Below are 125,028 nucleotides of genomic sequence, written 5' to 3' on the forward strand. Positions count from 1 at the left end.
AGCTCAGTGGTTCTGCTGCCTGCCTTGCAAGCACAAGGACCCAAGTTCGATACCCGGTACCAAAAAAAAAAAAAAAAAAAAATGTCAAGAAACAGAGGCTATAAATTCTCATCAAGCAGTATTTTCCTAAAAAAGGTGAAAAAATAGAATTTATAAAAATAAAAAATATCATATTGAAATTATAAACTCAATGGATGTGTTAAACACCAGAATAAACACAGCTGAGGCAAAAATCAGTAAACTGAATTATGTTTCAAAAGAAACTGGAACAAAGAACTGAGAGAAAGAAGGAAAATATGAAAGGAAAATAACATCTACAGAGATGTATATAAGAGTTCTAACCTATGTCTATTCATTTCTGGAACAAGAGAACAGAGATAAAGGAATATAAAACAAGAGGGAAATTTTAAAGAAAAAAAGTAAGTTCACAGAAATAAGCCCAAATATTTCAGTAATTATTTTAACTTTAAAACAATGAAATGCAATGTACCCGTTACCAAAATACAGATTGTGGATAAATTGTAAAATAAGATCTACTTTGCTTACAAGAAACACAACTAAATATAGGGCTATAGAACAATTGACTATTAAAAAATAGAAAAAGAGTAAACACTAACCAAAATAAAGCTAGTAGTGCAGCTATACTAATAGAAAAATCAGTTTTAAGAGATCACGATAGATAATGAGTGATATTTTGTAATGAAAAAAGATTAATTCATTAGGAAAGTATAAAAATTCTCAATGTATATTAATTTAAAAACAAATCTTTCAGCCAAGTGTAGTGTCACATGCTTGTATTTCTAGCTCTCAGGAGGCTGTGGCAGGAGGATGTCAAGTTTGAGGCCAGCTTAGATTACATAGCAAGACCCTGTGTCAAAAAAACAACCAACCAAACAATGATAACAACAATATCATGGCTTCCAAATATATAAGACTAAAATGAGACATGAACAAATCCACGGACACAGGAGATTTGAACAGCACAATTCACAAAGTTAACCTAATGACATGTATAAAACATTACTTGCAAGACTGAAACAGTTAAAATTCTTTGTCAGTGTCCATAGAACATTTGACAAATATTAACTATATGCTAGGTCATTAAGTAAATTCCAAATGATTAAAATCCTTCAACTATGTTCATTGATTATTGTTAGAGTAAACTGAGGCATGACCAAGACCACCAGAACAGGCAAAAATGAAGCAACAAGCAAGGTTTTATTTTCAGCCTGGTACAGGCTAGTCAAGGGCAACAAAGCTGGTGATCCTGGGGTCTTGGGCAAGGGGAAACTTTATAGGGGAATTTGGGTAGGGGAGGGGTAGTGCCAGGAGGAATGGAAAATTTTGTCCTGGAGTGGAGGAAGTCTTTTGTTCTGGGGCAGAGAAAGTCTGGTGGTCTCCAGGGGTACCTGGAACTGCAGATGTTGCTGCGTGGGGCAGGCTGCTTATCTGGAACCTGGACCTTGGCTTCCTGTTATCCTTTGCACCTTGCAGGATATGATACTGCATTACCTGGGAGGTTTTTCTCTTCTGCGTGGTCTGGGGTCTGACAATTATCATATAATGAAGCTAGAAATAACTAAAAACAAAAAATGAGAAAATTTTAAAATGGGGAATTAAGCAATGTATTCCTAGTTACCTCATTATCAAGGAAGGAAATAAAGAAAAATATAATAAAAATATGGCACATTTTTAATAGAATCATTTAAAGAATGACATTGAGACTAAGGAGGTAGCTCATTGGTGGGCTTACCATGTACAAGGTCCTGAGTTTGATACTCAACACACATACACAAACACACACACACCCACAAATGTCATCAAAATTTGTGAAAAAATTTAGTAAAGCAAAGCTTAGAAAGAAATTTATTTCTTTAAATTAATATAAAAGAAATGAGAGGCTAAAAAGACCAACAACCCAAGTATCCAGTTTAAAAAGTTATAGTCAACAAATTAAACCTAAAAATGTTAAAGGAAAAAGGAAAGAGATAAGAGCAGAAACTACTAAAAAAAAAAATATATATATATATATAAAATGTCTTTATTTAATAAATAAACACAAAGAAAAAATAAATATAAATAGGAAGAAAAAAGAAATTGACAAAAAAATAAGAAAGAAAAATTAAAGTCAGAGGTACATACACCTTATACTCATTTTAGAAATTTCATATATTTTACAATTTAAAAATTTAAAGACTAAAAACAAAACAGAAATCATTCAGAAATAAAATATATACATTTACAGGTTCAAATAATCTGTCAAATATCCAGCTCATATTAGAAAAGAGGTAATAATAATTTAAGTATATATAGAGCCTGCTGCAGACAGGCAGGTCTGTGCATGCCCTATTGAGGTCCTGAATCCTGTGGAAGATACTGAATCACCCCGCTGCAGACAGGCAGCCACCTGGTTCTACACTGCAAAGATGCAGAGGACACCAGACCACCAGACCAAGGTACTGAGTCCCATTGTTCCCGGCCCAGAGGTAGGGGCTTCTGAGCCATTGTCCCACTGCTCCTGGTTCAGAGGAAGGGGCTTCCCAGTCACCATCACTCCTGCTGCTCCCAGCCCAGAGGAAAGGGCTTTTGGGCCACCTTCTGTCCCGCTGCTCCTGGCCCAGAGGAAGGGGCTTCTGAGCTGCCATCCCACTGCTCCTGGTCCAGAGGAAGGGGCTTCCTAGCCACCATCACTCCTGCTGCTCCCAGCCCACAAGAAAGGGCTTTTGGGTCACCATCCCTACCGCTGCTCCTGGCCCCTGTCCCACCTCACCCAGATCAGAGGAGGTAATCCGTGCAGGTGCTAAAAGACCCCTGCCCCAGTCTAAATGAGAAAATACGTAAATAAGTCTCAAAACCAGACTTCCAGATCACCTACAGCAACCCCAAAGGGAAATGACATGGAACACTCTGATACTCAACCACCTGGACCCACTGAACTGGCAACAAAGGGGGATCTGGAAAAAATGAAATCAGAAATAATTTCTCAGATAACAGGAGAAATTGTGCCCCTAGTGCAAGACATGATTAATAAATCTAGAGAGGAGCTCAGGAACATGATGGAATCCCAACATAGGAAACAAATGGAATCCATAAAACAGATGCAAATAGATTTCCAGGACATGAAAAACTCCATTGAAAGTCTGCACAGCAGAATGAGCCAATGTGAGGACAGAATTTCAGATATAGAAGATAAGATTGCAATTAGTGACCAGGAAAAGAAAAATTGCTTCCAAATTATAAGGGACCCTGAGAAATTAATCCAGCAGCTGCTAGATGATGCAAAGAAGAATAACATACGACTCATTGGGCTCAATGAAGAAACAGGAGAGAGTGGAGATGACATAAAAAATCTCTTCACAGAAATAATGGCAGAAAACTTCCCAAGCAGGGGAAAAGAGCTTGACATACAGATAAGTGAGGCATATCGGACTCCAAATAGCCTTGATCAAAAAAAATCTACACATAGACATATAATTGTTAAGATTCAAGAAACACAACAGAAGAACAAAGTTCTCCAAGCAGTCAGAGAAAAGAAACAAATCACATAGAAAGGAAAGCCCATCAGAATCACAGCAGACTTCTCAACACAAACCATTAAGGCAAGAAGAGCTTGGAGTGACGTATTCCACATCCTAAAAGAAAACAGCCTCCAACCCAGATTGATGTACCCTGCAAAACTGTCTTTCAAAATGGATGGAGAAATAAGAAATTTTCATGACAAAGAGCACCTTAGGAACTTTGTGAATACCAAACCAGCACTCCACAAAACTTTACACAATATCCTAGGAACAGACATTGAGGATCACAACCCCAGGAAGCAAAGCAGAATGAACCCATCTGACATGACAAGAAATTAAATGGAAAGGGGGAGAACCCAACAAAAAGAAAAAGTCATGGCAATGACAAGTCAATACGTTTCAGTTATAACCATCAATGTTAATGGTCTCAATTCACCAATCAAAAGAAATAGACTGGCAGAATGAGTCAAGAAGCAAAATCCAACAATATGCTTCATACAAGAAACACACTTAATTCAAAAGGAAACTCATAGACTGAAAGTTAAAGGGTGGAAAACAATACTGCATGTGACAGGAACCTGAAAAAAAGCAGGAGTAGCTATCCTCTTTGCATATCAAGTAGATTTCAAACCAACACTGATTAAGAGAGATGAAGAAGAACACTACATCCTTGTAAAGGGAACAATCCAACAGGAAGAGATGACAATCATAAATATCTATGCACCAAACACTAGTGCACCCAACTATATAAAACAAATACTAAGGGACATGAAAAGTCATATATGCACTAATACAATTGCAGTGGGGGACCTCAACACCCCACTGTCACAAATAGACAGATCAACTAGACTAAAAATAAGTAATGAAACACTAGAACTCAACTGAACTCTTGAACAAATGAACTTAACAGATGTTTACAGAGTGTTCCACCCCACAAAATCAGAATACACATTCTTCTCAGCTGCACATGGGTCATTCTCAAAAATAGACCACATACTCACACATAGAACATGTTTAAGTAAGTGCAAAGGAACTGAAGTTATCCCCTGTATATTATCAGACCATAGTGCGATGAAATTGGAGATCCATAGCAAAAGAAACTCAAAAAATTTCATAAACACGTGGAAATTGAACAACACACTTCTGAATAACCAATGGGTCACAGAGGAAATTAAAAAAGAAATCAGACAGTTCCTTCAAATAAATGACAATGACAATACAACATATCGGAATCTGTGGAACACAATGAAAGCAGTTTTATGAGGGAAATTCATAGCAGTGAATATGCATATTAGGAAAACAGAATGAGCCCAATTAAACAACCTGATGCTGAACCTCAAGCTTCTAGAAAAAGAAGAGCAGGATAACCCCAAAGCTCATACAAGGGAGGAAATTATAAAGATCAGAGAAGAAATCAATGCAATGGAGACTAAGAGAATGACACAAAAAAATCAATGAAGCCAAGAGTTGGTTCTTTGAAAGAATAAACAAAATTGACAAACCTTTAGCCAACCTTGTCAGAAAAAGGAAAGAAAAGGCCCAAATCCATGCAATGAGGAATGAAAAGGGTGAAATCACAACAGACCCAGCAGAAATCCAGAGGATCATCAATACCTACTTCCAGGACCTATACGCCAATAAAATGGACAACACAGAAGAAATGGACAGATTCCTAGATACATATGAATTACCAAAGTTGAACAAAGAAGACCTAAAAATTCTGAACAACCCAATATCAACCAATGAAATTGCAAATGTAATTAAAAGCTTATCAACTAAGAAAAGCCCAGGCCCTGATGGCTTCACTGCTGAATTCTACAAGACATATAGAGAGGAACTGCTGCCACTACTGTTTAAACTCTTCAATGAAATTGAAAGGGAAGCAATACTCCCAAATTCATTCTTGGAAGTAAGCATCACCTTGATCCCCAAAGCAGAGAAAGATCCAACTGAAAAGGAGCACTATAGGCCAATCTCACTAATGAACATAGGTGCAAAAATCCTTAATAAGATACTGGCAAACAGAATGCAGAAGATCATCAAGAAGATCATACACCCTGATCAAGTGGGATTCATCCCAGGGATGTAGGAATCATTCAATATACGAAAATCAATCAATGTAATACACTATATCAATAGAGCCAAGAACAAAAACCATATGATTATCTCCATAGATGCAGAAAAAGCATTTCACAAAATCCAACATGCATTTATGATAAAAACCCTACAAAAAATTGGAATAGATGGCCTCTACCTCAAACTGATAGAAGCCATCTATGAAAAATCAACAGCCAATATCATACTAAATGGTCAAAAACTGAAATCCTTCACACTAAAATCAGGAACAAGACAAGGATGTCCACTATCACCTCTCTTGTTCAATATAGTTCTGGAAACATTAGCCACAGCAATTAGACAAGAGAAAGAAATAAAAGGAATAAAGACAGGTAATGAAGAAGTCAAGTTGTCATTATTTGCAGATGATATGATACTCTATATAGAAGACCCCAAGAACTCCACCAAAAGTCTTCTAGACTTAATGACCAAATTCAGTCAAGTAGCTGGTTACAAGGTCAACACACAAAAATCAATAGCTTTCCTCTACACCAATGACAGACTCACTGAGAGAGAAATAGGGCAAATAATTCCTTTCACAATAGCATCCAAAAAACTGAAATACCTAGGAATCATCCTAACGAAAGAAATCAAAGACCTCTTCTCTGAAAACTATGGCACTCTGAAAAGAGAGATTGAAGATGATATCAGAAAATGGACAGACATCCCCTGCTCCTAGGTAGGAAGGATTAATATAGTGAAAATGGCTATACTTCCAAAACTGCTATATAGATTTAATGCAATTCCAATTGAGATCCCAGCAGCATACTTCATAGACCTCGAGAAAACAATCCAAAAATTCATTTGGAACAAGAAGAGACCCAGAATAGCAAAAGCAATTCTAGGTAACAGAGACACGGCAGGGGGCATCACAATCCCCAGCCTGCAACTATACTACAAAGGTACTGTGATAAAAACAGCATGGTACTGGCAAAGAAACAGACTTGAGGACCAGTGGAACAGATTAGAAGATGCAGAAACAACTCCAGACACACTCAGCCATCTCATCTTCAATAAAGGAGCCAAACACCCTCAGTGGAGGAAAGATAGCCTCTTTAATAAATGGTGCTGGAAAAATTGGGCTTCAACTTGCCAAAGATTAAAACTAGACCTGTATCTCTCACCATGCACTAAACTAAAATCAAAATGGATTAAAGGTCTAAATATTAAAATAGAAACTCTGAACCAGTTGGAACAGAGCTTAGGTAGAACCCTTGAAGACATCGGTGTAGGAATAGATTTTTATGAACAAAACCTCAGTTGCCTGTGAACTAGCATGAACAATCAACAAATGGGATCTCTTCTTTTTAAAAGGCTTCTGCACAGCAAGAGAAACCACCAGCAGTGTGAAGAGACAACCCACAATGTGGGAAAAAATCTTCACCTGCTCTTCCTCAGACAAAGGTCTACTATCTCGAATCTATAAAGAACTTAATAAAATCAGACTTCCCAAATTTAAAGACCAAATTCAAAAATGGGCATCTGAAATGAACAGACATTTCTCAGACAAAGAAGTAGAAATAGCAAAGAAATACATGAAAAACTGTTCATCATCACTGGGCTTTCGAGAGATGCAAATGAAAACAACACTGAGATTCCACTTCACTCAAGAAAGAATGGCTGCTATCATGAAATCAACCAATAACAAATGCTGGCAGGGCTGCGGGGAAAGAGGAACCCTGCTCCACTGCTGGTGGGAGTGTAGACTGGTGCAAGCACTGTGGAAATCAGTATGGAGATACCTCAAAGAACTAGGACTGGAAGTCCCATTTAACCCCACTATTCCACTGGTGGAGATCTTCCCCAAAGAATTCAAAGAATCATACCACAGTGATATATGTGCACCCATGTTCATAGCAGCACAGTTTGTAATAGCTAAAACTTGGAAACAGCCCAAATGCCCATCAACTGGAGACTGGGTAAAGAAAAGATGGTTTTTAATAAAATGGAGTACTACTCAGCCATAAAAAATGAGAAATGAGAGACATTTATAGCTAAGTGGATACACATTGAGGCAATACTCTTAAGTGAAATAAACAGGACACACATGTGTAAATACCGAATAGTTTCTCTGGTGTGAGAAACTGAAAGTGTAAATAAGGAGTAAATGTATAATAGGTAATGTGAAATAGGAAGAAAAGGGGCAAAGGGGAAGGAAGTGGGAGGGCTAGGGGAAAGGATAGAAGGGAAAGGGATTAATATGAGAAAATGAAAAATAGGAACAAAATCTTTGTAAATAGGGAGGAATGGAGGGGTTGAAGGGAGGGCTGGGCAAGGGTGAAAAATAAGAACCAAGAGAGACTATGTAAAGGTGCAAATTTCCAATGAGGAATGTCATTATATTGTATACCTAAAATGTACCAATGATTAGAATGAATAATTGATAATGCAAAATAAAAAGAAAAGGTCCAAAGGGGTAGGGGTAGTGGGAGGGGCAGGGGAAAGGAAAGAAGGGAAAGGAAAAATGATGAGAAATGGAAAAAATGGAAATAAAGTCTCTGTAAATAGGGAAGGGTGGAAGGCGTGAAGGGAGGGCTAGGAATGGGGAAAAAATAAGAACCAAGATGCATCATGTAAAGGTACAATTCCCAATGAGAAATGTAATTGTGTTGTATACCTACAATGTAACAATAAAAGAATTTAATACAAAAAATGATAAGTATATACATATATAATATGCAATAGTGGGAATTAAATGTTGACAAAGATAAAAGAAATGTGTTCACAGATATTGAATTATCATCTAAACTAATACCATAAAGTCACCCAGAATGTGAAAATAACTCCAACATCACAAGTCAATTTGATGTGTGGAAGTCAGTGTGTGCAATATGAAAGAGGTTTAGTGCTTTACTTCTATTCTGTCAATCTAAACAGTCATCAGAGAGGTTCTTTAAAGTGAGATGTTTATTGAGGAACAGCACTGTGATGGCAGTGTGTATGCCATCATGAACTGTGCGCGTGCAGGGAGGCTGAGGCCAAGGGAAACATGAAGAGGGTTACATGAGGTCTTCTGCAACAACGATCCCTTGGCCACAAGGATTAGTGACGAGAGTGGTGTGAGTTCAAAGGTGAACAATTATTGGGCAGATGTCTTGGGAAACCTTTTTGTATAAGGCTGTGATTCTCACATAGTTTTTTGTGATAGTTACTATCAAGCAGTCATGCATGAGAACCCTTCCTTCATAACTTCCCAGCTTCATGGCTTGCATTTTTCTTCCTTCCTTCCTTCTTTCCTTCTTTCATTTTATTTCAGTTTTTTGGGACAGAGTCTCACTACGTACTTCAGGCTGGCCTTGAACTCGATATTATGTTGGAGGCTGACCTTGAGCTTGCAGCAATCCTCCTGCCTCAGCCTCCCAGGTGCTAGGATTATGGGGTGCACCATCCTGCCTGGTTAATTAATTTATTTTTTAATTAAGATTAACACAAATTGCTCCGTTTTGAGTCTGACGATTTTCACAACTCTTTCAGTTACATTCATGCAGATAAACATCACCTTGAAAGTGAAAAAATAATCAGAATCGGTGATGTATGCTTTCACCACATCTATTCAAGGTAATATCAGAAGTTCTAGACAGAGGTATTAGACAAGCATGAAAAATAAAATGTATCCAAATCAAAAAGTAATAAGATTATTGCTAATAGATAACATGATCGTAAAAGTTGAAAACTCCATTCTACTCAGCCATAAAGAATAAGAAACTAGAGACATTTATAGCTAAATGGATGAACACTGAGGCCATGCTTTTAAATGAAATAAATAGGACACACATGGGCAAATACAGAACAGTTTCTCTGGTGTGAGAAACTGAAAGTGTGAATAAGGATCAAATGGCATAATAGATAATATGAAATAGGAAGATAAGGCCGAAAGGGGAAGGGGAAGTGAAAAGGGTAAGGAAAGGGAAAGAAATAAATATGAGAAAAAGAAAAAACAAAAACAAAGTTTTTGTAAATAGGAAGTGGTGGAGGGGTGGAAGGGAGGGCAGGGGAATGGAGAAAAAAATAAGAGCCAAGATATATCATGTAAAGGTACAAATTCCCAATGATGAATGTCATCATATTGTACACCTAAAATGTGCCTGTAGGGAGCAGGGGAAGGGGACGTTACCAGAACCTCTGCAGTAAGTCCTAGTCTCCTGCGAGCCACGGCAGCACACGGCAAATTACAGGAAAGGTAGACAAATGAGACTGAGAAGAAGCTGAGCTTTGGGTCTGATCAGTGCTGCTCTGGGCAGCAAAGACGAAAGCCCCCTAGCTTGCAGCACCTTTTATTCAGTACATCGGGAGAAACAAATGTAACAAGTGAAATATAGAGTTCAGTACTTCACATTGGGATAAACAAGGTGTAACAAAAGGCTGGGGGGCAGTGGAAATCTAAGAACAATGAGAAACTATGCAGATAAAGATTTGGTTCCTCCCTGGCGTCTCCCACAGGTGTGGTCTTGTCCTGGAGATTGCAGCATGGGGGCGGGGGGGGGGGGGGAATCACTGAGGTCTCAGTTGTCGCCAGAGCCCAAAATGCAATTATGTCTGGAATGTCCTAGCTGGGCTGTAGGCAGGAGAACTAGGCCTACTCAAGTGATTTTTCCCTAGAATTATGTAGCATTGCTCCCAACATGTGCCAATAATCTTAATGAATTTTTTAAAAAATTGAAAACTCCATATATAGATTCCATGCAGACACAATGAAAAACATGTTATAGCTAATATATAAATTTAGCAAAGATAATATAAAATCAACAAATTGAAATCAGTTGCATTTCTATAGAGTAACAATGAACTATAAATAAGAAAAATAATTCCACTTATAATAGCATGAAAAAGAATAAAATACTTAAGGATAAATGTAAAAAAGGAGTTGAAACAGTTATACACAAAACAATAAAATGTTCAATGAAATTAAAAATCTCTTTAGAAATGGAAAAGTACTAGAGACTTTAAATACACATAACTGTCTCCTCTACCTTGCCACGTGATGCCCTTCACCATGTTACAGTGCAGCAAGAAAGCCTTTGCCAGATGCTGAGCAGATGCTGAGCAGATGCTGAATAGATGCTGGCACCACACTATTGGACTTCTAAGCTTCCAGAACCAATGAGATATTGAACATTATAGATACCTTTTTTCACCCAAAATCACTGAACGTTTTTTCAACCTATCACATTACTTCTAATAAAAACTCAATATGAAATGGAAAAGTATCCCATTTTTATGGATTGGAGAACTTAATATTGTTAAAGTGGATGCCCTACGGAGGTCGCGAGTCATGCGGAACATGCCCAATCAGCCTGCTACAGACAGCCAGGCCTGCGCATACCCTACCAAGGTCGCTAGTCGTGTGGAACACGCCAAATGAGCCCGCGCCCCGGCCACAAGCCACTGGACACCCCCCACCCCGCTCCTCTGTGCAGCCACCTGGTTCCACGCTACAAAGACGCAGAGGACACCGGACCAACAAACCAATGTACTGAGTCCCGCTGCTCCTGGCCCAGAGGTAGGGGCTTCTGAGCCACCTTCCCACTGCTCCTGGTCCAGAGGAAGGGGCTTCCCAGCCACCATCCCGCTGCTCCCAGCACAGAGGAAAAGACTTTTGGGCCACCATCCCTACCGCTGCTCCCCGCCCGTCCCACCTCTCCCAGGTCAGAGGAGGTAATCCGTGCAGGCGCCAACAGGCCTCCCCCCCCCCCAGTCGAAATGAGAAAACACGTAAATAAGTCTCAAAACCAGACTTCCAGATCACCTACAGCAACCCCAAAGGGAAATGACATGGAACACTCTGATACTCAACCACCTGGACCCACTGAACTGGCAACAAAAGATCTGAAAAAAATGAAATCAGAAATAATTTCTCAGATAACAGGAGAAATTGTGCTCCTCGTGCAAGACATGATTAATAAATCTAGAGAGGAGCTCAGGAACATGATGGAATCCCAACATAGGAAACAAATGGAATCCATAAAACAGATGCAAATAGATTTCCAGGACATGAAAAACTCCATTGAAAGTCTGCACAGCAGAATGAGCCAATGTGAGGACAGAATTTCAGATACAGATTGCAATTAATGACCAGGAAAAGAAAAATTGCTTCAAAATTATAAGGGAATATGAGAAATCAATCCAGCAGCTGCTAGATGATGCAAAAGAAGAATAATATAAGACTGATTGGAGTCAATGAAGAAACAGGAGAGAGTGCAGATGACATAAAAAAAACTTCACAGAAATAATGGCAGAAAACTTCTCAAGCAGCGGAAAAGAGCTTGACATACAGATAAGTGAGGCATATAGGACTCCAAATAGTCTTGATCAAAAAAAATCTACACATAGACATATAATTGTTAAGATTCCAGAAACTCAACAGAACAAAGTTCTCCAAGCAGTCAGAGAAAAGAAACAAATCACATACAAAGGAAAGCCCATCAGAATCACAGCAGACTTCTCAACACAAACCACTTTATCACCAGAGGATTAGGAAGAGAAAAATGTGTAGCTATGTATGTGGACAGAGGGCAAAGAATATTTAGAGAGTAAAACAAATGAGACACATTCACAATTGGTGAATATAGGTGAAAAGTGCATGGGGCTATGTTGCAAGGTTGTAAGTTTGAAAGGGGTGCAAAATTAAAGTTTTTTTGAAAAGATATGAGAAATTTCCCCTAAAAGTGTACCATGTTCATGCTTCTGGTAAGTTCTTTTATGCTTTAATTAAATTCTGTCAGCACTGCCTAAAAAAGGGGCAAACCCCATATATCCTCTTTCCATTATTACTTATATTTCTCTATTTTGTTGTATTCCTTGATTCTTCTAAGTGGGATTTAAACAAAGATAAAGACCTTATCACTATAGATAGGAAGCCTACCTATTAGTGTTATCAGGGAACAAAAAAGGTTTTAAGTAATGCAGTAAATTTTACATACTTTAAAAATAGCTTTTGCTACATTAGCAACAAATGTGGTTCTTTCATTAGTGTTTAAAACCCAACTATTTCCCCAAAAGTTTTGTTTATTCTCTAACCATTCTAGAACTGCTGATCCATTTTGAACCAAACACTGTACATTCTGGAGGAAGAAAAAAATGTAAATTGACTTTTTTCATTGAAATGTATTTACTAATTATTCATTGTGGCTAAGACATGATTGTTGATTAGAAGTGTGCAGAATAAAATTTTAAAAATGAGTTTAAAATATTAAGAAAATATCACATATACAATTTCACAATGAACTATAACTCAGTTTTATTTTTACATTAATTTTATATACATTACACAGAAGTATACATTTGTAATACAAAAGTCTATATAAAACCCAAGTACCTTAACATCTAAAAAGGAGAGGAGATACTGCATTTGATTTTTGATACTTTTAAAATTAAATACTCTTAAAAATTAGTTTCAAGGAGACAACAATTCAAAAGGCATTAACTTTTAGAGGGCTTTGTGTTCACATAAATTCTTTGTTCAAGTGTGTGGTTTTTTGGAAACAATATGCCATTTGACTGGTTTCAAAGTCAAACAGAATGAGTTACAATATCTAGCAAAAACAAAACTTTCTTTAGTTTTGCTTTCCTCAACCTAGAATCAGCTTCTAACATGGAAGACAGAGCATGATAGTGATTTTTATTCTTGCGCTACTAACTGTTGTATTAAAGGGCTGACAACACATCCTATGGTTTGTTTACAGGCTCTTGTTAAAAATATAATAAATTATAAAAACAATTAGAAATTATAATTTACCTAATTTCTTTTTATTTGGTTTGAAAAACAGTACATCTTTTTCACTGTGCTTGGCATCTGGACATACCTATCCAAATAATTTGAACATCTGATGGATAAAATATCTACATATCTCCTAGAGGATTTTGGTATTAGTTAATTCAGTTATATTTCTGGTTTGACAATTATCAATTGCAGTAAATATAAACAAGTTCAAAAGTAACATTCTAGGCAGGTGTGGTGGTGCACACCTATAATCCCAGTACTCTGGGAAGCTGAGGCAGGACAATAGCAAGTTGGAGCTCAGGCCAGGCAACTTAGCCACTTAACAAGACCCAGTACCCCAAAAAGTAAACAAAAAAACTGTCACCATAATATTATCATGTTTTTTAAAAAAAATTATGGAGGCACAAAAACATTACACGATGCACCCAAAACCATGAAGGGATAGAGGGACAAATAAAAGCATTCTTTTCTAACTCATCAAACTATGCTAAACCCTAGTTTATACCCTCTCTCAAAATTAGTTCAGTCCAACAGATACAAAAATTAGATACAATATTCAGGAATGTTTGCTTAACCTAAATTGCTAGTATTAAAGAACTTAATTTCAAGAAATCTATATGTTTATAATACATTATTAAGAATATACAAGTGAAATATGATCATTTTGCTGAATTATGAGGCATGTAATAAGTTACTGATTAAATTTGACAATTAATTGCAAAACAAATTGACAATATAAATTTAAACAAATTCTAAGAAAGATGCTTATTAACATGATTTTTAAAAAATACTAATTATAAGACCTATAAAATTCAAAAGACAGTACCACAGCCACAAACATATTAATATAGATAAATTAAATCATCTTCTAATTGATCCTTTGTTGTTTATGAAAACGTTCTAACAAAGCACTCATAATGTTTCCTGGTATTCTTTGGTGCTTATCAATCAAAGCTTGAACAGCATTCTTGGTCTATTAAGAAAACAAAGGGAAACCATTATTATTTTAGTAATAATGTAAAGATTTTACGTACTACTACTTTCAAGTAGTCTTCCTTAATTTGGCCTCCATCTCCTCTCAGAATGAATGATTTCCTTCTCAGTGGATTCATTCATATTTCTTACACTTATTTTATTAACCTTTAAGTTATAGTTATTGTCTACTTGGCTATTCTCTATACCAACTATTAACTCAAGATATATCTTAGTATTTTTCCATTTGTGAGCACAGAAATGCCTTGCATGTGATAAGCATGTTAAAATGAACTAAAGAAAAAAAATTAGAAGAAAATAAGTAGTAGAAAATTTCTAGTAGACAAATGGATGATTCAGTCCTTTTCAGCCATTAATTAACTCCAATATAATAAACTTTTTCATTTATCACCTTACACACCGAACAATTATATCAGTTAATGTAATAGGAAAAAATGAGGAAAACAAAGAATGAACTAACATACTTTAGTTTGCTGCCTCAATTTATAGAGTTCAATAGGTATTTTCATTAAGTTATAGCAATGGAAAAGTTAATTAGAATATAGCAAGAAATTTCTAAAGCTATTTATTTTCCACCAAATTAATGGCAAATTTCAACAATTTTTACTTTTAAATCAGTTTACTTCAATTTAAATTTTTTTATTTATACATGTACATAGTATATGCATGAACACATATAATTTAGATCCTAACCCTTAAACTAATAAACTCTAACTCAAAGATGTATTTTTAAAATATGTCACTTCACATCTGTGAAATGAGTACTAATGCATATAGTTATTAAAGGATTAAATGAACTTCAAATGGTATCTTCACATACCACACTCACGAAGTGACTGACACACAGGTTATTTTCCATTAAGTGTATTTCTAAAATTTTATTTATTCATTCATTCACTCATTCAGGAAATATTAGATGTATTAAAAGCTAAAATGATAGTCAAACAAGTCTCTGATATTAAGCTTATAGGAAGACTCAAGTACAAAGTAAGTAAAATATGAGATCATTTGTGATATGTATCATCTGGAAGGTGAAAGGAAAATACTCAGAAGTTCAGACTGAAGAGCCCACTGAGGGGGCAGTGATCAGTCACACCAACAGGGTACAGTTTGGCCTGGGCCTTAAAGGTCAGTGAGATCTTAATACTGGTGAAGAAAACAGCATGAAGAACAAAGACAATAGGAAGACAACCATTTAAAGAATGATGAGTCAGTCTATTTCACTGGTGCTTCAGGTATTCAAAAACTGGGTGATATAAGGTTTTTAAATTATTTCAATTAAATCATAGTTAAATATCAAGAGATAAGAGTATAGACTTTTAGTATGATGAGGTATCAAAGGAGAATTTTTGGGTGAAGAAGTACGAGGGCCGTGGATTAAGAAAATACAATTCTTGCAAGGATCACTGATGATCCCCTTCTGTCACTAAGCCCAATGGATATGTTTTCAATTTCCATTTTACTTTTCCTCATAATCATCATTGGCCACTTCTTTCTTATAATGCCATCTGCTTCTGGAACTGACACTGTTTTGATTTTAACTTCTTTTTGCAGTTTCATTCTTCCAAAAGCAAGCATTGCCTTATTCTCCAAAGGCTCAGTGATGTCATTCACTTTCACAGCTTCACCTACCATTCATCTGCAGTCCTCCTAGCTTCAATATAACTTCCTTTGGATGTTTTAAAGGGACCTCAAATTCAACATGCCTAATTTAAGACTAAATTGACATTTTCCTTCTTATTTTGTCCTTTTCTGAGTTTCCTCTCAAATGACACTAACACAACTTCAGCCAATTAAGAGAATCACAATTGTCATTCGTAAAAAGAATCCATGAGAAAAACCCATTAGTGTTACCCCTGAATAAGACTCAAATCTATCCACTTCTTTCCATTTCTCTCCATCTTAGCAATACATGTATATACACATAAATCTGTACTTACATGTAGATGCTGGTGTACGTATGAGAAGAGAGAGGAAGAGAGAGAGAGAGAGAGAGAAAGAGACAGAGACAGATATTGAGAAAGACAAGGAGAAAGCTACAAATAGACACAGAAAACATAGAACCAGAACAGCAGGGAGACTAAGACTGTGAAAACATTTAGGAAATATCCCTAGTGCCCTCTTCAACACTATTACAGCATATTTTAATTTATGTTTAGATGGTGCTTAAAATGATTCTTCTCCACAAATGCCTGAACAGACTATCACCCATTTTTAAAAGTGAGTTTTTATTTCTATATATAAATATTAATTTGGATGTTAATAATTACAAATCTGTGATAATTCTAGGGTTATTATGCTATAGTTTGTGCTTATATTATTAATAATGAAGATTGGAAAAGCATCATAATATATTCACAAAAGAAGAATTTCAAATGTTCTTGATTTCAAGTATATTTTAGTTCAATGTCAATTTACATAAGAATGTGCCTTACCTGTCTAGTGGCACAGCAAGAATTAGAACTCAGATCCTTGCACTTTCAGTCCAGGATTTTTTCTCTCTCTTACAGTTTATTTTGACCATTAAAAAATAGCTTTTGAAAAAAAATTGTTCCTATCTAGCTCTGAACCACTTAAATCCTAATAGATAGGAAGGAAAAAATGTAGAAGAACAAAATATAATTCAATTACATCCTAAAGAAGAATGCATACTTTGGGGAGTGGCAAAGAATTATGATACATTAGCAACAAAGTATGTGGGCAAAAGTAACAACAAAGGGCCAGTTCAGAGCCCTAGTGTAGCTCTGAGCCCAAGCAGCTCTTAGGAAGGCACTAATGAGAGAAGAGTTATGCTGTCTGAAGAATACATCATAGGATTTTACTTTTGGGGCATAGGACAGAACAAAACTGGGGTAAACTTAATGAACCATTTGAATAACTAGACAACAAAACAGCATATACCATATCATTAACATTACTTTTATGAAACTTCCTCCATATCAACTGCTCCATACAAACAGTCTCATCTAGTGTAATATTAGAGCTTCTGCAGCTGCACATCCTTTTCTAAGTGACTGAACTTGCTAAATCCCATACAGCAGGGAGTATTATTCATTCCTTCTGCCTGCCAGGACCCTCTCTTCCTAACCATCCCTGTGGAAGGATTTCAGGTCTCACCTCACTGAAGTCTATTATGATTGTGTTGGTCAAGAAAATGCTAGTGGGATTGAGTGGACACTTGCAAAGAGCAGCTTCAAGGTCCATCTCATGGTGGTTCTACTGTTGACCTTTCCCTCTCTCACACAAATCCCACATGAGGCTCTCCTTTCAGTCTGAATCTCAAAGCAATGAAGACACAGACAAAGCTATAGCTGAGCCTCAGGGGAAAAATAACATGAACAAGAAGTAAATTTTACTACTATAAGCCTCTGAGATTCTGCAGTACATTGTCATCACAGAATAAATAACATGGCAATGCTGACTAAATACTCAGTTTTCTCATGTGTAAAATAGTAATTATAAGGTCTAAGGTTGATGTGGGGATTAAATCAAACTATGTATATATGGAAAAACGAGCTCTACAAATGATATGTTCTGTGTAGAAAACCCTAAAGCTTAAAAAAAATAAATTCTACAAAGTTGCAATATACAAAAACACATGAAATTAACTGTTTCTATATACTAACAGTGAAAAATAAAACAGGGAAAGAAAATAAAGAAACAATCTCAAAAGAATGGCAAAATTATAAAATGATAGTAATAAAAAAATAATAAAATATTTAGGAATAATCTTAACTAAGGAGGAGAAAGACTTGGAGGCTGGAAACTGTAAAACTAAAAGAGATTAAGGAAAACAAAAATAAACAGACTTCCTGTGTTCAAAAATTAAAAGACTTGCCAGGTGTGTTGGTGCACACCTGTAATCCCAGCACTCAGGAGGCAGGAGGACCGCTAGGAATTCAAAGCCAGCCTGGAATACACAATGAGTTTAAGGCCAGCCTGAACTACATAGTGAGACCCTGTCTCAAAAAAAAAAAAAAAAGAATTAGAACACTTAATATTATTAAAAACTACTCGAGGCAATATATAAATTCAATGTAATCCCTATCAAAATCCCAAAGGCATTTTTTGTAGAAACAGAAAAGAAATTCTAAAATTCATTTGTAATTTGTAAAATTCATTTGCAATCAGAATAGGCAAAACAATCTTGAAAAAGAACAAAGCAACAGTATTCATAATTCCTAAGTAAAAGGATATTAAAAACTATAATAATCAAAATAGTATTCTACTGGTATAAAGACAGACAAATAAGACCCATAGAAATAGGATAGAACCCAGAAGTAAACCATATTATACACCCAAATTATCTTCAACAAGTGTCAAGACCACACAATAGGAAAAGTACAGGCTCTTCTGAAATGGTTCTGGGAAAAATTCAATACTCATAAGTGAAAGAATGTATAAAGAAATGTGGACCTTACACAGTATCCAAAAATTAACTTAAAAAAGATCAAAGACCAAAACATAAGATCTTAAAGCTTCATAACATTGGGCTTGGTAATGATAGCACACTTTAAAAGCACAGAAAGTAAGAAGAAACAAATGGGTCTACAACAAATTTAAACTTCTGCATATCACAGAACACAATCAACAAAGTGGGAGAAAATGTTGGCAAATCACATATATCTGATACAGGGCTAACACATAGGGTGTATGAGGAAGTTCTACAATCAACAAAATAGGCAACTCAACTGAAAATTGGGCAAGTGATTGAATAGATATTCTTTGCAGAACTATCTACATAACAAGTGGTTAACATGTATATGAAAAGATATTTTCAATCTCTCTAATCATTAGCAAAATACAAATCAAAATCAAAATGAGATATCACATCACACTCATTAGGATGGCCACTACTAAAACTTAAAAACAAAACAAAGTAACAAGAACCAACAAAGATATAGTGATATTAAAACCCCGGTATACTATGCGAGAATGTAAAATGGTAACAGCCAATGTAGAAGACAGCATAGAGGTCCCAAGAAAAATTAAAAATAGAATTATCATATGATCTAGCATCTCACTTCTGGATACACATACAAAAAAAATTCAAAGAGGAAAGAGATATTTGCACAGTTGTATTCACTGTGGCATTATTCACAGTAGCCAAAAAGTAGACACAAGTAGAAATAATCTAAATGCCCATCAACAGATGAATTCATAAAGAAAATGTGGCCCACCAGCCACCCATGGAGCCGAGCAGGTAGAGCCATGTGGGGAGCAGAACGCCCAGGACTCACTGAGCCCAGCTCTGCCGAGCTGGCTATGCCCACTTGGGACCAAGGGCTTGTAAGGACCACCCGGGCACAACCACCAGCCGCCTGTGGAGCCGTGTGGGCACCTAGAACAACAGTTCCAGTCCCTGCCCGCCTGCCTTGGCGTCTTGGCTGTGCAGCTACCTGGTTCCACACTACAAAGGCACAGGGGGACATAAAGGCCATTGTCCTGAACTGCAGAAGTGAACAAGAGGGCCTCTCTCAGGCTACCTGATGATAACTGAAGCCCACTGGAAAAGTGAATAGAATCTCTGCAGTAAAGGCACACCAGACCACTGTAATTGGTAAGTCAGAAGGATCATCACCTCCCATCAGAACATGGACTATCTCCAGGGGAAAGGGAGCTGGAACCTGCAATAGAACCTTGTGCAGTTCAACCCTGCAGGAGGACAGGGAGCTCAACTTGGGACTTGCAGCCAGAAATCTTCCAGAATCTCACAGGTCTGTGACTGGCTTAATGAGACTCATTGACTTACAACTGCACACTTTTGCCCACGTTGTCTACTGGGACAGAAGAGACATACCCTGAAGGAGGCCCTGCATTTTCATCTTTTATTTGTTATTTTCAAAATTACACTATTTTTTTTGCTCTTATTTTTAATTTTTTTCCTTCTTTATCTACACTTTAAAAATGTTTTATTTTTCTCTTTTCTCCCCCACCCCCTTGCTGTCCCACATCGTTCTTCATCTCCTTTTGTGTTCCTGTTCAGGCCATAATCCGTATTTCTTCATTTTTCTTTTCTTCTCTTTCCTTCTCTCTCCTGTGTCCACTGGCCTCACTGCTAACGTTCCCCTATCCTTCTACCTACCTATCCCTCCCTCCCCAACTCCTTCTCACTCCTCATTCCGAAGGGTAAAGTTGCCATATTGAAGAGTTTATTCACTATAAACATTTGTTGAGTTGGTCCTTGATTTTGATTTAATTCACACAGTTAAAGGTGATAGATTAATAACTACCACAAATTCTCATTTTCTAAGAGGTACTCGATGCTATTGTGTTGCTAATTGTATCACTTGGGCTAAGGTGTTGTGATTGATCTAATCAGTTGTCCTTCCTGGTACAATGAAAATGAGACAGCCTCAGAGCCATTAGAGACTCAAAACCTAAAGGCCAGCTATATCTGGAAGACACTTCTGAGAAGCAATCATTCCATAAGGGTTCTAAATACATCAACAATGATACTTACAGTAAGCAACTTCAAAGTATGAACCCATGAACTAAACCAAGGATAGTACCAAAAACAAAAATGCGAAGACATTTAAGTAAGGCAACTTCCACTGCACAAAAGGCAAATTCTGGGGGAAACGAGGTGGAAAAATCTGATAATCACCCACCTGGACACCCTGAACTGATGGCACAGGAGGTAACAAAACAGATGAATGAGGCTTTAGAAAAATTCAAAACAGACATAATCTCCCAGATAACTACAGAGACGGTGAGCAGAGTGAAAGACATGATTAGAGGCTCTAGAACAGAAACAGATAAAAAATAGATGAGCTCAGAAATATGCTGGAAGCCATGAATGTCCAGCCTAAGAAAGAAATGGAAACCACGATCACCCAACATAACAAAGAAATGGAATCCACGATACAGAGTCAAACAGATATCCAGGAGATTAAAAACTCCATTGAAACCATACAGAACAAATTAAGGGAATCTGAAGATAGAATATTAGATATAGAAGACAGGATTGCAGTTAAGGACCATGAAATCAGAGATTTCTTACAAATAGTAAGGGACCACGAGAAATCAATCCAACAGCTGCTAGATGATCCAAAAAAGAACAACATAAGACTGATAGGAGTCTACGAAAAAACAGGAGACAGTACAATTGACATAAAAAAACTGCTCACAGAAGTAATAATAGAAAACTTCCCAGACAGAGGTAGAGAATTGGACATACAGATAAGTGAGGCATATAGAACTCCAACTAGCCATGATCAAAAAAAATCCACACCTAGACATGTAATAGTCAAGATCCCAGAAACCCAACAGAAGAACAAAATCCCACAGGCAGTTAGATTAAAGAAACAAATCACCTACAAAGGAAAGCCCACAGAATCACAGCAGACTTAACACAAACCCTCAAATCAAGGAGAACCTGGAGTCAAGTATTTCAAGCCCTAAAAGAAAATAAATTCCAACTTAGTTGTATCCTGCATAATTATCTTTCAAAATCAATGGGGAAATTAGATACTTCCACAACAAAGAACACCTGAGAAATTTCATGAACACCAAACCAGTACTCCAAACAATTCTAAGCAATATCCTAGAAAAAGACAATGAAGGTCACAACTCCATGAGGCCCAACAGAGGGAAGCCACCAGGCAAGGTAAGACACTAAAGGGAAAGGGGGGAAAAATAAGAAACAAAAGAGCCAACAACAGTAAAACATCATGACAAGGATGAGTCAATCTCTATCCAATTATAACTATCAATATTAATGGCCTCAATTCACCAATCAAAAGAAATAGACTGACAGAATGGATTAAGAAGCAAAATCCAGCAATGTGCTATATACAAGAAACAATCCTAACTCAAAAAGAAATTCATAGACTGAAAGTAAAAGGATGGAAAACAGTTCACACCACAGGAACCCAGAAAAAAGCAGGCGCAGCAATCTTATTTGCAGAAAATGTACATTTCATACCAATACTACTTAAGAGAGACAAAGATGGTCACTACATTCTTATGAAGGGAATAATCCAAGAGGAAGAGATGACAACCATAAATATTTATGCAACAAATACAAATGCCCCCAACTATACAAAAAAAAAATTAATGGACATGAAAAACCAAAGAAGCACTAATACAATTGTAGTGGGGGACCTGAATACCCTACTATCACAAATAGACAGATCATCTAGACAAAAAATTAACAATGAAATTCTAGAACTGAACCAAGCTATTGAACAAATGGACATAACAGATGTTTACAGAGTGTTCCACCCCACAAAATCAGAATACACATTCTTTTCGGCTGCTCAAGGGTCATTCTCCAAAATAGACCACATTCTAGCTCATAGAACAAGTCTAAGTAAATGTAAAAGAAGTGAAGTTATGCCCTGTATATTATCAGACCATAGTGTAATAAAATTGGAGGTCAATAACATAAGAAACCGCAAAACTCCCACAAACACATGGAAATTGAATAACACCCTCCTGAACAACTAATGGGTCACAGAGGAAATTAAAGAAGAAATCAGACAGTTTCTACAAGTAAATGATAATGCCAGTACAACATACAGGAATCTATGGGACACAATGAAAGCAGTTCTACACAAGAAATTCATAGCAGTCAATGCCCATACTAGGAAAGCAGAGAGAACTCAGTTAAATAACCTAATGCAGAACCTCAAGCTCCTCGAAAAAGAAGAGCATAACAAACTCAAAGCTCATACAAGAAAGGAAATTATAAAGATCTGAGCAGTTATCAATGCAATGGAGACTAAGAGAAAGATACAAAAAATTAATGAATTAAAGAGTTGTTTTTTTCTAAAGAATAAATAAAATTGATAAACCTTTAGTCAACCTTACGAAAAAAAAGGAAAGAAAAGGCTCAAATCCATGCAATTAAGAAGGAAAATGGTGAAGTCACAACAGACCCAGCAGAAATCCAGAGGATCATCAATATCTACTTTGAGAAACTGGACTATTAATAAAATGGAAAACACAGAAGAAATGGACACATTCCTAGATACATAGGAATTACCAAAGTTAAATGAGGAAGATATAGAAATTATAAACACCCCAATTACAATGAGTGAAATTGAAAATGTAATAAAAAATTTACCAACAAAGAAAAGCCCAGGTCCTGATGGCTTCACTGCTGAATTCTACAAGACATTTAAAGAACTATCACCATTACTCTTTAAACTCATCAAGGAAATTGAAAGGGAAGCAAGTGTTACTTTGATTCTAAAACCAGGGAAAGACCCAACCCAAAAAGAGAACTACAGGTCAATCTCCCTAATAGGCATAGATGCAAAAATCCTCAACAAGATACTGGCAAACAATACAGAGTGTCATCAAGAAGATCATACACCCTGACCAAGTCAGATTTATCCCAGGGATGCAAGGATGGTTCAACATTCATAAATCAATAAATGTAATATACTATATTAGCAGAGTTAAGGACAAAAAACATATGATCATCTCAATAGATGCAGAAAAGGCATTTGACAAAATCCAACACCCATTCATGATTAAAACGCTACAGAAAATTGGAATAGAAGGTCTTTATCTCAACCTGATTAAGGCTATCTATCTACAAAAAACCAACAGCCAACACCATACTAAATGGTCAAAAACTGAAAACTTTCACACTAAAATCAGGAACAAAACAAGGATGCCCACTATCACCACTCCTGTTCAATATAGTTCTAGAAACATTAGCCACAGCAATTAGAAATGAGAAAGAAATAAAAGAAATAAAGATAGGAAAGGAAGAAGTGAAACTGTCATTATTTGCTGATGATATGATACTTTACATAGAAGATCCAAAAAACTCGGTCAAAAGTCTTCTAGACCTAATTGACAGATTCAATAGAGTAGGTGGATATAAGGTCAACATTCAAAAAACAATAGCCTTCTTATACAAAAATAGCAGACTCATTGAGAGAGAAATTTGGGAAACAATTCCTTTTACAACAGCATCCAAAAAAATGAAATATCTAGGAATCAACCTGACAAAGGAAGGAAGAGACTGCTACACTGAAAACTACAGCACTCTTAAAAAGGAGATTGAGGAGGATATAAGAAAATGGAAAAACATCCCTTGTTCCTGGGTAAGAAGAACCAATATAGTGAAAATGGCCATACTTCCAAAATTACTATATAGGTTTAATGCAATGCCAATTGAAATTCCAACAATATACTTCACAGAACTAGAGAAAACAATATAAAAATTCATTTGGAACCAGAAGAGACCTAGAATAGCAAAAGCAATTCTAGGCAACAGAGACATGGCTGGGTGTTATCACAATCCCCAACTTGAAACTATACTACAAAGCTACTGTTATAAAAACAGCATGGTACTGGCAAAGAAACAGACCCATGGATCAATGGAATCAATTAGAAGATGCAGAAACAACTCCAGACATACTCAGCCACATCATCTTTGATAAAGGAGCCAACCACCCTCACTGGAGGAAAGATAGCCTATTTAATAAATGGTGTTGGAAAAATTGGATTTCAATCTGCCAAAGATTAAAAGTAGACCCATACCTATCATCATGCACTAAACTAAGATCAAAGTGGATTAAAGATCTAAATATCAAGACAGAAACACTAAAATTGCTGGAAGATAAGTTAGGTAGAACTCTTGAAGACATTGGCATAGGAAAAGACTTTATGAACTAAACCTCAGGAGCATGGGAGCTGGCACAAAGAATCAACAACTGGGATCTCATCTCATTAAAAAGCTTCTGTACAGCAAGAGAAACCACCAACAAAGCTATGAGACCACCTACAATGTGGGAAAAAAATTTTAGCACCTGTACCTCAGACAAAGAACTACTATCGAGAATATATAAAGAATTGAAAAAAAAAATCAACCCCCCCAAATTCAAAGACCCAATTAAAAAATGGGCAGCTGAAATGAACAGCGAGTTCTCAGACAAAGAAGTAAAAGCAGCAAATAAATATATGAAAAAATGTTCATCACTGGTCACTCGAGAGATGCAGATGAAAACAACACTGAGATTCCACCTCACCCCAGAAAGAACGGCTGCTATCAAGAAATCAACCAATAACAAATGCTAGCAAGGGCGTGGAGAGAAAGGAACCCTTTTCCATTGTTGGTGGGAGTGCAGACTGGTGCAAGCACTGAGGAAATCAGTATGGAGATACTCAAAGAACTAGGGCTAGAGGTCCCATGTGACCCAGCTATTCCCTGGTGGGTATCTTCCTGAAAGAATTAAAAGAATCATACCACAGGGATATATGTGCACCCATGTTTATAGCGGCACAGTTTGTGATAGCTAAAACTTGGAAACAGCCCAAGTGCCCATCAACTGGAAACTGGATAGAGAAGATGTGGTTTTTTTTAAAATGGAGTACTACCCAGCCATAAAGAACGAGAAACTAGAGACATTTATAGCTAAATGGATACATATTGAGGCGATACTCTTTAAGTGAAATAAATAGGACACATGTGTAAATACCGAATAGTTTCTCTAGTGTGAGAAACTGAAAATGTAAATAAGGATTAAAATGAATAATTCATAAATTGAAGTAGGAAAAGGTCCAAAGGTGTAGGGGTGGTTGGAGGGGAAGGGGAAAGGGAAGAAGGGAAAGCAAACATGAGAAAAGAAAAAAAAAGTGGAAATGAAATTTATGTAAACAGGGAAGGGTGGAAGGGGTGAAGGGCACACAGGCAATGGGGAAAAAAAAAAAAAGAACTAAGATACATAATGTACAGGTAATGAGAAACCTAAGTTAGCTTAGGAGACTCCATTTTGTCTGAACTGCCCCAGTCCTGATGGGAAAACTGTCCTCTGTGTGAACTCTGAAAGGGGGGGGGGCGGGGAATCTTATCTCACGTTTGTACTCCTGTGTGATGTCTCAACACACCAGATGTTCTTATCTTGTGCCCATACTCCTGCTTTTAATTGATGCTTAAGAGTTTAGACAAACAACCACAAGGGCGCATATGGGACCCACCTGTCCTAAAAAACAAATAACAGGATGTGTGTTTACATTTTATAAGGGCTGGTTTTACATCATGTATCTGGTAACCCAGAGGTGCTAACCACGCATTCTTTCTCGCTTCTGTAGATACGCTTACCGCAGGGCTAGGGAAGGGGGGGCGGGGAAGGAAAGGGTTTTCTTCATAAAAACTGACCAAAAGTTCAGTCCACGGCCAGTGTCCTTGCAGGGGATTTGGTCCCAGCCGGAAATAAAGTTCCCTGCAGACTTTACATTATGTCGTGACTCGGGTGATTATCGCTGTTGGGGATTTAGGCCCAACAGTACAAGCACCCAATGATAAACGTAAACGTATTGTATACCTAAAATGTACCAATAAAAGAATAAAAAAAAAGAAAGAAAATGTAAATACATACAATGGAAATATTACTAAGCTTTAAGAAAAGGAAAATCCTGTCACATGCTACAAGATTGATGAACCTTAGGACATTAAGTTAAAAAAGTCAATCACAAGAAAAAACTGTACAGTTCCACTCAAAAACAGTGTAGTCAAAAGTGGAATACTGCCTGTTAGGGGCTGAGGGGAGGGAAAAACGGGATGTTGGGGTGCCGTGGTGTCAGGAGCAATTCTACATGATTTTGGGGAAAAATCATTTCACAGTTAAATCATGATTAGGGCCTGCTTTTCACACCTACAGGCCAGCTATGGCATGTTGAAACATAACTCCATTTTCGCCTCTGGTCACAGCTGGACCTCAATGGTCTGGTGATGCTGTGATGCCCCAGGACAAGATTTACCCCAGCTAAAAACACTCTGGGAGGAACAAAATCTTCATCTGCATAGCTCCTCATTGTTCTAGGATTTTTGCCTCCACTGCCACCACTGGCCCCTGCTGCCCAAGTGACCTTTTACATTTGTTACTCTGATGTACTGAACTCCCTGCCCTGAGTCATCTCACATTTGTTTCTCCTGATATACTGAATAAAGGTGTGGCATGCACAGGGGCTTTTGTCTTTGCTGCCCAGAGCAGCACTGATCGGGCCCAAAGCTCAACTTCTTCTCAAAATCTCACTTTTTCAACCTTTCCTGAATAATAAGTTAATTAGCCTTGTGCTGTTGTGGTTCGCAGGAGACTAGTATTTACTGCAGAGGTTCTAGTAAAGTCCCTTTTTCCTGTTCCCTACACAGTGGGAGTAGGGCAAATTTTGCAAGGTGAAAGAATTTTAGAGATCTACTGTACAACGATGTGAATGTACCTAACAGTACTCAATTTTATGCTTAAAAATGGTTCAGATGGTAAATTTATGTTTTTCTATCACAATTTAAATTTTTTAAATAAATCAGACTAATATATATACTAAAAGCTGCTATAAAAATCATAACCAAACACATTCATCCCATTTTTAAAGAGATTTAGTAATATGACATTTATTGCTTTTTTGTAGTTTTAAACTGTGAAAGTACACTCCTAAGGTAGGGTTTAGGTTTAGATCTAGAATGTCTTCCAAAAGTCCAATGTATTCAGAAATGAGGCTTTTGAAAGGTGATTGAATCATGCGGTGCTCCACTTATCAGTGAATTAACCCACTGATGAGTTCACAGCTGAATGCATTGTTAGGAGGTGTGGGGGGCCTTGCCCCCCCACACTAGTACTCTTGAGTGCCTTTTACGGGCATGTCTAAGCCTGCTGCAAGTCTACCCGACAACAAGGAAGTAGCCCCAGTACCCTCCCCTTGCTCCCTCCCTCTAGCCCTACGGTATATATGCTGTAACAGCTTCCGCAATAAACGGGACTTGATCAGAAACCTGTCTTGTCTCCATCTCTCGTGTCCCCTGTCCTTTGTCATTCTCACTCCCCCTCTAGGGTCTCCGTTGACTTACCCGCGGGCCGGGACAAGGAGGTGCAGCCTGGCCAAAACAGACAGGTTATTGGAGGTATAATGTAGAAGGGCATATCACCTATTCAATTCCTCCCTTTCTCTGCTTCCTGGCTGCCATGAGTTGAACAGCGTTCCTCCTCCATGCCTTTCCCCCATGCTTTTTCTGCCTAGAAGTCAGCCAACTGTGGACTGAAATGGTAAACCAGGGAGGACCTCTCCTCCTTGGAATTGTGCATGTTGGGTATTTTCCTTTGTAAGAACTATTACTGATCATTCTCACTCTTTTAAAAACCTCATCCACTGACTTTTGTCATACATATTTACCTGTTCTCCTTCTCTGCTAGTTCCCCTCTAGTTGGGTTCAACTGTTGTTGGCCTACAGCTTAAAAATCACATCTCCTGCAGGTTTTCTCAGTCCTCTTTTTCTAATTTGCCTTGTAATCCTCCAAGGTTCAGAAATAGTCTCAGAGTTAATGACTTCTGCATCTTCAGTACCATTCTAACTTTGTTCCCTAACTCTATCCCAGTATTTCCAAAATCTCACATAGAGAAACAAATATATAACTAAATAAATATCATTTTACATATAATAATTGAAAATGAAAATCTGTCCTAAGACTAAGAAGGAAAAAAATAATTTACCTTTTCAGCTAATTCTTCTGCTGTTATCTTTGGATCATAGGGAATGGGGTCACCTAAATAGGTCCGTAACTTCACTGGAAAACCCCCATACATTGGAGCAAATGGATAGCGGAATTTTTCATAAAGCCATCTAAATAACCCTGTTTTAAAATAGACAAAATAATTTTTATTGGTTAAATATTTTGAGCATATAACTGTAAGCTTTTAAATTATGCAAGATTTATAGGAAAATAGAAAAATATCACTTCTTGAAAATAAAATATTTTAAAAAGACAATCTTTTCATCAATTGGAACAAATGTGCTGCATCAATGCAAATAATAACAATAGAGAAAACTAGAGAATGGTGAGGAAATATATAAGAATCCCCTATATTTCTTGTTCAATTTTATTAACTTAAAAAAGATAGGGTTTTACAATATGAGAATTTGAAAGGACAAACCAATTATTATTACCAAACAAAAAGTAAAGATTGCAACCAAATGGTAGTAACTAAATTTTCTACAGATTCAAACTAAATGACCTAAAAGTGGGGGTAGGAGGTAGGGGTGGGTAAAATAAGTTTAGGTAAACCTGAAAGACTACAATGAGCCAATAAAGTACTTACAGGCTAAACATACATGATTGTACACTGAAAAAACGAAACTAACACATCAAAGCCAAAACTTACTAATGTTAATGACCAAATATGAAATTTAGCAGAATTAAATATAAAGTAGTTAAAAATGTAAGGTAAACTGATGAAGTAAGTTTAAAAAATAGCATTAAAGAAATCCACAAAAGGTAAGCCAGATGGACTATACTATACAGCCATGTATTATTATTGAAAGTAGAAAACACTGTTAATGTATAGAAATACAAAACTCACCATCAGATCCAAACACTTTTTTAGAGTTAACTAAACCACTATATCCTAATTTTTGACATACTGAGGTTCAAGTTCAAGAAAAATAAAAAAACAGTTCAAATGAATTTTAGCACTAATTTAAGATTAAAGAAAACATTTCTGGAATAATTTCTGCTTTGCCATTTAAGTTATGAACAGATAGGCTAAGAGAAAATTTGAAAGAACTCTACAACAGAAGTTAAATATAACAATCTGCCTTTCTACTTTAAATTTGAAAAAAAGAAGAAAATTAAGACTTAAAAAATCACAAGAGTATGAACAAATAGCAACATTAGACATTAAAGAACAATTTAAAGCTCTTCAAAGGAGGACTCGCTCATGTGTATACAAATACTAACAATAGTGCTAGGGATATAAAACAAATGATTGAACACAATATAGGTTAAACTGAAAACTGCAAAATAAGAAAACAGACATTTGCAAAGAAAAGACATATCCAATTGTTATCACTGCTATAACTGGATTAAAAGCTTATATTTTAACCAGTAAATTAAAGGTAGATAAAAGAACTTTCAGTTAAATATATTATCATTTAAAACATATTTTGTTCTTAAAGTGGCATTATAAACCAGAACAAATGATACCTGCTTAGGTTGTTAATCTTATTTTAACACATAGTGTCATCCTTTTTAAAACCAGTAACTTCTTCATGGATGAGTTAAAAAGATAGTATATAAAATTTTTTCTAAACCTCATCAACATGGTTTAATACTCTTATAATAATACTACTGTATTAATTAGATAAATTGTTTTGAAATTTTAAAAAGCCCCTTACAAATAAGCTCCTATATATACATGCACCGTATATACATGTAACAAAAATATAACATCTAAGAATCATCATTGCTTAGAGCCAGTTATCATTTAGGTTTATATAATAAAATCTAAAAAATATATCCATTTTCTAAAGTTAATCCAAAAGGATTCCTTATAGGGTTCAAAAGTCCAAGTATTTTAAGTATATATTGCAAGTAAAAACCATATGAATCAGAACTTACTTGTTCCTCCAAGTGATCTAAATCCTTCTCGAATATTTTGTGTAAACATAGGGATAATGGGCTAAAGAAAAGAATTTAAATTAAAAAAGTAAATAAATAAATCTATTCAATGACTCTATTGAGTCATTAAGGCAAACTTTTGAAGGCCTGTTTGCAATTATAAAAATAAGATTTTAAAAATAGAGGCACACTTAACTAATGTGATTTACCAGACTAAATTCAACTTAACTATTTGTAAAAATATAAATTGTAAAAATATACCAGACTAAATTCAACTTAATCATTTGTAAAAATATAAACACTACCCCCTAGTGGTAATATGTAATATTTCATTTACAAATCAGCTAACATTCCATACAAACCCTTAAAACTCAAAATAGAGATTACAGCGTAATTCCATTAAATAAAATTAATGTAAATTGGTAAACTTGCTTAGTGGGCTACTGAATAGTATGGTCACTGAAGAAAAGTTACAAGATAAAGATTCTAAGGGGAATTTTACATAAATTTAAATAACAGATTTTGGCAAGATGCTGTCGTGCAATTCATAGAATTAGTAAAATACCATTTTAAAAAAGTCCGTTAAATGTAAAACATTCAACATTCACGAAAAGTAAGTATAAGACTCACTACCAAGAAAAAAATGGAAAATATATATTTAAGAATTCCTTTATATCATTAATTTCAGAGAATTTCTGCTCACTGGGTCATGATTTTTTACTTTTCCTTGAATATTAATGATTAAATGTGATTTTAATAATGAAAACATTAACTAAACATCATAAAATCATGAAATATCATGAAATAGTACACAGGGAGGTATGCTACTAAGAATACTGAAATAGATAAAACATTGAATAAAACACTTTAATATATACAGATATACTAAATGTTTTAGAATAGAAAAAACTGTGTGTGTATGCGTGTATGTAAAGTAGTATGTATATGCCTAATATAGAACTACCTGTAACAAGCAGGATTTGAGATATATTTAAATAAGCTAACATTTTAGAACTCATTCTTACTCATACACCAAATGAAAGAAAACACAAGTACAGATTTCTTCATAATGCTTAAGCCCTCCCACAGAACTAACCAATCACTGCCTGCATCTCTCCTCTGAGCAGAAGAGAAGACAGCTAATACATTTTAGGGACATTGTTTTCGTCACTGTTGTAACCCTAACACTAGAATCTTGTACCTGGAATTGATGAGGAGTTGAAAGAAAGTGAAGTGATGGATGAATTAAAGAAGGAATGAGAAAACAGAACAGAGGCAATGCTTCTAATGAATTAATTTGTATTCTCTGAAAACAAAGAGCAGAAATACCCAGTGTGATTCCAAAATCAAGAAGAAGAAAAGGAAAGAAAAAGAGGTGAAGAATTTAAAATTTCATAGAGTTAATTTAACAAAGAAGAAGGTAGAGTAAATTCTTTTGTAAAAAAACAAACTAGGAAGCACTAGTTTTGTAAAATTTTTTAAATGATGGTGAAAATCTAATAGCTATGTCTATAATACCGTCTATAAATATGTCTATAATAAATGTCTATAAATAGTTATAAAATGTCTTTAGAGTCAAGAACCTAAACTGCCCAAGAGAGAACAGAAAACAGTCAGCTTATACATTCACTGTTTTACCTCCCTTGACCAGTACTGCTAGACTTATGTCTACTGACTGGCATGATCCCAGAAGTACGTATTGAAGAATGCACTTCTACAGATCATTTGGGTTCAATATCATTCCTTAAATAGCTAACTCTCTGGAGTCTAGACATTTCTAGAACCTACTGATAGTACAGAAGAAAGTTTACCTTAGCAGGCTCAGTATTCCCTATGGTTTCTAAATTTTCATTCAAGTTTGGATTCTTAGCCACAACCATTAGCTTATTACAGCTTGACTGAGTAGTATAACCAGATTAAACCTTTCCTTGTATACACTATGTATACAAGATAGATGTATAATTATCATATAATGCAACTATTTACATATATACATGTGTCTCCATGTATGTGTGTGTACACATGGAAGACAGAATGTGTATTTTTAAAACTATTCTTGGGGAATCAGTTTAGCATATTCCTAGGGTCTTGCTTCTGCTACTAAAAACATAAGAACCACTAGACAAATTACTTACCACACATCTAAGTCTTTCTCCATGTATAAAATAGGGATAAATAATTATCTTTAGCTTAATGGGTTTTTATGGATTGAGATAATATGAATTAACAATTTATCAAAACAAATGTTATCTTCTTTTACATTTATTTTCCAATTAAAAAGGTAGTTTTCCCCCGTATGTAAATATTAAATTACCTAAAATCTTTTTCAAAGCTCTAATGCTCAGCAATTTATAAAATAAGAATGATTTATAGTACATATCAAAAAACTGTTACTTCAAATGAACCTCACATATTTTCTACCAGTATTTTGTGAACTGTATTAACAATCTGGATTTTTCTTTTTATGTTAGTACATCACATTTATTTATTTATTGCAGTGCTAGGGATTGAACACAGGCCCTCATACCTGCTAGGCAGGCACTCTACCACTGAGTTACACCCTCAAGCCTAGTAGGTCACAATTTAACGGTAGATAATCCTTTAACAATAAAGTCTTAAATTTTTTACTTATAATAATTTTGTGAGGCCAACTAAGGAATTTTCCAGATGGGATTTCTGTGTCATCTACACCTGCATCCGTACATTACTGAAAGGTTTCCCTCACATTATGTGGAAGGGCCCTTCAGTCTCAGATGTCAGCAGACTCACTGTGAAATGCAGTCAGGGGTGGCAACAGCCGTTGCCTCGAGTCCTGAACTGTGTGCTCTGCTCTGCTGCTGCCTTGCTTGTGACCAGATCCCTTCCATCCCTCCATCTCTCTGTGCCTGAGTCTCCTCATCTGTAACATTGGAATAATTACATACGTCACCTCCTTATTACACAGGAGTACCAAGGTCAGTCTTTAAAGATCTACAAAATGTGGGGCTGGCACAATACTTTTCAAACTTAAAATGTTACTTTGTGAATCTACAATGTTAAAGATTTTTGTTTTCAAATGTATAAAGGTTATTTCTTAAATTTTCTGAAGTTTTATATAAAAATCTTAACTAAAGTATTGAGATTATTTTAACTGATTATCTAGAAACTCAAGGATTAGAAAAACTTCTTCCTGTATAATCCTTCTCTCAAACCTCTTGTAAGCAACATCCTACTTAAAACTATAAACTTAAGGATAAAGAATTAAAATTCCATGACAAATTCATGTAATTGTAAATCTATTTTTGTTATCTTAAGAAATTATCTTTCAAAATATAAATGTAAAAAGTGAATCATCTATAGGTTTTAGTTTAATTAGGCTTTTAGTTTATATTATTGCTTTAATAATACATTATATTGATTAGCCTTAATTTTTACTAATACCATTAACAAAATTAAATTCAAAAGGCTTCTTTTCAGTACACTTAACAGTATATATTTTTTTAAAAAGTTGCTTCAATAAAATTAACACTTAAAAAGCCTACTCAAAGCTGGTCATTATAGTAAGAACTTGAATATGAAATCTTTGTCATGATAGTACTATTTAAATTGTTATGTTACCTAAACATTTGGGCAACAATATTCACTTGACCTAGGATGACATTATTAAGATACAGCAATAACTTCAAAGAGTTACATATACATATATACAGGAACGAGAAGGGATCATTGCATTTTATTTTATTGTAAACTTTGTAATTAAATTATAAAAATAGCTATTCTTCAAATATTATGTTTTGGTTAGAATGAGTTGTCGATAATCTTTCTTTTTTAATCAACGGTCTACAGATGGGTAGTCAAGCTAAAGATGAGGACTGGTCTCTTTATGTGGCAGCAGCTAGGATACAAAAAAACCTGAAATATAAAAGTTACTAGCAGCAGTCTCTACCTAATAGGCCTGGAAAAAGAACAAAAAAACTCTATGAAAGGTAATACAAGTTCTCTTTCAGACAATCTAAAATAAAAATAAACAGAAAACAAAGGAGAGACATTTCCTAAGTAATAGATAATTGTTTCAGAGAATAAAGCACAATATGAAAACCAAAATGCCGAAAAATACTTTCCAAAGGCAAAAGAAAAACAAAATGACATTCCATTGTTCAGTCTATTAGGTAGAATAATTACAGTAAATCACAGAGGAACACTTAATTTACTGATAAATTCATTTGGAAAGTCTTTAAGAAATATCTAAACTACAGCAGTGTCTATTTTTACTATTACATAGCTTATCATATTTGCTGATGAAAAATGATAGAAATCATATATTATCTGGGTCTTATTATAAAAGTTGGTCACAGACAAAAAATTATTATGAAACCAAAACCATCACTGAAGTATATCAACTCATTCATATTAAAAGTACCAAAGGACTAAAATACATATAATTGATTATACTTATGAAAAAAGTGTAACTGAAGAAGAAAGTGTAACTGAAGGAAGTGTAACTAATATTATTTGTATAATATTAATCTCATGAAAAGAAATTGGATTTTGAACTTTGAAAAAAGTAAACCTTGCTGAATATTTACCAAATTTCCAGATTAATTTTATTTAATATGATATCCCATGCACAAGGAATATTTCTCTATTGAAAGCATACAAATTGTTATCTCAGTTCTTAGGTATTTTAGGTCCATAAACATTTATTTTTCATTTAACTAAGTTTACTTGAAGAATTTTATATGACTTACCACTTTTGCATCAATTGCAACCTGAGCAAAGCCCTTACGATTACCCCATATGATGTTGTAGGTTTCATCACTAATTAGGGCTTCTCGAACTCCACCTGGTGAAATAGCTAACAAGTGACCACTCCTCAGAATTTCAACACATTTTTCTCTTGGTCCATGTAGAGCACAAAATACATCAAGTAATAAACTAAACCCTATAAGAAATACAATCAGAAAAATCTTAAATACTTCTTCTTCAACTCTTTTAAGAACAAAAATTTTCCCAACCTATATGATATACTATCTATACTTATATCAGCAAACTTGTATTTTATAAAACAATTCCTAAGGTTAACATAAAATTATATTGCTTGTGAAATAATAGTTATAGCTTACTGATCAGTTACTACTGATTACTACCACTCTGACTACATACTCAAAAACTCAGTTAAAAGTCACAACAATCTTGGAAAACAGGGATTTTTTTTTTTGCAGGGGTACTGGTGATCAAACTCAGGACCTTGCGCTTGTGAGGCAGGCAGCAGAACCACTAAACTAAATCCCCGGCCCAGAAAACAGGGATTCTTTCCCCCATTTTATAGAGAAATCTTGGGCTCAAATTAGGCAGCATGCTCAAAGTCACACAGCTAAGAAGTGGCAAGGCAGAAATTCTCATCCAGGTATATATAGGACAAAGTTCAAATATATTCTAAAGTATTTATTAGATCAATCAGAAATGATATCCCATCAGCAAACACAAATCTAATCTCACATTAATCCTATAAAAATCACTCAAGAGAATGTGAATCTAACTATGCTTAGCCCAACCAAAACATGCAAGATTATAATATACTGAAATGGTTAGATGCTAATCCTACAATTAAATTTTTAAAAATAATAGCAAACATCACTAAGATTTTTTAATAAAATAAAGGTGTTTGATTCAAGAATAACTAATTCCAAGTCTTAATGTTACACAGCTTTTCAAATTACAACTATTTGATGGATGAAAGACACAATCCTCTCAGTAATTAAATATTTTAATCAAATCCTACACTAGAGAGGACTGTTAGTACAGTATATGTGCATTTCTTCTTGAGACTGGGGAATACAGGGATGACTATTAAAAACTTTGCAGACTAATCAAATTCTCATTGGTTTAAAGATATGAAGCAAAAATTACAACTTCTATATCATTAAGACTGAAACAATTTTCATCCTACATTATTTTAAAATCTCATGGATTTAACTAAATGCATTCTTACGATGAATGACTGAAGGGGACTTCACAAATTACTAAGATAAAATCTGAAATTTCTCCTGCACCAAGAAGTGTAATGACTTCATACCTTCTGAAAACAGTAACAGAGTTAAGGTAAATCAATATCGAAATGTTACAACAATCGTAAAGGAAAATATTTTTTTTCAAAAAGTCACTGCTAAAATAATTTTATTATTTTTAAAAAGGCAAAAATGAAAAGCAACCTAATACTTTTTTGTTTTTTTATGGGATTTTTGTTTTTTTTTTTGTTTTCTGAGATTGGGTCTTGCTATATAGTTCAGATTGGCCTTGAATTTACTATGTAGTTCAGGCTGGTCTGGAACTTGTGGCAATTCTCCTGCCTCAGCCTCACAAGTGCTGGGATTATAGGCATGTGCCACCACAGGCCTGGCCCAGCAACCTAATCCTAAAAAAAAAAAAAAAAAGTGATACGGATTTAATGCAATCCAAATCAAAATCCCAACAGCATATCTCACAGAATTAGAAAAAACAATCCTAAAATTCATTTGGAACCAGGCCAGGGATTTAGCTCAGTGGTACGGCTGCCTGCCTTGCAAGCGCAAGTTCCCAGGATTGATCCCGGTACCAAAAAAAAAAAATCATTTGGAACATAAGACACCTAGAATAGCAAAGACAATTCTGGACAACAAAGGTAAGGCAGGGGGCATCACAATCCCTGACTTGAAATTATAGTACAAAGCTACTGTGATAAAAGCATCATGGTACTGGCAAAAAACAAACAAACAAACCAACCAGGTCTGAGGATCAATGGAAAAGATTAGAAGATGCAGGAATAACTCCAGACACACTCAGTCACTTTATCTTTGACAAAGGAGCCAAAACCCTTCACTGGAGGAAAGATAGCCTCTTTAATAAATGGTGCTGGAAAAACTGCATTTCAACTTGCCAAAGATTAAAACTAGACCCATATATTTCACCACGCACTAAACTAAAATGGAAATGGATCTAAGATCTAAATATTAAAACAGAAACACTAACCCTGCTGGGAGATAGATTAGGTTGAAGATACTGGCTTAGGCAAAGACTATGAAAAAAACCTCAGTCACAGGGGAACTATCACAAAGAATCAAAAACTGGGATCTCATACTATTAAAAAGATTTTGCACAGCAAGAGAAACCACCAACAGAGTGAAGAGAATAACCACAATGTGGGAAAATATTTTTACCAGCTGTTCCTCAAAGGACTACAATCTAAACTATATGAAGAACTCAAAAACATCAGATCCACCAAATTTAAAGACCAAATCCAAAAATGGGCATCCGAAATGAATACACACTTTTCAGATGAAAAAGTAGAAACAGCAAATAAATATATGAAAAAATTTTCAACATCACTAGTCATTCATGAGATGCGAATTAAAACAATGTTGAGCTCACCAGCGACCAGCGAGCAGACATAGGACCTCCGCTGTGTGGAGCGGGGCCTCACCCCACACTCGGCCCATGCCCCAGTGACCAGCAAGGGAAGGACCTCAGCCATGTGGAGCAGGGCTCAGTCCCACCTGCACCCCGCCCCCCAGAGACCAGTGAGGGAATGGTGAGGACCTCAGCGGCACAGACCAGGGCTCTATTCTACCCACGACCAGCCCTGGCCCCCATCGACCCGCTGAAACGAGGGGGCACCTGCAGTGCCCCTGCGCCCTCGCTTCTGGCCTCCTGGCTGGGGTGGTACCTGATTCCACACTACAGAGGTATAGAGCATCACAAAAGTCACTGTTGTGAGCTCCAGAAGATAGAACAGTAGTGAACAACAGAAAGAGGGCCTCTCTCAGGCTCCTTCCTGAAAACTGAAGCCCACTGGAAAAGTGAAGAGAATCTCTGCAGTAAGCGCACACCAGGCCACCGTACTTGGTAAGTTGGAGGGATCATCACCTCCCATCAGAACCTGGACTATCTCCAGGGGAAAGACAGCTGGAACCTGCAATACAACCTTGCACATTCAATCCTGCAGGACAGGGAGCTCAACTTGGGACTTGCAGTCAGAAATCTGCCTGAATCTCACAGGTCTGTGACAGGCTTAATGAGACTCACTGACTTGTATCTGCACACTGCGGTCCATGTTGTCTATTGTGACAGCAGAGACATACCCTGAAGGTGGCCCTTCATTTTTATCTTTTGTTATTTTCAAAATTACCACTTTTTGCTCTTATTTTTAATATTTTTTTCTTTTTCTACTCTTTTAAAATTTTTCTTTTTCTTTTTTTGTTTCTTTCCTTTTCTTTCTCTCTCTCTCTCCCTCGCTTCCTTACTGTCCCACATTGTTCTTCATCTCCTTTTGTGTTCCTGTTCAGGCCATAATCCGTATTTCTTCTTCATTTTTCTTTTGTTCTCTTTCCTTCTCTAGCCTGTGTCCTCTGGCCTCACTGCAAACCTTCCACTATCCTTCTACCTGCCTATCCCTCCCTCCCCAACTCCTTCTAACACCCCATCCCGAAGGGTAAAGTTGTTATATTGAAGAGTTTACTCACTATAAACATATGTTGGATTGGTCCTTGATTTTGATTTAATTCACACAGTTAAAGGTGATAGATTAATAACTACCACAAATTGTCATTTTCTAACAGGTACTTGATGTTATTGTGTTGCTGACTGTATCACTGGGGTAAGGTGTTGTGATTGATCTAATCAGTTGACCTTCCTGGTATAATAAAAATGAGACAGCCTCAGAGCCATTAGAGTCTCAAAACCTAAAGACCAGCTATATCTGGAGACACCTCTGAGAAGCAATCATTTCATAAGGGTTCTAAATACATAAAAAAAGATACTTAAAATAAGCAACTTCAAAGTATCAACCCAAGAACTAAACCAAAGAAATACCAAAAACAAAAATGAGAAGACATTTAAGTAGGGCACAAATTCAGACTTCCACCCCACAAAAGGCAAATTCTGGAGGAAACGAGGTAGAAAAGTCTGATAACCAACCACCTGGACACTCTGAACTGACAGCACAGGAGGTAACAAAACAGATGAATGAGGCTCTAGAAAAACACAAAACAGAATCACCCAGATACCTACAGAGATGGTGAGCAGAGTGAAACACATGATTAGAGGCTCTAGAACAGAAACTGATAAAAAAAAAATACATGACCTCAGAAATATGCTGGAAGCCATGAATGCTCAGTATAACAAAGAAATGGAAACCATGATCGCCCAACATAAGAAAGAAATGGAATACATGAAACAGATACAAACATATTCAGGAGATTAAAAACTCCATTGAAAGAAGGAAATCTGGAGATAGAATATCAGATATAGAAGACAGGATTCTGGTTAAGGACCATGAAAACAGAGATTTCTTAAAAATAGTAAGGGACCATGAGAAATCAATCCAGCAGCTATTAGATGATGCAAAGAAGAATAGCATAAGACTGATAGGAGTCCACAAAAAAGCAAGAGAAATTACAACTGACATAAAAAAACTGTTCACAGAAGTAATAGTAGAAAACTTCCCAGAGGTGGAGAACTGGACATACAGATAAGTGAGGCATATAGAACTCCAAATAACCATGATCAAAAAAAAATCTACACCTAGACATATAACAGTCAAGATCCCGGAAACCCAGTGGAAGAACAAAATCCTACAGGCAGTTAGAGAAAAGAAACAAATCACTCACAAAGGAAAGCCCATCAGAATCACGGCAGACTTCTCAACACAAACCCTCAAGTCAAGGAGAGCCCAGAGTAAAGTATTTCAAGCCCTAAAAGAAAATAACTTCCAATCTAGACTATTGTATCCTGCAAAATTAACTTTCAAAATTGAAAAATTAGATACTTCCATGACAAAGAAGACCTGAGAAATTTCATGAACACCAAACCAACACTCCAAACAATTCTAAGCAATATCCTAGAAAAAGACAATGAAGGTCACAACTCCATGAGGCCTAACAGAGGAAACCCACCAGGCAAGGTAAGACACTAAAGGGAAAGGGGGGAAAAATAAGACATAAAAGAGCCAACAACAGTAAAACATCATGACAAGGATGAGTCAATCTCTATCCAATTATAACTATCAATGTAAATGGCCTCAATTCACCAATCAAAAGAAACAGACTGACAGAATGGATTAAGAAGCAAAATCCAGCAATATGCTGTATACAAGAAAGACACCTAACTCAAAAAGAAATTCATAGACTGAAAGTAAAAGGATGAAAAACAGTTCTCCAAAGGACAGGAACCCAGAAAAAAAGCAGGGGTAGCAATCTGATTTGCAGACAACATAGATTTCAAACCAAAACTAATTAAGAGAGACAAAGATGGTGACTACATCCTTGTAAAGGGAACAATCCAACAGGAAGAGATGACAATCCTAAATATATATGCACCAAATATGAATGCCCCCAACTATACAAACCAAATATTAATGGACATGAAAAACTACATAAGCACTAAAACAATTATAGTGAGGAACCTCAATACCCCACTATCACAAATAGACAGATCATCTAGACAAAAAATTAGCAAAGAAATTCTAGAACTGAACCAAGCTATTGAACAAATGGACTTCATAGATCTTTACAAAGTGTTCCACCCCACAAAATCAGAATAAACAATTGTTTTAGGCTGCACATGGGTCATTCTCCAAAACAGACCACATGGTAGGTAATAAAACATGTCTAAATGAATTGAAAAGAATTGAAGTGACCCCCTGTATATTATTAGACCATAATGCAATAAAATTGGAGATCAATAAAATAAGAAAGGGCAAAATTCCCACACACACATGGAAATTGAATAACATCCTCCTGAACAACCAATGGATCAGGGAGGAAATTAAAGAAGAAACTAGACGGTTTCTACAAGTAAATGATAACACCAGTACAACATACAGGGATCTATGGGACACAATGAAAGCAGTTCTACATGGGAAATTCATAGCAGTGAATGCCCACATTAGGAAAGCAGAGAGAACTAAAATAACCTAATGCAGAAGCTCAAGCTCATAGAAAAAGAAGAGCATAAAAAACCCAAAGCTCGTGCAAGAGAGGAAATTATAAAGATCAGAGCAGAACTTACTGCGATGGAGAGTAAGAGAATGATACAAAAAATTAATGAATCAAAGAGTTGGTTTTCTGAAACAATAAATAAAATGGATAAAAATTTAGCCAACCTGAACAAAAAAAGGATAGAAAAGGCTCAAGTCCATGCAATTAAGAATGAAAAAGGGGAAGTCACAACAAACCCAGCAGAAATCCAGAGGATCATGAATACCTACTTTGAGAACCTGTACTCTAATAAAATGGAAAACACAGAAGAAATGGACAGATTCCTAGATACATACGAATTGCCAAAATTAAATGAAGATATAGAAATTCTAAACACCCCAATTACAATCAGTGAAATTGAAAATGTAATAAAAAATTTACCAACAAAGAAAAGCTCAGGTCCTGATGGCTTCACTGCTGAATTCTACAAGACATTTAAAGAACTATCGCCATTACTCTTTACACTCATCAAGGAAACTGAAAGGGAAGTAAGGCTACCAAATTCATTCCTGGAAGCAAGTGTTACTTTGATTCCAAAACCAGGGAAAGACTCAACCCAAAAAGAGAATTACAGGCCAATCTCCCTAATGAACATAGATGCAAGAATCCACAATAAGATACCGGAACACAGAATACAGAGGGTCATCAAGAAGATCATACACCCTGACCAAGTAATATTTATCCTAGGGATGCAAGGATGGTTCAACATTCATAAATCAATAAATGTAATACACTATATTAACAGAGTCAAGGACAAAAACTATATGATCAACTCAACAGATGCAGAAAAAGTATTTAAGAAAATCCAACACCCATTCATGACAAAAACCCTACAGAAAACTGGAAGGTCTTTATCTCAACCTGATTAAGGCTATCTATCTATGAAAAACAAACAGCCAACATCATACTAAATGGTCAAAAACTAAAAGTTTTCGTGCTAAAATCAGGAACAAGACAAGGATGCCCACTATCACCACTCCTGTTCAAAATAGTTCTGAAAACATTAGCCACAGCAATAAGAAACGAGAAAGAAATAAAAGGAATAAAGATAGGGAAGGAAGAAGTTAAACTGTCGTTATTTGCTGACGATATGATACTTCACATAGAAGACCCAAAAAACTCCACCAAAAGACTTCTAGACTTAATTGACATATTCAGTAGAGTAGCTGGATACAAGGTCAACACTCAAAAAACAACACCATTCTTGTACAAAAATAACAGACTCACTGAGAGAGGAATTCAGGAAACAATTCCTTTTACAATAGCATCCAAAAAAATGAAATATCTAGGAAACAATCTAACAGAGGAAGCAAAAGACCTCTACACTGAAAACTATAGCACTCTGAAGAAAGAGACTGAAAAGCATATAAAAAAATGGAAAGATAACCCTTGCTCCTGGATAGGAAGAACCACTAGTCAAAATGGTCATACTTCCAGAACTGCTATACAAAATTTAATGCAATGCCAGTTGAAATTCCTACAATATATTTCACAGAACAAGAGAAAACAATCCAAAAATTCATTTGGAACTAGAACAAATCTAGAATAGCAAAAGCAATTCTAGGCAACAGAGACATGACAGGGGGTATCACAATCCCCAACTTGAAACTATACTACAAAGCTACTGTTATAAAAACAGCATGGTACTGGCAAAGAAACAGACCCGTGGATCAATGGAATCAATTAGAAGATGCAGAAACAACTCCAGACATACTCAGCCACATCATCTTTGATAAAGGAGCCAACCACCCTCACTGGAGGAAAGATAGCCTATTTAATAAATGGTGTTGGAAAAATTGGATTTCAATCTGCCAAAGATTAAAAGTAGACCCATATCTATCACCATGCACTAAACTAAGATTGAAGTAGATTAAAGATCTAAATATTAAAACATTGAACGAATGTTCTGACATTGAAAAACCTTCACAGAATTAATGACAGAAAACTTCCCAAAAGGAGCGAAAGAATTCGACATACAGAATAGAGGCATATAGGACTCCAACTAGTGATGATCAAAAGAAATCTACACCGAGACATATAATAATCAAGATCCCTCAAACCCAATAAAAGAACAAAATAGTGCAATCAGTTAGAGAAAAGAAACAAATCACATACAAAGGGAAGCCCATCAGAATCACAGCAGACTTTTCTTTGCTTTTTCTGCATCTATTGAGATGATCATATATTTTTTATCATTGGCTCTGTTAATATACTGTACTACAATTATTGATTTACGTATGTTGAACTATCCTTGCATCCCTAGGATAATCTGACTTGGTCAGGGTGTACGATCTTCTTGAAGACCCTCTGTGTTCTGTTTTTGAGGATTTTGTTGAGGATTTTGCATCTATGAAAGTACGAGAGAAAATAATCCAAAAATTCATTTGGAAGCAGAAGAGACCTAGAATAGCAAGAGCAATTACAGGCAACAGGGGGTTGCCTATACTGTGACAATGAGTATCACAATCCCCAACTTGAAACTATGCTACAAAGCCACTGTGATAAAAGCAGCATGGTACTGGCAAAGAAACAGATCTGAGGATCAGTGGAACAGATTAGAAAATAAAGAAACAACTCCAGACATACTCGGCTACCTCATCTTTGACAAAGGAGCCAAGCATCATCACTGGAGGAAAGATAGCCTCTTTAATAAATGGTGTTGGGAAAACTGGATTTCAAGCTGCCAAAGATTAAAACTTGACCCTATCTTTCACCAAGCACTAAACTAAAATTGAAGTGGATTAAAGATCTAAATATTAAAACAGAAATACTAAACTTGCTGGAAGATAAGGTAGAACTCTTCAAGACATTCGCATAGAAAAAGATTATAAGAACAAATCCTCTGTAGCACGGGAACTATCAGAAAGAATCAACAACTGGGATCTCAGCTTATTAAAAAGCTTCAGCTCTGCAAGAGAAATCACCAACAGAGCTAAGAGACAGCCTACAATGTGGGGAAAAATTTTTACCAGCTGTTCCTCAGACAAAGTTCAACTATCTAGGATATATAAAGAATTCAAAAAACTCAGACTCCCCCAAATATAAAAACCCAATTCAAAAATGGGCATCTGAAATGAACAGACATCTCTCAGAAAAAGAAGTAAAAGCAGCAAATAAACATGAAAAAATGTTCCAACGTTACTGGTCATTTGAGAGATGCAGATGTAAACAACACTGAGATTCCACCCCACTCCAGAAAGAATGGCTGCTATCAGGAAATCAACCAATAACAAATCCTGGTGGGGCTGTGGGGAGAAAGGTAACCTTCTCCATTGTTGGTGGGAGTGCAGACTGGTGCAACCACTGTGGAAATCAATATGGAGATACCTCAAAAAAGTAGGATTAGAGGTCCCATTTGACCCTATCCCTCTGCTGGGTATCTTTCCAAAAGAATTAAAAGAATCATACCATAGTTATATATGTGCACCCATAGCAGCACAGTTTGTAATAGCTAGAACTTGGAAAAAGCCCAAATGCACATCAACTGGAGACTGCATAAAGACAATGTGGGTTTTTTATAAAATGGAGTACTACTCAGCCATAAAGAATGAGTAACTCGAGACATTTATAGCTAAATGGTTGCACATTGAGGTCATACTCTTAAGTGAAATAAATAGGACACACATGTGTAAATACTGAATAGTTTCTCTGCTGTGAAAAATTAAAAAGGTAAATAAGGTTCAAATGGTATAACTGATAATGTAAAATAGGAAGAAAAGGTGTAAAGGAGTTGGGGAAGTGGGAAGGGTAGGGGAAAGGAAAAGAACGATGGGAAAAGAAAAAATATGAGAAAAGGAAAAAATGGCAACAAAGTCTCTGTAAATAGCGAAGGGTATAGGGGGTGAAGGGAAGGCAGGGAAGTGGGCAAAACATAAGAACTAAGATACATCATGTAAAGATACAAGATCCCAACAATGAATGTAACTATTTTATATCTAGAATGTACCAATAAACTTAATTAAAATTTAAAAAATAAAACAATGCTGAGATTCCATGTCACTTCACAAAGAATGGTTGCTATGAAGAAATCAATCACCAAATGCTGGTGGGGCTACTGGGAAAAAGGAGCCCTTCTCCATTGTTGGTGGGAGTGTAGACTAGTGCAACCACTGTAGAAATCAGTGTGGAGATTCCTCAAAAAACTAGGATTAGAGGTCCCGTTTGACCCAGGTATTCCCCTCCTGGGTGTCTTCCCAAAAGAATAAAAGCATTGTACCACAGCAATATATGTGCACCCACGTTTATGGTGGCACAGTTTGTTACAGCTACATCCTGGAAACAGCCCAAGTGCCCATCAACTGATGAATGGATAAAAAATGTGTGGTTTTGTTGATACAATGGAGTACTATTCAGCCATAAAGAAGGATAAACTTGAGATATTCCTAGGTAAATGGATGCACCTTTGAGAGCATACTCTTAAGTGAAATGAATCAAACACAGATGTGTAAATATCACATTGTCTCTCTGCTGTGAGAAACTGAAAGTGTAAATGATCAAAATTTATAATAGATATTGTGAAATGGGAAAAAAAATTTTCAAATGGGAAGGGGAACTAGAGAGAGGGCAGAGGAAAGGAAGGAAAAGAAAAAAATGAGAAAAGAATGAAAAAATGGAAATAAAACTTTTGTAAATACAGAGCAGAGGAGGGGATGAAGGGAAGGGGAATGGGAAAAATGAGAACCAAGATATATCATGTACAGGCATAAATTCCCTATAATGAATGTGATCATTATATATACATAAAATGTACCAATAAACTTAATTGATTAAAAAAATTATTAGCTTGTCCCCCTAAAATGGCAGGAAACTTTTCCAAATGGTACTAGAGCTTAAAGATAAACTACCATATAATTTGCTCATGTTAATTAAACACTTTCATATCACTATCTTTGGTGAAAGTTTACCTGGAATTTTAAAAACAAAGTGATCAGCTACTACTCGGCAAGTTCTGCCTTTGAGGATAAAAATTTTAGCCATGAAGTAGTAAAAATCAATGGGAATAGCTCCATGATAAAAAATTATAAGTGCTGGTCCTTCTTCTGGTATTTTTTCTATCCCATGAACTTCATAACCTGTTTGAAAGACAAAATACAGGTACTTAAAATATATTTATTAATTTGCAATAAACAATGGTCAATAACTCAAAAGCTGTCCCTTTTTTTTTTTTTTTTTACAAAAGTACAGGAACTTTTGGTTTCCTTCTCATTCCCCAGTTTTATTTCCTCTTTCCCTTTTCCTTTATTCCCCGAACAAATTAGTCCTATGTCATAAAATGGGGCAGGATAAAATCTGCACTTGCATGGAGAGGTGGCCCTGAGGGAGTGTTAGAGTCCAGGCAGGGTAAGGCATCCAGAAGTGGGAAGCCAAAGCCAAGGCAGAGCTGTGACATCACCCATGTGGAAAAGAGCCTAGCACAGGCTGGTGGTGTGCAGTGGGAAAATGAAAGGACCCCAAGGTGAGAAAAGCATGGGGATCAGAGCCTAAGTAAAACAAGGAGAACAATGACACACAGCAGTGGCCTTGCATGAAGGGTCACAGCTAAGGGGATGAGGAAGTATGTACATGGAAGATGACCTGCAGCCACCTGCTTCTTGACAAAGGAGCCAAAAACATACACTGGAGAACAGACCTCTTTAACAAATGGTGCTGGGAAAATTGGATATCCATATGTTTCAAACTGGATCTCTATCTCTCATTTTGTAAGAAAGCAATTCAAAAAAAGGAAAGAAGGGAAAACAAAAAATGAGAAAAGGAAAAAATGGAAACAAAGTCTTTGTAAATAGGGAAGGGTGGGGGGGGTGAAGGGAGGGCAGGACAATGGAAAAAAAAAGAACCAAGATACATCATGTAAAAGTACAAGATCCCAATGATGAATGTAACTGTACTGTATACCTAAAATGTACCAATAAACTTAATAGAAAAACAAAACAAAACAAAAAAAATGGATCAAAGACATGGTAATAAAAGCTGAAACTTTGAAATTGCTAAAGAAAACAGAGGAAATACTTCATTTCATAGGCACAGGCAAAGACTTCTTGACTAGGACTCCAGAAGCACAGGAATAATAGCAAAAATTAGCAAATGGGACATCAAAGTAAAAAGTTTCTGCACAAAAAGGAAAACAACTAACAGTGAAGACAGCATATAGAATGGGAGAAAAATTTTGCCAGCCACTCTTCTGATGGAGACTATCTATAATATATATTTATATAAAAATTATATAATCTATATAATTGTTATTGGTTAATAATTATACAATTAATAATTAAATAAAATATATCTCTATATAAAGAATTCAAAAAATTCCCAAAAAATCATATAACCCAATTAATACATGGGGAAATGAATTGAACAGACATTTTTCAAAAGAAGTACAAATGGCCAATAAGTATTTGGTACCGGGGATCGAACTTCGGTCCTTGCGCTTGTGCAGCAGGCAACGAAACCACTGAGCTAAATCCCTGGCCACCAATAAGTATTTGAAAAAATACTTCAATATCTTTAGTCATTAGGGGATGCAAATCAAAATTACATTGAGATTCCACCTCATCCCAGTCAGAAAAGCTATCATCAAGAACACAAAAAATAGTAAAAGCTGGCAAGGACATAGAGAAAAGGAAACCTTCTGCACTGCTGGGAGGAATGCAAATTACTACATCCCCCATGAAAATCAGGATGGATGGATGTCCCTCAAACTAAAAATTGAGCTACCATTGATCCAGCTACTCCACTCCTTGGTATATACTTGAAGTAATTAAACCCAGTCTATTATAGTTAAACAGCAAAACCATGTTTATTGTGGCATGATTGACAACAGCCAAGACATGCAACTAGTCTAACTGCTCATCAATAGATAAATTTTTTAAATGTGAGAAAAAATATATGTATATGTCAATTTTCACTTTGCCATATTCTCATCCTTTAATGCTACCGATTTGTTTTGTCAATCTTTTGTATAAAGGTGGTATTTCAATGACATTTTAATTTGCATTTCCCTAATTACTAGGGGAACTTGCACATGTACAAGCCATTTATATTTCCTGATCAAACCCTTAGACCATCTTTTTTTGTACCGGGGATCGAACTCTGGACCTCACACTTGCCAGGAAGGCACTATGCCGCTGAGCTAAATCCCTGGCCCTAGGCCATCTTTAAGTTGGACTTTTTTCTTACTAATTTTCTAAGACAAATTGTAAACAGTTGTGCTGATCTGGCCCACCACTTATGTCTTCTAAAAAATAGCTTTCACTTTTAAGTCTTAAGTATTAGATTTTATAAAATTATTTTCCATAAAACTGAATACAAATCTTTTTGTGTGTGTTCTCCTCAGTTTGACAGCAAAGTTATACTAGCCTTGTGAAATAAACTGGGGAGCTCCACATTTTTCTTCACCTTGAAACAGATAAGTCTGGTAGAACTCATGGGCTTATGGTTTTTGTGAAGGGAAGAGATAAGCTTTGGACATGATTCCAATTTATTTTATGACTAATTGTCTCTGTCTCCCTTTTGAACAAACTTTGATCATTAACACTGGCCATTTCCATTAGTCTCTAAATATAGTGGTAGCAAATACTTATTTTTTCCCTATTCATTTTTAACATGTTTCCACTGGCTTGTACCACCAGTGATACAAGCATGACTGTCCCACTGAGCGGTTTGTATCACTGGTGGTTGAAGTGGTACAGTCACACATTGGACAGTATGCATGTACCACCAGTGCTTCAAGCCAACCAGCTGCAAGACATACGAATTACAGCCCTGTCACCAAAGTATTAAAAGCCTTGTTCAAAAGCTATCTCCTCTGTAAATAGTGCTTTTATTTTTGTCCAGTAAGAGTATTTAACATTTAGTGAGCATATATATGACAAAAACTATACTGGACTCAATAATCATAAAAAACACAAAAAATCCTCCATAGATGAGGAAACCTAAGTGTCAAAAGCCCCTGTCATATACCCAAGATCATACAGCAGGACCAGGATGCAAACCTGCAGTTGCTAAGTCTGTGTTCCTGTATCATGCCACAGGTAAGTACATGTTCACATAGATCCATGATTTTCAAACACTAGTTATAATTTATTAATGAGTTGTGAAATCAACTTAGTCAACCATGAAATCATTTAGAGAGTTACGAACAGCATTTTAAAAAATAAAGAGTAGAACATAAAATAAGAGCAGATTACAGTAGAAACATATATTTTCATAAAACAGAAGATAACATGTACATATATATGTATACTGGATTGAAAAAATGTCTTTCTTACTAAGAATAATAAAACTGTGACAGCTTGAAAAAGTGCATTTTAAATATCAGTGACCCAGTATGTTAAGTTGAACTTAATAATAATCAAGAGGCAGAAGGTGTACATATTTTAGTGCCTTCTAAGTCATCAGAGAATGATGCTACATAATTATGATACCTAACATTTACTGAAACTTTAGAAATTATGCTAAACACTATATGGTATATCACTGAATCCTTAAAATAATCCAGTTAGAAGATGAAAATAAAAGATTCATTAAAGTTAAATATCGTATTTAAGGCTCTTTACATAGCTTTAAAGTAGCTTTCCTAGTAAACTACTGGAAAATCAATTACAAAGTAATTTATCAATTAAAGTAAAAAAAAGTTGTAACTTTTCTTATCTGGTACGGTACTGAATAATGAATTTAGAGCCTCATACCTGTTAGGCAAGTGCTCTACTGAGCCACATCCCCAGCTCAAAAAACTAGTAACTTTGTAATAGACTTACCCGAAAGACATCTTAAAGAAGTGGTAAAAGTTAGTATCACAAATAATGACACATTAGAATCATGAACCTTCTGATAATAATGCACTGAGAAGTACACACCATGTTTATGGCATTCTTGTCAAAAATGCATAACCTTAATCTAATTACAGGAAATACTACCTCTAAATTGAGAAGCACTCGATATAATAATTGACCAATATTCTTCAGAAGTGTCAGGGTTAGGCTGGGGATTTAACTCAGTGGTGCCGCCACCTGCCTCACAAGAGCAAGGTCCTGAGTTCGATCCCCAGAACCAAAGAGAAAAAAGTATCAAGGTCATGAAAGACAACTAAGAAAACTGCCATAGGCTAGAAGAGACATGAGAACTAAATGCAGGAAGAGATTCTGGGAAAAAAAGCACTGGTAGAAAACTTTTTGTATTTGAATAATATATGTAATGCAATAGATTGTCCTGTTCCATTGTTAATTTGATAATTGTACAATGATTACATGTTAACATTAGGAGAAGCTGGGTGAAACATATATAAGAACTCTTGATACCATTTTTGCAACTTTTCTGTAATTCAGAAATCATAATTATTCTCAAAAGGGAGTGAGAAAGATGACATGAAAATAAAAGAGACTTTTATTACATAAGAGAAAGTGAGTAAGGTAGAGGGGGTGAAAGAAAGGGTAATGGAGGAATATATATGATCAAAACATATTACTTGCATATAGAAAAATATCACATTGAAACTCAGGATTTTATAAAATCAATAGTACTAATAAAGATATTTTACAAAAAAGGAGACATCAAAGATATATGGCTCTTGTTTACAAACCTGCTGAATATCATCACTTTTGGCCCTGAATCCCCAACCTCAGCAAGATTTACTGCATGACACAGAACATAAAGCTCAGAGGTAGATGTCAGATATTGAATCCCGGCTCTGCTTCCTAGCTCACCTTGGACAATAAACCTCCCAGAGCTGTTTCTATATGGGTAAGATGGAAATTGTATATAAAATGTATCTATCATATTATAAAGTTTAAAGGAGTCACTGTATCTCAAGTGTCAGAAATAGTAGTGTTCAAAAGAGATTTGTAAGTATGCATATTAAGGCAACAACACATTGGCATAATAAGCACATCACTGGTGACCTTTACTATCAGCAGCTTTATACTTCAGTGATACATATCTTCCAATGTCTATTTCAAAGTCTGTGTGTCTATGACCTTTTGTAAAACCACTTTGACACTCAACATGATACAGAAACCCACATCTCTGTCATATGTTGCTATGGTTTGTCCCCACAAAAACTCATGTTGAGACTTTCATCCTCAACGTAGCAGTGTTAGGAGGGACCTCAAGGTGTTTGGGTGAGGCGAAAGAGCTACCATTATCTGGAATAAATGTGTTTTCACTCTTGGGAGGCTATATAAATTACCTCCAGGGAAGGCTATATAAGGTAAAGTTACCCCTCACATTTTGCTTCTTGAACATACTGTTTGCCCTTTTGCGTTTCCACCATGCATGGAGCAGTATGGGGCCATAACCAGGGGCTAACATCATGTTCTTGGACTTCCAAAGTCATAGGTCAAAATATATGCTATTCCTTTATAAAATTACCTAATCTTAGATATTCTTGTGTAGCAATAAAAAGTGGACTAAAGCACTGCCCATTTAATCTCAGGTACTGTATAGTTCTCAAAAAAAAAAACAACAAACCAGAAAACAAGAAATAAGGTATTGGTGGAATAATGCAAAAAATTTGATAGAGAAAAATATTAAGTCCTTGAAAATAAGCCACCAGAGAACAATTTTCATGATAACCAAATGAAGATCCACTAATTAAGTGTACACTGTTTCAACTAATAAAGAAAATAATTAATTTCCTGGAGAGAAACCTACTGCCATCCCATTTATGCAGAGATAGTTGACTTCTAAGATGAATCAAACAAAAAGTAGGTAAATTTTGGTGTACAAATTATACTTAATGTAATACTATTAAATATTTCATTCATTAAAAATCTCTGCACTGAAAAGCTAACTTATTTTGGGCAGATCCTGTTGAGCAGTGGTGTGGACCAGAGCAGCACGGCTGGAGGCAGATCCCAGCCAAGGCCCCGCCCCAACCCCAGCGGCTTGGGCACAAAATTTCCAATGATGAATGTCATCATATTTTATACCTAAAATGTACCAATAAAATTAATTGTAAAAAGGGCCAGGGATTTAGTTCAGTGGTTCTGCTGCCTGCCTCGCAAGCACAAGGTCCCGAGTTTGATTCCCAGTACCAAAAAAATTATTATTATTATTTAAAAAAAAGAAAAAAATCTAACTTATTTTGAATAGAACTACAAGAAAATGCTAAATAATTTTTAAAAGTTTCTACAGGGCCAGGGATTTGGCTCAGTGGTTCCACCGCCTGCCTCGCAAGTGCAAGGTTTGACCCCCAGTACTAAAAAAAAAGAAAAAAGTTTCTACATAGTTTTAATTGGTCTCCTTAATCTTCTACATATTTTACATATCAATTTTCATATTTTAGCTTATAGAGTAGTCAAAGATTTGTGGTTCTTCATTTAATAGAAAACAATATTTAGAAAAAATAATTTTATGAAAGATACACAAATGCAAAATGGATGGAAATAGACAATCAGGAATAACTTCATTTACACTGTATTTTTCAGTATCTTCTCAATGAACAAAATGGAATGATAATATAGTTTCAGTGAGACATACAGATAGCAAACTATGGAAAGCAAAGCATTCTTGGCTTACCATGCCAAACTGCTGCATGTCCATCCCACAGAGTTGCCACTGTTTTCCTTGCACCATCCCATAAATTATGAGAGTAGGCTTCCTTTAATACATTCTTCCTCTTATAAATGTGTAAGAAAATAATGGTAAGGTAGAGAAGAAAGATAGTGAAGTAAGGAAGTATTATAAGTATTAGTGGTGTAAAGACCCACAAGAGATAGTTTACAAAATTCAAATAGTCTTCCAATTGCTCCACATCAAACCATTCTTCGAGAATGTGAATCAGACAAGTCATATAGGGCATAGAATCCTGTCCTGCAACACAGGTTTGGTTTTTGTCTATCATTTTTCTTTAGATGAAAAAAATGACAAATTCAGTCTCTTTCTTCATTGCTACAGCAGGTCATTAATTTTGACACTAGAAGAGAAAAATCATCCAGAGTTATTCTCTTAGCAACAACAAAGTTAAATGTGTTAGTCTACATAAATACTATAATCATTTAATTCCAAAATGAGTAGACTTTTTAATGGTTGCCTTTGTGGTAGATTTAAATGTGAAAATAAGGTTTCACCTGTTTGCTCATGAAGTGTGCTGAAGTTAGAATTTGAAATAACTTGCAAGCTGTAATTGAGATAGGAAAAAGCTGAAGAGGACTGAAATTTCATACTGACCTTAATAATTTGACTCATATCTTAAGTAGATCATGTTGAATATCTGGATTTTAAACTAGGTCATGTTGAGAGTAATTGTGTTCTTCACAAAACAAAACATCACTATCTGATTCAGTACAAGTAACCAAATTCTTAAGGAAATTATATACACTTGTGGATAATGTTTTTTCATTGAGAAATAAATTTACAGAAAAGCTATCTGTTCTTTTGACACTACTCAATTAAAAAAAAGTTATTGGTACTGTTTTTATCTTAGTCACTAAAATTTCTCTAAAATATTAAATGACTAAAAATACCACTGTATATTGTATGAACTGACTTTCTAAAACAGTCACTTGACTTACCAGAAATTAGATAAATATCTTGTCCCAAGCTTCAATGTATGTATCCTGAAAACAGTCAACAAATGGAATATACGATTAAAGACAGAAGATAATTATTAACACCTACAGTTAAAATTTCCATAAAATAAATAGCAATTGACATTCACAACTGTTCGACAGATACGATTAAAGCCCCAGGCCAGCATATCACAAATTTATATCCATGCTACCACCGCTTTACTAAGGACAACTATTTAGTGCCATTATGTAAAGCCCCATCTAACAATCAGTCTTAACAGCTACAAAAAGCTTTGCTTCTTTAAAAAACAAAACAAAATATGAAGTTAGGATATGCAATTGATTAAGTCACTTATTACTAACTTTGCCACACATGACAATGACACCATTATATTATCCTGGTGATCATAATTTCCTACATAACATTTCCTTGATCATCGTCTTGCATTCATATTTTCTCTAGTTCTGATTCTATTATTATATTTTACTATATTCCATATTACTTAATCTTACTACTATTCCATGCTATGTAATCTTAATGAAAATCACTTCAATTCTTTTGTGGCTGAGCCAGAATATGCATAAATGAAAGAAAAGGATAGAAAAAAAGAGACACACACACAGAAGAGCGATTACATTTCTTTATGCCAGGATTATCTTGCTAACTGGCTTGTTAACAAGACAGACTCTTTGACTTGTTTTTCTAGGGACAGAAGTCTAATTTAGTCTAATTTTCTGCAACCAATAGCATTCACTTGTGAGGAACCTGAGCCTGTTCTGGTAACAGAATATAAACACAACATACATTAAGCCTTCAACCAGGGATTTATTTTTTATCATATTTTAACCAGTCCACCTAAAGAGTTGAATTACTATAATTTACCAGTGTTTGATCATTTAAAGTAGAAAATAGTAAAATTTAGTATTTTTAAGAATGAGGCAGACCTGGGGATTTAGCTCAGTGGCACTGGCACCTGCTTTGGAGGCACAAGGTCCTGAGTTCCATCCCCATACTAAAAAAAAAAAAAGAATGAAACACTTAAAAATTAGAACTTTCCCTATTAAGAGAGCTACAATTTACAAAAAAGAAATAATAAATGTTGATGATAATGTAGAAAATTACACTCTTTAAACACTGTTGGTGAGACTGCAAAGTAGTGTGGCCACTGTGGAAATTAGTTTGGCAGTACCTCAAAAAGTACCAACAAGGGCCAGGGATTTACCTCAGTGGTTCTGGTGCCTGCCTCGAAAGCGCAAGGTCCCGAGTTTGATCCCTGGTGCCAAAAAAAAAAAAAAAAAAAGTACCAACAATTCTATGCCTAGTTATATGCCCAAGAAGACTGAAAACACATATGCACGTATAAAATTGTAAAACATTAACAGCAGCATTATTCATAATAGCTAAAAACTGGAAACAACTCAAATGTCCATCAACTGATGAAAGGCTAAACAAAATAAGGTATATCCCTATAATATAACTAGGAATGATATACAGTACTATACTGGCTCATGAATAGATAAGTCTTGGAAATAGTATGATAAGTGAAAAAAACCAAAACAAATGGCCACATAGTTAATGATTCCATTTACATGACCAGAATAGAGTAATCCATAGAGCCAAAAAAATTAGTAGTTGCCAAGGGAGGAGGAAAATGAGGAGTGATTGCTAATGGAAACAAAATATTTTGGGGACAATGAAATATTCTAGAATTAGACAGTAGCAATGGTTGTACAACCTTGCAAATATATAAACAACTACTGAGCTGTACAAAGCAAAATGATCTTATGGTGAATTACATCTCAGTTTTTAAAAAGTATTTAAACACTATTAATAGATAACAAAATTTATGAACCTTTCATAGGCATCAAATGAAACTTTTCCTAGGCTTAATCAACATTTTAATGATCTGATCATTACTGCTTAAAACAACTGCTCATGATAATCTAGTCTCATTTCCAGGCTTTAATAGGAATACAAAAGCTTACAACATTTTAGGACTTCCCCAGACAAAACAGTAATAAGATTATAGCAGAGTTCCTTTATCCACAAGGGATATGTTCCAAGACCACTAGATGATACCAGAAAACTGAGGATAGTACCCAACTTTACATATAGATTGAGCATCTCGGACCAGGCATTTAGATCAGTGGTTCCGCCACCTGCCTTGCAAGTACAAGGTCCCAAGTTTGATCCCCAGTACCAAACCACCCCCCCCAAAACAGGCATAGATTGAGCATCTCTAATCCAAAAATCTAAAATGCTCTAAAATCAGAAATTTCTTGGGCTGGAGATTTAGCTCAGTGGCACCGCACCTGCCTTGCAAGTACAAGGTCCTGAGTTCCATCCCACGTACCAAAAAAAGAAAAGAAAAAAGAAATTTCTTGAACAATAGCAAGTGGAGCATTCTGCACTGGACCTACTGCGTGTGATAAGTTGCAGTAAAAATGCAGGTGAACCAAAAATACCGTAAAAAATTACCTTCAGGCTGTCTACGTAAGTGAAAAAAAAAAAAATCTAGAGTAAATCTAACCAAGGAAGTGAACAACTGCTACAATAAAAACTACAAAACATATAGTGATGAAAGAAATTAAAGAAGACACAAAAAGTGAAAAGACATCTCATGTTCATGAGTTGGAAGAATATTGGTAAAATGTTCATATACTCAAAATGATTCAAAGCAATTCACATCAAAATATCAATGACATTCTCCACAGAATTATAAAAAACATACTTCACAGAACTAGAAAAAAAATCACAAAACTCATATGGAACCACAAAATACCTCCTATCCAAAGCAATCCTAAGCAAGAGAGACAAAGCTGAAGGCATTACAATACCTGACTACCAAAGAGACATGGAACTGGCATAAAAACACACACAGACCAATGGAACAGAACAGTGAATGCAGTAGTAAGTTCACATATTTACAGCCAACTAATTTTGAACAAAGCTAAAAAGCAAATACACACATTGGAGAAAGAACAGTCTCTTCAATAAAAGACTCCTGGAAAACTGGGTGTCCATATTCAGAAGAAACTGCACGGCTATCTCTCAGTATATACAAAGATCAACCCAAAATGGATCAAAGGTTTGAGTTTAAAATTCAAAACTTTAAAACTGTTAGAAGAAAATATAGGGGAAACTCTTCAGGATATGGGTCTGGGCAAAGTTTTTTTGTATATGACCCTTAAAGAACAGGCGACAAAAGCAAAAATTAACAAATGAGATTACATCAAACTAAAAAGCTTCTGTACAGCAAAGGAAACAACCTACAGAATGAGAGAAAATACTGTATTTGCAAACTATTCATCCAACAAGGAATCAATTTTCAGATAAGGAGCTCAAAAGACTAAACAAAATAACCCAAGTAAATCAATTTAAAAGTACACAAACCTCCCACTTGCTGGCACATACCTGTAATCCTAGCTAGTATTACTGTGAGGCAAGGGGATTTCATGTTCAAGGGCAGCCTGGGCAACTTACGAGACCCTATCTCAAAAAAAGGGTGTGGGGGCTGGGAATATAGATCAATCCAAAGGTCCTAGGTTCAATCCCAGGAGTTGTGGGGGGAAAGAGGAAGGCAAATGACCTGAATAGACATTTCTCAAACATGTACAATTAAAAAAAAATTAAGTTAAATTTTTAAAAAGGAGGGGCCAGGGATTTAGCTCAGTGGTTCCACCGCCTGCCTCACAAGTGCAAGGTCCGGAGTTCGATCCCGGGTACCAAACAAACAAGATCAACACCACAGCAAGACAAAATTTTTAAAAAGGATATACAAATGGGAAACAAGTACATTAAAAAATGTTCAACATCATAATCATCAAGGAAATTCATTTTAAAACCACAATGAGAAATCATCTCACCCCAGTTAGAATAGTTATTATCAAAAAGATTTTTAAAAATAAATGTAGAGGTAGATGGTAGAGTACATGTTTACCATGCTCAAAAAGCCCTGTCAATCCCCAGCATGAAAACAAACCAAAAACAACAATAAATTGTATATTTCATAAAGCTGAGAGGATTTTGAGTGTTCCCAACACAAAGAAAATGCTGTCTGCGGTGACAGATAAGCTAATTACCCTGATCTGATCATTATACATTGTATACAGGTACTGAAATGCCACAACACACTCCACAAATATTTGCAATTATGTAATCATTATGTACTGCAGACATGTACTAATAAAAGTTTTTAAAGATTTAATTCCAGTAATAGAGAGAGAGAGAGAGAGGGAGGGAGAGAGAGAGAGGGAGAGAGAGGGAGAGGGAGGGAGAGGGAGAGAGAGGGAGGGAGAGGGAGGGAGAGGGAGGGAGGGAGGGAGGGAGGGGGAGGGAGGGAGAGGGAGGGAGGGAGGGAGGGAGGGAGAGGGAGGGAGGGAGGGAGGGAGGGAGGGAGGGAGGGAGGGAGGGAGGGAGGGAGAGGGAGGGAGGGAGGGAGGGAGAGGGAGGGAGGGAGGGAGGGAGAGGGAGGGAGGGAGGGAGGGAGGGAGAGGGAGGGAGGGAGGGAGGGAGAGGGAGGGAGGGAGGGAGGGAGGGAGAGGGAGGGAGGGAGGGAGAGGGAGGGAGGGAGGGAGGGAGAGGGAGGGAGGGGGAGAGAGAGAGAGGGAGAGAGAGAGAGGGAGAGAGAGAGAGACAGAGAGACAAACTTAGATTTCAAGCTGCAGGCTCAAGGTTCTGATATAAATTGCCTTTCAAGATTTTTTAAACTATAGGTTTAAATTTTTTAAAAATCCTAGAATGTCCTTAAACTTTTAACTAAAATCTTTCACTCTATTTGATGATTACTATTCTACCCTTATGTTCGTATCCACTCATCTCAATAATGCTACACACCTAAACTGGTTCACTTGTAACTCTGGGGGCTCTCACTGGTATCACCAAAATCAGCCTGCTTCTGACCTCAAAGTGCGGCACCACTACGGTTTGGGAATAAATGTTTCCTTTTAAAGTTAATTTTCTATTTCCACCCACTCGTAGATGAGGCCAAAATATCAATGACGGTTCTAAATGTGTGGATTTAAGCTCAGTCCCAGAAGTACCAATGCCATTTAGGCATCAATGGCAAAAAACAAGTCCTAAGCGCTCCAACAAATCTCAGGTCTGAACTCGCTTCTTTGAAAAAGCTGCCTGGATAGTGTTGAGGAATACTATAGAACACTGGCTGCCCTTCCCCCTCATCATCGGTGTTGTTCCGGTTTTCTCCATCCTAGTTAGGGGCACATTCATATTTATTAGCTCTTTAGCTCTCGAAGGCAGAGACCTATTTCACAGACTGCACATCCCAGTGACCGGTGCCTACAAAGGTCTGTCTGAAACTATTAATTGCACAAATGAAAGGTCAGATATACACAGTTTCGCTTAGTCGATCCAGCAGTCCCACGACACAGATACTGCTGCTGCTCATCTTCATTTTACAGATGATCAAAATGAAGCTCATAAAGGGTAAGTCCCTGGCTCAAGCCACACAGGTAGCACAGGAGCACACGCCAGGCCCCCGAGCCAGCGCGGTCTGGGCGCGAACGCTCTTGACCAGCACCCACGCAGCCTCCTCACCACGCACGTTCCTTAGCCTTTGTGGACAGGAGACTCAAGGCGCCTGGAGTCGGGAAAGACACCGGGCAAGCAAGAGGCCTCCAGTCGAGACTCAAAACACTTCGCCCCACCGGCTAAGTTTAGGCAAAACGCGCCGGATCGGAGCTTTTAAGGCGCGAGCCGAGCAAGAGCTCGCAGGATCCCGGGCCGGACATCCCTTTCCAGCCCGTTCTGCGCCCCAAGCTCAGCGCCGAGCCCGCCCGCCGCAGGCAGCTCAGGAGAGGCTCCGCGAGACCGACGCGACGCCGAGCGCCGGCCTGGAGAGGGGGGAGAGGTCAAGCAGAGCACCGACGCACCTCAGACGGGAAGAGAAAAGCGGCTCACCTTTACCCTCCAGCGGCGACGAGACCTCTCGCAGGCTTAGCCACCGGGAGAGGCGCAATGATTTGCGCGGCCGCTTTTCTTCCAGGCAAGCTGTCAGGAAGCAGCCCGGACAGCGTTGGCCGTGACACCGCCTGTCTCCCCGCCCCTTCCTGTAGCCTCCAAGACCCACTTCCTGTATCAGATTCTCGGCTGGTTCTTGGTTGGAGGTGCTGGCCCGGTTTCTGACCTCTCGCCCTCTGGCCCACGAAGTTTTCTTTTCGGTCTTGGGTAAAGGAGCAGAGGTCCAGCAGAGGCTGCGTACGCCAGGGCTGCTGTGAGGGGGCAAAATGTGCTGCGAGAAGTGGAGCCACGTGGCCGAAATGTTTCTGTTTTTTGAAGACCGGGAGAAGGATTACAAAATCCATTGCCTCTGCACCAGGGCATTTGTGGAGTAAGTAGGAACGCGTTTTTCATCATTTTTATCTTGATCATTATGGAGGAGTGTAAGTGTGGCATACTTGCTTGTAATTGTTCGCAAACCTAGGGCAAGGTGTTTGCAATTTCAGTGGCACACGCCTGTAATTCCAGCTATTGGGGAGGCTGAGGAGGAAGGATCTCAGCCTGGGCAATTTAGCGAGACCCGATCTAAAAGGTTTTAAAAGCTGGGGATGTAGCTCAGTGGTAGAGCGTGTCTCTAGCACACGTGAGGCCCTGGGTTCAATCCCTAGTGTCACACTCACACACGCCATACAAAAATCTGCGAACTTTACGGAGTGGTTGCCTATTATCATTATTATTAAGTGAAAGACTAATTCTGATTTTGTAGGCCGTTATGAAAGGATGTGGTAACCGAAACGTCATTTTATATGTACAAATAGAGGGGGCATTTAAAAATTGGAAGAAAGCCAGGCATGTTCGCGCAAGTCTGTAATCCCGATATTCCTGGAGACAAAGGCAGAAAGATACTAAATTCCACCCCAGCTTGGGCAGTTTAGCTTGTGGCTTAGCGCACTGACCCTAGGTTCAATCCCCAGTGTCGAAGAGGGGGGTGGGGGGTTGGGGAGGAAAGTGAATGTAAAATGAAAGTGCTAACCGAAGTGAAAGTAAAGGTTTAAAGTTGAGTAATTTATTTTGATTGACATCTCTTATCAAACCTTAAAATCTACTCAAGCTTACCTAGCCACGCAGTGTTTATTGCCTGTGATCCCAGCACTCTGGAAGGCTGAGGCAAGAGGTTGGCCAGTTCAAGCCCAGTCTGGACAGCTAAGCAACTTAGAGAGACCTTGTCTCAATCAGAAATGCAAAAGAGCTATGTAGCTCCATGTAAAGACCCTGGGTGCAATCCCTAGTACTGGGGGGGGGGGGGGTTCTATGCAAGTCCAAATGCGCTTAACTAAGCCCTCTAACCATTTCAGATAAAAGGCTGAACTATTTTTACATCAATCTTTATTTTTGGGAAATGTTTCAGATTAAAATTGCCCCTGTATGGAAATTGGGGGGGGGGGGGGGTGAACAGAAAATTGAAATCTAGAAATTGTTTTCTTTATGTTAAATGTGTAATGTTAACGCATTTAAATATTTTTTCATTCCGGAAATGTTAGTATTTATCCTAATCTAACGTGGTTCCTATTAGATTAAAATCCTTGTGGAAGCAAATCTTATGTGATAGACCTTCAATGTGATAGAATTTAAATGTGAAGACTTCTTTTTCATTATTTTTATGGAATAATCTGAAAATTGACACCCCCCAATTAAAAAAACATATTAAATTTAATGTAAAAATTATCCCCTTTGTAGTCAGGCATGGGTTTATTCAGTGTCTAGTTTTTGAGCTTCTGTATATCAGTACTGTATGTTGGTAAGCACTTGGGCATGTGACGGAGCCTGTCCCTACATGCACTGAGTTTACTTTCTAGCAGAGGAGATCAATCTTAAGACAGCTGGTTACACAGCTACTTTATTAATTATAGTTACAAATGTTGAGAGAATTACATGATGCTTTGATAACATCCCTTCTCCAGGGGTCTCAGGTTTCTTTCGGAAGTAACATGCAGAGAGAGATCTAAAGGATCGCTGGGAGAAATTTGAGTGGAAGAAAGCAAATCTGGGCATAACCACGTCCTAGATCAAGAAGCATCTTTATAAGGAAACCTTAAACAAGTGGGTGACAGGATTAGATTAGCATTATTCTGGCAGTAGAGAGGCAAAGAACCACTGACGACTGTTGTCCAGGCAAGAAGTTATGTGGCTTGGATTAGGATAGGGGAAAGTAGAAAGGGAGAAAGACAGAAAATTGCTGGTATTGGGGATTGGATTAGATGGGGGAAGGGCAAAGGAAAGTTAAAGAGTAGGAAGGAGACTAGGCCAAGGGTAATTGGTTTTTGCCTTGTATTGCTGCTTTTCTCTAAATTGTGTTTTTTATTTTGGGACAGCAGCGAGGTCATGAATTTGATTTTGCATACAGTATTTTGATTTGGGAGTACCTATGAGATATGCAAGGATAGATGATACATTTTATATATGTTGGTGTCTTAGTTACTTTTCTCATTGCTACGACAAAATATTTGACACCCAGAGTTAAAGGAGGAAAGGTTTATTGTAGCTCACAGTTTGTAGAGGTTTCAGTTCATAGTTGGCTATCTTCAAGGCAAGGTGGCATGGCAGAGGGGCATCAAAGAGAGAAAAAATTCATGGGGGGGTAGAAGGCAGCAAAGTAGTGAAGAAGCCACAAGCAATGTCAACAGCCCTCTTTATGTAGCTTATATTCTATCCAGCCCTCTTTCTGTCCCTTATATCCCTTAGGGTAGGTAGCACCACACCCAAGGGTGGGCCTTCCCATTATCCACACCCAGAATTATGCCAAACCAGTCAGTGGACTAATTTAGTAATAACACACCCTTAATCCTAGCATCACACATTTAATTCTAGCATCACACACTCTAGATCCGTCCACCTCTGAAAAACCCCATCTATGACCACATGAGACTTTGGGGAGACATCTAGACAACAAGCTGTTTGGAGTTTTGGAGAAGTCTGGGCTAGGCTTAAAAACTTGAGTCATTCACCTTTAGATAGTAATTGAAGCTATTAATGGAAGTGGGAGAATCTATCCTTGAGGAATTCCAACTTTTTTTTCTTCTGGTACTGGGGATTGAACCCAAGGACACTCTACGCTGAGCTACAATCCCCACCTCTTTTTATTATTGTTTAAAATCTGAAACAGAGTTTTGTTAAATTGTCCAGGCTGGATGGGAACTTGAGATCTTCCTGCCTCAGCCTACCAGAGTGCTAGGATTACTGACATGTACTGCTTTGCTGGCTTGTGGAGAGCAATTCAATTCTACATAATTTTGGGGGAAAATCATTTCACAATTAAACCATAATTAGGGCCTAGTTTTCCTGCCTAAAGGCGAGCTATGGAACCATAACTTTCACCTTTGGTCACAGCTAAGACCTCAATGGTTGGGTGATGCTGTGATGCTCCAGGGCAGGATTACACCAGCTGGAGACATCCTGGGAGGAACCAGATCTTCATCTACATAGTTCCTGTTGTTGTAGGATTATTGCAGTCCTTTGAGTCACCTGCTACATTTGTTTCTCATGTACCAAATAAAGGTGTGGCTTAAGGTGTGGCAAGCTCGGGGTCTTTTGTCTTTGCTGCCCAGACCAGCATTGATCAGGCCCAAAACTCAGCTTCTGTCTGTATATTAATTAATTCACCTTGTGCTATTGAGGCTCACAGGAGACTAGGACTTAATGTAGAGGTTCTAGTAAAGTCCCCTTTCCCTGTTCCCTACACTGGCTTAACATTTTTTTAATATAAAAAGAAAAGTGGTGGATTAACTGGGAAAGAGGTAGATGGCAAGCTATTTGAGCACATTTGGTACTCCCCCCAAGTGCCTCACTGTCAATGAACATGAGAAAGTTTAAAGGCCTGGTATGGTGGTATTGCAGATAGGTAAGTTAATTAGATATTTTGTAGGCAGTTAGACAGGGCCAGCCCAGGAGGAGCCAACACGGAAGACAGTCATGAAGCCAACATGGAGGACACTGAAGACACATTCACTGAAGGCCAGCATTGTAAAAGGAGAGAAACTAGCACACCCATGTAGGATGAATAGCTGGGATTGATATTCTAAATAGGTATCACCTGGGTGGGGGGCCACTGTCTTAACCCAGCCTTTCCAGGAAATATCTGACCCTTTTCAGGGTTTTGCCCCACCTCATGCCCACCTTATAATTTTCCATTGGGTCTTACAGTTTTTGTCCCACCTTGAGCCCACCTCCCCTCGTGGGTTTGTCCCATAAAACACCTTTGAGAAATTGGGTGAGCAGGCAACCCACTTTCCGGTCCCCCTTCTGTCTCTCTTAGACAGAAGCTATCTTTCTCTCAATAAATTTTTCCTACTCTTAACCTCTGTTGTTCCTAGAATTCATTCTTCGATTTTAGAGAACACGAACTCGAGTTTCGGATATCTAGTAGGTTTGGGAGTTACATCTCTTCCCCCTATATCAGTGGTACATCCCTGTAATCCCAGCACTATAAAGTCACAGTTACCCTTGTATAAATCATGGTTTCTTTTGCGGGGAGAGGAGCATATTCCATGTATCCAGTATCCTGTTGCTCAGCGAACCCATAAACCTTAGCCTTCATCAACAATGTCTACCTCAATCAGCTTCCTCTCTGAAGGTTGCCAAAACAATTCTTTAATCCCTTCGGTATTTATTAGCTAGTATTCTAAAAAGAGCATTTTTGTCTTTTCTCTCCATGTATTTGTTTCATTATGTTAATACGGACTTTTCATCCTTAAGTTATTAATTGGATATATTTCATTACTATCATTACTTGGTACTCATGTTGTCTTTGGTCTTGCCAGTGGGGCATCTTTTGAAGTGGCTTCTAGTCCTTTTGCTATATCTCCAGCATTCTTTGAATGCTTCCTAACCTTTTAACATGAGGTGACCCAGGCTAATTTTTACACACCATAGAATTACCATTCACCCGAGGTACGTTGGTTCTTTTAATGGAGAATAGTGTTTAAAAACCAAATGCTGAGTACTCAGTGTGCCTATTGTTCCTATGCCCTCTCAGTAGACAGAGTTAGGCAGTGTGTATATGTATTTTACATATTGTTGTGGCTTGTGTCTAGATGACCCCTCAAAGCCTCATGCAGTCTTTTTCAAAGGTAGCTAGGTGTGATGGTAGGATTAAGGGCATGTGATTACTAAACCACTGCACGTGATTTGTTTGGCACCACCCTAATCCCTGGTAGTCTGAATAAGATAAAAGGAGCAAAAAGACACTGCTAAGGTCCCTTGTTGCTTTTGCTACCTTGTGCACGCCACGTTGTTTCTCCTCTGCAATGCCTGTTTGCCGTCCCTGCTTTGGAGCCAGCCAATTATGAACTGAAACCTTTACCAACTGTAAGCCAAATAATCCTTTCCTCCTTTAACTTTGGGTGGTCAGTTATTTTGTCTCAGCAACAAGAAAAAAAGCAACTAATATACATATGTATGTGTGTGTGCATATGTACATAATACGCATATATAATACACTTAAAACTACCTTTATAGCTGCTGTAGTATAATTAAATGCCATTGATTTATAACAGTATTTCCAATATTGACCACCCAACACCTTGAAATTCTTTCTAGCCTTCTTTGTAGATGATTTGTCTTGAGCCTGCCATGTTTTAAGTAAACTTCATAAAGGAGATTCTCAGCTGTCATTATCCTCAGTACATTTGCTTATTTGCTCATTGTAATCATTCTGGCAGCCATATCGACCTTCTCTTCCACCAAAGCGTTTTATACAGCTCCTACTCTACTTTATCCTCAAGGCTCCTAGTTTTTGAGGGGCCAGTGGACACGCTACCAGAACACACTTGTACTTCATCCCCTCCCCTGTCCTGCTGAGAATCATCACCTGCAGTACTTTATGTTTTATAAAATATACCCCCCGAAAGAAATAGTAAAGTGAGAAAATAAATCAAGCGCATAAGAATTGTACTTTGTTTAGGTTATTGTAGCTTTTTAAGAAAACTAGTCTTAGCTATGATTGCCAGTAAAGGAAAGTTTAATAACTTCATTGTTCGCTAGTCCTTAAAACAACCTTTGTGCAGACATGAATATCTTGTATACTAGATAATGGATGTTTGTCCTGTTTGCAAATGGACTAGAGTCTGCATGTGGATTTATATATGTGTAAGCTAAATCTTTTTACTAATATTTTAAGCTCAATTTTTCCAGCAAAATTTAGAGAATACCTCAGTGTTTATGTATCGTAGAGATCAAATTCTTCCTCCAGTATCCAGGAGAAATTCTACTATGCACTTCCATATAATTAGTAATTATGAATGTTTCCATGTGTCATGGACTATACTAAGTATTTTATATATACTGACAATTCTTAAAACTTCATGGAAAATATGTTGTTATCTCTACGATGTAGGTGAGGAAAGTGTATTAGTGGATTGCTTTTCTGTTTCTGAATCTTTTAATTATTAGTCTGTACTTTTTTCCCCTCTTAAATTGGTAGTGCACTTTATTTCAATATGGACTGTTTATTTTGTTTCACAGGGATCGAAAATTGTGCAATTTGGGACTGAAAGGCTACTATATCAGAGGCAGTAGCAACAACGCAGGTAACATACTATAAAACTATATAGCCCCCCCCCCTTTTTTTTTACTAAAATTAAACCATGATATTGTAGTTGTAATTTGTCATTGTGTTAGTTTGCTAAGATAAAATTCAATTAATGAGAATTAATTCTATAATTATAGACAGTCCTTTTAGATACACATGTGTAAAACATGGCTCTAGAACCAGATGGAAACCTTTTAGAGCTTTCAATGTTACAAACAGCCCACTGCAGCTTGTGTGCCATAGGTTTGCCACCACTGCTCTAGAATCTCTGTCAAAGCAGATGTTTTATTTTCCTGAAGCTGTTCCTATATGGACTTAGTATATTCTCTTGCCCTGGGAAGTGTTTCTTCCTGAATTGTTGACATTAGATAAGAGCAGCCTGAAGTTTGAAACTGAAACAGAACATGTCATTTCTTCATCAGAATTTTATTGTATAGGTAAGTGATTCAGGATACATATCAAGTAAATATTCATGAGTTGGCAAAGAGGCTGCCATGTCATCTTGGCTAACTTTCCCTAATAACAAATAGAACACAGTCTGTACATTAAGCGTTACTTCAGTCTCTTTCAGACTTCCTTAGTCCATTTGTCCTTCTGCATAGACCTTTTTAAGATCCTAGACAGAGATAAAACTGCACCATGCAGTTAGAGACCACAGTGAGCCCAACTACAGTCTTTCATAGTTACCTTTGAAAATTCTATAACTTTCACAATGATGGATCAAGTTACTGGCTTTTTTTATAATTAATTTTATTGGTACATTTAAGGTATACAATATAACGACATTCATCATTGGAAATTTGCACTTTTATATAATCCATCTTAGTTCTTATTTTTCCCCCATTCCCCTGCCCTTCCTTCAATCCTTCCACCCCTCCCTATCTACAAAGACTTTGTTTCCATTTTTTCTTTTTCTCATATTAATTTTATTCCCTTCCTTCTTTTACCCTGCTCCTCCCACTTCCCGTTTCCCTTTGCCCCTTTTCTTCCTATTTCACATTATCTATTATACCTTTTAGTCCTTATTTATACTTAAATTTATCACACTAGAGAAACTATTCAGTATTTACACGTGTGTCGTATTTAATTCACTTAAGAGTATTGCCTCAGTGTGCATCCATTTCACTATAAATGTCTCCAGTTTCTCATTCTTTATGGCTTGAGTATTACTCCATTTTATTAAAAAAAACACATTTTCTTTATCCAGTCTCCAGTTGATGGGCATTTGGGCTGTTTCCAAGTTTTACCTATTACAAACTGCTGCTATAAACATGGGTGCACATATATCACTGTGGTATGATTCTTTTAATTCTTTGGAGAAGATACCCAGCAGGGGAATAGCTGGGTCAAATGGGACTTCCAATCCTAGTTCTTTGAGGTGTCTCCATACCACAGTGGTTTCCACAGTGGTTGTACCAGTCTACTCTCTCACCAGCAGTGGAGCAGTGTTCCTCTTTCCCCACAGCCCTGCCAACATTTGTTATTGGTTGATTTCATGATAGCAGCCATTCTTTCTGGGGGGAGGTGGAATCTCAGCGTTATTTTCATTTGCATCTCTGGAATGACCAGTGATGTTGAACATTTTTTCATGTATTTATTTGCCATTTCTACTTCTTTGTGTGAGAAATGTCTGTTCATTTCAGATGCCCATTTTTGGATTGGGTCTTTAAATTTGGGAGGTCTGATCTTTTTAAGTTCTTTATAGATTCGAGATAGTAGGCCTTTGTCTGAGGAACAGCAGGTGAAGATTTTTTCCCACATTGTTAGTTGTCTCTTCACACTGTTGGTGGTTCCTCTTGCTGTGGAGAAGCTTTTTAATAAGAAGAGATCCCTCTTGTGGATTGTTTGTGCTAGTTCATGGGCAACTGAGGTTTTGTTCATAAAATCTTTTCCTACATCAACGTCTTCAAGAGTTCTACCTAACCTCTCTTCCAGCCGGTTTAGTATTTCTGTTTTAATATTTAGATCTTTAATCCATTTTGATTTTACTTTAGTGCATGGTGAGAGATATAGGTCTAGTTTTAATCTTTGGCAAGTTGAAACCCAGATTTTCCAGCACCATTTTTTTTTTTTCCTTTGCTACTGGGGATCGAACTTGTGTCCTTGTGCTTACAAGGCAAGCAGCGGAACCACTGAGCTAAATCCCAGGCCCTACAGGACCATTTATTAAACAGGCTGTCTTTCCTCCAGTGAGGGTGTTTGGCTTCTTTATCGAAGATGAGATGGCTGAATGTGTCTGGTGTTGTTTCTGAATCTTCTAATCTGTTCCACTGGTCCTCTGGTCTGTTTCTTTCCCAGTACCATGCTGGTTTTATCATAATGGCTTTGTAGTATAGTTTCAAGTTGGGGATTGTGATACATCCTACCTTGTTTTTATTGCCTAGTATTGCTTTTGCTATTCTAAGTCTCTTCTTGTTCCAAATGAATTTTTGGATTGTTTTCTCGAGGTCTGTGAAGTATGCTGCTGGGATTTCAATTGGGACTGCAGTGAATTTATGTAACAGTTTTTGAAGTATGGCCATTTTCACTATGTTGATTCTTCCTACCCAGGAGCAAGGGATGTCTTTCCATTTTCTGGTATCATCTTCAATCTCTTTTTTCAGAATGTTACAGTTTTCAGAGAAGAGGTCTTTGATTTCTTTTGTTAGGTTGATTCCTAGATATTTCAAATTTTTGGATGGTATTGTGAAAGGAATTGATTGCCCCATTTCTCTCTCAGTGAGTCTGTTTTTTGTGTACAGAAAAGCTATTGATTTTTGCATGTTGATCTTGTATCCAGCTACTTTACTGAATTTGGTTATTAAGTCTAGAAGAATTTTGGAAGAGTTCTTGGGGTCTTCTATATAGAGTATCATGTCATCTGCATACAATGACAATTTGACTTCTTCATTTCCTATCTTTATTCCTTTTATTTCTTTCTCTTGTCTAATTGCTATGGCTAATGTTTCCAAGACTATATTGAACAGGAGTGTTGATAGTGGACATCCTTGTCTTATTCCTGATTTTAGTGTGAAAGATATCAGTTTTTGACATTTAGTATGCTATTGGCTGTTGGTTTTTCATAGATGGCTTTGATCAGATTGAGGTAGAGACCATCTATTCCAATTTTTTGTAGGGTTTTTATCATAAATGTTTGTTGGATTTTGTCAAATGCTTTTTCTGCATCTATTGAGATGATCATATGGTTTTTGTCCTTGGCTCTATTAATACAGTGCATTACATTGATTGATTTGCATATATTGAACCATCCCTGCATCCCTGGGATGAATCCCACTTGGGCAGGTTGTATGATCTTCTTGATGATCTTCATGCTTTTTGCCAGTATCTTATTAAGGACTTTTGCATCTATGTTCATTAGTGAGATTGGCCTATAGTTCTCCTTTTCAGTTGGGTCTTTCTCTGCTTTGGGGATCAAGGTGATGCTTGCTTCCAGGAATGAATTTGGGAGTATTGCTTCCCTTTCAATTTCTTTGAAGAGTTTAAACAGTAGTGGCTGCAGTTCCTCTCTAAATGTCTTACAGAATTCAGTAGTGAAGCCATCAGGACCTTAGCTTTTCTTAGTTGGTAAGTTGTTGATTTGGGTGGGTTTTTTTTGGTACTGGGGATCAAACTTGAGACTTTGCACTTGCGAGGCAGGCACCGGAAGCACTGAGCTAAATCCCTGGCCCTCTTTCCTTTTTTTGATAAGGTTGGCTAAGGGTTTGTCAATTTTGTTTATTCTTTCGAAGAACCAATTCTTGGCTTCATTGACTTTTTTGTATTGTTCTCTTAGTCTCCATTGCATTGATTTCTGCCCTGATCTTTATAATGTTCTCCATTGTATGAGCTTTAGGTTTGTCCTGCTCTTCTTTTTCTAGAAGCTTGATGTTCAGCATCAGGTTGTGTAATTGAGCTTGCTCTATTTTCCTAATGTGAGTATCCACTGCTTTGAATTTCCCTTAAGACTGCTTTCATTGTGTCCCATAGATTCCAATATGGTTTTTTTGGTACCAGGGATCGAACTCCGGACCTTGTGCTTGTGAGGCAGGGACCAGAACCATTGAGCTAAATCCTTGGCCCCACCCACATGTTGTATTGTCATTATTATTTAATTGAAGGAACTGTCTGATTTCTTCTTTAATTTCTTCTGTGACCCATTGGTTATTCAGAAGTGTGTTGTGTAGTTTCCATGTGTTTATGAAATTTTTGCGGTTTCTTTTGCTATTGATCTCCAAATTCATTGCACTATGGTCTGATAATATACAGGGGTAACTTCAGTTCCTTTGCACTTACTTAAACATGTTCTATGAGCGAGTACATGGTCTATTTTAGAGAATGACCCATGTGCATCTGAAAAGAATGTGTATTCTGATTTTGTTGGGTGGAACAGTCTATAAACATGTTAAGTTCCTTGGTTCAAGGGTTTGATTGAGTTCTAGTATTTCATTGTTTATTTTTTGTCTAGTTGATCTATCTGTTTTTGACAGTGGGGTATTGAGGTCCCCCACTACTATTTTATTAGTGCTTATATGGTTTTTCATGTCCGTTAGTATTTTTTTATATAGTTGGGTGCCCTAGTGTTTGGTGCATATATATTTATGATTGTCATCTCTTCCTCTTGGATTGTTCTCTTTACAAGCATGTAGTGTCCTTCTTTGTCTCTGTTAATCAGTGTGGGTTTGAAATCCACTTGGTCTGCAAAGGCGGATAGCCACTCCTCCTTTTTTGGGGGGTTCCTGTCTCATAGAGCATTGTTTTTCTACCCTTTAACTTTCAGTCTATGAGTTTCTTTTTGAATTAAGAGTATTTCTTGTATGCAGCATATTGTTGAATTTTGCTTTTTGACCCATTCTGCCAGTCAATTTCTTTTGATTGGTGAGCTGAGAACATGAACATTGATGATTATAACTGATATGTATTGACTTATCCATGTCACGACTTTTTCTTTTTGTTGTATTCTCCCCATTTGTGTTTAATTTCTTGTCATGCCCAATGGGTTCATTCTTCCGGACTTCTGGGGTTATGATCCTCATTGTCTTTTCCTGGGATATTGTCTAAAATTTTTTGGAGTGCTGGTTTGGTATTCATGAAGTTCCTAAGGTGCTCTTTGTCATGAAAGTATCTCATTTCTCCATCAATTTTGAAAGATAGTTTTGCAGGGTACATCAATTTTGGTTGGAGGTCGTTTTCCTTTAGGGCTTGAAATACGTCATGCCACACTCTTCTTGCCTTGTGGGTTTGTGTTGAGAAGTCTTCTGTGATTCTGATGGGCTTCCCTTTGTATGTGATTTGTTTCTTTTCTCTAACTGCTTGTAGAATTTTGTTCTTCTGTTGGGTTTCTAAAATCCTAACTATTATATGTCTATGTATAGATTTTTTTTTATCATGGCCAGTGGAGTCCTATATGCCTCACTTATCTTTATGTCAAGTTCTTTTCCCCTAGTTGGGAAGTTTTCTGCCATTACTTCTGTGAACATTTTTTTATGTTGTCTGCACTCTCTCTTGTTTCTCCACTGACTCCAATCAGTCTGTTGTTCTTCTTTGCATTGTCTAGCAGTTGCTGGATTGATTTATCGTGGTCCCTTACTATATTTAAGAAATTTTTCTTTTTCTGGTCACTAATTGCAATCCTGTCTTCTATATCTGAAATTCTATTTTTGCATTGGCTCATTCTGTTGCATAAACTTTCAGTGGAATTTTTAATTTCCTGCAAATATGTTTGCATCTGTTTTATGGATTCCATTGTTTTCCTATGTTGGGATTCTATCATGTTCCTCAGCTCCTCTTTTTTCATCTGTGTCTACTCTGGATTTATTAATCATGTCTTGTACTATGGACACAATCTCTGCTGTTATCTGAGAAATTATTTCTGATATCACTTTTTCCAGATCCTCTTTTGTTATAGTTCACGGAGTCTAGGTGGTTGAGTATCAGATTATTCCATCTCTTTCCCTTAGGTGATCTGTAAATCTGGTTTTGAGACTTATTTACATGTCTTCTCATTTCAACAGATCCAGCCTGCCGTGTCTTTGTTGAGGCAACTTTTTGTTCACCCAGTGGTCTTGAATTCTCAGCAAGCCACCGAACACCCTTTACTCTGCTGCTCACCAGTATACCAATTCCTAGGTTCAGAGTGGTGGCCTTCTGGATCCCTGAGCTGACCTGTTGTCCGGGCGGGCTTCTGGCTGGGCCTTGTGCACACTGGGGATGATATCTAGCTGTGCGTCTCGCAAGGGCCCCTATGTAGCTGTTGTCTGGGAAGGCCTTTGGTTGGGGGCTGTGCACCCCAGCTCCTGTTGACTGCACAGGCTTTGGCTAGGTTTGCCACATATATTTCAGTGGTATCGGGCAAGCCTCTGGGTATTGCTTGTGTGCCTGTACAGCTCTTCTCCAGGTGGGTTCTGTATCTTCTGTGGCTGATATAATGGCAGGCCTCTAGCCGAAGCCCTTGTGCCTGTTCAGCTCCTTTCTGGGTGGGTCCCCAGCCTGGGCGGGTGTGCAGGAGCATCTGAGTTTGGGGCAGACCACCGACTGGGATCCACCTGCAATCATGCCAGTCTGGGCCACACACCTGCTCCCCGGGATCCTCACACACCTAGGGCTGGAATGGCGGGCCTCCCAAGTTACTGTTTCTTGAGTCACATACTCAGTGAGATGCTTGGTTTGGGTTGCAGTGCTATGCTCTGTAAATAGCGCTTCTATGAACAATGGAGTCCTACTGAATATATGAAGATACACACACCTGTAGAGGACCATAAAACTTAACTGATTAATTTTCCCCATTTTACTTTCTCCTAACTTATAAAAGGAGAATGAATGCAATAATGAGTGGAATTGCTTTCACTATTTTTTTGTTGGATGTCTTTTTACCTCTTTTAGGGCCCTATTTTAGTAAAACAGCACACATGCAATTTCTCTTATCAATCTCCATTTTGGCCATGCAGGATTCGCTATTCTATTGCCTGAGCTCAAGCTGGAGTACAGCTCACCACTAATTTGGTATGCTAATATAGAAAATGATTTTTGTTTTTAAACAATTAATAGAGCATTGAATAGCATTTTTCCAAATTACTGATATAATCTATTAGTGTCTTAGTCATTTTCCTTGTCACTGAAACAAAATTCCCAATACCCACAGTTTAAAGGAGGAGAGATTTATTTGGGCTCATAGTTTCAGAAGTTTTACTCCATGGTTGGCAGGCTTAAATCCAGAAATGGCATGTTGGAAAGGCCTGCTGTGGAGGAAAGCTGTTGTCATCCTGGTAGTCAGAAGGCAGAGAAAAGAAAGGAGCTGCAAGAGAGATAATCTTTTAGATCTCGCCCTCAGTGTCCTGCCTCTTTCAACTCAACCTACCTCTAAACAGCAAGTCAGCAATAGTTCCCCATAATCCACCTTCCAAAAGCCCTACCTTTAAGCACATGAAGCTTTTGGGGAACATCTAAATATAAATTATAACATTTCACCCTGGCCCCCAAAAGAATCATGTACATCTCTATGCAGAATACATCAAAGTCATAATAGTTTCAGCATTACTGAAAAGTTCAAGTGTTAAGTCTCTGAGACTCAAGGCAGGCATTTAGCTATGAGTCCCTGTAAAAAATCAAAAATAAATTTAAATACTTCCAGTATACAATGGCACAGGGTAACCATTCCCATTCCAAAAGGGAGAAATAGGATAAAAAGAAATGGCACCAAAGTAAGACCAAAACCCTTCATGGAAAACAGTAAATCCTGTAGGTCTGTGCCAATGACCTAGGGCAAGATGTAGGATTTGAGCTCCAAAGGGCTTGAACAGCCCCACTCTATGGGATTGCCAGTTGCAGCCTGCATGGCTTATATTTTGAGGTGACTCCACTCATAGCAACTTTCTGTTTTCATCAGCAGACCTTCTGCATTCCTGGAATCTTCAGTTAACTTGTGTCCCCATTGCACTTTTTAGCTTTATTTTCATACCTTCACATTCTCCTCTCTCAGTGGCACATTGCCTCTGAGGCTTTCTGAAATTTGGGTGGAAGCCTCCATGACCCTGTAACTCTTGCATCTGCATGCCTGTAAAACCAGTACAATTTGGATGACACCCGCTGAGCACACCTTGGATCTGGCCCCTTTGGATCATGGCTATAGAGACCTCTAACTGCCTGGATAGCTGAATTCAGGGAACCCAGTCCCTAGGCCACCCTTCTGGAGCAAGTGGCCTAAGAACTCTCTTCTCAAATGAATGCTTTACAGTTTTCACCCTTGAGCCTGGAAGGTTAGTGTCTTGCTGATGCCTGAGATACACGTCAAGGCATCTTTCCTATTGTCTTCATGCACAGTACTTGCCTTTTTAGTGCTAATCCTTTCAGTATCCATGTTGTCCTTTGACCTAGCTTTGTAGGAGCTTTCTTTCTGATGAAACTGCAAACTTTTCAAGTTATTCAGCTCTGCCATTTGCTCCTGATACTATAAATCTGACTGACAGCAACCACCAGGTACTCATGCTACAACCTGGAACACTGGGCTGCTTTGACATTTCCTCCACCAGATTAATTAGTCTGCTCCTCTTAGTCTCCTGCAGAGTCTCAGAACATGGGCAAAATATAGACAGATTTTCTGCCAGAAACACATACGCTCCAGTTCACTTGCCAATGGAGTCCTTTTTCCCAGGCCAGGCTCTTTATTGTTCACCTTTCTATGAGAATTCTGGTCTCCTGAAATCCTACCAATATCACAAGTCAACCATCACTCAACATTCTAGGATTTCCGTATCTCCTTCTTCAGACTTTTCCAGACTTCTGCAGCCAAGTTCCAAAGGCTTCTAAATCACATGGTCATGTACAGTCACAACAACCCCACTTATGGTACCAAAATCTTAGTCATTTTCTTGTCACTGGGACACACTATCCAACACCCACAGCTTGAAGGAAGAGAGGTTTATTTGGGCTCACAGTTTTCAGGGGTGTCAGTCCATAGTTGACTGGCTCTAAGGCAGAAAGGGCATTGTGGAAGGGCCTGAATAGAGGATAGCTGTTCATTCTACCCATGGCAATGAGGAAGTAAAGGAAAACAAGATGAGCCAGGGAGAGAGATATATACAATTCTAAGTTACTCCTCCAGTGACCTGTGTCTTCCAATCTGTCTTCATCTCCTAATGGAACATTCAGCTATAAACTCACTAGTAGATGAACACACTAATTATTATAGCACCCCCATGTTCCAGTCACCTTCCAAAAGTCCATCTTTGAATACATGAGTCTTAGGGGAGGGTGCATTCTATACCTAAACCATAACAGATATCCGTAGTCATATTAGGGTAAAGTAAAACTTGTTGTTTTATAATGAATGCTTTTTCTATGAGATCTAGAATTAGACAGCTTAAAAGAATTCTGGTTCTGTGGATTTTAGACTTTAAATAGGCCTTTAATAAAATCCACTCTTTCACAGAATCCCAAGACCCAAATCCCAGTTGAATTGAAGTCTCTGTAAGTGGCCTGAAGACATGCTTCTTACCTTTCAGGTTAACAGCCTTAAAATATCTCCACAAATCATGATTTTAAATTCACTAGTCTTGTTCAGCAATTTTGCAGATCAAGATGTGAAGGTGTATGTATTTTTCCAAAAGTTATACTATCCTCCTCTTATTTCCATCCTTAGTACTTTACACATTGCCTGCACAAACCTTGATAAGTGCAAATCAAATGGGCAGCTAGATTTATAGCAGCAGGCAGAGGCAGGAGAGAGGTAGAGCACTCTGTCTTCTTGGATCTTCACTGACTGTTTTTGATACTAGTTCATATTACCATCAATTATTTTTATTTTCCTAAAAAATTGAAACATTTGCATGACTCTGGGCAAGTCATGTAGTTACTGTGGATCTCAGATTCTTATTTCAAATGAGGGTAAGAAAACCTGCCTCTAAAATTTTTCTAGAACTAAGCCAACAAATGCTCCCTTTAGGTGACCAAGCTACAGAAGAAGAGGAAGATGACTATTCCCATTGCACTGCAGAGTCTTTTGAAAACAAAGGCATAGACCTCGATGAAAGTGAACTTGATTCTGAGGCTGAACTCATGAGAAGTATGGGATTGCCACTTCAGTTTGGTAGGGTATCTGAACATAACAATTTTGAGGCAAGTATTAATATGCTTTTATTATTTCTGTTTCTTGATTTTCTTCATAAAATATTATAAGGAATTAATTTCTTATCCCAAATCAAAATCATTCATGATTAGAACACTATATCTCTTTGTAAATGTACATATTGATAAGTTAACCAAAAATTGCAGGTTGTGATATGTTCCTTATGTAACTTTTCCACCTCTCGGAACTTAGTAAAAATCACTTATTCACACAATAAAAAGCCCAGGGTCAGAGTTTGAAAGTATTTTGTTTGACTTAAGGTCAAAATAGATTGGATTCTGGTTTTTATAGATGATGAAGTGTATTTTATATTCAAGTTATTATTTATCTAATGTAGGTATCTATGAATGCTAGAAATAAAGTTAAAGTGAAAAAGAAAAAGACAAAACATCAAAAGAAGTACTTAGATGAAATAATGCAAGAATCTTGGCGAAAAGAATATGAAGAAGATGACCTTTTGCTTTCAGATGATCCATCTTCAGTTGAACAGTATGAGAATATCAGAACATGTGAACTTCAAAGCAAAAAGGACATTAAGGCAGAAAATCTTCTTGTTGAAAATACACTATCTCCAAATCTAGAAATTACAGAGATATGGGAAAAGTATTGGAATAAATATGGAGAAGGACTATTATGGCAAAGCTGGCAGGAAAAACATCCAGATCAAACACTATCTTCTGAACCTTGGAACTTTCCTGATACAAAGGAAGAGTGGGAGCAACATTATAGCCAACTTTATTGGTATTATTTGAAACAATTCCAGTATTGGGAAGCTCAGGGATGGACTTTTGATGCCTCACAAAGCTGTGATACAGATACTTGTACAGCTAAAACAGAAGTTGACAATAAGAAAAATGAAAGTAGTGCAAAAATTGACTTAACATCTTTTCCATCTTTACCTGATACAGTTGATAAAGAAAGCTCTGGTTCAAGTGATCATAATGAAATACTTGATGGAATTAATAATATAACTCTGAGTTCAGAGGAAGTAGAACAAAGCCAATTAGATTCTGTAAGTTGTAATGGGCAGCTAAGTGAAGTTTACAGTGGGAAAGTGTGCCCTGCTTCTGGCCAAAATGAACCATGTAATGGAAGAACCAAGGCAAGCAACTTATCTGGAAATAGAAGTACAGACGAACCAGCTCAAGGTAAGGTTAGCCAGTTTGCTAAGTAATGGTTAGCAGAATAAATCTACTTCACTAAATATTTACCACTAACCCTTCATGGTGGAGTTAAATACCAGTTATATTTCATATTATAATAATGAAAGGATTTAATTATTTTATTAATCTTATTTTTATAAGTGGTTTATTACCTATTTATTAATAACAATACTTGAATAAGATCCTCAAAAGTATTATTCTTTAGTCTTGTACCTTAGTGGCCAGAGAAGGAAAATTTTGCAAACCTCTTGAGAAATCTAACTTAGAGTAAGCTTGGAACTTTTCCAGTTTTCCAGAGCAGATGAATTAGACAGGTTAACAGCATAAATTTGACATTAGGCAAACATGAGTGATGTGGAATTCATTCAGGACAAGTGAAATCTTGCTGTACAGAAAATATTAACAGGGTATGATATTTATAACTGGACAGATTGATTTCAGGATTCTCATCAGTAAAATACCCAGGATATAGACTTGGTGGACTCCTAAATAAATTTTTTTTAAAGTATTGTACAAAAAAAAGGTATTGTACAAACTGATGCTACTGTTAGAACTAAAGTAAGCTGATGAGAAGGTGTTAGTATGTTAAAAATTCAGGTGGGATGAGAATGCTCTTGCCAAGAAGGTTCCCTTAACTGACAGTATCAGGGAAATGTGAGAAGAGGGCATTTTTATGACTTGATTTCCTAAAATCTTGGCATCCTTGATGTTTGGTGCTAGAAAAATAGTAGAATGACTTTCTTCTCAGCCTTGTTATGAAACAAAAGGTTATTTTCTTCCTTTTTATCTGAGTTTGTATTAGTCTTCTGATACTCTTCTATACATTTTTGATATATTTCTGTGCTTATTTTGGCCATTAAATTTGCAGTGTACATATTGGACAGTGTGTTTGCCCCTGTTTCACTCCCTTTGTTTCTATGCCCTCATTTTCCTAATCTCCTTTTTCCAACCACAGTAACCCTTTTGACAGTCTAATCTGTTGCCAGTGTCTTAGTTAAGCGACCATTTCAGTGAGTCACTCCAGCGTGCCTGCTCTGTGGATCAGTTTGAGGATTTTAGGTTTTGATTTGTTTTAGCTTCTCCGTTAAGATCCAAATGTAAAGTGTATTTTGCATTTTATGTAAATGTGGTATCTACCCTTGGTAGTTGATAGTCTCCTGAGTCATCCTCTGTGAGAGCTTACTGTTGTCCACCCAACAAGCACCTTTCTCCCCTCCAGTCTCACCTTCCCACTCTTCATTCTGAAAAAATACAGGACAGAGACAGACATGCACCCCAGTTGGAGCTACCACAGTTAAAAGTATTTTTTTAAGGTAGCATTTATCTTGGTCACTTCCACTATTAAGACTATATTAAAGCACATATTTTTGCTTTGTAATGAAGCTGTTTTTAATCAGTGTGGTCAGGCTGTCTCTAATCAGTCATTTATTAAAATTCTTGAGAATACAACTGCTAACAGCTATTACAAACGTAACTTTGTAGCCTAATTTGTGTAGATCTGGATAGTTAAGAAGTAGTTTTAGTTTGCTTTTTAAAGCATTCTAAGGAATGCATCGTTAGACTTCATTCTGAGGAATGCATTATTAGACTTCATTGCTGTCCAAGCATTGGAGTGTACTTAAGCTAAAACAGTTAAGACTTTCTAGACGATAAAATCTTCTGAGACCACCGTTGCATATGCAAATATGTCACTCATCATTGACCAAAACATCATTGCCTCATGACTATGTAGTGAGAGGGTAGAAACTTTTAGACACTATAAAGACATATCCACATTTTTTTTTTCTCAAACTCTGCATGTAGAAACACAAGTAGATGTAGCCTGGCATTTTGCTTGATGCACACAGTTCATTGCAGGAAAGGCACTGAAATATTTTGACTGTCTTTGTAAGTGGCAGAAAAGTTGCCACAGTAAGGGAAAGTCCATCGCAATATCTATGCCTTTTTAGAGTCACAGGAGTCTTCAGGAGCAAACACAAGCAAAGGTAAACTGAACACCAACCAGACTGATGGAGATGAGAGTGAAGAAGATCCACCTGAGCATAAGCCCAGCAAGCTCAAGAGGAGGTAAGTTGTGTGATACTTCTGTCTTAGAAATGTGTTAGCTTATGCATTTGTGTCCTTAAGTGAGTGCTAATTAAATGCTTGTTTTAGGTACAACTCTGCTAATCCTGTAAGAAGTGGCAAGATCTACTTACTAGTAAGACCCTGAGCTTTTGGACCCATTGTCACATCCTAAATTCATTTCTAAATTTCTTGTAAAATGGGATTGATGCCTGTTTTTGTATGAGATCACTGGGTAGACTGGAGCTAGCATGCAGTATGTCTGACCCTTAGTAGCTATCAGTGGATTATAACACTTAGCTAGTAATTATATATTCCCCCCCTAGAGTTCTAATTTTTACTCAAAACTTTGGGTATATATTATCACATATTTTTTATTACTGAACTAGCTGTCAAGCTGAGGCTCTCATTGACTATGCTAGGAATACTGAGACAAAGATAAGTACCTTGTTCAGCTATACTATATAACAATGGCTGACATAAAACTAAAGCAACACTTCTCCAGGCAGTATTCTATTTGCTACCTATACACATGAAAGTAATGTAAAGTAGAATGTACCCAAATGTAAGTGCTATAGAAAACAAAGAAAGGATGAATCATTACAAAATTCAAACCTCAGCCAGAAATCTTTTATTTCTCTCATAAGGTAAGAGGTTCTACATGAATTTTTTTGGTCCATACAGCTTCTAGAAAAATAGTACGCCAGCTTTATAGTTTAGTATAGAAAGCATGCCTCTGCTGTATTCCCTCTACATGATAGACATTGCTTATTGATTCTCTAATTAGTTCCTACAAGTTCCCACAGGCAGAAACCATATGTAAGTATTTAGTTCCTATGACCCAGTAGGTACTCCATAAAATATTCAGTGAGCTTAATTTAATTGGAAGGCCAACTTTGTAAACATTCTCTTCATTTTTATATATGTGGGACTATGGTCAAGGTACTAAGTTTCTAAAAGATACCCAGTAAGTGGATTCTTCTGGGTTAAATAATATCCTGTGTATCAATCCCAACCTTATTCTTCATAATGACATTGTTTTCTTTGAAAAAAATGTGTTTTAGTTAGATTGATACTTCTCATATTTCCTTTTTTTTAATGAAGAGCCTCTACAGAGATCACTCTAGGATATTGATTTCAGGCTGCACCTTTACCTGGTGTCTTTCCAAAGGAAAATGGGGCAATCTGTATATGTACCATGTTCAGGGCTAGAGATAATCACTTGACTTGAAGTAAAAATAAATACTGTAGGGGCCGGGGATTTAGTTCAGTGGTTTTGCCGCCTGCTGTGCAAGCACAAGGACCCGAGTTTGATCCCTGGTACCAAAAATAATAATAATAATAACAACAATAATAATACTGTATTCCAAACACTGCTAGGTACTTAAAGTCATTTGGAAAATCCTGTTAAAGTACTTTTTCTCCTGGCTCCCTAGACTTGTGAACTATTATTCCTTATTGATATTTGCCTGAACTGGCAGGCTTTGAAGGTAATGGCTTATCATTATTTACTGTTTAAAATTTATTTAGCCATGAACTGGACATCGATGAAAATTTGGATTCAGAACTCGATGACAATGGTTCCCTTCTAGGATTCAAGCATGCCTCAGGACAAAAGTAATTATTCATAAAAGTTTTTGTCTTTTAGAAATTTTAACCACTTGGGTATTCATATAGGTAATAAGTGATACTATATTTCATAGCATTTCAGTGTTACAAATCAGACACTGACTTCTCTTGTTAATAAGAATTGTAGTTGAGATATCACTATACATTTGATGTGTTCACTGTATTAATTCAATTGCACCTTATAACTATCTGCTGTTATTCCATTTCATAGATAAAGCAACTGCAGCTCACAAAGGTTTTTACTTTATCAAAATCACATCATTTACCCAAGGGTGGGTAAATGATTTACCCAAATCCAGCTTTTGTATCTTTGAAGCTTGATTTTCACCTAGTTATATCAACCCTGGTGTACATCTAAAGACCGTAGCAAACATGGCGTGAAAAGTTCATATCTGTAGTAAACTTTTTCCTTTATATTATCAAAGCAATAAAACTCAAAACAAATGAAAATTTTTCAAATCATTCCCATAGGTAGACAGTTTTTAGAGTTTGGCATACATCCTTCCAAATTTACTAGGGTATACATGCATTACTTCCCTTTTTAAAAACAGAAATGGGATCATACTATACTTTGCAATTTACTTTTCTCCTTCAACAGTATACCATGGATACCTTTCCTTGTTGGTACACACAACATTTCCCTTATCCTTTCAGAGGAGGCATTGTATTTAATTCACTATCCTAATTAACAACATCTAGGTTATTTCCTAAGATCTGAGCATTATGCCTTTGCAGCACTTCCAGGTTATTGCATACATCTCTCATTCTTTTTATTGCCAAGGAGTACCCCATTATGTGAATATATGAAAATTTGTCCAACCATTTACCTATTGAAGGATATTTGGAATGTTTCTAATATTTTGCTGTTACAAATAAAACTGCTGCATACATTGGTGTATAGACACCTAAGTTTCTTCTGGAGTTAAATGCCCAAGCATTAAATATAGAGAAATAATGCATTAAATATGAAAGAAATGTGAATGGATAGGTAATTATATAAGAACAACTGGCAATATCTCATACTCATCTCATATGACAGGAAGATTGACCTGGGCAAAGCATACTAAAAGTATACTTTTTGATTGATTGGATTTTTAGAGAAGGTCTCCCTGTGTAGCCCAGGCTGGCCTGGAACTTTCACTCCTCCTGCCCCAGCCTCACAGGTGCTGGGAATACAGGTGTGCACACCTCACCTGCCTGAAGGTATGCTATTTATGTCAGTTTATACCAGTGATCTAAACCATTGCTAGTCTTTCATATTTCTAAGTGTCAAGATTTCATATCTCAACACTTACCTATTTTATATGTTGGGAAATTTAAATAGATACCTGCACATTATGAAATCATCAGGAAGAGGGTATGGGGAATGTCTCACAATTGATGTATAAATTGACCCCAAATTCATTCAAAAGTACTGTATATGCTGATAATTATAATACTGTAAATAGTTTCTGAAGTTACCTCCTTTAAGTACTTCAAGGCATTTGTAGTTCATATAATTATTTAAGGCTAAAAATCATAAAGTTTAGTAATATACAAAGTTTTTTAATTCTTAGAAGAATTTATTACTATGTATACGTAATCTTATTTGAGAAAATTGTTTAGCTTTTGGTAGTATACCTTCAAACATATCTATTTTGTCATCTGGGATTTAACTTCACTATTGTCATATTTAGAGCATTCAATTTTACTTACAAGGATAAGATTACTTTTTAATATAAGTTTAATATGTTTCTAATATGGCTAGAAGGAGTTAAGTAAGTCTTGATATAGTTAAAGAATGCTTCATAGCAAATATATACATTGTAGGACTAGAAAAAAATCAGATGATTAGATTAGATATGCTTTCATAACTTTATTAACTGGGGTTTGTGTCTTGTGTAAGTTCACATTAATCTAGGTTAAGAATTTAATGACCACTCTCTTGAGAAAAGTTTTCCTAACAAGAGGATTATTTTTGTTTTTGTTTTTCTTTTCTTTTCTTTTTTTTTTTTTTTTGTTTCTTTATTGCAGTCCACAATATAATTTTTACTTCTGAACATTAGAAATGTTGTTATTACTAGCTTTGGTGTTTCATAAAGCATTTCAGTTTGCTTTAAAATCAACATAAAAAGTCAAACCATCAACTTCTCCAATTTGTACTCAAACATTTTCATAGTTAAAAAAATTGAAATGGTGGTTACTAATAGCAAAAAACTAGTGAAAATTGTTAGCTTTCCTCTCTTTTTACATTAGAAAACATTCTAGAATTTAAACTATGAATCACTTTTGATCTGGTCACAGATATGGTGGAATTCAACATTTCAGTCATCGCCAGATCAGGTGTCTAGAGAAGAATGTGAAACATAAGTCAAAATATCTGGACATGCGCAGACAAATAAAGATGAAAAACAAACACATCTTCTTCACTGAAGAATCAGAAAAAACAGTTTTTAAGAAGAGCAAAGCTCTGAGTAAAGTATGTATGAATTTTGTTTTATACTACGATAAAAGGATTATATTTTGTGAGCATGACTGTTTAAAATTGTTGTATTCAAATGGGAAGCTTAAGGTACCTAAAATTCTTTTCCACTTGCTTCCTGAAAGGGTATATATTGTGTAAACTAGATCTTAAAAAACAATGAGGCAATTTGAAAAGGGGGTGTTTGAAAGCGATAGAGTAGTGATGTCTAGGAAGCTGAGTAAGTCAAATTGCCTTACCTGTGTAGTAACAAGCAAGCGTGAAGAGAATTTCTCATCTGTTTCAGGCTAAGTAGTATCCTGATAATCCAAATTCTGATGCATCTTTTACTGTAAACCTTAATTGTGAGCCTATCCATTGGTAATAGATCATACTTTGAAATAACAGTCTCATCCCAATAGCATGAAATATAAGGCTAGTTTATTGATTCACATCGTAATCTGAAATATTCATATCCCCTATCTTTGCTATACCTGCCATCCAAGTACTTGAGAAACAAAAGTAATCACAACATTGCTTGGTTTGATGAGTTAGCCTTCTATCTTGTAGAAAAGGAAAGGGATCAAGAGATGGCTGGCGAGGGAAGGGATCTAAGGGAAGGTGGTGAAAAAAGGAATTATGTACATGCACCAACTCCTCACAAGGCATGTAGGCATTATGTACTACAAACATGGCCTAACAAATTTAAAGTAAATGTTTAAAACTTTTTATTTTTAAGAAAGCGCCTTTTAATGAGTAGAACCTTGTTATCAGTCATATCACCAACACTCTACAGGCAAGAAAACTAACCTCAGAATCTGAGATGACTGTTTAACCCTCAGGATACATTATCCTCCTTGACTTCAGCATAAACTTGCTGAAAGTTATAGCTGCTTTTGTTTTTTATTATATTTCAGGTTGCCCACTTGCAGGTTATATTTTAATGAACTTTTAGCAGCCCTAGTTATATCTGACTTTCTAGTTCATTCCTGTAGAACTATTCTTGATGTTTTGGATACAGTAGTCCCCATACATTCATCTCTCGGTGAGAGCAGAAGCATAGCTGCTAAGGAGAATGAGAAATTTGGTTATTGTGTCCTTAGAGGTCTGATTAGGTATAAGAACCTCAGAAAAGCATGAAACATGAGTCAGTTCCCTCAGTAAATCTGAGTTTCCCTCAGAGCACCTTTCTAGGTCAGTGACGATGAACCTGTGGCATGTGTTATTTTCTTTTAAGATAAAAGATGTTAGTGTATGAGTTATTTTTTCTAAACTAAAACCTCAGGATCCATGTTTAATTTCAGCATTGGCGCATTGCGATAAATAAGTGGATTTTGGGTTGAAGTTTGGGCACTTATCTCTAAAAGGTTCACCATCACTGTTCTAGGTTGTTACCATCATGTATCTACCTCTCTTGTTCTAATTTACTTACTCTTTAGAAGGTCATGAAGACCTGGTATGAAGAATGTACTTGTTACAGAAGACTCAAGGAAGTCTTATCATCTGACCTTGGGCCTTGTTGACACTTCAGCCAATAAACTCACCGACTTTTTGGGACTCATCTTAGGCTCTGCTGTTTCATTAAAAGGCAGTATTCATTCTTTCCAAGATAGCACTGCTTTTACTTTTAAAGACAAACTGGCACTAAGTCTTTTAGGGTTCATCCTTGATACCATGTAACATTTAACATAGACCATTGTAGAAAGCTTATGTAAATTGAAAAACTGAAATTAATGACTTAACAATAAATAGATATCGTTAATCAATGATAGTAGATGTCGTTTGTAATGATAATATCACAGAACAGTTATATTGTTAGGAGCCTTTATGGAAAGCTACTAAGACAGGCTTTACCTCTTAAAGTTAATTTATAGCCGGAAGTGTTTAATCTGACATTTTGAAAAATTCTTTAATAAGGTCATAGGATGCCCAGATAAATTCCAATTAGCCCAGAATTACTTATTAGCTTGTGTGATGCAGTATGCTTCTCAGAACTAGTAATTTTGAAAGCTTGTAAGTCTAGTCACAAGTGGTAGAAAGTGGGGAAGATTCTTTATAGTTTAAAATTAATTCATGATCATGATGTCATCTTAAAATGTCAGGGAGAAAAATTTCTAAAGTGGATTAGTGAACCAGTGGATGAGGAAGCATTGCAGGAGTCATTTTCTCATGACAATATACAAGACAGTTGCACCAGCAGTGACTCAGAGAAACAAGACATGCCTGTTAAAAAAGCTGATGACCTAATGGAAACTAGAAGTCTAGAACCTGAAAAGTGTCAGGCCATCTCTTCAGCCAGTGAACCTGAAACAGAAAAGAATGAACAACACAGCCCGGTAGCGGCTATTCCAGAAAAGCAGAATTGTGTTGCTCAGGAAACACCAGACTTTCCCCAGGTAGACACTAAAGGTAAGATTAAATCACTTCAGCTTCTAGTGGATTTCAGCAAGTGTATTTTCTCTTTCATTTGTATTTTCTTAGTTCTCACTTTTGAATCACCTGTACCTCAGGATTAACTGCTGTTTTAAGTGGGGAGAAGGCATAGTAAGTGTAAATGTGTTCATTGGCCATAACTTGCCATCCCCAGCCCTCTACTCTGAGCTCAGGAAAGCACAGTACAGAGGGGAAGCATGTGAGAAGACTGCATCTGAGAACTGACCGCAGAGTTTGGGCTCTGCTACCTTTCTGTTCCCCTGGGCTGAAGTTAGCCTGTTCTTGAAATTTGGAGTAGCACAGGTTTTATATTTTTGGATACTTTATATTTTTTGTTGTTGTTGATGGTGGTAAGTTGATTTGTTGTTTTCTTGGTACATTGACTTAAAATATTCACAGTAGTTGGCACTAATGAATGAAAAACTGAATAACAATTTTGTTTTATGTCCTTTTGTACTATTTGAATTTTTTATATGAAAGTTCCTTTATAATTCAAAATAATAATTGTATTCAGTGGAACATAGAAGCACTTTTTTAAAACATTTTCATTTGCTGTGGTATTCAGGTTATTGATGAATATTTCAGGCTTGTCTTTATGAAACAACCATATCTATTATGATCCTTCATTTCTTAATATAATGAAGAAAATACCTTATTTGAGTCTTGATTTTTTTTTTTTTCCTGCGGATGTGTGTACCTGTGATCTTCACCCCACATGTCTCCTTGTCTTTCTTAACACCATACTTCAGGTAGGGTTTAATCAGTGTTAAAACAACTGATGTTCATGTGCATGACAGTTCGCAGATTTCTGAAATGTTTTCTGATACCTTATTCGTATTTAATATAGCCTAATGGGTAGGTGATTTATTCTCCTTTCTATAAATACAGAAAATAGCTCAGGAAATTTAAAAAGTGGCCAAAGAAAGTAGCAAAGCTACAACTCTCTACCAAGTTCTCTGATTCCTAAGTCCCATACTTATGTAAGTCACAGTTACCATAATACTAGTAATTCTTACTTGGACAATGTTGATTGTCAAAATAATCTGAGGAATTCTGACATTTAGTACGTGGGTTAGTTAACATTAGATCATTTACAAGATAGTCTTATACAACAAAAAATTGTCATTGTCACCCAAAATTGTCATCATTGCCTCTGTTGAAAAACACTGCAATTTTCTGTTGACAGTTTTTGCTATTTGCAGTGATCTAGTAACCATATTAAGCCATAGTCCTATCCTTGAGGACTGTGTATAAATGAATGTAATAGAGCTTTATTCATTGTCAACTATGATGTCTTGTTTTTAATCCTTAACTGTGAGAGAACTCATCTTTCTGTGTTGCTAAATCAGCTTGGAACTGAAGCTAAATAATCAAACTAATAGCCATTTGTCTAAGAAAAGATCTCATTTAGTCTGTGAATGAGTGAGGTCTTTTTCTGTGGAATGGAACTAGTGACCTATGTTTCAGTTTTTCAGATGCCTGTGTTTTCTAGGATTAACATATTCCCACTGGCTTGAACTACCAGTGGTACATGCATGACTGTCCCACCTGGCAGCTTGAACCACCAGTGGTCCAAATAGATCTAAACTTTTATTGTCTTTTTAGTAAAAAACTCATAAAAAGTCTATAGGTGAACCAAATCTAATTATTACCTGAATTTGAATAATTACTTCCCAAATATTAATATTTAAAATTACTATAATAATAAATTTATTTCATTAAATTAAAAGAAATTTATATTTGTGAAGTTTATCAGTCATCAATTCTCCAAATTTTAACGTGGAAATCCTACAGGTACCCCACTGTTGATCTATATAATATGCAATTGTAACTGCTATACCACAAGTCAGCTATATTACAATTATCTTTTTTTTTTTTTTTTTGGTACCAGGGATCGAACTCGGGATCTTGTGCTTGCGAGGCAGGCGGTGGTATATTACAATTTCTTATACCATTTTAATGTTTTCCTTAAGGAACTGTAATATGGTGATAGCTGGTCTGCTAAATCAATGCCTTTCTTTGCATTATTGTAATCAAAGACCTCCCTAAGAATTGGTACAAGCCACCCGATGGAACAGTCATGCATGTACCAAGCGGGAAATACCAAATTCAAATCAGAGCCACCCAGCAGCAAGACATACGAATTACAGCCCTTTTGTGTACATGTTAATATGGCCAGGGCTGGAGCTTAATCAGTCCTTGCAAGATTCTGTTTTAAGGAAGTGAGAAACATGTACATTTCAGAATTCACCAACTAAATCAGTGTTGTGGCCATCAGAAGCAATAACTTTTATGCCTATATTAGTAGTTCTATACGTGGTTTGAGTATCCCTTATCTGGAAGTCCTTGGGACCAAAAGTACTTCAGATTTGGATTTTTTCAGATTTTGGAATATTTGCATATATGTAACAATTTATCTTGGGGGTAGGGCTGAAATCCTAACACAAAATTCATTTGTGTTTCATATCTACTCTATACACATAATCTGAGGGTAATTTTATACTATATTTTTAATGCACCTGAGTTTTGGCTACAACTGGTCAGATGAAGTCAGGTGTGGATTTTGATTTGTGGTATCATGCCAAAGCTCAAAATTTTCAGATTTGGAGAGTTTGGGAATTTCAGATTAGGGATACTCAGCCTATATCTTTGTCAGTGCTGTAAATGAAATTAGTAAAATGCAATTTACTAATTAATTCTTTTTGTAGGAATAAAGAATTGGTGCTTACAGAGCCTGGGTCACTTTTCCAGTTTCAAAGTCAATAAGTAGCAAAGTGGAGGCAGAGATATAAAGCCATTGGAGTTTTGATCATTCCCTCCTGTGTCTCTGGGTGTGTTGTTACATATATGTTCTGGATTATAGTCTACAAGTGTAATTATTTGATATGGCTGCGCTTTTAGCCAAAGTTCCTCTTGATTTTCTTTTTTAATAGTGAGCATCTGTATCCTTTGGATTTTATTTTAGCTGAAATTAAAAAGAAGAAGAAAAAAAATAAGAATAGAAAGGTAAATGGCATGCCTCCTGAGATAGCTGCTGTTCCTGAGCTGATTAAATACTGGGCCCAGAGATACAGGCTCTTCTCCCGCTTTGATGATGGGATTAAGTTAGATAGAGGTAAGGTATATGTGTATTTAATTTTGTTTTGAAACCACTTCAAATTTACAGAAAAATTGCAAGAATTTTATATCCCTTTTAACAAGATTCATTTATTTTCATCATGTAACCACATTTACTTTATCATTCTCTATGCGCACATCATACCACTACCCCTTACTACTTTAGCATAAATTTGCTAAGAGCAAGAATATTTTTATATAACGAAAGTTATTTCCACAGTCCAAACCCTCATGTTATCAGTTGTCCTATCATGTCCATTCATTCATTCATTCTTTTTTACTTTATTTATTTTGGTTATTTGAGACTGGGTCTCACTATTATTCCAGGCAGACCTCAAAAAATGGTGATCTTCCTGGCTCACCCTCCTAAGTGCTGAGGTTACAGGCATGCATTATCTCACCCTGCTTCCTATCATCCCCTTTAAAGAATCTTGCTTCCAGTGTAGGGTTGTGTGTTGAATTTAGTTTTCATGTTTCTTTAATCTGGTTTGATTGATTGATTGGTTTTTAGGGGCATTTTTTGTTGTTGTTTGCAGTGCTGGAGACACAGGACTTCAGCCTTGCTAAGTGAAGCACTCCACTAAGCTACACCCCGGAACAACTTTGACATTTTTCAAAAGGATGATAGCCGGTTATTTTATAGAATATCCCTCAATTTGGTTATATATGTATTTCTAAAACTTTCAACAGATTTGATCTGTATTTGTATCATTTTCAGATATATTGCAAAAATAATTGATAGATTATTAAAAAGAACATCAGATGAAGAATGCAGAAAGTTATAATTAACACTGGAAACAGTTTTTCTCTTGAGCTTTTCTTCTCTGATCTTGAACACCTTACTTAACTCAGTCTTGCAGACTGGTGCTCATTTTCATATTGGGGCTAGTAGGGAGATTTTGATCCTTGGTGAAGTTTCAGGGATTCTCTGCACCTGTTATTATAATTTGCAAACTTTTGTGTATTGAGGAAAGTATGTCTGTGTTTATTAGGAGAAATAAGACAGGAAAAAACTTGAAATTCTATATAGTGAGTTGATACTCTTATTCTTCTGGTAATAGACATTTAAAATTTTAGTAAGGGATGGGAAAGGGAAAATTGGCACACATCTTGTTCAGAGAAATGTCTTTCCTGAAAAATACTAGTTTTTTCTACTGGGAAAGGAGAGCAATATTCTCTTTCTTCTGGAGTGGTCATAGGACCTTGTTTCTGATAATGGTGAGGGCTCTGCTATTCCTACTCTACTTCTGCAGCTCTGGAGCCATTTGCTGTCAGCTCCTTGCCTTTTCTGTCCCTTAAAAACATCCAAATTTTTTCCAAAGTGTCGTGGTCATTGTTTCTCCATTAGGTCAATTTGGGTCATTGTTTCTCCATTAGGAATGAAATAATTGGGGAACTTGGTGGAGCCTAGGGAGCTAGCCAATTAGAAAAGCTGACTTTCCATTTTCCATAGTAGATAAGCAGTGTTTACTCTCACAGAAAATCGATTGTACATGGAATTACTGGAAAGATAAGAGTATAATATGAAGAATCAGATTAGAACTCAGAGTGCTTACTTATATAGAAATTAGGAAAGGGAATGCAAAACTTTTCTTTAAAACTAGGTAATTAATAACTTTTAGAAAGGGAAAACTAAGCTTTTTGAAAGTATGTAATAATATAGTAATGTACGCTATTAACATGTGTGACTTGGTTTCTTGAAATTGAACATCCTAACAAATGTTCTTCCTTTGCAGAGGGCTGGTTTTCAGTTACACCTGAAAAGATTGCTGAACACATTGCTGGTCGTGTCAGTCAGTGCTTCAGGTGTGACATTGTAGTGGATGCATTCTGTGGAGTTGGAGGAAATACCATACAGTTTGCCTTAACAGGAAAAAGAGGTAATTAGCGATCAGTAGAAGAAAACTTTTATTTTCAGTTTATTGAGTGAATGTTTAATTTTATTTCAGTCTGTCTTGCTGAGATTATATAATTAATCATTTCATACCAATGTTTGAAATACTATCTTGTATATATTAGTTATATACTTTGTATCACATAACTGGTGTAAGTATTTAATCTGTATTAATATATTCAGTCAACAGTCTTCTTTTTTTTTTTAATTCTTTTATTGGTACACTTTAGGTATAGAATACATTTACATTTCTCATTGGGAACTTGTACCTTTACATGATGCATCTTTCTTCTTATTTTTTCCCCTTTCCTAGCCCTCCCTTCACCCCCTCCACCTTTCACTATTTACGAAGACTTTGTTTCCATTTTTTCCATTTCTCATAATTTTTCCTTTCCCCTCTTTCCTTTCCCCTACTCCTCAAACTTCCCCTACCCCTTTGGACCTTTTCTTCCTATTTCGCATTATCAGTTATTCTAATCATTGGTACATTTTAGGTATACAATATAATGACATTCATCATTGGAAATTTGCACCTTTGCATAATCTCTCTTAGTTCTTATTTTTCCCCCTTCCCCTGCCCTTCCTTCAACTCCTCCATCCCTCCCTATTTACGAAGACTTTGTTTACATTTTTCCATTTTTTGATATTCCATTCCCTTCTTTCCTTTCCCCTACCCATCCCATTTCCCCTTCCCCTTTGCCCTTTTTCTTCCTATTTCACATTATCTATTATACCTTCTGGTCCTTATTTACACTTTAAGTTTCTCACATTAGAGAAACTATTTGGTATTTACACATGTGTGTCCTATATATTTCACTTAAGAGTATCGCCTCAATGTGCATCCATTTAGCTATAAATGTCTCTAATTTCTCATTTTTTATGGCTGAGTAGTACTCCATTTTATAAAAAAAAACCCCACATCTTCTTTATCCAGTCTCCAGTTGATGGGCAATTGGGCTGCTTCCAACTTTTAGCTATTAAAAATTGTGCTACTATGAACATGGGTGTACGTATATCGCTGTGGTATGCTTCTTTTAATTCTTTGGGGAAGATCCCCAGCAGAGGAATAGCTGAGTCAAATGGGACTTCCAGTTCTAGTACTTTGAGGTATCTCCATACTGATTTCCACAGGGGTTGCACCAGTCTACACTCCCACCAGCAGTGGAGCAGGGTTCCTCTTTCCCCAGAGCCCCACCAGCATTTGTTATTGGTTGATTTCATGATAGCAGCCATTCTTTCTGGAGTGAAGTGGAATTTCAGTGTTGTTTTCATTTGCATCTCTCGATCAGTGATGTTGAACATTATTTCATATGTTTATTTGCCGTGTCTACATCTTTGTGTGAGAAATGTCTGTTCATTTCAGATGCCCATTTTTGGATTGGGTCTTTAAATTTGGGAGGTCTGATTTTTTTAAGTTTTTCATAGATTCGAGATAGTAAACCTTTTTCTGAGGGACCACTGGTGAAAATTTTTTCCCACAATGTGGGTTGTCTCTTCACACTGCTGGTGGTTTCTCTTGCTGTGCAGAAGCTTTTTCGTAAAAAGAGATCCCACTTGTTGATTGATTGTGCTAGCTCATGGACAACTGAGGTTTTGTTCATAAAGTCTTTTCCTACCCCAGTGTCTTCAAGAGTTCTACCTAACCTCTGTTCTAGCCGGTTCACCATTTCTGTTTTTATATTTAGATGTTTAATCCATTTCAATTTTAGTTTAGTGCATGGTGAGAGATATAGGTCTAGTTTTAATCTTTGGCAAATTGAAACCCAATTTCTCCAGCACCTTTATTAAAGAGACTATCTTTCCTCCTGCAAGGGTGTGCGACTCCTTCATCAAAGATGAGATGGCTGAGTGTGTCTGGAGTTGTTTCTGCATCTTCTAATCTGTTCCACTGGTCTTCAGGTCTGTTTCTTTGCCAGTACCATGCTGTTTTTATTGCAGTAGCTTTGTGAAATAGTTTCAAGTTGGGGGTTGTAATACCGCCTGCCATGTGTCTGTTACCTAGAATTCCTTTTGCTATTCTGGGTCTCTTCTTGTTCCAAATGAATTTTTGGATTGTTTTCTCAAGGTCTATGAAGTATGCTGCTGGGATTTCATTTGGGATTGCATTGAATCTATATAGCAATTTTGAAAGTATAGCCATTTTCACTATATTAATCCTTCCTACCCAGGAGCAAGGGATGTCTTTCCATTTTCTGATATCCTCTTCAAAAAAGAGTTTCAAAGTGCTATAATTTTCAGAGAAGAGGTCTTTGAGTTGATTCCTAGGTATTTCAGTTTTTTGGATGCTATTGTGAAAGGAATTGTTTGCCCTATTCCTCTCTCAGTGAGTCTGTTGTTCATGTAGAGGAAAGCTATTGATTTTTGTGTATTGACCTTGTATCCAGCTACTTTACTGAATTTGGTTAAGTCTAGAAGACTTCTGCTGGAGTTCTTGGGGTCTTCTATATAGAGTATCATGGCATCTGCAAATGATGACAATTTGACTTCTTCATTACCTATCTTTATTCCTTTTATTTCTTTCTCTTGTCTAACTGCCGTGGCTAATGTTTCCAGAACTATATTGAACAAGAGTGGTGATAGTGGACATCCTTGTCTTGTTCCTGATTTTAGTGTGAAGGATTTCAGTGTTTGACCATTGAGTATGATATTGGATGTTGGTTTTTCATAGATGGCTTCTATCAGTTTGAGGTAGAGACCATCTATTCCAATTTTGTGTAGGGTTTTTATCATAAATGCATGTTGGATTTTGTGAAATGCTTTTTCTGCGTCTATGGAGATAATCATATGGTTTTTGTTCTTGGCTCTATTGATATAGTGTATTACATTGATTGATTTTCATATATTGAACCATCCCTGCATCCCTGGGATGAATCCCACTTGATCAGGGTGTATGATCTTCTTGATGATCTTCTGCATTCTATTTGCCAGTATCTTATTAAGGATTTTTGCATCTATGTTCATTAGTGAGATTGGCCTATAGTTCTCTTTTTCAGTTGGGTCTTTCTCTGCTTTGGGGATCAAGGTGATGCTTGCTTCCAGGAATGAATTTGGGAGTATTGCTTCCCTTTCAATTTCATTGAAGAGTTTAAACAGTAGTGGCAGCAGTTCCTCTCTAAATGTCTTGTAGAATTCAGCAGTGAAGCCACCAGGGCCTGGGCTTTTCTTAGTTGATAAGTTTTTAATTACATTTTCAATTTCATTAGTTGATATTGGGTTGTTCAGAATTTTTAGGTCTTCTTCGTTCAACTTTGGTAATTCATATGTATCTAGGAATCTTTCCATTTCTTCTGTGTTGTCCATCTTATTGGCGTATAGGTTCTGGAAGTAGGTATTGATGATCCTCTGGATTTCTGCTGGGTCTGTTGTAATTTCACCCTTTTCATTCCTCATTGCATGGATTTGGGCCTTTTCTTTCCTTTTTCTGAGAAGGTTGGCTAGGGGTTTGTCAATTTTGTTTATTCTTTCCAAGAACCAACTCTTGGCGTCACTGATTTTTTGTACTGTTCTCTTAGTCTCCATTGCATTGATTTCTGCCCTGATCTTTATAATTTCCTGCCTTGTGTGAGATTTGGGTTTGTCCTGCTCTTCTTTTTCTAGAAGCTTGAGGTTCAGCATGAGGTTGTTTAATTGGGCTCGTTCTGTTTTCCTAATATGTGTATTCACTGCTATGAATTTCCCTCATAAGAGTGCTTTCATTGTGTCCCATAGATTCCGATATGTTCTATTGTCATTGTCATTTATTTGAAGGAACTGTCTGGTTTCTTCTTTAATTTCCTCTGTGACCCATTGGTTATTCAGAAGTGTGTTGTTCAATTTCCATGTGTTTATGAAGTTTTTGCAGTTTCTTTTGCTGTTGATCTCCAATTTCATCTCACTATGGTCTGATAATATACAGGGGATCACTGCAGTTCCTTTGCACTTGCCTAAATATGTTCTATGTGTGAGTATGTGGTCTATTTTGGAGAATGAGCCGTGTGCAGCTGAGAAGAATGTGTATTCTGATTTGGTGGCGTAAAACACTCTTTAAACGTCTGTTAAGTTCATATGTTCAAGAGTTTGATTGAGTTCTAGTATTTCATTGCTTGTTTTTTGTCTAGTTAATCTATCTATTTGTGACAATGGGGTATTGTGGTCTCCCACTACTATTGTATTAGTGCTTATATGGTTTTTCATGTCCATTAGTATTTGTTTTATATAGTTGGGTGCACTAGTGTTTGGTGCATAGATATTTATGATTGTCATCTCCTCCTCTTGGATTGTTCCCTTTACAAGGATATAGTGTTCTTCTTTGTCTCTTAATTAATGTGGATTTGAAATCCACTTGTTGTGCAAAGAGGATAACTACTCCTGCTTTTTTTCGGGTTCCCGTCTCATGGAGTATTGTTTCCCACACTTTAACTTTCAGTCTATGAGTTTCTTTTTTAATTAAGTGTGTTTCTTTTATGTAGCATATTGTTGGATCTTGCTTCTTGACCCATTCTGCCAGTCTGTTTCTTTTGATTGGTGAGTTGAAATCATTAACATTGATGATTATAACTGATATGTATTAACTTATCATTGTCATGACTTTTTCTTTTTGTTTGATCCTCCCCCTTTGCTTTTAATTTCTTGTCATGCCCGGTAGGTTCATTCTGCTGGATTTCCTGGGGTTGTGATCCTCGTCTTTTCCTAGGATTTTGTCTAAAATTTTTTGGAGTGCCTGTTTGTTATTTATGAAGTTCCTAAGTTGCTCTTTGTCATGAAAGTATTTTATTTCACCATCATTTTTTTTTTTTTTTTTGGTACCGGGGATCCAACTCAGGACCTTGCACTTTTGAGGCAGGCACCAGAACCACTGAGCTAAATTCCCGGCCCTCACCATCAATTTTGAAAGATAGTTTTGCAGGGTACATCAGTCTGGGTTGGAGGTTGTTTTCCTTTAGGGCTTGAAACACATCACTCCAAGCTCTTCTTGCCTTGAGGGTTTGCATTGAGAAGTCTGCTGTGATTCTGATGGGCTTTCCTTTGTATGTGATTTGTTTCTTTTCTCTAACTACTTGTAGAATTTTGTTCTTCTGTTGGGTTTCTGGATTCTTAACAATTCCTTGCCTGTGTGTAGATTATTTTTGATCAAGGCTAGTTGAAGTCCTATATGCCTCGCTTATCTGTATGTCAGATTATTTTCCACTGCTTGGGAAGTTTTCTGCCATCACTTCTGTAAACAGTTTTTATGTCATCTGCACTCTCTCCTGTTTCTTCATTGACTCCAATCAGTCTTATGTTATTTTCCTTTGCATCATCTAGCAGCTGCTGGATTGATTTCTCGTGGTCCCTTAAAATTTTAAAGAATTTTTTCTTTTCCTGGTCACTAATTGCAGTCTTATCTGTATATCTGAATTTCTGTCTTCACTTTGCCTCATTTAGCTGCATAGACTTTCAATGGACTGTTTAATCTCCTGGAAGTCTGTTTGCATCTGTTTTATGGATTCAGTTTGTTTCCTGTGTTGGCATTCCATCATGTGGAAGCATGGGAATCTTCCAGCATGTTCAGTGTGGTGATGTCCCATGACCTTGTGGTTGCTAATAGTGATCTATGAAAACTAATTATAGATATTCTTCCTAAAATCCCTCTGTAATAGTTGAGTTGCCCATATTATGGCAAGGAATTCAAAATAATTACAGAGTAATTGATCTTGTATGTATGTGTATACATGCATACTTATCATCACACTAACTGTTTTGAATTCCCTACCATAATGTACATATGTGTTCATACATTCACATGAGAAAATGGCTTTTATATATAATTGACATCCTTTTGGGTCAAATTTGTTTCTATTCAGTTGTTGTCAGTGATCACAGACTTTGTATTTTGCTATTGAAGATTTTGTTTTCATCTTTCAGTGTATTACAGTAGTTTAGCATTAGTACTTCTCAGTGGAGCTTTCCATGATAATGGAAATGTTCTTTGCCTATGCTATCCAATATGGTAGCCACTAGGCACAAGTTACACTTGAAACTTGTTACATTTGAAATGTAGCAGTGTGTATGAGGATCTAAATTCTTTTTACTATTAGTTCATTTTAATCAACTTAAAGCTAATAGTCATGTATAGCTAGTGGTTACCATTTTTGGATAACACAGTCTATACATAAAATATTTCTTAGCATGTCATTTATATAATAGAGTACTGTCTTGTTCACTTTCCTCATCACTAAGACACAATACTTGACGCCGCCTAAAGAAAGAAAGGTTTATTTTTGGCTCACAGCTTCTAGAGGTTTCAGGCTATAGTATACTGGCACCAGAGAAGGATAGAGGCACATGGCCAAGAAATTGCTCATAGCATGGTGGCAGAGAAACAGAGCAGAGGGAGATAGACCCTACCAAGTCACGGCCCCTGGCTTGCCTCCTCCAACCAGACTCCACTTCCTAACAGGCAGTCATAAAAGCCTTTATAATCCAATCACATTCCAGGAGCCCCACCTTTGAGCACATGAGGCTTTGGGGAGACATCTAGACATATTTAACAAGTACTTAACATGCTGTTAGGTCTAAAAACAAAGTTTGCCTCAAAAAGAAATATAGAAGAAAATAGGAAAACTTTGAGTAGATGTGACATTGAAAGTAACTTTTTCTTTTGAACTTTTAGTATTGTCAGCATATTTTTTCATCTGTGTCTGAACTATAAAAGATTGAGCAGCTGAAAAGAATCCTTTCACGTAAATGTGAATACTATTTATAGTGGGAAAATAGCATTGTAAATGCGTGGTTTTACAGTATGTATAGCTGGTGCTTCTGTTCATTACTCAAGTGATTCAATATATTATTTCTCAAATGTTAACAAATTTTGAAACTGACATCTCTGGAAAACAGCTACATTTCTGTGAAAACCATGCTGCATGCATACAGATTACATTTAGCCCTTTCATGTGTAGAATACTATCATCACACACTTGTGCACTTATAGGCACTCTGGAATAATTTACTATAGATATGAGTGAGCTAATTAACTAATGTTTGCATTGCTAATTATGAAATTACAAAAGATTAAATGAAAGCCCATTAGTGAAAATATGATGTCTCTTTCCTCTACCTAAAAATGTGTCAGTAAATATCATCAGCAGATTTTTATGTCTTATTCATAACCTAGCTAAAAATACATTTTGTTTTGGTTTTCTGTAGAAGTTACTGAATTTACCTTCATTTAGGCATGGACTCAAAATTTCTCTTTTCTGAAAGCTAGCATGAGGCTTTACATGTCAGCAGTGGCCTTTGTAAGCATTTGTTGCTTAGGTTGCACATAGCACAGCAAAGACTGACCTCATAGTTGGCTTGTAGCTACTTTAAGGCAGCTATTGCCACTTACTTAGGTGAAGCTGACTGTGTGAGAAAACTTTGAAACCAATTCTTTCAGTGAGTTTCTTGGTCACTGAAAATATAACTAAAATCCCTGATATATATAGCTCATGTTATGAGCTACATAGCTATGAGCTGTGTCTCTTAGTCTAAAAAAAAGGTTCTTTTACAGAAGATGCACTCTCCTATGTAACTAATAACAAGTATCAACTGACTTAGTTTTTCTTTTTCCATTTTTAGTGATTGCCATTGATATTGACCCTGTTAAGATTGATCTTGCTCGCAATAATGCAGAAGTCTATGGGATAGCAGATAAGATAGAGTTCATCTGTGGAGACTTCCTGCTGCTGGCTCCCAGTTTGAAGGCTGATGTTGTCTTCCTCAGCCCACCTTGGGGAGGGCCAGACTATGCCACTGCAGAGACCTTTGACATTAGGGCAATGATGTGTCCTGATGGATATCCTTTGGAAGTCCTGAGAGTTTACTCAAACCAGCCTTGTGGAGAGGAAGGGGAATGTATATGTGAGACTGAAAAGTTGGTGAAAATGGGTGATATTAGCTAGTAGAATTTGATAGATTCTAGTTCATTTTGAACACAAAACAGGTATGTAAAAATGATGTGGTGGTTGATCTCCAAAAATAATGGCAAACATGAAATAATGTCCCTTGATTACTGTTTATTTGTACTAATACAAAACAAGAAGTAGAATACACTGTTTGCAAATTGAGAACTTCCTCAAAACCTATCTCTGGAATCATTGGGTGACTATCCCATAACTTTTCTTCAGTTCACACTGACTTGGGCAATTTTGCTGACTATCTTGACTTTGTTCTTTACTAGAAGGTGGTGGTATTAGGCTTTCCTATTCCCTATTCTATTTTCTCAGTGAGGAAATGACAGAAAAAGTTTGTATTTCTGACTTGGCTATCTACCACTGGGATAATTAGATTTAACTTCTGCTAATCTCTGACCTGTCAGGGTCTTTCAGCTGCTCAAGTACAAATCTCATATTTAATTCTCTTTTAGGTTCCATGCAATAGTGGTGAACCTTTTAGAGCTTTCAATGATATAAACAGCCTATTGTAGCACATGGGCCATAGGTTTGCCACCACTGCATTAGAGAATTTAAATTTGTGCCTTCTACTACATAGCAAAATATATTTAGGTTATGATAAGTAAAGAACATTGCTTTTTGATCAGAAATAAACTGCTCTTTTTTTCTTTAACTGCTTCCCACCTTTGAAATTTTCAGGCTTTCTCAGAAGATTACTAATAATATTGTTTATTTTCTGCCAAGAAATGCTGATGTTGACCAGGTAAGCTATTACTGAAGACCTTCTATGGGCCTCTGGCTTAAGTGTTTCAAAGAATGAGCAGAAAAAGATAGGGCATTTTCTTATCCCAGAACTGTTCATGAGAAGTCCCTGGCTTATTAACTGTTATTAGCAACTGCAAGTGCCTGTCAGTTAGATCTCTGTCTGTTGCATCTTGTTCATCTCCATAGCTCTTGGCGTACTTAGACACAAATAGAACATACTAGACTTTCACAGGACAATGGAATGTGTTGCATTTCAAATGCTGCACAGCTCCACTACCCAATATCTGCCTTGACTGAAACATCCCTTGAGAATAGAGTTTTAAGTATTTCTGAATATAGCCTAGCCAGAGTTATTATAGCAGACAAGACCTTTAATTCAGCTAGGACGAATTTTTAAATATATTTCCATTATTTTCTCAACTGTGTTCTCATCATCTCTTACTTTTTCTGTGGTATCTATTATGCATTAGTCTTCCATATCTGTATTTTCTGGTGTTTTGGACCTCCCTTTTTTCCTTCTATATTACCTCAGTCTGGTTTTTCAACTCAGGTACATCCATTCTGTTATGAAGTGTACAGCGTCTGTGTATTTTGACTGTGCTTTTGGTGTCATAAGTAAGAGTTGTACAGTTTTAACTGAATGGCTTTTAAAAGCCATTGATAGCCTGATAAACTTGAAAAGATTTTTTTTTTGGTACTGGGGATCAAACTTGGGACCTTGCACTTGCAAGGCTGGCAGCGAAACCACTGAGCTAAATCCCCAGCCTGGAAAGATTTTTTTCTCTGATTTATTTTCTGGGGTAGGGCCCAAGCATAACTACTTTAAAACTTCCCAAATAATTGTAACATGCTCCACTGTGCATAATAGCCTAAGACAGAGGAAGAGCAGTCATAAATGAGCAGCTCAGGGCCTCTGGCCCTGTTTAGAAGAGATCAACTGTAAAGAGAGTCTTCTTCATGACAGCTCTCCCAGATACTGCATCTGGGAGAAGAAATCCTGTGCTTGGATCTCTAGCTTCACCACAAAACAGCCTACAGATAAAGTAACTGAAAGAACGAGAATTAAGCAAATAGTTATTTTTGCACTTGTACTGAAACATACTGTACTGTAAATTATCATAACTCATTTTAAGTGACCTTTAAAGTCAGATGTATTTATTATGCTTGTGTAATTACTGAAATAAAGTAGTGGATGACGGGCTGAACCTCACCTGTGAATGTACAGTATGTGGCTCTGTGAAGCTGACTGTAGGAAGTTAAAAATTCATATTGTATCTTGTGTTTACAATTCTCTGAAAAGCCTGCTGTTTTGGAAAAGCACAGTGGACATACTGAAATAAAAATAAATGCCATTTTAAAACCAAACAAGTGAAAGTCCTTATTCTGTAATGAATGAGACCAAACTCAACATGCCTTTGCTATGAGATGTTTGTTATGAGAACTGACCCAATAATGCAGTAATTTCCAGCCTTCTGAGCTGACACCCCCATGAGTTTGTGGACTTTGTGACTTTTTCTTCCCGTGCTCAAAGTCCCACATGCCACTTTGAGAAATATTAAAGTGAATTCAAATAAAAAAAAAAAAAAGTAACATGCTCCAGCAGCATCAGGATTCTCTAGATTAAAAGAAGAATAAATGAAATTTACTAAGTGAATTTTTACTCTTTGAGTTGAATGGAAATGAAATTTTATCTTTCTGCCTATCATCTATGATCTGTTTTTCCTAGATATTAGACCTCCCAAAATAGTATGTTGTACCATTTATAAATATAAAAAAGCACTATCCTACATATCATGAGTTTCAGTATCAAACTTGATATTAGACCTATTATCTGCTACTCAGGTGACTTAGCTATTTCTAGACTTCCAGATAAGGCTGAGCTTACTGATACCACAGTTATTAGTTTTTTCATATGTAAACATTATGTTCCATTACTATCACATAACAGGCTTCATGATATTTGCTAAGCTTTATCATGATACTTGTAGGTTACAAATAGGCTCAGTTGGGTAAATAACAATAGGAAAGTCACTGTTTCCCATAAGTTTCAACTAGTTAACACTTTCACATTTAACTCATTTTTGGTTGTTTTTTGTTTTTTTAGGGGCCAGGGGGTTTGTTTTGTTTTGTTTGTGGCTTACTTTAAAAAACTGCGGGGATTAGGATTGGTGTTTCATTCCTGTTTCCTCCCTCTAGAGGGAGTAAAGACCATAGAAAATAAAAGTCAGAAATTTGTCTGATTTCAAGTAAATTATTTTGTTTGGTGTTGAATTTAGATGAAATTACAGTAGAAAATTTACTTTTTTTTCTTATAACAAAGGAAATGATGCCATATGTGGGATATTTAAAATGAGAGGAGACAGTAATACAAGAGTGAGAGAAACAAGTGTTACAAAGAAATTGACTCACTGTTAAGGAACACAGAATGTCCCCATAACCTGAACTTATAAAATACGTAGCTAGATTCTCAAAGCTTTGAATCTGCTGTTTGAAACTCAGCCTGCATGTTCCCCACAGAAAAGTCTATAGGAGACCGTTAACATTCCATCTAGGGAAATTATACTCTGGATAGTACTTATATTATCTTAAATCAGGTATGGACTTGATATAAATGTAATTTGTCTTGAAGTCATTTCATACACAAAATATTGCTAATTGTTCTCTGTGTCCAGTAAAATGTTTTTCTTCTGGGTACCCTATTATCTTGAGCTCCAGTTCCCTTTTAATTGTAAAGGATTATCCCAGGATACATATCCCTTGCTTGTACATCTTCTCCCTGACAAACCTAAGAACTAAATAATGTGAAAAATCTTGTGAAAGACTCTTTGGTTGTAATATATCTCATTTTCTGAAATCACAGTTGAAACCTAGAGACTCAATTCAGAGAGCCCAGAATAAATATATTTATATCTACTTGTTACCTCTATCTTGCTACACTTTTCTTCATTTCTTTTCTTTGACAGCCATAGATTCCGATTCTATCTTTGGATCTACTGTGCTGCAAACATGAAAAATTTCTCTTGTTTCTCTTTTAAGTACTAAACAATATGGAGAGAGGCCTCTGGGCAGGCTAGCTTGACTAGTCTCAAAATGGAAGCCACACAAAGCAGTTTTCAAGCACCACCTCCGTGTGTTTGATAACAGTAGCTCCTTAGCCTTGTTTGATTTCCTAACTAGATATAACTAGCTTCAGAAAATTGATACTGTTTGTACTTCTCAGTTCAAATTAAGTCACTTGGAACTGTACTTTCATTTCAACACAGAGGAAGAAGGTGCAACATTGAGTGAAATCCCTAAGAATTATGTTTAAAAAAATAAAATGGATGCCCTCTGTGTGATAATTCCTGGCCCTTGCCTAACATACTCCATTTTCTGGGGCTTTTTTAGATAGACATCTTGATAATAGTTGAGCCAAACCCATCTATTTTATTTCATCTTAATGGGAAAATATTGCCCTTAAGTGCAGAGATCGGTGTTTAATCAAAAGAACTTATTTAATCAAAAGAACTGTCTCTTTCTAGTTGATGTAATTCCCTAGGCTCCCATTGGCTTTTTAAATTCGATTCCATAGTCAGTGGTAGATTGGGTTCTCAACATGTGCAAGGCCCTGGATTCAATCCCTAGCATCAAAAAAGAAGGGGGACCAAGGATTTAGCTCAGTGGTTCCACCTCCTGCCTCACAAGCGCAAGGTCCTGAGTTCGATCCACAGTACCAAAAAAAAAAAGAAAGAAAAAAGAAAAGGAAAGGAAAGGAAGAAAAATAAAAGAGAAGGAGGGAGGAAGGGAGGAGATGAAGGGGTGAACTAATTCCATTTCATATTGTCCATGGAGAGAAAAGTTCTTAATTGTAGTAATCATCACACTTCTAATAGTTGTTTGGTTTGCTAGGAAATCAAACCTAGGGACTTGTGCATGCTAGGCAGCTGGTGTACCACTGAGCTATTGCTCTAGCCTCCAATAGTTTATTTTTACTGATGGTTAATTGGTAGAGAGGTAGGTAGATGGAGGGTACTTTTTTTTATTGGTAACATTTCTAAAACTTGCCATACAGAACAATAGTCATATTCATTTGAATAATCAGAACCATTTATAAGTAAAAGCTCCTGTTAGGTAATATTGTTATTTGGAAAATACCTTTAACTGTAATTTTAAATTCAACTCCGTAGCTTTTTTAGTGGTTTTTGGCTGAATATAGTAAATAATTACCACTGATTTTATTACAAGTATTCTAAGTAATCATAGTATATGTTTATTTAATAAACAAAAGTTATGGGCCAGGGATTTAGCTCAGTGTTTTCACCGTCTGCTGCACAAGCGCAAGGACCTGAGTTCGATCCCCAGTATCAAAAATAAATAATAATAAACAGAAAGTGCTTTTGTTTTTCTAAATTTTAGAATGAATAAAACTTAATATCAGAGTGTTCTGAATTAGTTTTGTGGAAATCTGGTCTAATGGTAGCATTCTCATAGCTAAAACTATATCCATGTGATAAGTACTATGAAGCCATTCCAGGAGTTGGAGGGCCCTTCATCCAGGTTCAGGAACCAGAAGGTGAGAGAGCAGAAATAGGGCTAAGGACTGCATTGGGGTTCTGGTCCCTGTAGGAATTATAAATCCAAAAGTCAGCTTTTTCAACTTAGCACACAAAAGTGCATTTATAAACTAACAGTATGCTGCATTAATACATACACAACATAAGACTTTAGTAATGTTTCTCCTATGAATGACATACTTAGTGCTCATAGGATTCCCCTGAACATTTCATTGGATCATTACAACACTTGGCAGTATGCATGTCAGGTTATCAGACTGATTTTATTAATGAGTAAACTAGGGAAGTTTAGTGATCTGCACAGCCATTCTGCCACAATGGCAGCGTTACCTCACTGTCTTCCACTGAAAACATATCCATTGCCAAGAAGAATTCACCTTTTTTCACAGGAGTAATTTGCCATAAGATTCAGGCAGTGACTAAAATGTAAGGTAACAGGGCCGGGGATTTAGCTCAGTGGTTCCGGTGCCTGCCGTGCAAGCACAAGGTCCCGAGTTCGATCTCTGGTAAAAAAAAAAAAAAAAAAAGTAACAATTAGGAATTATAAAAGAATTCCCACTGAATCAATTCTGGTCCATTCCTGCTTGGTGAGAAAGTCGAAGGCTAAAAATTCATGACACAGTGGAAGGCACTAGTTGGCTGAGTCTTATCTGCCACAAATATTCTAGTTACTGGTACCCAGGTCTCTAGATCGACTCTGTTCTTAATCACTGTGTAATTGGTATTACAATTTAGGATAAACGGGATCAATTCCTAATATCAGCCGGCCTTCCCCTAGGAGAACTTGATGCTGTACAGTTAGGATAGTATTGTGTGTTCTTATACCATATAATTTATCATTCTCTACAGAGGCTGTGAAGCTGAGGCCTCATAAGTCAGTTGGGAAGGGAAGACAAAGGCAGTTTTGCTGAAATGATTCCTGAGCATAAGCTTATATTTTCTTCGGTGCTGTGAGTAAATTTTCTCAATCGGTGGTGTCAATAGAAAACAGGGATGCCCAGCTCTTCTGTACCCCACATGGTCCCTGATATTTGGTCTGTTCTATTTTGTGTAACTTGTTAAAGAACAGCCCTCATGCTTTCAGGATGCAGTTCTGAAAACAGATAAGGGACAAAGCTCAGGAGCTGATTATTGATCACCTCCCCAAACCAATCAAGGTAAGCTTTGATGCTAAAGCTGTCACCTTCATTGTGGTCTTTTACTCTTTTCTCCTTTCCCAGTCCCCAAACTACAATTGTACTGCCCAACATAAAATACAATTAATGGGAGTTCAGTCCTTACTTCTGGATTCAGTCCAAACTAGTAGGTATTTTGATAAATCTAACATTTTAAGTAATAGACCAAAAACATAGAATGTAATACAGAGCTGCTAGTCTTCACCTGCCATTTTCCCTCTCTCTTCCTCAGCTTCCCAGTATCTCTCTGCATGTAAGAGTTGTACAAATAAAAGCAAAATTAAGTTGACGTTTCCTCTGACCATTTCTTCGTTTTGAATATTGTAATACAATTTCTCATTTAGTGACCAGTTCATTTAGTGACCTAGTTGCAGGACTGGACTGTAGGTCGGTCATCAAACAAGGAATGCCTGTATATACTCATTTGATAACACAGTAAATATTACCTTCTGCCAGATGCTGGCTTAGTGTGTATAATACCACAGCGATTAGATTCTCTCAGCCCTCAAAAACAAACTAGACTGACTAAGCACTAACTCTTCACAGAATCACAGGTTACAGTTTGGATGATCACAGTTAGAAAAATGTGCATCTCCTGAGTTTGTACCTGTCTCTAACCCTTAGAGTATCCCTTTCTCTGTCACTCGGTTACTTGTTTTCTAACTGCATAGGGCTGTGCCCTATATTCCCCTTGTCTTGATGTTTGTTTTTGCTACCCTAATAACTGGTCACTGATGATATAATCATAAGTTTCCAGGTACCATATTGTTGTTAATAGAACTCTGAGAGGTTGGATGGAGGAAAGAATGCTAGACTGAAACAAAACTTACTTTTATAAGAAATTAAGGTAAAACATTACTTCGAAGTACAACAGAGACCAGTGCAAGCATACTGTTAGGAGCAAAAGAATCTTTAGCAGCTAATTACCCCTACTGAGTAGTCATTTATTGGCATCCTTTTGATGCTGACTCGAGGTAAAAGGGAGGGTTCTTTCTGCTCCCTAATAAAGGGGCTGCTCACGGTTCCAGTAGACTTCAGAAAGAGCAGTGTATTTTACCATGACAATTTTAAAAAGCAAGAAGATCTAAAATAACAGCAAGGGTAAACTGGGCACGGTGGCTCTTGCCTGTAATCCCAGCACTCGGGAGGTTGAGGCAGGAGGATTGCAGCGAGTTCGAGGACAGCCTGGGCTACAGAGTGACTTTTTGAGACCGTGTCTCAAGAAAAAGAGCAACCACCAGCAAAAGAGATTAGTTAGAGAAGGAAGAAAAATTTTAGTAGAAGCTCAGCTGCTCATGAGATTAAGGATTGTGGCTTGGATCATAGCTGTCTTGCTCTGTACTGTGTTCCTAGTGTCACATAGCAGGTACCAAGTAAATACTGTTGACCAGTTGAGAAGGTGAGAGGTAGATAATAAAGGTGAACAAGACAAAGGCTTTCAGGAAGGAGGATTTTTCTTTAAATGACTGTTAATAGATAAACCTGAGATTTGGGAAGGATCCATTCATTTCTCTTTCTGATTTCTTCAGCTTAAGGCATTGGAGAGATGAAGTCTCTATGAAGCATAGTGCCTTGATCTTAACATCAAAAGAGTCAGAAACAATAAATGCTACCAAATATTGCATTAATAGTTATGTGGGAAATAACAGGGAACATTTGAGACACCTGATTATTTGAGGGACCTAATTAAAAAGCCAAACTCTTCCTGTTATTTGATAAAGCAATATGAATGAAAGAATTGTTTTGAAATCAAGCTTCTGTATGTATAACTTTCTTCTGTTCATCTTTTTAGGTGGCATCCTTAGCTGGGCCAGGGGGTCAAGTAGAAATAGAACAGAATTTTCTTAACAATAAATTGAAGACAATCACGGCTTATTTTGGTGACCTGATCCGAAAACCAGCCTCTGAAACCTAACTGTGAAGCAACACAAAGACAAAAAGATCCTGTAATAATCAGAACATTGTTCACATAAGACACTGGGAATGTCTTTCTGTGTTCGCTGATACTTTGTACACATACTCTTCTAACATCACACAATATGGAAATTTACATGAGTTTAATGAATATTAATGAAGTGCTTTGAGATCTTTGGATTATATTAATGAAGTACCGTGTGTATTGTACATTAGGATAGTAAGTGTGTGATATGGACGGGACAAGGTTGCTCCTCTGCTTTATTTCAGCATGTGTCTGTATGTGTGTATTTATATTTTTTATTTTTTTATCTTTGTGAATATATACATACACCTATACACATTCATATGTTTATATAAAAATAATTGTTTTAATAGAGAAAAATACAAAGAAAATTATGAATGAGTGATGGTTTATCCACCCATTTAACCTCTACTGAAATAATGTACATTTAATGCTGAAGGTGTATAATTTAATTTAGAACAGTACAGAATGATACAAAAAGAAGAATTTCACACCCCTTCTCTACCCTTTATTTATCTACCTAAAGATAATCACAGCTGTGTTAGGACACAAAGGAATTGTAGTATACCCTAATACACTGTTTTTCCTCACTGTTTAATACTTTGCCACCTTTTTTATTTAATACAATTTTTAATCAGTATTTCTTGAAGACCTTTCCATATCAGCACATACATAGAGACCTACCTCATTTTTTTAATTTTTTTTTGTATTCTGCTTTCTCGATATACCATGATTAAATTAGTTGCCTATTGGTCACTTGGGTTCCTTTCAGATTTTTACATTTGTCAACTGTTTGCACTGTGTTTAGGTATATATTGTTGAACGTGTATCCATTGGGTAAATACGTAGCAGTTTATATTGCTAGGGGTTTGCTTTCATTTTGTTGTCGTTTGGCTCAGTTTTTGAGGCCTCGCTGTGTCACCTAGACTGGCCTCAAACTTGTGATCCACCTCCAGAGTGCTGGGATTGCAAGAGTGCACTGTCACACCCAGAAGTCTGTGCATTTTAACTCTGATAGGCAAAATCAGATTGCCTCAGTAAAATTGGGCTCACTTAGCCTTCCAGAGAGTTTTCTTGTTTTCATGTCTTTGCATCATCTGGAATTTGCTTTTGAACATCCTTTTAAAAAAAATGAGTGTTTTTCAGATTTCCATTGCAAATTCAATGTGAAATATATTTTGTAATACAGAAATTTATATTATTTTTCTATTAAAATGGCAATGAAAAGAGGAGGCATAGTGTTGCTTAATTATTCACCTAAAATGTGTTCTGTAATTTTAACAAGTACGAGTGACATACAGTTCCTTGCCTTTAGGGTTAGATGCCGGAATTTTATCTTTTAATAATGTGAGCATGTGAAATATTAAAACACCATATTGGTTGGGATAAGGCTAGGGAAGGGGATATAGCTCAGTTTTAGAGTGTGTGCTTATGTGCTTAGTGTGCAAGGGGCACTCAGCTCATTTCCCAGCACCAAATAGTAATATTATGAACAAAGCCAACTTTTGAGTATGCTAACATTAGTCCTTTAAAATTTTACAATGTGATTATTTTTGTTAGAAATAAAATAATACACTTAATTTCTTTTTCCTACGGTAACATTTTACAAAAGAGTTACTGGACAATTGTTTTATTCTCAAATTGATCTCAAACTGGATGTAAAAATTTGAATCATTTTTTTTTTAATAGTAGTATAAGAACTTTGGCTGCTATTAGTTGTTACTCTTTATTTTTCTGGATGTAAGCTTTTTGAGAAGTCCAGTTTCTGTCCCTGTATAGTAAAATGTAGTTTCTCAGTTTTTTGTTTTGTTTTAATGCTTTATATTTTATACTACCTTTGGAATAAACCTCATTCTTCATTGGACAACTTAAAGGCTTTGATTTCTTTAAAAATTGAAATTTTAATATGTATGCTACTTTGGCATTCACTTAACTTTGATATGCACTGATCACTGCTTGAAAAAGACAAGACTGAAGATTGTACTTTGAAATTTATTGAGTAATTTTCATAAATATCAAATGAGAGGTTTTTAGATTTTTGTATTCTGTGTAGTTTAAAAATAATAGTAGTTATAGTAAATAAATAAATAATAGTAATTAAAGAGAGGCAAAGTAACAAATGGGAAAAGGATGACTCATCATTCTGTATCTGAGTACATTTTCCAAAATGTTGGCAAGGAACTTCTGAATTGAAATCTTGAATGTATTGAATCTGTCAAGGTACACAGCTGGTGCCTTTGTGAATGTTCATTAGCTATCATATTTAATCAGGTGGTAAGTGGTGTAATGTAGCAAAGCTGAAGAATAGAACTCAGTTGTCACCTTTTGACTAAAGTATTCCTAGCACTAATCACAAGAGGAAGTAACTAATTTATAGACTTTAATAGATTGTCAGTGTTCAAAAGGACTTTAGAAATGTCCGTTACTTTGTGACTTGTTCAAATAAAATCTTACTAAGAAGCCAAATATGTAAAGTAGATTAAAAACAAAGCTCATGGAACTGCTTAGGATAAAATAAGAATCAAGAAATCAGCAGCCCTGTTCAGATCCAGCCTGTTCTTTTTTTCTTCATAAACTGTAAAACCTTTGAGCCAGGGATTTAGCTCAGTGTCACCGACCCTGCCTTGCAAGCTCAAGGTCCAGAGTTTGATTCCTAGTACAAAAAAAAATTGTAAAACCTTTAAAAGAAGAATTATTTAATAAAAGTAAATATATATTTTAATCTGAATACAGATTGAACAATGTAAGAAGTGAACCTCACCCCGAACCCTTTCCTCTCCCATCTACCGCATCTCCACTCCCATCTCCAAAGGCAACCAGGGGTCAAACTGGTGTTGATCCTTTCAGACATTTCCCTGTCCAATACAGTCTTATGCACACACTGGATGAGATAGGATTATATAATTCTGAAATTTTATTTTTGCTGCTGGGGCTTGAACCCTGAACATGCTCTATCATTGAGCTACACCCCTAATCCCTGAGTTATGTTTTTAATTTACTGTCTTGTAAATTTTTCTATATCAGTGCACAGATATTTGTGCTGTTGGTTTTAACAGACACATAAGTACAAATTGATAAGAATTACTTTAACCATGACCCACTTGTGAACATTTAAATTAACAGCTTTTGCATTTGCAGCTAGTGCTGCCTTCAGGGTATATTTCTAACTAGGATAGCTTCCCAGAGGTGAAATTTTTCAATCAGCAGTCATCCTTATTTGTTTTTATAGGGTATATAATGTCAAATTGATCTGCAAAAATATATATTACTACCTAGGCATTTTTCTCACACTCTCAAAACCATTTTATATTTTCACTTATTGTTACTAATCTGATCAAACAACAAAGTTGATTTAATTTGTATGTACTGATTTGCTAATATGATGTGAGCAGTTTTTCATATATTAGCTAAACACATATGTTAGTCAAAGTTTTTTTCAAACTAGTTGCTATTTTTCTATTAAATGAAATAACCTTTAATTTGAAATCTAACCTTAATCCACATGTGAGTGAAACTAATGTAGCTGTTTCTGAAGTTTGTTCTTTTCCTTCAATCCACTTGTCCATTTCTGTGCTGTATGTTTTTGATTACTGTAGTCTTTGTTGTATGTGCTCATGGATGTGAATTCCCTCATTATTAATCAGAATCAAGTTCTATTCTTAAAATCCTTTGGGTTCTCCTCCTCACATGCAGTTCTTGTGATAGAGTACAGTACCTCACTCATGCTAGGCAACTGTTCTTCCACTGAGCTACATCTGCAGTCTTCTGGAGAATTGTTATTTGATTTTTGAATCAGGGTCTTACTCAATATTCCAAGACAACTTGAACTCACTGTGTAGCCTAGGCTGACCTCAAACTCCAATCCTCCTGCCTTAGCCTCGAAAGTACTCTCTGGAGATTTTCAATTTTCAGTTTAGGAAAAGTGGTATCCTCACAACAAATTGAATTTTACTATTCAAGGAATTGTTCTTCTGTTAACTAATGTTCTGTTATTCTGATCTTTTATGTATTTCACTAAAACTATACCATTTTACTGTATAAATCTTACATTATTTTTTGCCAAGTTTATTGCTTGGTATTTCACACTTTTTGCTTGATTTTGAAAGGGATCTTATTTTCTTACATTTTCTAACAGGTTTACTGTCTGTTTAGAATGCTGGTTTTTTTCTGTTATATCTAATCATCTTACTGAATTCTTTTTAGTAATTCTTTCATTAGTTTTTTAATTGATTCACTTTGATTTTCTAAATAGGAAATCATGGCATCCATACATAAGTTTTTCTCTTTGCCAGTATATATGACTCTTAGTTTTTACTATTTTCCTATTCTATTGGTTGGGAATTCCTATTCCACTACCAGGACTGTTACAATAATGGCATTTGTTCCTTGCATTTTAGTTTGCAATGAAAAGTTAGAAGTATTTATCTGTAGCTTGTATTAGAATTAAGATACTACCTTTCGTAGTTGTTTTGTTCTTATTTAATGTAGTAAACCCCAAATTACATTTTCAAATTATTCAGCCATACCCACATTTCTGTCATTAAATCCTACTGTATCATTACGTATTGTGGTAGTCAGCTTTCTGTCACTGTGAAAAAATACTTTACCTAAACAACTTGAGGAAAGGTTTATTTTGGCTCACAGTTTCAGAGGTTTCATGGCTAGCTGGCTGCACTGTTTGTGGGTCTGAGGTAGGGCAGAACAGTACAGTGGAAAGGATGTGATAGAACAGAGCTGCTTGCTTCATGGCAGCCAGAAGGTAGACAGAAAAGAGCAAGAGAACAAAAAATACCCTTCAAAGTCACAACCCCAGTGACCTTCTTTCTTCAGGTGGGCCTAATAATTCATCCAGACCCTAACCTCATGATCTAGTTAACTCTCTAGGCCCTGCCTACAAACAGTGCTGCATTGAGGAACAACCCCTCTATACATGAATTTTTGGAGAAACTTCATATTTAAACCATAACATTATTTTAGTTCATTGTTAGATTTCACTTAGTAAATTTACTTTTGTTTCTGTTTGTATTTGTATGCCTAAGACTATTCTGGCAGAATGCTTTAGAAAGTTTCATTTTTTGAGTCCCAAATAACATTGGTAATATCTCTTCATTGAATCCTTGGTGCAACTCCTTGAAAACTGGGCCTAGTAACTTTTCAAGTAAGATGTTTTGATTGTCAAATTTTTTAATTTATCTTTTCATTCAGGTTTTCTAATGCCTTCATGAGATTTTTAAAATAATTTATAATTCCCTGTAAAATACTCATTCATTTAGATTTTGACAATAATATAAAATTAGCATATTGTGAAACTTGTTTTAATTCTATTTTTTAACTTTTCAGTTTGGAATCATATCTGACTTGTAAAATAATTGGAAAAATAACTCAAAGAATTTTGTTTACATCACTAATTTTTCCAAATGTTAATATCTTAGAGTACTTAAAAGAAGACTCAGTTATCTGCTACTATCATGTTATCAATATATACTTTATTTTTAACTCAACTAATTTTTTAAAACTTAAAATTGATTTGTAAAGGAATTTCAGATATTACCATATAAAGAAAAATCACATCAGGCATGGTAGTGCACGCCTATAATCCCAGCACTCAGAAGGCTGAAGCAGGAGGATCACAGCAAGTTGGAAGCCAGCCTGGGCTACATAGTGAATTCAAATCCACCCTGAACCACATAGCAAGACCCCGTCTCAAAAAACCCAGAAAACAAAATTACTATTCCTTTAACATCTATATATTAATATGAAAAATATTTACCCAATTACTACCTTAAAAATGCTACTTACCTCACTTTGGTAAACAGTGCACTGGGCGGGAGATGATAAAGACCCATATTATCCCTCAAGGAGCTAGTAAGTGTGACGTGGTATGAACAGTATGACAAGTTATCAGAGGAGACACTTAAGCAGAATAGAAGTTTTCCAAATTGACAAGTTGGGACAAGACATTCCAAGAAAAGAAAAACATTTAGAAGACATAAAGGAAGAGAAGCCCAGGGATATTTAATCATCAGTTAATCTTAAACTCACAGAAATGGCTGAAGTTACAGCTGGAGAGGAAGCTGGGTCTCTTTTCCCAAGCTGAAGAGTACTTGCTGCACCCTCAGTGCAAGGAGTTGTTTAGGCTTTGGAGCTTGGGAAAGATCAAGGGTCCCTTGTCAGAAAAGAAAAAAAAAAATGCTTTTAAATGTATAAAAAGCCTAGGATTCCAAAGTAACACCACTATTTCAAAGTAGTTATTGAAATACTAAGAACAAATCTGTGGAATACTAAACACGTGCTTTTTTATTACTACATTAAATAGCAAAGTTTAATGGAGGGTCTACTACTATAATTTCAGAGTAGTGATATATGCAAACAGTATTTCAAGAAAATTGCAACAGTGAATGAAAATAAATTACTATCAGTGGCAAAATGTAAGTATTTCTAAAGGCTTGTTTTTTGTTTTGCTGTGCTGACGTTCAAACACAGGGCCTCACGCATGCTAAGCAGGCACTCTGCCACAAAGCTACATTCCTAGCCAAGAAGCTTGCTTTTAAATGTTTTCCATCCATGTTCACAGACTGCCTGAATTCTATCCAAGAGCCTCTTAGATATCCACAGATTCTACGGGAGGAGCCCCTCGTTAAAAAGGGCTCTGCAGCACAAAAGAGCTAGGCCACCCTGAAAGTAGGAAGGTGAGGAGGAGACCCTGATCTTTCGGTGATGTGCAGGACAATGAGAACAGTCTGGGAGCAGACCTGAGACAGGCAGCAGGAGCAGAGCTCTCCGGAAAAACAAGTTTGTGTCACCCCTGTGGGCCATGGATGCCCAACTCACTCTTCCTAACCCACTATCACTTCCTAGAGACCTTGTAAGACAAAACTGTCTTCTCAGCAAGAGAAAGTAGGTTAATGCTCCAGCTTTGAATAGGAAGCCATTGTGAAATTAAGTGAGGTACCCAGTGGAAATACTGGAGAATATTACTAGTAAGAATCATCTAGATCAGCACTGCCTAGTAGAATATAACACAAACCATGAATGTAACTGGTAACTACATTTAAAAAGCAAAAAATACAGAGTGGAAATTAATTTTAATAATACACTTGTACAAATTATTTCAACATAATCAATATAAACAATTATTAATGAGAGATCGCACTTTCTTCTAAGTCTTCAGTGTCTATCATAAGTTTTAACCTTACAGCACATTGTGGCTTATACCAAACACATTTCAGGTATGCAGTAGCCACATGTAGCTCCTTGCTAATGACTCCTACTTAGATAGTGCAAATCTAGATTTGTGGAGAACAAAAAGCATTATTTTGCATTTGGAGACTTTTGGTACCTTATAATTAAATATAAAATGATTAGGAATTTAGGTTTCACCCTTAGATAATAGGGAGCCACCACCAGCCTATAAATGAGAAGTGAAATGACTAGATTTTCGTTTTATAGCATAAAGGATGAAATACATAGAAGCACAGAGGTGGGTTTCCCACAGTATTTCAGGGGAGTTTAGGAAGTTCCAAATGAAGTTTGTGATAGTACTCAGTTCATTCCAGTTGTCTCAACTGAAGCAAATTAATGATTCTTTTATCCTTCAGATAATTAAAGAATTACATAAATGATAAGTAAAGTAGTATACATAATTTATATGTGCTAAAGGTTTCATTAGATTGTTACAACCACTTTGTCCTGGGCCTAAATTGGCTATGATCTTGGATGAATTTGCATAATTCTTTCAGACCCCACTGACTGCCCCTGGGAGCTTGAGGCACCAGCACTAAGCTGATCAGGACCTGACTGCCCATTCTGTACGGTATTTGTAGATCAACACTTTCCAGTAGACTATAATGTGAACCATGAATGTAAACTAACTATATTTTTAGTAACTGCTCAAAAAGTTTAAAAATAAATTAATTTCAATATATCCAAAATATTTTAACATGTGATCAGTATAAATAGTTATTGTATTGACTGCATGTTGGGCTCAGGGCTCAGCCTTGCAGGGACCAGAGCATCTGGTACTGTTCTGCTCTCTCTTTGTTCAACCTCAGGACAGGCACCAGAGGGCCCAAAAGAGTGAAAAGTGAGCTGAAAAGGACCATTTCAAGATCTATTCTTTGAGACCCCCAGCCTGTGTGAGCAGTTTATTCTTTTCTCTGTGCCCCACTGCGTGGGCTCACCACATGTATTTATGTCACAAAAGTGGACAGCTTTGCCCAAAAAGATACTGTTCCAAAAGGTGGCCCTATATTCATGTCTTGGGGAAAATGCAAGCCATTTTGAAGTAATTGTGTTTCAGCTCCCCAGAATTGAATTTTACAACAAAGGGTTTTTAATTCGTACAATTCTTATCAGATTGCCAACAACAGTCACCTTATTTGGTATCAGGATTCACTCTAGAGAGAAATGACATTTCACCAGAACATTATAAGCGAGTGACATTTGTCTTGAGATTTTATACTGTGCCATATGAAGATAAAAACCAGCAAAGTATAACATGAAAAGAGACAGGAAAAACAAATCTGAAAGCTGAGGATGTAGCTTAGTTGTGGAATACTTACTGGTAGAAGACGTACAATGGTCTGGGTTCCATCCCCAGGACCATAAAAACGAAAGAAGGGGGTGTGTGAAAGGGAGGGAAGTGAGAAGCGAGAGAGGAAGAAATGACCAAAAATAGGTAAAATAATAAAAAATGTATATGGTAGATCTGAGATATTCCTTAGTTCTTCTTAGTGATATCATTTAGGAGATGTTGAAAATGATTTTCCATCATTTGAAAAAGTATCTTGTAATACTTGATTAATGAACAAGCTAAGGTAAGTGACATCTTTAATATAAGTCATAGTTACTAACCAGCAAGCAGCCTGAGATGGCCTCCAGATGATCCTCCTTCCTAGTATTCACACTCTAGTGTAAGTCTCCTCCCCTCTGTTGTGGCCTAGGCTCACTGACCTCTCCAAGAGTCTCTTAGTCCAGCCAAATTGACAATCCAGATTAATCAGCACTGCTTCCATTTGGGTACTATGTTACACTTTCTTGGATGACTCTCTCTGAGAGAAACCAGCTTTCATGCAGACTGGCAAGCAACTGGGGCCTGCAAACAACTACAGGAGCTGGGTCCCCCACTGGTGCAACCAACATGAGATGGCAGCCCCAACCAAGAGTTTAATGCAATCTCCCAAGAGACTGTGAACCAGGATGGCCAGCTGAGTGGCACCTAGGTTCCTGACCTGCAGAAACTGAGGTACCAACCATATATTGTATTAACCTGCTGAGTCTGGATAATAAGTATAACGACAACAGATAACCAGTACTACAATAACCAAGATGAGGTGCCTGCTGTGTCCACCTGGTTGACCGCAACAGAAGCTGGATTTTGACTTCCCATCATTCACATTCAACTAACAAAACTATTGAATTTCTCAAAAATTAATAAGCAGTCTTTTTCCCACTCTATTTGTAGTAATATTAGTTTGGCCACCTTCATCTCTAGCGTCAATCTCTACTGTTATTCTGACTGTTATTCCAGGGATGTTTCCCATCAATCTGTCTTCCAGTTCTGCAGCCAAAACAATTGTGTCAAAACTCTAGCTGAAGATGCAGCTAGCATGTGTAAGGTCCTGGGTTCCATCCCCAGCATACACACACACACACACACACACACACACACACACACACACACACACATTCTGAAATAAATGAATAAATAATCTCTTTAATGGCTCATCATGCATCTCTTTGCCAAGAGCAAATCCTATCATTCCTGAATCCTCAAGCTCAGTGCCCTCATGATATGGCTGAAATCCCTTCCCAAGGCTTCTCTCATGCTCCCCTCCAGCCCTGACCTTCCTACTCTCAGTTCCTCCAGGCTTTTGCATAGTCTGTTTCCTCAGCTGGAATGCCCTGCCCCATAAGCTGGAACGCTTCACTAAAACCAGCTCAGCTTTTAGGTCAGTTCAGACCTTGCTTCTTTGAGATGCCTTCCTTGCCACCCACATCAACCTGCTGTAGGTTCCTCCCTTTGCTGAACTCCTGGGAAGCTCTGTCTTACCATCAGCAGACCATTCACTCTGTCCTGAGTTTATGGACAACTTCTTTCCATTGAAGCATTAATCAGAAAATCTCAGCTAAAATGTGAAAACCCTTTATTAATCAGAGCCTTTGACAGGTTCAGCTAGAAATGTTGCTGTCCTTTGTTTTTCCTAGAAATACACCAAAATGGCAAACATTTTTTTTTCTTACAAATTATTCCATTTAATACACAGTGAGTATTATGGTATCATTAAAATTTTCAATTTAGAGAAAATTTTCAGCTTTGAGCTTAACCCAAATCACAAGACAAGTGAGTTTCAAAATCAGGAACCATATGAACAATTTTTGAATCTTTGCCTTCTACCCTAAACTCTTAGTAACACTTCCTCTCTGTTCTTATGTTTACGTATGCATTGATCACTTCCTCTCCCTACTTATGTTTACTTCTGCAATGATCCCTCCCTCCAGCCCATGAGAAGGGCTCCTCCCACCCACATGACAAAAAGCACTGTATAGGCCTCAAATGTTTGGCTCAATAGAAGCCACTCGGATTTTCATTACTGCTTCTACAATTGGATTGTTGAAGAATATTATTTTAGTTGAAATATAGGAAGAAAATATAGAGATATATACTTTAAAAAGGAAGAAATATTTACTATCCTTTTTATATCATTGCAAAATATTTTTGATACCACACCAAAATCTGACAAGTGAATGTTTTTGAAAAATTAGCGGTCACATGGAACCTGAAACTATACAATGTGCTTTCATGCTATACTACATTAACATACTTTTATCCAGAAGTCTTTACATGGACATTTTTACCATATCTGGAAAATGCATATCCAACAGGACTCTCAAAGGTAAATTTACTTTTACTATTCTAGCAATGAAAACAATGATGGAAAATTAGTTTTTCACATCACATTGTGATCAGTATTTAAGTGACAACTTTGGGCTCACTTTCTAGCCTTCTGTCAAATTTTTCTCTGTTCATACATGAAAAAAGTATTAAAGATCAAATTTTACTATTTACTACTTTTCAATTGATTAAAAACTTTACATTAAACTTACTGGTTTTAATTTATTTTTAAGTAATCTTTGAGGTTTTGAATTTGTGGAAGCCTGCCATTGGAGAAATTTTAAGAAGCATTTCTTTCTTAATTTCTCTGGAGGAAGTGACCTACCCAAGTTGAAGAACTGAGCCATAAATCATAGAAAAACTAGAATCAAAACTATTTGTACACTTGAAAAAGCAAAACCTATGAAGCAGTTTATATCCTGCCACTGGATATGAAGACAATAATTAACATCTATGTAGTGCTTTCACAGTTCCCCATGTTTTTTTATTTTTGAAGGAAATTAACATTTATTGAGCACCTACAGATATATATATGAACTAATGTTTATTGAGCACCTATTGGTACATGTGTCTGGACTTCTGCAAGGATTTTTCATCCACCACAATATTTCACTTGATATTTCATCAACCCTGTGAGGTAGGTATCATCCCCATTTTCATCAAATGAGGAATGTGAAGCTCAGAAAAGTTGGGTCATTTGTCCAAGGACAGAGAACTAGGAACCACAAAACTGAGACTGAGTGACCAAATTTTAGACTCCATCCCTGCTCTCTCCCCTACTTGCCTCCCAGGAGGAAGCAGAAACTCAAGCTGAAGCACTTACACTTTACTTCCAGCCCCTGCAGCTGCCCCACCCGCAAGAGAACGAGCTTGCACCACCTACCTCAGACAGATGCAGTCAGCTGAGGAGATTAAAACAAAAATAGTGGGGATATATCCCCAGCGTCAAGGATGTCCCTGCCTTCTGTTATTGATGCTGCATGAGATCGTTATGCCTTCACAGTTTCTGGGTAAGGAAGCTGTGTGGGACCTGGTGGGGGAAAACTGGATGACGGTTACCAAAGCCAGCCGGGACTGGGTGTGCTCAACAGGCCCCTTCTAGGTCACACAGATTTGGCAACAAGACATCTGGGACAGGGTGTGCTGCCGGTACAATCACCATCCTCCTCCTTCTACTCATTTGCTAGTGCTTATTATCCAAGAAAGATTCAAAATCAGAACATACAAGTCTGTGCTGCACATGTCCCAGGACTGTCATCTCCCCTGAACTACTGTCCCAAATGCCTGCAGACACCAGCTCCTACAGCAAACAATGTGTGGTTCCCATCATCCTGTTGGGAGCAATGCTACATAATTCTAGGAAAAATCATTTGAGTAGGCCTAGTTCTCCTGCCTACAGCCCAGCTAGGACATTCCAGACATAATTGCATTTTGGCCTCCGGTCACAACTGAGACCTGAGTGACCCCCCCCCCCCCCATGTTGCAATCTCCAGGACAAGACCACACCTGCGGGAGACACCAGGGAGGAACCAAATCTTTATCTGCATAGTTCCTCATTGTTCTTAGATTTCCACTGCCCCCCAGCCTTTTGTTACACCTTGTTTATCCCAATGTGAAGTACTGAACTCTATATTTCACTTGTTGCATTTGTTTCTCCCGAGGTACTGAATAAAAGGTGCTGCAAGCTAGGGGGCTTTCGTCTTTGCTGCCCAGAGCAGCACTGATCAGACCCAAAGCTCAGCTTCTTCTCAGTCTCATTTGCCTACCTTTCCTGTAATTTGCCGTGTGCTGCCGTGGCTCGCAGGAGACTAGGACTTACTGCAGAGGTTCTGGTAACGTCCCCTTCCCCTGTTCCCTACATCATCCCATCCAAAGTCACCAGGCCCAGGAGGGGCTACATCTTCCCTGCTTTGCTAACCTGGCTTTCTATCCATTCAGCCAAGGTGCAAGCCCTCTACCACTTGAGCTTTGATTGAACATTCTTGGTCTTTGTCCTGCTTTATTTGTGTTCTGTGCCTCCATCTCCACACGCTCAATGTCCTGAATGGGCAGCTGGCCAAGGAGGATATCCAGCAGCTAGAGAAACAGCATCTTCTCCTCCTTGACAAGACTCAGCTCCCTGAGCACCTCTGACCCAACACATCCAGATCCTTCAGGAGGCCTGGAGTCTCCTGGCTGTCCTCAGAGGAACCTTCACCTTGCCCTCTTTTTCCTCATCTCCCAGCTTTTCTTTTTCTATTATAAGGGGTACATTCACCTCCATGTACTTTTCCCTGCTTAGCCTTAACCTCTGGTTCTTATTTGCTTCTTTAAAAAGCCACCTGAAATGAGCCAGCAGCAGAGCTGCACAGGCATGCTTCACATGCTCTTCCTCAACCCAGGGTCACTGATGAAGTCATCTTTCTCCAGCATCCACAGGATCTGCTGGGTTTCTCCATCCATTGCCCTCTTCTGTTTTTGGATGTTGATGATGTGAAAGGGTCCCATGCCCAACACCTCGTTCTCTTAGCCCAGTTCCCTTTTCTCTTCATCGTTTCCATGGGGCTGGCCCTGCTCAAACCCACATTTCCTTCTGACCTGTTGCCCAGTCTGTGTCTCCACATCATGGGTCACAACTTCACCTCTGACACAACCCACCACTGGTCTCCATCCAAGCCAGGCAGAAGATTATGTGGCAAGGTGCAAGTGCCATTGTTCTTCCCAGGAATCTGCACATAGCTGTCTCACAGAGGTCTGAGATAGTGTGATCATTGTGCTTACCCATGACTGGACAGAGAGAGGACATCAGTGAATCCATAACTAGGCCCTATTCTTCACTAGAGCATAAAAGAAGGCCCACATATTCTGTGGCTTTCAGAGTTTTCATATTCATGGCATAAGGCACCCTCTGAAGGTAAGGAGTCTAGCAGTAGAGCACATACTTAACATGCACATGGCCCTGGGTTTCATCCCCAGCACCAAGGAAAAGGAAGCTAGAGCCACAATGTCAGTTTGAGTCATTTGTTTTACATGTGTGTAGGAAGTAATACTGAGGATCAAACCTAGGGCCTCATGCATGCTAGGCAAGACCTCTACCATTAAGCCACATCTTCCAGTTTGGGTATTTTAAACCCACATCCAACCCTCAGTTTATAAATCAGAGCAGAAGGAAGACTTTCACATCAGCACTTGCATTAAAACACCTCAAATCCATGGATAATAAGGACATTTTTGATGTGGATGTTTTCATTAAGCTCTGCCTTGACATTCCCTAACTTGCCCTATGAAATTCAATGTACATGGTTTTGTGTGAATAACCCATGCACTATTGTAGAGGACATTAGGTTCTTAGTAACTTACCAGTCACCCCAACAGGACCCCCTGCCGTAGGATTGTGGCAGGTGGGCCCTCATCTCTGTTCTGAGGATGAGCTCTAAGTAACCAAAGTCAATCAGTATAATCCCATCTGCCTGTTACAATGACTGGATGAGAAATGGACAATCTTAAATCACTTCAGTCAATAAGAAGGCAGGTTTTGTATATGGATAGTAAGCAGCCATTTTGCCTCTATGAGTAAGTCACATCCAATCATGCCCAATATACACAAATGATGGACTCTATTACTTGTTCTAAAGTTCCTTTCTTACTGAAAGGAAATTTCAGTTAGGTCATATATTTTATTTTTCCTAAATGAAGATACCTTAAGAGTGGCCACCAAGTTCCTATACATAAATCTGTGCCTATCAATAAAGACCTAAAAATAGCTATCAGATACCTTTAATTAATTCCACCATTACATGGGGAAGTATTCTCAAAAGCACAGATAAAATCAAACTGTATGGGAAAATAGAAGGGCCACCAAGAAGGGAAGAGTTTCTTTCTTCACCTTACTACTCTTTTTACAAGGGTGATGTATGTCTTAACGACTTTTCATTCTTCCTGTCTTGTGATTCTCATCCCATTCTTTTTCTATTGCTTTTACACCCCAAACTCCATGTACTTTTCCTCATAGATTTTAGGGGAATTTCTCCCACTGGAGGAAAAAAACATGATTTATTCAAAAGGAAAAAAAGGAAAAAATGAGTAGGGAATAACTTGTAACTTGTATTCATAGTTCCTGGTGCTCACTCAGCATATATATAAATACACATATGGAATACTGGATAATTCCACATATATGAAGGACCTAAAATTGTCAAATCCATAGAGACAGAAGGTATCAGGGGCTGGGGCAAGTGGGAAATGGGAAATTAGTGTTTAACGGTCACGACATCCATGTTGAATTACACATTTTTAAATGGTTATAATGTAAATTTTATGTGTATTTTACCACAATAAAAACATTATGCATATATGTACATATACTATATACATCTGTACATACATGCTTGTGCTCTGCATAGGATGGTTCTACTTACAATTTCTCAACTTTGTGATGGTACCTCAAACCTATAATCCTCCTGCGTCAGCCTCCTGAGTAGCTAGGATTACAGGCATGCACCACCCCACTCAGCTCCAATTATTATTCTGAAGGAAAAATAAGGGGTCAAGAGTCTTAATGAGAGACTTTTTATTTTCATTCTATGAAATTGTTGGCCCCCCAGCCACCAGCTTAACCAGGAGGGCAGAGAGGAGCTTGGTCACGTGGAGACCCACTCTCCAACCCACGCCCTGCCCACCAATGACCAGCCGGTGGACTGTGAGGACCTTGGCTGACAGCGTGGAGCCCCACTCCATCCAGCCCTCACCCCGCCCCCCAGCCACCAGGTTAGCTGCCCACTCCACACCCCCACACCCCCACCTCCTGGCTGTCCGACTACCTGGTTCCACACTACAGAGGCACAGGGGCTCATAAAGGCCATTGTCTTGAGCTCCAGAAGATAGAGCAGAAGGGAACAGAAAGAGGGCCTCTCTCAGGCTCCTTGATGAAAACTGAAGCCCACTGGAAAAGTGAAGAGAATCTCTGCAATAAAGGCCCACCAGACCACCATGCTTGGTAAGTTGGAGGGATCATCACCTCCCATCGGAACCTGGACTATCTTCAGGGGAAGAGCAGCTGGAACCTGCAGTAGAACATTGCAGAGTTCAACCCTGCAGGAGGACAGGGAGCTCAACTTGGGACTTGCAGCCAGAAATCTGCCTGAATCTCATGGCTCTACTACTGGCTTGCTGAGACTCATTGACTTGTATCTGCACAATGCTGCCCATGTTGACTATTGTGACAGCAGAGACATGCACTGAAGGAGGCCCTTCATTTTTATTTTTTATTTGTTATTTTCAAAACAAAATTTTTTGCTCATATTTTTAATTTTTATTTTTTTTTCTCTTTTCAATTTTTTATTTTTCTCTTCATCTTTTTTTTCTTCTTTCTTTTCTCTTTACTTTCTCTCTCTCACTCACTCACTCATTCTCTTCCTGTCCCACATTGTATTTTATCTCCCATTTTGTTCCTGTTCTGGACCTACTTCAGATTTCTTTTTTATTTTTTTCTTCTCTTTTTTCTTCTCTCAAATGTCATTAATTTAAAGGAAAGTAAATACACTTCTAGCCTCCCTATTGTGTTAGGTTGTTCTGTCCTTGTCTTTGTTCTTTCATTCTGCCTTTTCCTCTTGTCTATAATACTTTCTAAGAGTTTTCATGATCTTCCTGTGTCCTCTGGCCTCACTGCTAACCTTCCCATATCCTATTACCTAACTATCCCTCCCTCCCCAATTCCTTCTAACTCCCCATCCTGCAGGGTAAAGTTGCTATATTGAAGAGTTTATTCACTATAAATATATGTTGTGTTGGTCCTTGATTTTGATTTAATTCACACAGTTAAAAGTGAGAGATTAGGGACAGGGATTTAGCTCAGTGGTTTTGCAGTTTGCTGCACAAGCACAAGGACCCAAGTTCGATCCCTGCTACCAAAAAAAAAAAAGATGATAGAGTAATAACTACTACAAATTGTCATTTTCTAAACTGTGCTTGATGCTATGGTGCTGCTCATTGTATCACTTGGGCTAAGGTGTTGTGATTGATCTAATCAGTTTTCCTGTCCTTTCCATAATGAAAATGAGACAGCCTCAGAGCCATTAGAGATTCAAAACCTAGAGACCAGCTATATCTGGAAGACATCGCTGAGAAGCAATCAATCCATAAGGGTTCTAACTACAAGAAACAAAGATACTTACAATAAGCAATTTTGAAGTATCAACCCAGGAATTAAACCAAGGACAGTACCAAAAACAAAAATGAGAAGACGTTTAAGCAAGG

General features: G+C 36.9%; 2 protein-coding genes and 1 pseudogene across 30 annotated transcripts; 1 reads left to right on the plus strand and 2 right to left on the minus strand.

Moving 5' to 3' along the window:
* Positions 1-1,199: 1,199 nt before the first annotated feature.
* On the minus strand, positions 1,200-60,238 carry Tmem68 (transmembrane protein 68). 20 transcript variants are annotated; one of them, XR_015442677.1, is made up of 10 exons: positions 60,113-60,214; positions 55,138-55,205; positions 54,196-54,240; positions 53,201-53,597; positions 46,594-46,761; positions 35,426-35,619; positions 33,468-33,597; positions 30,699-30,759; positions 28,795-28,934; positions 12,846-14,326 (listed from the first exon to the last, which is right to left on the minus strand). XR_015442677.1 is itself a non-coding variant. In XM_087190311.1 (10 exons), exons 5-10 carry the CDS (start codon positions 53,523-53,525, stop codon positions 14,222-14,224), a joined length of 1,062 nt encoding a protein of 353 aa, XP_087046437.1. In that variant the 5' UTR covers positions 53,526-53,597; positions 53,752-53,801; positions 54,196-54,240; positions 55,138-55,205; positions 60,113-60,207; the 3' UTR covers positions 12,846-14,221. The 20 variants fall into 20 exon arrangements, 12 of the variants coding, with proteins under 12 accessions (XP_087046441.1, XP_087046439.1, XP_087046437.1 ...); XR_015442678.1 differs by lacking the exons at positions 55,138-55,205; positions 60,113-60,214 and adding exons at positions 55,416-55,466; positions 59,545-60,037; XM_087190311.1 differs by lacking the exon at positions 30,699-30,759 and adding an exon at positions 53,752-53,801 and having other exon boundaries at positions 60,113-60,207.
* A 22-nt stretch (positions 60,239-60,260) lies between these two features.
* On the plus strand, positions 60,261-110,464 carry Tgs1 (trimethylguanosine synthase 1). 10 transcript variants are annotated; one of them, XR_015442669.1, is made up of 15 exons: positions 60,261-60,542; positions 66,671-66,735; positions 76,654-76,826; positions 77,174-77,984; positions 79,949-80,066; positions 81,594-81,680; positions 83,976-84,150; positions 86,235-86,541; positions 89,531-89,680; positions 91,419-91,562; positions 99,155-99,371; positions 100,153-100,231; positions 105,636-105,736; positions 105,871-105,943; positions 107,754-107,936. XR_015442669.1 is itself a non-coding variant. In XM_087190302.1 (14 exons), exons 1-13 carry the CDS (start codon positions 60,439-60,441, stop codon positions 105,919-105,921), a joined length of 2,481 nt encoding a protein of 826 aa, XP_087046428.1. In that variant the 5' UTR covers positions 60,261-60,438; the 3' UTR covers positions 105,922-105,943; positions 107,754-107,936. The 10 variants fall into 10 exon arrangements, 6 of the variants coding, with proteins under 6 accessions (XP_087046428.1, XP_087046429.1, XP_087046427.1 ...); XR_015442667.1 differs by having other exon boundaries at positions 105,871-110,464; XR_015442668.1 differs by having other exon boundaries at positions 105,636-105,943.
* Positions 110,465-119,823: 9,359 nt separating this feature from the next.
* LOC101697157 (DNA-directed RNA polymerase III subunit RPC4-like) lies at positions 119,824-121,325 on the minus strand (annotated as a pseudogene).
* Between the last annotated feature and the right edge of the window lie 3,703 nt (positions 121,326-125,028).

The sequence above is a fragment of the Heterocephalus glaber genome, unplaced genomic scaffold, assembly GCF_053883595.1.
Source record: "Heterocephalus glaber isolate CG9 unplaced genomic scaffold, H.glaber_assembly_v1.0 deba00001553, whole genome shotgun sequence".
Classification (NCBI taxonomy): Eukaryota; Metazoa; Chordata; class Mammalia; order Rodentia; family Bathyergidae; genus Heterocephalus; species Heterocephalus glaber.

Bases quoted from the DNA above. Each gene is read 5' to 3' on its own strand.
- Tgs1 (XM_087190300.1), top strand. From the start codon at position 60,439: ATGTGCTGCGAGAAGTGGAGCCACGTGGCCGAAATGTTTCTGTTTTTT. The intron at 60,543-66,670 runs GTAAGTAGGAAC...TTTGTTTCACAG, and splicing joins TGCACCAGGGCATTTGTGGA to GGATCGAAAATTGTGCAATT. The intron at 66,736-76,653 runs GTAACATACTAT...TGCTCCCTTTAG, and splicing joins AGGCAGTAGCAACAACGCAG to GTGACCAAGCTACAGAAGAA.
- Tmem68 (XM_087190313.1), bottom strand. From the start codon at position 53,525: ATGATAGACAAAAACCAAACCTGTGTTGCAGGACAGGATTCTATGCCC. The intron at 46,762-53,200 runs GTAAGCCAAGAA...TCTTTCAAACAG, and splicing joins ACATGCAGCAGTTTGGCATG to GTTATGAAGTTCATGGGATA. The intron at 1,580-28,794 runs GTAAATTATTTT...TTTTGTTTTTAG, and splicing joins CAGAAGAATTAGCTGAAAAG to TTATTTCTAGCTTCATTATA.